At 36.4% G+C, this 144,179-nt stretch overlaps 1 protein-coding gene across 1 annotated transcript; it reads right to left on the bottom strand.

Moving 5' to 3' along the window:
* Positions 1-54,266: 54,266 nt before the first annotated feature.
* Positions 54,267-111,185, bottom strand: GPR139 (G protein-coupled receptor 139). Its single transcript, XM_052001620.1, has 2 exons — positions 111,001-111,185; positions 54,267-58,124 (listed from the first exon to the last, which is right to left on the bottom strand). Exons 1-2 carry the CDS (start codon positions 111,119-111,121, stop codon positions 57,190-57,192), a joined length of 1,056 nt encoding a protein of 351 aa, XP_051857580.1. The 5' UTR covers positions 111,122-111,185; the 3' UTR covers positions 54,267-57,189.
* Positions 111,186-144,179: the final 32,994 nt, after the last annotated feature.

The raw sequence follows: 144,179 nt of genomic DNA, 5'->3' as shown, positions 1-144,179 counted from the left end.
GAAAGAAATTGGTAAATTCTTTTAAAGGCTATTTTACCCTCTGGTTCTAGGATATTAGAGCAGTTTTCCTTAATTATTTCTTGAAAGATGTTGTCTAGGCTTTTTTTTTTAAATTATAGTTTTGACAGTTCAATAATTCTTAGATTGTCTCTCCTGGATCTTTTTTCCAGGTTAGTTGTTTTTCTGATGAGATATTTTACAATTTCTTCTATTTTTTTTCTTTTTGGTTTTCTTCTGTTGATTTTTGATGTCTCATTGAGTCATTTGCTTCCATTTGTTCATTTCTGATTTTTAGTGAATTATTTTCTTCAGCTATCTTTTTTTACCTCCTTTTGCATTTGGCCAATTTTTTTCCATTTCATCAATTCTGTTTTTTAGGGAGTTTTCCCTCTGTTTTCATCTCACCAATTCTGTTTTTCAAGGAGTTTTGTTTTTACATTTCACCAAATCTATTTTTAAGGAGTGATTTTCTTCAGACAATTTCTATGTTTCTTTTTCCAAAGCTCTCATTTCCTGTCCCCATTTTTCTGCCAAATCTCTTTTTAAGATCCTTTTGGAATTCTTCCAAGAGAGCCTTTGAGCAGTTCATATCACCATTTAAGGCTTTATCTGGAGATGTTTTGCCGTTAGTGTCCTCAGAATTTGGTGTCTGTTCTTTTCTGTCTTCAAAATAGCTATGATCAGAGCTCTTTTTGCTGTTTTATTCATTTTTTAAAGGATGAAGTCTGCTCTTAGGATAAAGGGGAATTTGTCTTAAGCTGCCTCTGCAGGCAACAGCCCTGGGGTCTGTACTGCCAGCTTCCTTCTTGTGTTGGGTGGGCATGGCCAAATCCCTCTTGTTATTTTGGGGTTCAGGGGTTCATTGTTTGACTTTTGTAGTTTTGTTGGTGATCTCTCAGCTAGTCTGCTGATTCACTGACTTCTAAACCAGAACAGAGCAGCCAACACTGTTTTACTTTTGCTAAGAGCCTCCTAGTAGATTCCCCCTGAATGTGGCGGCCTCTCTGTCCTGTGTATTCCTGTGCTACATCTGCTGGGCCACCTTCCCCCCACCTAATTGAGACAGACTTTTCCTGAAGTTCTTCAAAAATATTTTCTCCTGGAAAGTTGTTATACTTCAAACATTTTTTGGTTCTGTCACTCCAAAATCCTTTCATAGACTTGATCTGGTATTGATTCTGAGGGAAGCCAGAAAGAGCTCAGGCAAAGATCTGTCTACTCTCCACCATCTTGACACTGTGCTCCCATGTTTCATCTTTAGTACAGATAACTATTTAGTACAGGGAGAACAGTAATTTATACCTGGAACAAAAGTCTAAGGATAGTATAATCTAGAAGATTAGAATGTTGTACCTTACATTCACTTGAAAAAGGCCATTTAATCTTCTTGGCCTTCAACTTTTTGTCTATGAAAGGAAAGGATTGGATTCAAAGGCTTTTATGGTTCTTCTCAGCTGTTGATTTAAGGCTTTGTCATCCCCTGAAAACATAGACCCAAGGGAAGAGAACACAGCCAATACCCAGCCATTGCCTGTGCTGAAATAAATCAACAAGCCTTATTATTATACCAACTATGTATTGGGCATAGTATATACAAAGATAAACAAAAAGAAATAGCCTCTGTCCTCAAGGAGCTTGTGGGGGGGGAGGGAAAGGGATGTGGTGAGGAAGGATAAGTTGTTAAAAGAAGAAATTCCTCTATGTAAGCTAGAAGAAAGGATTTGGAAATCTTTGATCCAAGTTCCATAGACAAGACCTTAGAAGCTCTACAGACACTAATTTACTAAGGGAAATTTCCATGGAAATTAAATGACGCATATTTTTGTGGAAATTAAATTGCTCCACGGGGTCTTTGTAGAGCTGGCTCTCAATAAGTTGGAAGGAGAAAATTATTTATTTCTTCCAAAAAGCTTCCAGATAGATGGCTTCTGGGCCATTCATTTCCCAACTGCCCTCAGTGCCCCATGGAAGTCAGAGATAGTCGCATCTTTAAGATTTTGACTATTTTTTTTTTTTTATAATCTGCCTGCTCTGTCTAGTAGCTAGTATTGCTCCTTCCTTCCAAGTTTTTTGTGTCATGTCCCATTTCCTCAAGGTTCTGATCTCTACTAGGGAACAATCAAATTAAATTACTTTGATTAAATGAGTTCAAGTGGTTTTGTCAGTGGTTGATAGTAGCTGTAAAGTATACATTTGCTTTTTAACTGAAACAGTTTTTTAATCTCTGAACCTGAAGGAATGGATACTGGGTTTTTTGGTCATTGGTATTGGATTTTAAAAAAATGTGTATGCGTGCCACATGAACACAAGAATTCAAAATGTTTTAAGTGGGGCAGCCTTAATAAGTATTTATTAAATGTCTACGATGAGTCAGCATTGTGCTAAAGAACTAGGGTATAAAGGAAATAAAATTCTGTCTTTGTCTTCGAAGAGCTCATAGTTTAATGGGGGGGGATACAATATGCAAAAAACCCTTGGATATACAAGATATCTATCTGTTTATCTATCTACTTATATCTATTTAGGCTGTATTTATGTATTTATCTCTTTATCTACTTTTATGTATCTATCTGTCTGTCTAGCTATCTATCTATGTGGCAGGCACTTGAAATACAAAAGCAAAAATCAAATAGTCTCTGCTCTCAAGAAGCTTACAATCTATAATAGGAAATAATATGTGTGCATATAGCTACATGCAAAATAAATACAAGAGGATTATGATGTCCCTTAAACTGAACTATACAACTATAGATCTAGAAGTGAATTTAGAGATTGCCTAGTCCATATCTTTTCATTTTGAGATTATTGAGGGACACTTAGGTGAAATGATTGAAGTGCATATAAGGTGAAAAGATTGCTTAATGTCATAAAGGAAGCAAGGATTCAAATTCAGGTCCTTTGGATTAAAATCTATCATGTTGTCTTCCTAATAGGAAACTATCTTCTTAACTTGGAATAAAGCTAGTTCTGAGCCCCTTGATCTTCCAAAAAGCTTCCACAGTGATGAGAGTTATTCACTGAGGCTTGATCATCCATGAAACTCAAGCTCAGGTGACTTCACATATCAAATAGAATTTCTCTTTATTATCATTTTTTGGTATTTCTGCAAATTTCATTGGTGGTAAGGATGCTTTACTTACTGCCACATCCCTTTGAAATGTCACAAAAGAGTATCTGAGCAGAATAACTGAATTATAATGTGGTTCTGCTCCACTTGGAAAGGCTCAGAACCTTATTTCTTCTATGTGCTTCATTTAAGCTACTACTGCCATATTATTTTGTGAGAATTTCTTTAAAAAGAAAGCTACTTTCTTTTTATATCCTTTTAAAATTTTTTTTCTCAATGGTATTTTTTCCAAATACACCTTTCAATATTCATTTTTTTAAGATTTTGTGTTCCAAATTGTTTTCTCCTTATCTTCCTTTCCTCCCTCCCTCCCTGAGAGAATAAGCAATCTGATTTACGTTATATATGTACAATACTTTTAAACATATTTCCATATTTTTCATGTTGTGCAAGAAAAATCAGACCAAAAGGGGAAAAATCATGAGAAAGAAAAAGCAAATCAAGCAACAAACAAAAAGAAAAGGCAAAAATACTATATTTTGATTTTGATTACATGCACATGTAGTTTCTCTGGATGTGGATAGCATTTTCCATCTTAAGTCTATTGGAACTGGGTTGGATCACCACATTGCTGAGAAGAGCTAAGTCTATCATAGTTGATCATCACATAACCTTGCACAGTTAATTTTTCTATCCATCATAATCACATCCAGGAGTCAGTGAGCTGCCTTATAGATATGAATTGATCACTTTGGGAAGGACATTAATTCTCAGCAATTGCTTAGCTTTTAACTCCCAGCAATTACTTAGCTTTGTTGATTAGAACATGATGATAAAGAGATGACAGTTATGTGTGTGATCCCCATGTGGGCTTTACTCCAATTCATAGTCACAGATGGTACATATAATCCTGACCAGTCATCTTGACTACTGAAAGGACTAGCCAAAATGAGAGACTGGAAGGATAAATCTGTGGAAATTCGTTGATGGTGTTGCATAATAACTCCCAAACAACTTGCCAAGCTCAGGGCCGGGAATGCATTTACTGATCACATTTTCCTTCTAAAATCCCTGGTTTGCTTCAGAACTTGTGTCCCCTTATGAAGACTATTAGATTCTTCCTGCCCCCAGTTGATAGTACCCTTCCCCTGAAATGACTCTGTAATATTTTATGTTTATCTATGTATGTTATTCCTTCCACCCCTCTGGCTCCCTGAGGGCAAAGAAGCTTTTGTTTTTGTCTTTGTTTTTCCAGTGTCTAGCACAGTATCTGGCTCATTGTTGTTTAGTTAATTCAGTTGTGTTCAACTCTCTGTGATCACATTTTGAAGTTTTCCTGGTAAAAATTTTGGAATAATTTACCATTTTCTTCTCCAGTTTATTTCACAGATGAGGAAGTGAGACAAATAGGGTTAAGTGACTTGCCTAGGGTCATATAATTAATGAGTATCTGTGAATGGATTTGAACTCATGGAAATGACTGTTCCTGATTCCAAGCCCAATACTCTTTCCATTACACTATCTAGGAGTTATAGCAAGTACTTAATAAATGCTTGTTGACTAAATTGGAAGGCAGTACAATGCTTAAATGAATCTATAATTTCATTGTGGAGAGTTTCCCTTTAGGGACACAGACCATGACCTATTCATGTCTGTGTGATCTGTATGATCCATGTCTCCTTGAATATTAAACAGATATCATTAGAAGGGCTCTTTCTAATAAATATGGTATCAAAACCTAGACTTAGAAAGAAATTTAGAGGCCATCAAAATCAACATATTTACTTATGTTTACATATTAGAAAAATGAGGTTGAGAATTTAAGTGATTTGACCAAGGTCATACAGCAGGTAAATGTCCAACAAAGGATTTGAACTTGGGTCCTCCTGACTCTGAAAATTCAATTATTAAATGATTTCCAGAGGGGAAAAATGATTGAAGCCGAATCTTCCCTGAAGAAAGCCAATTATTAGGTATGAATAGAGTACATCTGGGAGATACACAAACTCTTAGCCCACCAGGATACCAGTTAATAAATGTACCAGTAATGTAATATAATTTTAAATAGTTCCTAACCCTAGTTATTTGAATTGAAGTTTAAAATTATCTAATAAAACAGTCAATTTTAAAGATAACCATACCAGTTAATGTACTATTTTTGTATAGTAAAACAACAAAATTTTTGTTAACTTGAACCCTGAATGGATAAAAGATTTTGTGCATCCTTCACTATAATGTCTTCTTGATGCTTAGATTACTCTGAGGGAAGATCTGGTCTCACTATAAGACAGCTTCTCCAGGGATCATTTTAGAATTGAACCGTTAGTTTCTATTATTCCAGCATACTTCTGAGAAGTTGGTAAGTATATATTTATTGGACGAGATCCTTCTGCTGATGTTGTCATGATTTAAAAGTCAGCTTTCATAAGAGAGAAATTTCTTTCTCTAGAGAAGCTCTGTTGATATATGGAGAGTTATAGGAATGGGAGGGATTAGTGGGGGATTGGGGTGAGAAGGATAGGTGTAAGTACGTAAAAACCATATTTTGTTTAAGTAATGGGAAGAGGGCGGTAGATTGGTATAGCCACTTCAAAAGCACAAGAAGTGAATCACATACAGCTGGGATGGCAAATTATTTGTTTGCAATATGTGCAATATCCCATGCTTTTGGAAGCCCATATTTATTGCTCCTATGAAACCCAATGGTTAATTGTTAATGATGAACAAGCCTCAGGCTCCTCACTCAGATACATCTTTTCTGATGGATATCCTATGTTTATTTTGCACATAGAGACCTACTTGATTAAGAATTTATGCAAAAAGCCATAATTCATGCAAATAAATGATGTTCCATTAGAAGTAATTATGACAGCCATGAAATTACTGAGAGTATTGATAAAAAGTTAATTATGCCTGAGTTATATAAGTCAATAGGACTCTATATCAAGTGAGACAGAGATGTATTGAAGTATTTACTAAGGAAGGAAAGACACCCATACTGCAAACACTCAGATTTACAAACTTGAGATCTATAAATACAAGCTTGTCTGCCTTTAGGACCCCCAAAAGAGAATTTTTCTTTTGAAAACTAGACTCCCTCCCATTCCTTTCACTGACCTTTTATTGTTGTTGCTGGTATCATTCCCATTTTGTAGTTAGTTAGCCAGTGAGCATTCATTAAGCGCCTATTATGTTCTAGTTCTTAAAAACTTTAGAATTGATTGTATGAAAAGGCACAAGACCACCCAGCATGCCCTCATCAGAGAAGATGCTGTGCTCTATGAACAAAGTAGAATTGAATTAGCTCAGAAGAAACATGTTAGAGTCCAATCCAAATGTTCATAGGAAATATTTGTGTCTGACCTGTGGCACTGTATTTTGAGCTTGTATTGGTCTGATCAGACATAGTCAGACATACTGTAAGTTGACTCTAACATAGTGATGTCATTTTGGTCCTCTTTGTGAACAATGGACAATGAGCAACCAACTATGTTCTAGACACTTGGTAAGCACTTTAAAAAATGTTATCCCATTTGATCCACACAACAATTCTGAGTAGTAAGTAGTATTATTGGACCCATTGTACAGTTGAGGAAATTGAGGTAAAGAGAGATTTAGTGACTTGCTCAGTATCACACAGCTAATAAAGAGCTGAAGTTGGAGCTGAATTCAAGTCTTATTGACTCCACTATTCCCCAGGCTACTCAGCTGCTGGGGGGAAGAACACTGGTCCCAGAGTCATCAAGAGACTCCAATTCAAGGCTTGTCCTTTAATCATGTGCCCTGGATTAGTCATTAACTACCTTGGGCTTCAGTTTTCTCATCTATAAAATTAAGGGGTTGGAGTAGATGATAGCTGAGGCCTTTTAGATCTAATAGATAGAATCCTGAGATGAGAAATTCTCAGACAATGACTACTAGACTGATGGAAGCCAAGTTTTTTGGCATTTGGCACTTGACTGCATAATTACAGTCCTCCCCAAACAAACAATCATGAACAAAGTTCAAAGGAAGGAAGGGGTACGTATACATACATACATATATGTGCATATATAGATGTGTTTGTGTTTGGGGAGGACTGTTCCCCACATATAGCATAGGAGTGTCATTGAAGGGAAGGCAGAATACACATCTTTAACCTTTTTCTCTACGCCTTCTCTAAGGGAGACATTAATTCCTGCTAGGAAGGGAGGCAGGAAGTTATTGCTGAGACTCCTCTGCTCTCCTCCTTCAGAGATAGAATTATATTCATCTGCTCCCTTAAATATTATTAGTCTAGCAAATGTGGTTTTCAGAATTAAGCTAAACTTTTGATTACTGTTCGTTATTTGCAGAAAGAACAGACAAGCTTTGTATGAAAGACTCCCCTTCCACCAAATACTAGTTCCATAAGGAACACATACAATGGGTAGCAAAGAAACCCAAGTTGATAGCAAAACAGAAATCTGAGAAAGTATTTACTAGAAAACAGACAATGAAAAAGCTCTATAGTTGGGAGCAAGTACTTTCAAGTCAAACAAGAAAGTCCTAGATCTTGTCCAAGGAGAAACTCCTAGAATTCTGTGGTGTAGCAAGCTAAGAATATGGGACATGATGAAGATGCTTGTTCCACTCCACTTCCCAGAGTCTTTTCTATTTGGCAACCTAAAGTGGGGTTAACATGGTCCATCCTCTCTCTAGCATTAGAAGTTGGAAGTGCCAATGAGGAAACCAAACTATCACTCTTTGCAGATGATATGATGGGATACCTAGAGAACCCCAGAGATTCTACTAAAAAGCTATTGGAAATAATTCTTAACTTTAGCAAAGTAGCAGGATACAAAATAAATCCCTGTAAATCCTCAGCATTTTTATATATCACCAACAAAATCCAACAGCAAGAGATACAAAGAGAAATTCCATTCAAAATAATTGTCGATAGCATAAAATATTTGGGAATTTATCTACCAAAGGAAAGTCAGGAATTATACGAGCAAAATTACAAAAAAACTTTCCACACAAATAAAGCCAGACTTAAATATTAAAATTGGAAAAATATTAAGTGCTCTTGGATAGGCTGAGTGAATATAATAAAGATGACAATACTCTCTAAACTAACCTATTTAGTGCTATACCAATCAGACTTCCAAGAAAATATTTTAATGATCTAGAAAAAATAACAACAAAATTCATATGGAACAATAAAAGGTCGAGAATCTCAAGGGAATTAATAAAAAAAATCAAATGAAGGTGGCCTAGCTGTACCTGATCTAAAATTATATTATAAAGCAGCAGTCACCAAAACCATTTGGTATTGGCTAAGAAATAGATTAGTTGATCAGTGGAATAGGTTAGGTTCACAAGACAGAGTAGTCAACTATAGCAATCTAGTGTTTGACAAACCCAAAGATCCTAACTTTTGGGATAAGAATTCATTATTTGATAAAAACTGCTGGGATAACTAGAAATCAGTATGGCAGAAATTAGGCATGGACCCATACTTAACACCATATACCAAGATAAGATCAAAATGGGTCTAGGAATAAAGAACGAGATTATAAATAAATTAGAGGAACATAGAATAGTTTATCTCTCAGACTTGTGGAGTAGAAAGAAATTTGTGACCAAAGATGAACTAGAGACTATTACTTATCACAAAATAGAAAATTTTGATTATATCAAATTAAAAGGCCTTTGTACAAACAAAACTAATGCAAACAAGATTAGAAGGGAAGCAACAAACTGGGAAAACATCTTCACAGTTAAAGGTTCTGATAAAGGCCTCATTTCCAAAATATATAGAGAACTGACTCAAATTTATAAGAAATCAAACCATTCTCCAATTGATAAATGGTCAAAGGATATGAACAGACAATTTTCAGATGATGAAATTGAAACTATTACCACTCATATGAAAGCATGTTCCAAATCACTATTGATCAGAGAAATGTAAATTAAGACAACTCTGAGATACCACTACATACCTGTCAGATTGGCTAAGATGACAGGAAAAAATAATAATGAATGTTGGAGGGGATGCGGGAAAACGGGGACACTAATGCATTTTGGTGGAGTTGTGAACGAATTCAACCATTCTGGAGAGTAATCTGGAATTATGCCCAAAAAGTTATCAAACTGTGCATACCCCTTGATCCAGCAATGTTACTTCTCAGCTTATATCCCAAAGAAATATTAAAGAAGGGAAAGGGACCTGTATGTGCCAAAATGTTTGTGGCAGCCCTGTTTGTAGTGGCTAGAAACTGGAAATTGAATGGATGCCCATCAATTGGAGAATGGCTGGGTAAATTGTGGTATATGAATGTTATGGAATATTATTGTTCTGTAAGAAATGACCAGCAGGATGAATGCAGAGAGGCTTGGTGAGACTTACATGAACTGATGCTAAGTGAAATGAGCAGAACCAGGAGATCATTATATACTTCAACAATGATACTGTATGAAGATGTATTCTGATGGAAGCAGATTTCTTTGACAAAGAGACCTAACTCAGTTTCAATTGATCATTGATGGACAGAAGCAGCTACACCCAAAGAAAGAACACTGGTAAATGAATGTAAGCTATTTGCATTTTTGTTTTTCTTCCCGGGTTATTTTTACCTTCTGAATCCAATTTTCCCTGTGCAACAAGAGAACTATTTGGTTCTGCACACATATATTGTATCTAGGACATACTGAAACATATTTAACATATATAGGACTGCTTGCCATCTAGGGGAGGTGGGGTGGAGGGAGGGAAGGGAAAAATCAGAACAGAAATGAGTACAAGGGATAATATTGTAAAAAATTACCCTGGCATGGGTTCTGTCAATAAAAAGTTATTATAAAATTAAAAAAAAATTAAATTAAAAAAAACGTTGGAAGTGCCCAAAGTAGAAGAGGCTGAAGAACTTAGAGAAATTCTAAAGAGCCCATCACTCTCCTCTCTCTCATTTTTACCAACTCAATCTTTCCCCTCACCTAAGCATGGGGAATTGATCTTCACCAGTGAGGAGAGAGCTTTGGGATTTAGATTATATTCACATAGGTAGTATAATTAGGTGTATGTATCTGGACAATCAGTTTCATTGATCTGTATTTATTGTGAAGCACTTTAGGTCCTTTTTTTACTCATTTGAATTTCCTCTTTAGTGTGTGCTTTCCACAGGGCTCTTTGTCATATAGCTTGGTCTGAAATTAATTAATCTGTGTGTTGAGAGGGACTTTGTACTATTTAGAAGATTATAAATGGAACTTAATGGGACATATAAGGTCTCTTTTCACTGGCCAATTAATCAGTCAACCAACAAACATTTATCAAGTTCTTATTATGAGCAGGCTTCATGATACAAAGGCAAAAAATATGGTCCTGCTCTCAAGGATCTTACAATCTAATGGAGGAGGGATTATGCAAACATAAACACACAGAATCAAGAGATGGAATGTCATGTTTGAGGAGTAGCAAAGAAGGCTTATGTAGCCAGATCATAAAGTACAGAGAAAGCAATAAAGTGTAAGAAAAGTGAAAAAGTAGGAAGGACTGAGATGGTGAAGTATTTAAAAGCTTAAACACAGGATTTTCATGACACTTTTTATTCTGTTGTGATCTTATTTTGCCCAAGGTCATAGCTTTAGAGCTAAAAGGAAACAGAGACTATTTAGTCCAAATACATAATTTTATAGATGAAGTAACTGAGGGTTAGAAAAATTAAGTGATCTTGATATCATACAGGTGACAGAGGTGAAATTTGAAGTTAGGTCATCTTACTCCAAATTTAATGTTCTTTCCATTATACCATAATGTCTTTCTAAAATCTATGACTTTTTTTTGAATTTTTCTTTTATTTTTTATTTGTGGAATAAAGCAAGCATTCCCATAACATAATATATTAAAAATGATTGCACATAAAACTGCAAATATATTATGTACAACTTACTATTACTTTTAAATATATTATATAATATATATTTCTTTCTTTTTTCTTCCCTTCCCTCTCCCCTAGCCTTAGAGATAGCTCTCATTAGATACAAATATGTGTATACATATGTATTTCTTTTTTTACCCACAAATTGTTTACTTTTCCATAAGTCTGATAAGTAATATATTCCATGATCTTCAAATATTTTTGTAGTATCTCTCTTTATGTCTAGGTCATATGTCCCATTTTCTTTAACATTTCTTTTTAAAATTTTGATAATAGCTTCTTATTTTCAAAATACATGCAAAGACAGTCCTCAATATCCACCCCTACAAAACTCCACATTCCATATTTCAATGTAATTCCAAATGTAAATGTGTAAAATCATTGTGTACATCTATCAGTTCTTTCTCGGTATACAGAAAGCATCTTTATTCATATGTCCTTTATAGTTTACAATAGTCAAAATAATGTATTCACTCAAAGTTGTTTTTAAAACAGTATCGTTATTACTGTATACAATGTTCTCTTGCTTCTGTTTATATCACTCTTCATACTTCATCACTTCTTGCATGAAATATGTAAGACTATTCATGATTTTCTAAAATAATTGAGCTCATCATTTCTTGTAACATTCTATCCCTTCCCCAATTGATTGGAATTCCCACAATTTCCTATATTTTATTTTGCCACTACAAAGAGAACAACTATAATTACTTAAGAATATGCAGCATCTCTTCCTTTTCTCCTAATCCTCTTTAGAAACAGAATAGTGATAATGCTTTGTTAAAAGATATAGGCAATGGAATAACTCTTTGGACAAAGTTAAAGATAGTTCTCCAAAATAATTCGATCAGTTCACAATGCCACCAATAATGAATTAGCTTCCCAGTTTTTCCACTTTTATCGCCTTTCTCTTCCATCATTTTAGCCAATCTGATTGGTATAAAATTATTTCTGAAGGTTGTTTAAATGTGCATTTCTCTAATCAATAATGATTTATAGCATTTTTTGTATGACTATTAATTATTTAGATTTCTTTATTGGAAAGCACTATTCACATCTTTTGACCATTTATCAATTATGGAATAACTAGTGTTCTTATAGATTTGACAATTTTCTGTTTGAGATATAAAACCTATATTATATATAAAACCTCTATAACTTCCCTCCCATTTTCTGCTTTTCTTTATCTATTGACTACATTTATTTCATTTGCACAATAGCTTTTAAATTTAATGTAATTGAAAGTATTAATTTTTACACCTTACTCTGCCTTCTATCCCTTTTTTTTAACCCACAAATTGTTTACCCCTCCATAAGTCTACTAAGTAATATATTCCATGTTCTTCAAATTTTTTAATATCTAATCATGTGTCCATTTTCTTTTTCATTTCTTTTTTAAAATTTTGATGATAGCTTTTTATTTTTAAAATACATGCAAAGAGAATTCTCAATATTCATCTCTGCAAAACCCCACATTAAAAATTCCCCACCCCCTCCTCTAACCCCTTTCTCCTACACAGCGGGAGATCCAACATGGGTTAAACTTGTGTAATTCCTTCAAACATCCACACCTATCATGCTGCACAAGAAAAAGCAGACCAAAAAGAAAAAAAAGAGAGAAAGAAAAAAGGAAATGAACAATAATAAAAAGGTGAAAATACTATACTGTGATCCATGTTCAGTTCTTGAAGTCCTGTCTCTGGATGCAGATGACTCTCCATCACAAGACCACTGGAATTGTCCTGAATCACCCTATCGTTGAAAAAGAGTCAAGTCTATCATAACTATTCACCACATAATCCCATTGTTGCTGCATTCATGTGTCCATTTTGGCTTTATATTGTAAATGGGGTAAGATATTGGTCTATGTCCAGTTCCTGCCACACTGATTTCTAGTTTTCCAAGTAGTTTTTTTTTTTTTTTACCAAATGTATTTTTATCCTATAATCTTAAATTTTTTGCATTTTTCAAATACAAAATTACTATATTTATTTGCTGCTATAAAGTGTATATGTACTTTGTTCCATTGATCTGCCTTTCTATTTCTTAGCCAATACCAGCCAGTTTTAACAGTTATTACCTTGTAATCTAATTGAAGATTTGGTACTGTTAAACTTCCTTCCTTTGCATTTTTATTTCACTAGTTTCTTTGATATTCTTGACTTTTAAAAATGAATTGTTAATTATTTTTTTCTAATTAAGCAAAATAATTTTTGGTAACTTAATTGGGATGGCATTGAATACAGAAAGTGGTTTAGGTCAAATGTTATTTTTATTATATTGGTGCTACCTACCCATGAATAATTATTTTCATTTTCTGATCAACCCAGGATAATATCGATTGGTGATTCTCCTTATGGTGGAATATACAGTGATGGAGGAATCTGAGTGTCAAGATTTTAGAGCTCTATTTACACACATACATAAGTATCTAATATACTTTAACTAATAGGATATGACATACAATATAGCAGTACAACATAATATAATATATAGAAATATCATAATACACAATATCATATAGACAATAATATTGCCATAGTAATATAGTATATGTTAATTACATAACATATAATTATATGCTATATAATAATACACACGTATATATATATATATACATACATACACATATATCTACACACATTTTCTTTTGATGCAATAGATCTTTCTCAACAAAACTCCTAACTTTAGACAGTGAGTTCCTTGAGAACAGGGACTATTTTTATCTTCTTTTGTGTCTCCAGTGCCTAGTACACAGAAGGGGCCAAACAAAAGATTATTGACTACCCTAACAAATTTTTTACCTACAAACAATATTCCCTGAAAACAGTATATTGATTGTTAACAGATAGGACAAATGTATATCCTTTAATTTTCTTGAGATGGAAAATACTCATTATTATGTTTGACCAAAGTTTTGTTGTCTTTTACTTCTGTCTTTACATATTTGTAATCATTGTGTGTTACTTCAATTTGACTTTCTTTCTTTCTTTCTTTTTTTTTGCTGAGGCAATTGGGGTTAAGTGACTTGCCCAGGGTCACACAGCTAGGAAATGTTATGTGTCTGAGGCCAGATTTGAACTCAGGTCCTCCTGATTCCAGGGCTGATGCTCTATCCATTGCACCAACTAATTGCCCCTGACTTTCTTTATTCTTTATCATTTCATACAAATCTTGTCTCTTTCTCTTCCATATTCATTATTCTTCATGATGCAACAATTTTATGATTTAATCATATACCACAACTTCTTGAGTTATTTTCCAATAATTAGTCCCATTTATTTTCGTTCTAGTTTTCTCTTACATTATGTAGTGAGGAATTGGTTGAATTGGGGACTTGTAAAGCATATTGAATCTATACTCTTTGATTCCATGGAAAGAGACATTCTTTGGTGTAATGACTGCGTATTTAAAATCAGCCGGAGTCAGGAATTCAGGTTAAGGGAAAAATCTTCAATCTTTATTGAAGTGAAGAGGTGAAAAAGGATTGCGATAGCAATATGGGCAAGAAAGATTGCGATAGCAATATGGGCAGCTGCGACAGAAAGCCAGCTAACAGAGGGGGATCTGACCTGAAAAACAGTCGCAATCGCAATGCCAGAAGTCTCTCCTTCCCCTTCCTTTTCCACTCCCCTGCCTCCACCCACCAAAATCGTCATTTCCTATACAACACATCAGGACTTGCACAAAGTGTGGGTGGGGGCCATTCTTTCTCCAAGCTTATATATTAATAGAGTGTGGTCCAATTACTATTTAGCCTCATGTGCTTGGGACCTCAGTGCATCAACTCAAGCCTCAGCCCATTACACTTTGGCTTCATCAGAAGGACCCTGGAAAGAAGCCAAAGAATGTGTCTCTTCCCATGGAATCAAAAAGTATTGAGAGTTCCAAAATGGATTGACAACTGAGTTAGAAAGAGCTGGCCAACACAATTGGCTTCTCCTTAGTCACACAGGTAATAAACATTGGGACAGAATTTGAACCTGGGTCTTCTTGACTCCAGAACTAGTGGTCTTTCTAGTTCACAGTCCCCAGGAACAAAGGCACTGACAAATTGATTCATGTAAACTTATGAGAACCCAGATTCACCTTCAAAAAACTGAATCTTATGGAACTTAATAAAATTCAGTAAAGAGATACTTGCTTTTTGGGCCAGAGAAGAACAGAGAGATTGCTTTTTTTTTTTTTTTTTTTTTTTTTTGTGGTGGCCTTTTCATTGGGACATAACCAATGCTGACTCTTCATTAGACTTCTGGGGTTTATGGGAGAGGGGGAAGAGGAATTGTTCTTCCTTTTCCATTCCCAGCAATTTATAATGGTTACATGAAGATGGCTTATGCTTGCCCAGAAGAATCTGAGATGGGAATTTTAAGTCTCTTCCACTTCTGTTCTGTTTCTTTACATGAACGCAGGTCACAGAATATTGGTGCTGAAGATGAGATTTCCATCTTTTGTGACTTTTTTGTGAGCTTGAGAGATCTAAAGACATTGGCTTAGATAGTGGTTGCCCAGTAGTCCAATAGTCCTTACTATTACCCTTTTCTTAGAGGAGATGATGAATGCTCTCAAGAAAATGGCTGGCCAGAAGATAGGAACTTTGAATGTCTTACTCAGAGAATGTATAATTAAGGTGAAAGAAAAATCCTATTCAGGAGTCCCACAAAGTGTCTTTACTTCTTGCAGGGAGAATTATAGAAGTGATGGGTTAATATTTATATTTTAGTATGGTTAATATGCACTTATTTTGTGTTTTAAGTGTTTATTTGTTAGAGTAAATAAACTATCTTACAGAGTATAGATTCTGACACAATAAGAAATTAATATAGTATCTATTATTTTATATATTGAGTAGTTTTTCTGGAAGGGATCTTGTCAGTCCCATATGGGGAAATTTTAGATATGAGTCATGCTTAAGCTTTGTTTAGGTATTTCCCCTAGAGTTTTACTTTTAGTAAGGGCATAATGATGCAGAGAAAATGAAGGGGATTTGTCTTTTTTGAAGTCCAGATTTCTCAATGACTAAATTAGGAAATGGTTGAAACTTGAGTTAAGGTACCTTGTGGGAGTCAGAACTGTTACACTTAGGCCATGAGCAATGATTGTTGCTGTACCTTCCTCCAAAATGTTCACATTATTCCAGGTGAGACAAATTGATGGAATAGAAATTTTCTTTTAAATACTCTTCTAAACACTGACATAGTTGTGAGTGGATATCACCAGGCTTCATAAAATCTATTGTTCTTCCCTTTGTTTATGGAACCACAGGATTGCAGGATTTTAGGATTTAGAAGTGATGGAAACATTATAGAACATTTAGTCCAACACCTAAATCTTATAGATGAGGAAAGTGAGGATCATGGAAGGAAAGAAACTTGACCAAAATCACATGGATGATGGTAGAGCCAGTGGAGTTCTTGTTATAGGTATATGTATATAAGTAGTTTTAAGGAATATCTACACCAAAAAAAGTAATGAAAGAGGTCAGTGATAAACTGGGTGTTATGGATATATGTCTCCCTTTTAGTGTTTTCTTAATTGCACTGAATGCTTCAAAACTCAGAGTTATAATTATTTTTGACACGCAGTTTAACCAACAAAATGATTTTTGAATTTGGAATGTTTGATTTCTCAATGAAATGAGCTGTGAAGTGCTATTTTTTTTCACTTCAACAGGTCAATCCAACTTTATTTCGATTTTTATGAAATTTTGAAGATTATGTTATATGTTGGCTTTTGGCTGATCTCATTAAAACATGTTCAGAAACTGAGGGTAATTTTGGTGCCCTTCCCCCACAGTTTTCTTTCCTCTTTCCCCTCTCTTAATAATAATGATAGCTAAGACATGTAAATCCCTGAGGTCAGAAGTTCTGAAAGGCAGTGGAGTTAAAAGCTAATTAGCTGTCTGCACTAATTCCATCACAAATATGGTGATTAGAGCCGGGGTACAGGGTGCGAGAGAATCAGGTAGCCAGGTTACCTATAGAATGGTAAAAATGGACTAGGTCAAACAGAATAGGTCAATGCTTAAATGAGCAGTGGGATCAAGTCCATTAGTGGTTATTACATTTCTAACCCAAGTTAGAGAAACCCAGACTCAAAAAAAAAAAAAAATACAAACAACTCCCTTCCCCCAAACTGGCCTAATCAAGCCAAAATTCCTAAAGGACAGGGATTGTATCTCTTGTTTGTAATATCTCCAGTGCTTAGCACAATGCCTGGAATATAGTAAACATTGATTAAATCCTCTCACTTCCTCTCCTTTTCTCTCCTTTCTTTCTTCCTGTCTCTTTCTCTTCCTTCCTCCCTCCCTCTTCTCTCTTTGCTTGCCTATGGCCCTTTCCCCCTCATCTACCTAGCTGTCTATCTCTTTCCTTTTCCTTCCCTATTGATTTTTTTCTTATCCTTTCTTCTTGCTTCTTTTCCTTACCCTTATTCTTAGCTAACCATAGTAGGGAATTGAAGTATATTAAAAACATTTGTTTCATTTATTGAATAAAATTATATATTCTCTGATGTTAATTTGAAGCTCAGGTGAGTGTTCAAAACAAAGTAAATTAAGTTGTGAATAACCTAAGAGGTAGCATGTTGTCATGGAAATAACAGTGCTCTTGGACAGCAGGGCTTGAATTCTGGCTCTAATATTTAACTATATATATGACGCACTGGAGAAATTACTTAACCTCTCTGTTTCATTTTCTTGGATATAAAACACTTGTCTTTGCTCTGTTACTTATTGTGGAGTGATTTAAATTCTCTATAAATCTTTTTTTATAATAATTTTATTGGTAGTTTATGTTTATATCACTTACATTTTCTACTGCATTCCTTCCTGATCTCTTCCTGAATTCCCTCTAATAAAGTTTTTTTTTTTTAAAGAGAAAGGAAAAAAGAAGAAACAAAGTCCCTCAAAATTAACATATATTTTTAAAAGTCTGACATTATATATAGTGATCCACAACCATAGTTCACTGCTTCTGCAAAGAAGTTGAGAACATGTCTTCTCATATCTTTTCTTTGAGGCCAAGCTTGATCATTATAATTTCACAGCGCTGAGTTTCAATTACTTTTTGTTGCTGTTATTTCTATTTCATTGTGGCAGTCATTGTGTATATTGCCTATATATATCTTAACTGTCACTATGGAATTAGTTTCTACTTCTCAGTAACCCTTAATTTTTTTCTCCTGTGCATCTGAAAAGAGAGGTTCTACATTCTTTCTTCAGACATCTTTCTGGTTTGGCATTTACTAACATATTTTAAAACTTTTCTAGCTAAAAAAGAAATTTCTGACATGAATGTTTTAATTCTTCTAGGAGCATTTTCCTTGAAAATAGTAGCTGCTGCAAGTCTTGTTTGGAAGTCCTATGTAAAATTCCCAGGTTTTTTGTTTGTTTGTTGTTTTTGGTGTTGATCCAGGAGACATTTTACTCTTGTGTTTGAATGAATCCCATTTTTATGACTGTTGTTCAAACCCATATCTTTCTGGGGAGGAGAGTGGAAAGGAAATTTGAAATAAAAATTTAGGTAACAATTAATTTAATAATATTTAGATAATAAAAATTTAAGTGCCAATTGAAATAACAATTTAGAAATTGTTAAAAAAAAAGGAATTGGTAACTTTGCACAGAACTGAAGACATGGACAGAAACTCTTAAATTTATGAGTAATATGTATTTTACAGAGATACCTTACCTTTACTTGGCTCTGGTCACCACTATCTGCAGGGATAGCTCTTGCAGTCAAGAAATCAGTTTCTTCTTTTAAAAGAGATAATTCAGCAAAATGTACCAAGGACTAAAAATGTTTTAAAATTGCATTCACATCTGCACACATATATTGTATTTAGGATATACTGCAACCCATTCAACATGTAAAGGACTGCTTGCCATCTGGGGGAAGGGGTGGAGGGAGGGAGGGGAAAAATCGGAACAGAAGTGAATGCAAGGGATAATGCTGTAAAAAATTACCCTGGCATGCGTTCTATCAATAAAAAGTTATTTAAAAAATAAAATATATTATTGTTAAAAATTGCATTCACAACATATTATTTGAGTATTAATCATGTCACTTAGTAAAGTTTTGCCTCTGTTTTTTTTTTTTGTCCCAATTACTTACTTTACATTTCAAATTTTCTAAGAAATTATATTATATTTGTCTGGAGGTGAAATTATGGAACCAATAATTGTGAAACTAAAACAGACATGGAATCCTTAGTTAAGGCTGTCAGGGCTATCTCCTTGGTTCTGATTTGTTCAGTATTTTTAATCTATTTGGGTGGGATAAAGACATAGGATGGCATGATGCAGATATACAACTGGGAAGGATTGCTAATAGGGATTGCTAATAGACTGGTTGAATAGTAGAATCCAAGTGGATGTAGTTGGGCTAAAATAATGAATGTCTCCCACTTTTTTTGGTCTCAATCTATGTTTTCATTAGTGTAGGGAATTGCTTTTGATGAAATTCCTATCAATGCAGACCATCAACTATTCTACAACTAAGAGTCTGAAACAATTACTTGGGAACACTTGAAAGGTTAAGTAACTTTCACGGAACCACATAGCCAGTGAACTTCAGAGGTGAGACTTGAACTCAGATTCCAATTCTCAGGTCACTCAATTATGCTGCATCTCTAGGCCAAATGTAATAAGATAAAATTTAATAGGAGAGGGGAAATAAAAGGGAAAATGGCACTGGATTTGGACTCAGATATCTTGGGTTCAAATTCTGTTTCTGTTACTAGCTATGAAGCATGAAATCATTTTCATTTGTCTAGACCTCAGTTTCCTGAAAAAATGAGGCAGTTGGACTAAATGAATAATGATAATAAAATAAGCATTTATGTAGCATCTATGTAGCCAGATACTTCATAAATTTTGTTTCAAATACTTCACAAATATTGTCTCATTTGATCCTTACAATAACCTTGGGAAATAGATGCTATTATTATCCTCATTTTACAATTGTGGAAACTGAAGCCATCAGAGATTAAATGACTTCCTCAGGGTCACACAGTTTGTAAATTTAGTCAATAGTTTTAGTAGCCTGAAGTCACGTTTGAATTCAGTGTTCTTAATCTGAAATTAGCTTTATCCATTGCAACTCCTTGCTTCCTAAGATTTTTCTGTTTCTAGATATATTTGTTCCTATATTTGGATTCAATATGGCAATTATGGAAATACAGGTTAGAGGAAATGTAGTTAGGCAATTCAAGAAGAAATAATCTGGGGATTTTGATGGCTCACAAGGTCAATATGAATGAGTATACAATGGTAACCAGAACTAAATAGTTTAACTAATTTGCTCTTTTTTTTCTTTTGCTCTGGACCTTTAAGTTTATCAGTGTGGTGAACTCCTAGTGCAGCAATTCCCTTCCATCAGTAAAGATCTGCAACTTATTTTAAAAATTGCTTGAAGTATTGAAAGAACTGAAACATGAAAGGGTTTTACCTTTGTCCACATGGCCAATATGTGTCAGAGGCAAGACTTGAATGGATCTTCCTGACCCCAAGGCCAGCCTACCTCTCAATATACAATAGTTAATAAGCTGAAACAAGTTTATCAAGAGAATAACTAGGATGGTAAAAGGAGTGGAGATTATGCCAGAGGAACATCAGTTAATTTGGAAGATGAAGAAAACATCTGTAGACACAACATCAGTGGTGATGGAGGTGGCAGTGGGAGTGAAATCACTGTAATCAAGTATATTAAAGACATTTATAAGTTAGAGAGGTTCTATAAACTTTTGTGCTTGACCTTATGGGAAAAATGGGGAATATAGAATAGGAGATGAAAAGAGGCAGATTCAGGCCTGATATAAGGAAAACAATTTGAGCTATCTAAAAAAATGGGATAGGCTACATCATTATATAAACTTCTTCCTTCTTCCCAGAAAGGTTTTAAGAAGAGGCTGGGTGACAACTTGTCAGGGAGTTTCATTTTTATAAACACACAAAGACACACAGGCATGTGAGAGAGAGAAAGAGAGAGAGAGAGAGAGAGAGAGAGAGAGAGAGAGAGAGAGAGAGAGAGAGAGAGAGAGAGAGAGAGAGAGAGAGAGAGAGAGAGAGACGAGAGAGAGAGAGAGAGAGAGAGAGAGAAGAGAGAAGAGAGAGGAGAAGAAAGAGGAAGAAGAGGAAGAAAAGAAGGAGAAGGAGAAGAAGGAGAAGACAGAAAAGAATGACTTTTGAGTTCCCTTTCAATTCTGTGTTTGTTCTTTTGGATAATTCTTATTTGAAAGGATTATAGATTCAGAACTGGAAGAGACCTCAAAAGATATTTAATGCAATTGCTATATTTTATAAGTAAGAAAGGCAAGACTAATGAGATTACATGACTTCCTTTAGATTACTCAGGCAATATGTCACAGGTAGGATTCAAATCCTGGACTGATCCCATCTTTACCATGTTGCTTTTTGAGTGTTCTTTCTCCCCTTAATTCTGTTCTCTTCTTGCTGCCTATTAGTGTTAACAATCACTGACAATGGGAATTTTATGTGGACCAAGAGAGACAGATGACCTTTTTGTCATAACTGGACACTTTGGTTTGAGTTCTAGGAAACACAGCAGCTTTCTTGCCTCACAGCAGTGAGAGGTCCCTGTACTTTTGGATGATCTGACAGCCTCTCTTTCACACTAATTTCCTTCCTATTTCCTCTTTACAAGGTCAGAGAAGTGAATACAAACGTCCATCCTCTCCTTCTGACACGGTTGGCTTGCCCCTGGCACTTGGTCATATTATTGGCTCCAGGCTATGCTTCTGGTTAGGCATCCGGCTGTTCCTTTTGTTCAGAGGAAAAATGGCAATACCCAGGATGACTCACCCTCCAGCCCTAGCTTGCCACAGGCTTCTTCCTCATGCCAGCTGGGCTGGAAATGGGGATATAGGATAAGAGATGTTTTCACAATCATGTCCCATTCACCAGGAGAGTCATCCAAGCATTGCCTCTGTGTCAGTTTACAACATGGGACAGAGACTAAAATGATCTACTGATAATCTAAATTGTACTACAGAGCCAATCAATCGCTATACTTCAGGATGGGGGATAGGGTTTGCACATTTTGTGTGAGGGATTCAGTCTGAATACTGTCTTCTTTTCTTTACCCTCCATCTTTTCACACCTTTGTCTCAGCCTTATGGTGTCAAAGACATCACAGAAATTCTGACTACTTGTTAGTATTCCCCAGTAATGATAGTTTAAGCTTGGTCATAGGGAATGAGCTCTCAGGCCAAATTTGGAAGACCCAACATTACCATTTAGATCCTTTCTTGGGTATTGTCCTGTTTCTTGCCTATAGAGCAGCACAGTTATAGAAGGAATGTAAACATGTCACATGAGCATCAAACAACCTTTCCCAGATGTGAAACCAATAGGGGTGCACATAATGCAATAGAAAACTAGAATACCACCTTTGATATCATAGGCTCATTTATGGTGCATTGAGAGGCAGGTTGACTTTGAGGTCAGGAAGATTTCTGGTCAAGTGCTGTCTCTGACACACACTGGCCGTATGACCGAAGATGAGTAATTGAAGTTTCTTGAATCTTCCTTTCTCATTCTTACACATTGTAATATGAACCTCTCCAAATATAAGCTGGTTTAGTAAGGATGCTGGAGATTATACAAATCTTTGTTCTCTTTGCCAACACAGGTCATTTTTTCCAGCTCGTTCCTGGATCTGATGCTCTGATTAGTGCTCTCTTTTGACATATCAGCATCTTATCTCAAGGATTTAAAAACACATCAGTAATGCCATTCAAGTCTCAAGCAGACTAATTGATATAGCTTGTATTGAGGAATCACTGGGATTTCTTCTGAGGTCTCCAAGGTATGGACAGAGTCTGATTTATAATACTAATCCTGCCTAATCTTCAGCATGAAGTTGTTTGATGAGATGATCTATATGGAATTTTCACAGCTATTAATATATAATCCTGTTAGGAGAGGCAGGGTGATGTATTGGTCTCAGAGCTGGTATCTGAGCCAGCAAAATCTGGGTTCAAGTCTTATATCTTATATATACTAAATAGGTGATTCTGGGAAAATATTTTCTAGACAGCCTTCTAAGACAGAGTGTTGGACAGAGAAGGCAGAGAAGAAGCAGAGAAGCATGGTGACCCACACTGGTAAAGTGATTTTCTTCAGCTGAGCACTCTTTTTACCAGTGGAAGCATAGGTCCAATATCTATCTCTGTGATCGTCCAATCAAATTCCTAGGACATAGTATTCATGATCATATGTCCTGAATTGTTTCCTTCTCATTGAATGATTCTTAGCACACTTACAGAGACAGCTATTTACGTGACAGTGCTGACTCTGTTTATTTAGGTAAAACTTGATTGGGGCGGGCTGAAATTTATTAATACTATGCTCATCTTCTTGAGTTGCATAGATTTCCTTGGAATCAGTGCATGTTTAGGGCTGTGGAACTTGGCAACCCCTGCACATATTGGTGAAGACTGCATGCTCATGTGCACCAACCCTGTACGTGTGTGGACTTAACAATGATGCTCTAACTCTTGGTGCATGACTGGGACCCATAATTAGATGAAATGTGTCTGTACCCTTAGGAAAACACCATATGCTTATCTGGCATCCCTGTAAATCACAGAAAGAGTGGAAATAGATTGGAGGTGGAAAGGAAATGCGCGGTCACTTAAAATGACTTTGAGAATCATCATTTTGGTTCGACTAGCTGGTGTGTGATTAGAACAATGGAATATGAACAATGAACAGGAAGAACAGTATTCAAAGCCTTTGGTCAAGTCTTACCAAGTGTGTGACTCTATAAGTCACTTAATCTGCCCCAGTGTCCTCTTTTGTAAAATGGGGATATTAATGGCACCTACTTCATGGTGTTGTTGTTAGAATCAAATGAGATATTACACAGAAAGAACTTTCCTTTTGATAGGGATTCTTTTCTTTCTACTCTTAGGGTCCATAGTCAGTCTTGGACAATTTCAGTCAATTATCTGTTCCAAAAGTTCTGCCCATCACCGTTTGGAATGAGAAGGTGGTTCTTTGGACCAAAATGCAGGAGTCAGTCTATGTTCTCTTTGGGAGGGGATGGGATTTCAGGGTTCCATTGGGAAGGAAAAAGAGGGTAGGCCATTGGCTGTAAGGTTGGGGGAAAATTAGGTCATGGTAGACACTAATTCTCACTAGGTTCTTCAGACAGCATCTAGGCCTGATGGCCAGTAAATGGAAGAAGAGTCAGAGATAATACAAAGAAATGTATGAGTTTTCTCTGTGTGTCTCTCATGCATAATCAGAAGATTTATAATAGAGAGAAAAACCATCACCTTTATCTTGGTCAAGCTATATTTATTTACATTAAACATTTTTTCCTTGTAAGCAGCATAATGATTTTATTTCTGTTCTATTCAAATATTCACATTTATTGATATAATTAATATATTCAATTAACCTTCTCACAAAATATTAGGGGTCTTTTTTAGCTGCCTTCCATGTCCAATTACAGTTTTAGGTTGAAATCAATTTTTTCACATCATCAGGCACTCTGATCTGGTTGATTCTTGAAATTCTAAGCTCTGTGACCAGCCAGTTCTTTTCCTAATGAAGATAATTTCTGCAAAAAAAAGGTCCATGTTTTTAGCTTACTAAAGCAGCTAAGTGGTTTGGTGGATTGCTCTCTGGATCTCAAGTCAGGGAGATGAGTTTGAATCCTGCCTCACATATTTACTGGCAGGCAATCCTGTTAATCTCTCTTAGTCTCAATATCCTCATCAATAAAGTATGAGGATCAATTGAGATAATGGATGTAAAGCACTTTGAAATTCCTAAAAATGATACAAATGGTAATTATGTGTTTTGATTTTCATATTTATATATGTATTTTTTAGTTTTGGCTTTAATTCTACAGGCAGCTGCACTTTCAGCCTCTTTTGTACTTACTTCAGTTTTCAATAACTTCCTTAAATTTCCTTTTCATTGAGTGGATCTGTTCTCTTTGCTTGCTATGACAAATTATGGTTTTTGAATCACATTTCCTCCCTTGGACCTTAATTCTCTGACTCGTAGAAACCTGTCATCATAATTTTGTTTTTCTTACTTAATTCTGACTCATGAAATTAGCATCCTCTATATCCCCAAGTAATAAGATTAAAAACAGTCTAGATCAAAGTGTCACAATTCCCAAGTGTGGGCCTGAGCCAGAGTAAAAGGTAATTAAGAAATATTTAACAAAATGAATAAAAATACACTAGAACATAGATAATGGTAACATGTGGTTTTCTATTTAAGTGTGGGAATCCTTGTGTTTTTATTAGTTTGACACAACTAGTTTAGATGACCTGAAGGAGAAATAGCTAGGAACTAGCAAAGCCAGACTGTGATAGACTGAACTCTGTGACAAAGCTGAGGACTTATTATTCTGTTGTCCTTCCTATCCATGGCTGACCCTTTATGATCCCCTTTAGATTTTATTGTCAAAAACACTGAGGTGGTTTGCCATTTTCTTCTGAGCTCATTTTACAGATATAGAAACTGAAGCAAACTGAAGCATTAAGTGACTTGTCCAGAGTCACACAGCTAGAAAGTGTTTGAGGTTGAATTTGAATTAAAGTTTTCATGACTCCAGGTTTTGTGCTATATCTCCTGTGCCACCTAGCTGCACTGACCTGGAGAAACAAGCTCTATTCAATTGACTTGTTATCTATCCAGCTAAAGATAGCCTTGTACCCCCAAATTCTTCAAACTTCAGTCAAGTAGGTATTGTTTTCCAGAATAATGTGATTTATTTTGTTAGAAGGTAAATTAAATTGATTATGATGATGATGGGAGATGGTAGCACAGTGCATGGGACCTAGAGTTAAGAAGATCTGAGTCCAAATTCAGCCTCAGACACTTACTAGCTGTGTTGACCCTGGACAAGTAATTTAATTTCTGCTTCCCCCATTATCTTATTCTGTAAAATGAGTTCCTCGAATGGTTGTTTTGAGCATCAAATGAAATAATATTTGTAAAAGTGCTTATCAGAAAGCCTATACATAATATGGGTTGTATACTTATATGGACTATCTACTTATTCTTTTCCCCATCCTTTCCTTTCCCCCCTCCCATCTATCCCTTAACAATACACATTGTCACATTTGTGATACACACATATGTTTCTGAAATATCTTACATATGTCATCTCATTTGATCCTCACAATAACCCTGTGAAGTAGTTATCATTATCCTCTTACAAAATGGGAAACTGAGGCTTAGAGAAGTTATTAAAGGACTTTACTAGGGTTGTACAGCTAGTAAGCTTCTGGATCAAGATTCATACTCAAGACTTTATGACTCAAATCTAGCACTCTAACTGTTGGAATATACAGGAGAGCTGTTGGAATACATGGGAGCCACCTAACAGTGGCTGCTGGAGATCCAACCCAGAATGGATCACCTCTTGTTAGAGGATGATACAAGGAGACTGAGAGGCAGTTGCTGTTCTCTGACCTCTCTGACTGAGAGGCTGTTGCATTGTCTGACTTCTCTCCTCTTCCCTCTGCCTCCAATTTATCTCATTCCCAGACCGCAACACCTGTGTCAGCAAAGGATGCCCTGCAACTCCTTCAGATGATATGATTGACAGCTCTGAAGGCTCTTGGAGAATTGACCTGTCCCTTAACATATAAGTACTGGAATTTTTGGATATTGATATGTAAATCTATAAATGAATTTGTTTTTCAGTCAATGCAAAGTACTTTAAAATTTGCATCTGAGAAGATATGGATAATCTTAGAAAAACATGGAAAGACTTGCAAAAGATAATAGAGTGAAATGGGCAGAACCAAGAGGATATTTTATAGTAACAGTAATATTGTTTTAAGAACTATTTTGCCCCCTTGAGAAGGCAAGCAGTTTTATATAGATAACGTGTGTGTGTGTGTGTGTGTGTGTGTATGTGTGTGTAAAATCCTCATTTTTCTTTTATTGATCCTGCCTACCCATAATTAATGGGTAATTGGATAATATTTGTATAAAAAACTCTTTAAAATTTTGTTTATATGGCTCCTGAGGTTGTTTTAGTTTGTTTTTCATCTTTTAAAGATTATATTAAGTTATTAAAATACATGTTTTATTCCATAAATTAAAAATAAGTGAATTATTTTTAAAAAGATTATACATGGGGAAGGTATATAAAACACATTTGGATTTTGGCTATGTTAAAAGAAATTTCTGATTTAAAAAAAAGACATAAGAAAAATAAAGAAAAGTAAAAAACAAAACAAAACAAAAAAAAAGAACTATTTTGAGTGAATAAATCATTTTGACTATTATTACTATCCAAAAGATACTATCTATATCCAGAGAAAGAAATCATAAATAGAAGTATACACAGAATAATTTTACACACACACACACTCCTATTTGTATCAAACGATAGCCATCTCTGGCTGATGGTGATTGGGGTGTAATTCAGTTGGATAAGGCTACAACTATTCAGCATCATCTTTTTTTAGTACACTGTTATGAAATTATTTAATTTATTCCATAAATTAAAAATTAAATATATTAAAAATTTTATATGTACATATATACACACATCTAATAGAGAAGATATGGAGAACTATTTATTATACATCTTAAAAATAGTTTGATGTTGGCTCAGCAACTGCTTCGTTCCATCCTAAGTAAGAGATTCCTATCACATGCTATTGTCTCAATTAGGTTTTTCCTCTGGATTCAATAGTAAGATGTGAATGAATATCCCTGGAGTGAAAGGAGAAGGGAGAACAGATCTTATATTCGGCTGTAAGAAAGGACCATTTGAAAACTCTGAAGCTCTATACAAAGTTTCAGCTTTAAACCATTCAAAGCAAAGCTTAAAAGTTCCAATGGTCTTATCCCAGGGCATTGCTGCAAATTACTGGCTTTATTCTGAGATGCTGAATAGATGTAGCCTGATCCAATTGAATTACACTCCAATCACCATCAGCCAGAAGAGGTTAGAGACTATGGCCTGCGTATACACTTCCAACTGCTGGGCAGAAAGGGAAGATCAAAGTCCCAGGAAATTATTTGATCTCTCATCAGCAAATAGGGGCCACAGGAGGACAGAACACTAATTAATTACCACTGAATGGAAAGCTTTCCAATTGAAACAGCTGGGAACAAGGTGCTTTTGACTAATAGCTCTGCCCTTCTGATGGGAAGATGATGCTACTGAGCCAGATTTGCTTGACATGTAGGTGAACTTAATGATCACAGATGTGGGGTGATTTTAGGAATTCTGGGAAGATCCTGGTCTCCTTTTCCTCTCCCTTTTACTTCCCCTCTCTCCACCCTGCCTCCCATTACTTAGCTGGTGTCTGAAATTTTATCATCAGGGCTTCATACTTTAAGTCTTTTAGCAATTAACAATCAATCAATAGCATTTTTTAAGCCTGTTATGTGCCAGCCTTTGTTCTAGTGCTGATGATACAAAGACAAACATGAAACCTACCCTGCTGTCAAGGACCTTACATTTTTTTGTGGGGGAAGGGTTAGGGAAATGTTCAAATTATTTAAGAACAAGATACATAAAAAGTAACTGCAAAGTAATTGGAGGAGGAAGCTACAAATCTTTAAGGAGAATAAGAAAAACCTCACTTAGAAAATGGCACTTGAGTTGGATATTGGAGGGAGTTAGGAATTATAAGAGGCAGAGATTAGGTGGGAGAACATTCTAGGTACTTACCCTGGCTATAGGAATAGACGATTCTCCTTCTTACTTTCATCATAAGAGCTAGCATTTATATAATACTTATTTAATTTTGTTCTCCTAACAACCCTGGGAAGTTGATGCCATTATCATCCTGTTTTTACAGATGTAGAAATCAGGTGACTAGCCCAGAGTCACACAACTAGTAAGTAAGTGAGGTCAAATTTGAATATGAGTCTTTTTCATTCCAGGTTCAGGACTCTAGTTGTCTGTATGAGGAGCAGCTGGAACAGGAATCTATAAAGAAAAGCACTGTGTAATAATCCAGGAAATATAAATTGGAACTAGCTTTTGGAAGGCTCTAAATGCTTTCAATACTAGAGTCGAAGACTTTTCTTCCTTTCCTTTTCCTTCTCTTCTCTTCCTCCTTTTCCTTTCCTTTCTCTCCCTTCTTCCCTTCCCTTCCCTTCCCCCTTCCCTTCCCCCTTCCCCCTTCCCCCTTCCCTTCCCTCTTCCCCCTTCTCTTCCCTCTTCCCTTCCTTCCCCCTTCCCCCTTCCCTTCCCTTCCCCCTTCCCTTCCCTTCCTTCTCTCTTCCCCCTTCCCTTCCCCCTTCCCTTCCCTCTTCCCCCTTCTCTTCCCTCTTCCCTTCCTTCCCCCTTCCCCCTTCCCTTCCCTTCCCCTTTCCTTCCCCCTTCCCCCTTCCCTTCCCTTCCCCCTTCCCTTCCCCTTCCCTCTTCCCTTCCTCTTCCCTTCCCTTTCCCCCTTCCCTTCCCCCTTCCCTTCTCTTCCCTTCCTTTCCTTTTCCTTCCCTTCCTTTCCTTTTCCTTTTCCTTCCTTCCTTTCCTTTTCCTTTCCTTCCTTTCCTTTTCCTTTTCCTTCCTTTCTCTTTTCCCTTCCTCTCCTCTCCTCTCCTCTCCTCTCCTCTCCTCTCCTCTCCTCTCCTCTCCTCTCCTCTCCTCTCCTCTCCTCTCCTCTCCTCTCCTCTCCTCTCCTCTCCTCCTTTGCTCCCTCCTACCCTTCCTTTTTTCCTTCCTTTGTTCCTTAGAAGCATAGGTGCCAAAAACCAACTCAATTCATGAGATCATTTTTCTAGTTCTGTATTTTAAAATGATTATATGGGCACTGGTCTGATTCAAGTGTTAAAATGCTGTCAAATTTTATAGTTTCATTTGACACTACTTGCATTAATGTGAGATAGTAATTGTATTTCTCCAATTACTCCTAATGGTTAGGGAGGGTGTTAGCAACATGTTCCCTGAGGGAGAAGAGGCACTCTCCTTCTACAATCTCTCCTTCATCCCCCGGGAATTGCCAACTTGTTCTTTGCTATGTTTCCTATTGCTAGGAATTCAGAAAGAGGGGCCCTGATGTCATACCCAATATCAATATACTTGTAATATTGAAGGGAGTGAAAAAAAAGATTATTCTTTCCATTTTATTGATGAATCCTAGAGAGATAAAAGGGACTTAATTATTATAGTTTTACATAAAGCATAGATGGTGGAATAGACTTCAGAAATCATATATTTCAATCCTGTCATTTTACAGTCAAGGAAACTGGGGCACAGAATGGTGAAGTGATTTGACCAAAGTCACACAGCTAGTTAGTAAAAGAGCCAAGTTCTCCAGATTCCTCTCCCAGAAATCCTTTTAATAGAAGATGACCTAGTTTTTTAGAGACCACCCATAGGGATTGAAAGCAAACTTTTTTCCATTAGTTTATCCAGTTATGGAACATGTCTAATAATAATCATGCTGCCTTATATATTGTTTCCCAAATGGATTGTAAGCTCACTGAAGGCAGGGGCTGTTTCATTTTTGATTTTGCAATCTTATTACCTAGGACAGAGCCTGGCATTTGTTATTCAGTTGGGTTCAACTCTCGATGTCCCCATGACCCCCACTGTCCAGGGGGTTTTCTTGGTAAAGATAATGGAGTGGTTTGCCATTTTCTTCTGCAGTGAATCAAGAGAACAGAAATTAAATGACTTGTCCGGAGTCTCATTGCCAATATGTGTCTATGGCTGGATTTGAACTCAGGTTTTCCTGACTCTAGTTTCTGCACTTTATCTACTGAATCACCTGCTTTAGCCTGACATGTAGTAAATATTTAACATTTCTTAGTTAATTGATTGATAATCTCAAATAGTTTTCATAAGTATTCTCTTGATACTTATCACTACCTATGAAGTAATGTAGTGAAGGCAATATTATCCTGTTTTAAAGAAGAGAAAATTAAATTTGTGACTTTTAAAATGTTTGTTGTCTGCTTCCTTTTCTGATTCCTATTCTGGGACTCCCTCCTCTTGGTTAATCAGCCAATCAACAAGTATTTATTGAAAGTTCATGCTTACTGTGTAAGGTGATCTACTTGAGGATCCCTTTTGTGCTTAACTATCCCTTAAAGCTATTATATATATATATATTCCATATTTTAATATGGATATATTCCTTCCCAAAGTATTGTTCTTTTGTTGGAGATGACAAGAGGTTATATAAATTAATCTGACTTGAATTGTGGAGTTCTGTTTATGGGAGATCCTTCTCTTCCTGTTTCCCTTTTCCCAGTATTACTAGTTCTGGAAAAAAAAAAAAAACTGGATGTCTAGTTGTGTGCTGGTAAACTGGACTCATTTCTTCTACTCCAGGGCCTCTTTTCCAAGTTCCTTTTCACCCTATGAGGCTCTTGAAAAGTGATTTGATTTGATAGCAACACATTAGCCACAACACATTCCCCCTTTATTACCATGGAGCAGAAGTCCATAAATTTCTGTATGGTCTGGTTGTTTCCCAGCTAATCCGTGATGGGGGCGGGGGCGTGTGAAGGTGGGATAGCAGAGTTGAGAATGTGGTCTCAGTCACCAGGATCCATATGCTGAGTCTGAATGACAGGCTCTTAGTCACGTACTGCTTGGACCACAGACCCTCTGTCTTAAGAAAATGTAATTATGACTACATATACTACAGACCTGATTACCATTCTCCAATGTTTGGAAAAGGACCAAAAGAGAACTTAATTATTCTTGGTGGTGGGGTATAATGATTCTTTTCAAATCTGCAAACAGTTTTCATTTAGGCTTCATGGAGAACAATTAGGAGAGGTCAGGGTGTAATGACTTGGTCCAAAGGAAATTGTTTTTGCTCTCATTTTGACTACCTCTCCTTTTCCAGACTGGAGGTAGCATGGTACCCCTGAAAGAATGCTTGATTTGGGATCTGAGAACCTGACTTTAGATGCCAGTTTTGCCACTTACTTCTGGTGCATGTAATCATACATCAGAGCTCACAATATCTTCTAGATCTTAGTTCACTTACCTGAAAAATGAGAATTCTAGACTAGATTACCTCTACCTTCTTTCCTAGCTTTAAATCTCTGATCTTATCAGAGATTGGTTGTGTTTTTGGTTGTTATTTTGAAATTATATATATTTTTAATTAACAAAAATTGTTTTCCCCCTTTCTGATTCTACCCTTCCAACTGGGAAAAAAAGAACTTATACCAAATGTGAATAGTCAAGGAAAACAAATTCCTAAATGTCTCTAGAGACTGATTTTCTGTTAAGTCTGGACATATTATTCTGAATCTTCCAGTTCAGTATGGATCACCAGAAACCAGGTTCTATAATTTCCTTTACTTCCTCATAGAATCATTGGATATTAGGCTTTATCAAGTTTATCAAGGTAAATTCCCTTCTCTCCCTTGTCATATAATTTCACCATTGTCATCATTTTCTCCTTTATTACCATCTAATTCCTTTCTTTGAATCTTTTCTCAGATCAGACCATCAACAACTGACTGATTATCTTCTGGATCTTATGTTGATAAGAGCATTGCTTATAATTCCCAGGCATCTGAACCCAAACGGGAATGTTTTATGTGAATGTAATAACAAAAAAATTCTCTAATGTAATAACAAAATATTGAGTCCAAACACCTTAATATTCCTTAATAACTTGTAGATCTATCATTCACTAAATTATTTAAACCTGCTTTGAATTTGTTTTCCGCATGGGCAATTTCTAAATTTTCAAAGGGCAAGGATCTTGCTGGGAACATGCTTACTTTGCATAGTACCTAACTTGATGCTTTAGGCAGATAGATACAATACCAACCATATTATGAAATAGGAAGGTTTTGTCTTCAATGTCTACACTATCCTTTTTCTGGTGCCCTTTAACCCACTCTCAATATTCCTACTCAGGCTGGGAAGCCAGAAGAAATCTGGCTTCCATTCTCATTCTCCAAGTAATTTCTTTATTGTGGAATGTCATGGTCTTTTCTCAGTGTTGACAAAGTAGAAAATCGTCTAAGTCCCCACTGGTGTGCTTTTATTTTAGTAATCAGATTGCTGACTTCATTAACTTTTAATTGAGACATTTACTAAAAGAAGATAAAGCAAGAGTAATTATGATATAACATTGTACTCATAAAGTTGGAGCACATATCATCACTATCATAAAAACCATCTGTCAGGAAAAGGAGTGAAGCGTATATGTAGGGAATCCATGTGTTATTTGGTTTCCTTAGGTAAAAGAGATTGAAGGGGCTTGCCATCAGTGTTACAAGGTTGGCTCTTTGTTGGAACTTGCTGCTCTAGTCTTCTGCTAAGGTGAAGTTCACTTATCCTTTATGCTAATACATTGCGTGGGTTTTGTTTGTTTGATATTAGAAAGATCAAAGACCTTTAGCCATGGATTTAGCTAGTCACTGAAGGTTTTCTACCTCCCAAGAAATCAGTGTCAGCCAGAAAGAGAAAGTTTCTCTATTTCCACTCAACTCTTCCAGAGCTTCAGAGAAGGGTTATAAAATTTGTCATGAGTCAGTCAGCTCTCCTAATTTTCTAGTGTCAATACAGAGAAAATCAGTTCTAAAATCTTTCTTTAAATTTATTTGTGCTCTAAAACTGAATTGTTTCAGTGAGAAATCTCATTTCTAGCCCATGGTGATTAAAACAATCTTCATTTCTGTTGACAAAACCCAAATCAGGAAATGTACATTTATGTAATAAGACAATTTTGATGTCTAGGTTTTCCCAACCATCAAGTATTACTGTCAATCATATTGAAATTAAATGGTAATAAACAAGATATTGTACTTGTTTTCTTAGAATATTTCAGATATTCAAGTCTTAGGTTTGCTTTTGTTTTAAAATCTTTAAATTTTCAAAATGGTCTGAAAGGGACATTCTAAAAAGGACATTTCCTTTCACTAAAACATAAATTTATTCCAAGGTGGTATTAATAACTCTTCTAGAGTTGTTTGCATTTTTCACATAACTGAAAACCTAAAAGTAAATTGGAATTTAAAAAATTTTTTCTGGACCTTGCTGTACAAAAGATCATGGACTTCATCATTTTTTTGTGAGATGATATAGAACCAGTTTTTCCCATACTTATGCACAGAGCTTATTTATTTTAATTTTATAGCCAATTCGTGCTTGCTTTATTACCCATGACAATCTTTAGTTTTGTCCATGTATCATGTTTCCCTTAAACTATGGAATGTGAGGGAAGGCCTGCTATCATACCAAAAGATAGTGAAATATAATAAAGGCTCCTGTTGGACCTGGAGCCAGGAGTCCTGGGTTTGAGTCTTGCAGCTGTCTTGAGATCATGGTCTGGTCATTTACTTTCAGAGCTTTAGGCTTCATTGACATTTGGGCAATAGGCACAGAGCCAGATCTGTATTTAGATTTTCCGGCTATCAACTGTGAAATGCTTCTGTCAGTCTGATGCAAATTAGATGCTGGGAAATAGGACACTACTATGGCCATCTTTACCCTGATAGCATATAATACAAAATGGAGTTAACAGTGCTTGTACGACCTACCTCATAATCACTGTGAAGAAAGTGCTTCCCAAGCCTAGAGTGTTACTAAGTTAATTATTATTATTACTATTATTTTGTTCAGTAGTTTTCAGTTGTATCCGACTCTTTGTGACCCTATTTGGAGTTTCCTTGGTAGAAATACTGGAGTGATTTGCATTTCCTTCTTCAACTCATTTTAGAGAAGAAAAAAATGAGGTAAACAGCTTAAGTGACTTGCCCAGGGTTGCACAGCTAATAAATGTCTGAGGCCAGATTTGAACTCATGAAGATGAGTCTTCCTGACTTCAGGGCTGGAACCCTGTCCACCATGGCACCATCTACCTGTTCATAAGTAAATTATTATCAACAGAAAATAAAGCAGACAGAATATTGTTACAACATCAGGAATTACACAAAACAAGTGAATTGGAATAATGAATTGCTTTTTGCCTATCTTATGTAATGGGGTTCTGATTGATGAGGGCCCAGTTCTTGGAGCATGCATAAGGGAAGCTGAATGATTGGTAAGACTACTTCTGGAAGTGTTTAATGATGTGAAATGGAGGGTCTTTGCTCTCTACTTTAGAGCACTCGTAGGTATACTGTGGCTGGTTCTGTCTGTCTGCTTACTGAGTGAGGAAGAAAAGCATTTTGATTGGCTGCTGAATTGGAAATGAGTGTTTATTTGAAAGCACTGAGGCAAATAAATCTCTCTCTTCTCTGGTGACTAACAATAATTATAGACACTAATAGTTAGCTGTCATTTATATAGAGTTTTAAAGTTTACAAAGTACTTTACAAATATTATGTCATTTTATCTTTAAAACAGGTTTGAGAAAGAAATGCTACAGATGAGAGAATTAAAGCAAACCAGAGATTAAATTAGTTTCCCTGAGTCATAGAATTCTTACTCTGTGTCTGAAGCAGGATTTGAACTGATTTCAGATTTGTTGTTCTGTCTGCTGTGTCACTTAGCTGCTTCAGTTGGTAAAGGAGAGGAACTGCACTGGTAGGAAGGAAGCAACACTAGAGTCGCTTGTTTGTGGGCAACAAATTGCCTCAGAATGGGCCATTGACCTTATTTTTATGTCTTTACATCAAGGCTTGCCTATTTCCTATCAAATTTTGTGAATGGTAAAGAATATTTTTGTTTAAAAATGTTTCCAGTGTTTCCAATATTAAGCTTCAGTTTTCTGGAAAAGCCATGTATTTGGAAGACTTCATTTATTAGAAAAATTACTTGATGGAACTTCCAGTTAAGATGATTCTAGAGGAACTGATCAAACACCCCAACAAAAATATGAAATAATGACAAAGAAGACCAAAGAAAAATAATAGAGTCTATGACAATGTGCATATCACAAGAATCAAAGGAAGAATGCACCACGGATGGTGGAAAATCAGAGCCAATGTGTAAGCCTGTACTTTTGGAGCAATAATAGGAAAAAGAACCACTCCTTATAAGTCTCCACAAAGGGAGACAAGCTCTAAATACCGTGAAGATCAACTATAGATTGAGAAACCCAAGAGATAAATATAGAAGAAGAGAGTAACTCAACAATTAATATACATAGAACTTTGAAAAAAATGAGTTGGCCACAAGAACTTGAAAAACATTTAGAAGAAATGAAGAAAGAGATAAAAAATGAAATTAGAAATGAAATTCTAAGAGCTCTTCAGGAAAGTAAATAAATAGCTTAGAACAGAAAGAAACCTTACCCAATTGGACTCTCTAGAAAACAAAACTCAATGATTCCATGAGATAGTAAGAGATAATAGAATAGAGTCAGACTGAAAAAATTAGAACTTGCAAGATATCTACTATCCAAAATAGCAATAACATTAACAACTAGTATTTATATAGTATTTTTAAGTTTGTAAAGTGCCTTACATATGTTATCCCATTTGATTCTCACAATAATTCTGAGGTAGGTGATATTATTTTTCTCATTTTTCAGACTTGGAAATAGACTGAGAAAGATGAAAAGACTTGCTTAGTCATACAAATAGTCAGGGTCTGATGCAGGATTTGAATTTAGGTCTTCCTGATTCCAGCCTTCTGTCCATTGTGCCACCTAGCTGCCTTTAAATTGGAATTCAATTAAAATTCTGCAGTGACAACATTGCATTATACATATATAATGATCTCCTATATTTACTAGCTGTGTGACTCTGGCAAGTCACTTAAATTCTGTCTGTCTCAGTTTCCTTATTGTAAAATAAGGTTAATAATAGTATCTACCACCTAAGGTTGTTATGAAGATCCAGAGGAGATAATATTTGTGCCAGATACAGAGTAGATACTTAATAAATGTTTGTTTCCCTCTTACCTAGTGAACCTCACATGTGACATACTACATGTGGTAATAAATGCCTATGTGATATATTTGACGAAAAGATGCTACTAAAAGCCTGCTTAGAGGATACTATTATTGATAATAAAGGCCTGATCTCATCTGGGACTTCCCTTCTTTTTTCTTGATGGAAACCACTTAATGTTACTTCATTTCAATTGGATCTTGCAGCAAGGCAAACTTTCTAAATATCCCTAATTGATTCTCTATCCCACTCTGTATGATGATTATTCCAAGTCTTTCTTTTTCTCCTCAAACTTCCAATGGCACTCTGACCTGGACCCTTTCTGGAATCAAAATGCCCTCATTTTATGTTTTACTGGAAAAAACACAAAACTATCTGCTGAGAACTTTTTCTTCTATCCTCTTCTTTACCTAATACGTTATCACCTCATAATCATTGACATGATTTCCTACATTTCCATCTTTTTTTCTGTTTTCTGAGAAAGAGGTGTCCTTTCTTCTCACTAAGATGAACTTTTGTACATGGCAACTTGATTTCATACCTTCCTATCTGCCTAGCAGATTGTCCCTTACCATTCCCATTCTTTGCCTAATCTTCAATGTTTTTCAATTTTTTTTGCTTCTCCCTATTGCCCACAAACACAGCCAAGTCTCCTTTATCCTCAATAAAAATCTCCCTATATCTACCATCTATGTTAACTATCATCCTCTTTCTTTCTTCTTCTTTTCAAACTACTTGGGAAAATCATAGATACTTGATGTCTCCACTTCCTCTTCTCTCTTTCTGAAGCTTTACAATGTCTTCAGACCTTACCAATCAAAATGAATGGCTCTCTGAAAAGTTAGCAATAATCTCGTAATCATCATATCTAATATTATCTTCAAAAATTTTCATTTTTCTTGATATCTGCTATATTTGACATAATTGATCATCATGGTGCCTTTTTTTCCTCTGGGTTTCCAGAACCACTGCTCATTTCTGGTTCCATTCCTAACCATTCAGTCATTCCTTGGTGTTCTTTACTAGTTCATCATCCATATAACAACATTCAGGAACTGAATTACCCACCCTAGGGTCTGACTTGGCCCCTCTTTTCTAAGTTATATCTTTTTGTGAGCTTTTTAATTATGAGTTGGGTTTAATTATTTTTTCAGAGTTGGAAGGTACTTTGTTTTTTCTTTTAAAAATTCAATTCAATTTTATTTTCAACTCCAAATTCTTTCCCCTTCACCTTTCCTCTTTCATTCCCTGAGAAAGCTAGAAGGACAAAACAATGGATTAAATTTCTATCTTTATGAAGATGAATCCTAGATCTATCCATCCATCTATCTATTCATCTATCTATCTATCTATCTATCTATATCTAATACCTCTTCTAAGTTGCTGTCCCATATTGTCATTTCCCTACTCAATAATTTGAACTTGATGTCCAATATATCTATTACCAACTCATCATGGTCAAAACAGGGAGAATCCCTTTTTCTCTATTTCTCCATTCCTATTAAGGGTACCACTATCCTTTCAGTAACCTAAGTTAAAAATATGGGTATCATAATCAACTCCCTATTCTCACTCACCCCACATACCCAACACTTGCCAAATCTCATAATTTCTATCTCCATAACATCTCTTGAATATAGCCCTCCTTTCCACTCACACAAAATCACCACTGCAGTTCAGGTCCTTATTACCTCTCCTCTATATTATAATCAGTCTTTCTACCTTGAACTTCTCATACTGGTCTTTTTTTCTGCATAGCCTCTACAGGGATTTTCCTAAAGTATATGTCACCCTCATCCCACACTCAACAAGCCCCAGTGATTCCCTATTGCCTCAAATACCAAATATAAACTCCTCTAACTTTTAAAGATCTTTACAACCTGTCTTATTCCAACCTTTACACTATTTTTCCATTTAACTCCCTATCTTGTACTCTGTGATCGGGGTATACTAGCTTATCCTTTCTTCCACAAATGACACTCAATCTCCCCATCTTGAAGGTGGAGATTGTCTTTTTTTCCCCTTGTATTTGTATTCTTTGTGCTTGGCATGATGTCTGGCATAATAAGTGTTTGCTGACTTGACTCCCATCTCTGTGCCTTTGCAGTAGCAATCTCTTATGCCCTAATGACATTTCCTCCTCAACTTCTCTTCTTAGAATCTCTGGTTTTATTCAGGACTCAACTCAACTGGCACCTTCTATGTGAAATCTTTCCAGTTTTTCCAATTGCTAGATCCAAACTACCATGTATTTATTTTGTATATGTTCTGCATATACTTGTATGTGTGGATGTCCTCTTCCCAACAGATTATAGACTCCTGGAAGGTAGGGACTGTTTCATTTTTAACTTTGTATCCCTAGTACTAACTCAGTGTTGAGCACATAGTCAATACTGAACAAATGTCTTATGACTAAAGACAAGATGCTCAACCTTTATTTCTTCCACTTTTCCTTCAGGGAATTTGGACTGTCATGGATTAGAGTGAGTTACAATCGATTTCAACTTGGGTTCCATATTTCTGTTTACTATATGGCAGAAATTAAAGCACTGGAGTATGAATTTTGTCCTAGATTTGCCACTTCATGGTTGTGTTACCTTGGGAAAGCCATAAAACTTCATGGAACCCCAACCATACTGAAATAAGTCCCCTTAATATCTTCCTCAATATGTGGCTATTCAGTCTTTGCTTGAAGATTCTAAACAGCACCTATTTATTCCTGAAACATCCCATGTCAATCTGAGTATTTTGCAATTTATAAGTTGGTTTGCAAACTTACGGGTTTCAAGTACATAGACCTAGGCTTAAATCTCAAAAGTGAGATGATCTGGATAACTTTAACCAAACTACTACATATCACTGAGACTCAGTTTCTTCTTCTGTAAATGGGGATATCAACTTGTACTATATACTCAAAGTAGGGCTTGTGGAGAAATTATTTTTGACTTAAAACAATTTTTGTCTCCCTCAGTCCTTAATATAGTATGCTGAGCAGACAACTTTTTGATCAATATTAGCCTTAAAGGTTAGCTCTGGAAAATTTCTGAAGCTTCTGTTTTATTTTGAACAGCTTTCTGTAATAAATCTAGAATCTCAGTAGGCCAATTCAGCCTTCTATCTATTTCTCTTAATATTTTCCAGGTTCTACTTGGAAGAGCTTATCAATTTTCCATTTCCAAAGCTGAATATCCCAAGCCCTAGATTTTTTAGTTTAGAATTCTAGCATTAGAATATAGACCAATTGTGCTTATTCTATTGCCCATGTTATTTTTCCTTCATTCCAATCCTAGCCTTCCCCTCCAATTCTAATTAGTGCCAGCATATGCCAGATTTACCTGATTATTTAAAAGGTATTCACTGCACTGAAGTACAGCATATGGTACCACAATCTCTTTACTCTCAGAGCAGGCAGCTTTGCTTGTGAGGCACTTAAGGGCCCTGCTCTACTTTCCTATCCTGGAAGAAAGAGCTAGTGGAGTTTGTTTCTAGGTCACACTGACTGATCATATTGTGAACATGAGCTCCATTATGGAAGGATGTCCCTTGGCAAAGGAAACCTATGCCATTAATTAAGATTAAGCTCTGACCTGGTAACCTGTAGTTACTTCTGTGCTTCAAGTGCAGGCTTGCCTCTCTGTCTTCTGGAAGAGAAGGTGAAGGGACTTAAAAAGTGTTTCTCCTCTCCAGGTTGTTAGGGATAATGAAATGTTCCTAAAAGACATGGAAATAAGGCTTTAGCAGGAAATAAAAGGGATTTTGAGAAAGGGAGATAGCTCTTGTCAAGAAATGGGAGAGTGGAAGAGTGTCACACAGAGGAGAAAAGGAGAATAAAGGACAATTACAGATTTGGAGCTAAAAAAGCAAACAATTTAGTTGAATTTTTTTTTAAGCCAAGGGAACTAGAGGCTCTGAATAAAAAGAAGCTACTCATTCTCCAAAGAATGACATAATAGAACTTCAAAAGCTATCAGATGAGAAGCATTAAAGTAAAATGAAGAATCCAAGAAAAGTTATGGTTGATTAATTCCTGTTTGGGATACTGAGATAACAATTTGCACCTTGATAACAATAGGAAAAAATAGTCTTTCTTTGACATCATAGTTTTTTCAGAGCTTTTCAAAATAGCTGACTTCTCCCAGTTCTAATGATTACTATCCAGTTCTGGTGGGCACACATGATGCTGCCAGAAGGAACCAAAGAATATTTTTTTAAAATTGATGAAATATTGAGCAATAAACTGAAGAGATGATCATAGGAGCCCACATATTAATGGCTAGGGATGCAGAAAAGACAAGTTGCTTGGGAAAATGGATATCTAGTAAAAAAAAGTGGTGTCTGAGAAAATTATTTGAATTTCTGGATTATGTGTTTTATAACAATTTTTATTTTTCAAAATAAATGCAAAGATAGTTTTCAGCATTCACCCTAGCAAAACCTTGTGTTTCAGATTTTTCTTCCTCCTTCTCCCCTCCCCTACACAGTAAGTAATCCAATATAGGTTAAACATGTGCAATTCTTCTAAATATATTCTGAATTATGTTTTAAAACATGGGGAAATTAGACTCTGGGCATGTGTTGGAGTATTAAAAAGGATGGTCTGACATTTTGAAAATCTAATTAAAAGAATTTTTCACTAAATAGAATGGTAGAGAAAGAAAACTGCTTATCTACATTCAGCAAGATAGATACAATAAAGTATATCTATAGTGAATGAAGAATTGCATACAGGAGCTAACAGAAGGCAAAATTCAAGAAAGAATTTTGTAGCAGAGTCTGATAGTCTATGCCCAAAGTTTAGAAAATACCTAAGAGGAACCAGAGATCTAAATAGGCAATTTTGACCTCATAGGTATCACTGAAACTGGATAGGATGAATCCTATGACTGGAATGTGGATTTTGATAAGTATGTTTTATTCAAAAGAAACAGAATAAATAAAAGGGGGGGATGGTGTAGAATGTATTAAGAAGGCATATTCATAAGGAAATTAAGGAACCAGTGTTGGAATATATTGTAAAGAATCCAGAGCTCAATGAGGGAGAAACACAAATGAGTTTGTCAAGAGACAAAATTGCCTTGTGATTTGGGAAAGTATAGACCACCTGGGAAGAAAAAAGGAGGAAGTAAATGAGTTCAGGAAACAGAACACAAATCTGCCACAGAGGCATGACATGGTAGTAAAGGGAGGCTAGTTATCTAGACATCTGCTGCAGCTCTTTCTCTGTCAAAATCAGAGGAGCTTATCACTTCTTGATTTTTTGAATGCCAATTTTATCTATTAAAATGTGGGGGAACCAAAAAAGGGAAATTCTATATTGGATTTGATTCTGATTAATAGGGAAGAGTTGGTTGCTGCAGTGGGAATATTAGAAACCTGAGATAGGTGTGTTGGGAAGGGATCAGCTAGAGAGCCAAGCACAGTCTAGTAGATTTCAAAGGGTTCCAAGTAAGGATAATTAATTTCCTTCAGATTTAATTTCTACTGAAGAAATTAACTTAGGAGCATGTTTAACTTGCAAAAATGAAATTTTGAAGACAGAAAAGAAAACAATTTCAATGAGGAGGAAAAATGTGAGTTGTCTGGAGACACCTATGTTACTACATAGGGGACTTGGCAATCAACTTAGATTTTAAAAATTAATAAAGAAGACAGGGGTAGGTTGCAGAGGATGAATATAAGAGTATGTCACCGATTGTAAAAATAGTGTAAGGAGTACTAAAAGTAAGAATCAGTTGAGATCATTTAAAGAGGCTTAGAATAGAAAAAAGAATTTTTCGATTTGTACTGAGAAAATAACTTGCTCAAAAAAAGAAAAAGAATGGTACGTGGAGTGGATGGGACAATGATAAATAGATAATAGAGAGGTAGAAGAATTGCTCAATTTTTACTTTGCTTCTGTTTTCTCTACCTAGGAGAATGGCATTTGTGGTGTTTGCACTATAAATGGCAGAACAAAAATAGCTAATGGAGAGTCAATACTTAAGATAAGCGAGGAGATAGTGTATGGGGAACACAAAGATGTGACCTCAGTACTATCCACATCTGAGTATCGTGGTTACATAACCACCTATGTGATCATGGGTCATTCTTTGGCACCAAGCCTCCTTTGTTCTCTTCCTATATAAAATTCGAGTAGGGCTGACTGCAGCACACAGATCTATCCCTGTCCTGCTGCCTCCCAGGACTGGTCTTATATGTAAGTCTCTTTAAATAAACCCAATTTGCTACCATGCTGGTATAATTCATTTCTTTGTTCTTTCAATATCCTCTTGGATACAGTGGGACCCTCCCTCTGGACAGTCTGCTCCACGATAATGGGTGAAATTGGCAGGATACCAAAGAAATCTCTGGGAGAGAGGCTTTTGGGGAAGAAATCCTGGGTTGGACATTTACATCTCTGTGGGAAGGGGTGGCCTGTATGCTAAATGCTTGCAGCATTTAGTGGTATACATAACATATGGGTTTGTGCCTTTTCATTATAGTGGAACCATTCTGCTCTTTGACAAATAGTAAGAAAAATCCCAGTTTGTCTTGAGGAATTTATGTCAGTTGGTCTAAATGACCTTCACCATTTGGTCCTGAAAGGATTGCTAGATGTAGTTGGCAAGCCACTGATAATTGTAAGACCACATAACATACCACAGAATTGGAGAAGGGCAAATGTTAACTTGATTTTTCATAAAAAAGTAAAAGGATGGACTGTGAAACTTATTGACCCATGAGCTTTACTAGGATTCCTAGAAAATTTTTTAGAACAGATTATTAAATTGGTCAATGAAAATCTAAAAAAAAAAAGGAAGTAGGGATTAATCAAGAATAGGTTATGACAGACCATCTCAGTTTTCTTTTTGAAAGGAATAGATCAAGGGAATGGACTAGATGTATTCTATACAAATTTTAGCAAAATATTTAAGATAGAGAGATAGGGATAGTTGGCAATACAATTTAATAGATTCAGGACTACTTGAAGGCCAGACTCAAAGAGAAGTCATTAATGGTTTGGTGTTAGCTTGGAATGGGGTTCCAGAGTACCTCATACATACATGCTTGAACTCATGTTGCTAAATATTGTTTTGACAATGGCTTAGGTAAAGACAGATATCTTATGTTTATAAGAACTTCAGATTACTTCAAGTTTAAAAGTAGAGCTAACACAATGGATGAATCCAGAACTAAAAAGATATTGATGCATTAGTTCCTTGAATCTATTAAAAATAAAATTCTCTAGGGATAAATGAGCAATGTTACATAATTCAAAAAATCAATTTTACAAGGTCAAGAGAGAGGAAACATGTTTAGATAGTAGTTTGGATGAAAAAGGCCTGGAAGTTTTAATGTGTTATAAACTCAATAAGACCCTAGAGCATGATATGGCAGACCAAAAAAGACCATATGATCTTGGGATATTTGAAGAGAGGTTATTTGAAGAACTTTCAGGAATAAGGATGTGATTTTTCCACTTTATTTTGCTCTTGGAGCATCATAACTTAAGAAGGCTGGAGAATGGCTGAAGGAAGGCAACCAGGACACCATACTACTACTTTTTCCCCAGTAGTATTTTATTCTTACAAATACATATATAGATAGTTTTCAACATTCATTTTTGTAAAAATTTTCCAAAATTTTCTCCCTCCTTTCTTTACCTCTCCCTCCCCAAGACAGTAACTAATCTTAAATATGTGCAATTCTTTTAAACATATTTCTATATTTGTCATGTTGGGCAAGAAAAATAAGATCAAAAGGGGAAAAAAATCACAAGAAAGAAAAAAATACAAGCAAACAATAACAATAAAAGGTGAAAATACTATGCTTCAATCCACATTCAGTCTCTACAATTCTTTCTATGGATGTGATTGGCATTTTCCATCATAAGTCTATTAGAATTGCATTGAATCACCTCATTGCTGAAAAGAGCCAAGCTCATTGCAATTGATCATCACATAATCTTGCTGTTACTCTGTACAATGTTGTCTTGGTTCTACTCACTTCACTTTCACATCAGTTCATGTAAGTTATTCCAGGCTTTTCTGAAATCAGCCTCCTCATCATTTCTTATATAGTGTTCAAGTATTGAACTACCTTGTTACCTTCCTTCCTTCCTTCCTTCCTTTCTTTAGAAGTTCAGGGAGTATGATATAATGGATAGAAAGATAGCCTTCAAGTCACTTAAATCTGGGTTCAAATTCAGCCCCAGGCACATAGGGGTGGTGGAATCATTAGCAAGTCATTTAACCTCCAAGTGCCCTAGGCAGCTTTCTGAGATTTTACATCTGAGACAAGGCACTGCATTGGTAGAAAGACCTTTATTTTGGAATTTCCTATGTCAAAGAAATCTCAATCTTAGTCTCTATTCTGATATAAATATCGACACATTGTTCTTTGGAGGGGTAAAATTCTCTACTAATTGAACATTTCCCTAAAAAGCCATGTCTTTTTGTGTGTGTGAAGTAATTAAGATTAAATGATTTGACCAGGGTCACTCAGGAAATATTAGGTGTCTGAGATCACATTTGAATTCAGATTTTCCTGACTTCAAGGCCAGTGCTCTATCCACTTATACATCTAACTGCCACAAGCCATGTCTTCTTAAATATGTAGTGTTTAAGAAATAAAAGACAAAATTCATTCAGTGATATAAAGCAGGATATAAAACCTTATGATTTTTGATTTACCAAACAGAATTACAAAAATGGTAATGTTGGAGGTAAATGCCTAGAGATCATCTATCTTCCTAGAAATCTAAGGGATCTTCAGGTTAAACAAAAGATCATCTTCCTCAAATGTGGCTTCCCTTTCCAGCTTTGCATGTATTGTCTTCCAAAGGAAAGGGGAAAAAATGATGCCTGCATGAGTGAACCTCAACAGGTATCATTTTTTACCCTGTGTTCTGTATTCCTACTGTGCCAGATCAAGTTTACTAGAGGTATCTTCCTGGCGATAGATCTATAGATCTCTCTTTTTCTGTACAGTTAATACAACAAATTAATAAACTCACATCTAGTAAACATATGGCTCTGAAACTCTAGACAGTTTGTAAATGTCAAAATCCAAATCGTGTTTACAAACATGTAATACTTTATATTTCCCCCCTTTTGGATTTTCTACCCCTGCTTTCCAATCTCCATATGTGAATTCAGGAAAATAGAACTAGCTACTACAGTTGATGGAGTGCTGGGCCTGAAGTCAGGAAGACTTATGTTCCTGAATCAGTTTTGGCCTTAAACATGCATTAACTGTGAGATTCTTTGCAAGTCACTTAGTCTGTTTGCCTCAATTTTCTCATCTGTAAAATGAGCTGGACAAGGGAATGGCAAACCACTCTAATATTTTTGCCAAGAAAACCCCAAATAGGGTCACAAAGAGTTGGACATGACTGAAACAATTGAACATCAACAAAGCTTTGATAGCTATATGTTTTTAATGTTTCAAATATATAAGAAATCCAAAAAGCTACATCAAAAGAAACCATTTAAAAAATATTAGCCACTTTGTCTAGATCTGAAGGGAATGAGAAAACTAGTGACTTTTACCTTTTTTTGCCTAATTGTTTGGATGAATAAAAGCAGAAAGCAGATAATGGCAGAGAAGTATGGAGAGGTTCTTCACTCCTAGGAGAGCACCAGGAATAATCCAAGCTGGTTTCACCAAAAAATACTTGCTACTTTAAGTATTCTAGGAGGTAGCAGTCTTTGGACCATCCCTTTTCTGGAATAGCAGTATCCCCTGTGTTAAGAATGTCTATTGTCCTGATTAGAATAGTGGTGGTCTCTGAGCTCTGGGCTCTACCCAGGCTGGAAGAGAGCAACATAAAAACCTTGAACAGGTTACTGCTCTGGTCTAGCATCACTTTCACTGTCTTTATTTTTTCCCCTGGAAACTTCTCCAAACCAATGAGAACTAGGGCGTTTTCTTTTCAGGCCTCTGATTTTCACTGAGCTCAGTGAAAGTGTGAAAATCTGTTCTTTATTTATTATTATATTTATTATAGCCTTATGAAACTAATTTCCCTTGGAATTTGTCCAAAGATATTGGATTGTTCCCTATAATGGTACTAAATCTATTAAAACTGGTGGCTTTTTTCTTAATTTTTTTGAAAGGCAATTTAGAGTTAAGTGACTTGCCCAAGAACACACAGTCAATGAGTGCTAAGTGTCTGAGGTCAAATTTGAATTCAGGTCCTCCTGACTCGAGGGCTGGTACTCTATCCACTGCACTATCTTCTCTTAACTTGGGTCAGATTTTTTTTATCTTCTTGCATTCATAATAAACTTATGAATTAAGACAAGTTTGTAGAATTAATTGTTAACTCATGATACATTGATCACTTAGAAGAAAGAAACAGAATCATGTTAGGGGGATAGAGAAGCAAAGAAAGGAGCTAAGATTCTTTGGAATCTGCAAAGATGTCATAGACTCCTAATAACCTCTTCTGAAGTGAAAATGAACTTAACTTAAATGTCTGCCAAGGGATTTTAAGGCCAGAGAACTTATTTATTTTTTTAAATATATCTCCATACTCCAGGAAGAAAAAAATACATCTTTGGGATCCAATAATGCTGCACAGGGGAAAGGTCTTATTATCACAAGGTCTCACTCTGACCCTTTGAGTGAGTTTTCTTTACACCTCAAATCAACAGGCAAAAGTCAATGACAGTAGGCATTTAGTTCATTGAGCAGTCCTCTTTTGAATAAGCTGAAGGCTGATGAAAGTGAAGGAATAATGACAGCATTGGCTTAAGTTAAGCAATTTGGTCTCTGTTACCACAGACATTGCTTCACTGAAGTTCTCACGTGATTTCTCAATTTCAACTTGAATCATCATCAGTTCAGTCATAGGTAAGTGTCAGTCCCTAAGCCTCTTTGAGTACTTAATCCTTCCTCCTCTCTCCACTGCCTGGAAATTTTTATAGGATCATACATCAGGAGACTTCCAAGGGCAATCAAGTCTTCCTTTTTGCCTCTGAGCATAACTAAACAATCTCAGGTCAAGATAGTTAGCTATTATTGATTCTATTGCCAAAGGTCTCTATGTTGTTTATTAAATATTTTTTCCCAAGATCCAATGATGTTCATTGACAAGTTGTTCCTATGAATGCCTCATTTGTAGAATTTAGAGCTACAATGGACTTTTGTTCAACAGTCTCCTTTTTACATCAGCAAATGGGGGTCAGAAAGATTTAATGCCTCATGAAGTAGTAGGAAAAAATGGGCTTCAAACCCTGGTCTCCTGATCTCTTCACTCCAGATCTAGTGTTCTTTTTATCCCATTCTTCTTTCCCATACATTACACTTGATCATCTCACAGGCTCTGATTTTACAACTCTTTTCCTTTTATTTTCTTTGCCAGATTAAATAGGAAAATTGCAAGCCACTCGTAATAGGATAATTCATGGCTCCATATTCTATTTTCCCACTAGTGCCAATCCCTAACATAAAAATCCAAGGTTCTAACTCTGTGTGCCCTATTTCCTACTTCTCAAGATTCTGATAATGACAATAATATTTCTGATAAATAACAATTCTGATAAATGACTTTGAAATAGAGAATGTTAACTAGGGGCTTTTTAACTCAAAGGAAAGAATAAAAACAAATAGGACTGTATTTTGTGCAGGGAATTTTAGATTAGATATAAGAAAGAATTTCCTGAGAGTGAAGAAGGTTAGACAGCTGATTGTGGAATCATCTTTTCTAAAGATCTTTAAAAATAAGAGAAAGAATGGACTGTTGGGATTAGATTACATGTTGTGTTGCTGAAGTATAAAAAGGTGAATGAGTTGAGTTTTCTTTGGATATTGGAAGCAGCATCCTGCACATTGGGTCATTGAGAAAAGTAAGACATGGTTCCAGAACCATCATTTCAAATTTGATTTAGTCAGGAAGGTGGCAGAAAGGGAATTTTACTTTATGGGCAATGTAAACTAGGACCAGAGATAATGTGACTTTGGAAGAAACTGGGTATATAGATGGACAACCATAAGATCTCATATCTAAGAGAAATGAATTGACTTGTCAGTGTTGACTCATTTGTGTTGATTTTAATCTTTGTCTCTTAGAAGCCAGATATTTCAACAGGTTTTTTTATGAGATCAATTCATAGTAATAAACCCTTCTTTCTTACCAAGGAACATATTTCTCTGTTTTTTTCTAAAAATCCTGGAGTCACACTTGATATGATGAGGGCTAGTCTTCTCACACACTACTAAAATTGATTCCATTTTCTCATCACCACTTAAATAAGTAATCACTGTCCTAATGGGATTAGTAATTGATTTGATATAGCTTCCTATCTCTACACACTGACTGTTGAAGTGGTTTTCAGTGTTAAGGTATTAGAGGAAAACTATTTGGTAGAAAAGAATAATATAATATGGCATGACATATCTCATGATATTAGATATAGAGAATGGACAGCAGGAAGATTTATAGTTTTTCTCCTTTACTCTCAATCCTTAATGTTTGGCTGCACTCCAGTGAGGCTGCTAGGTACAGGGAATAAATGACATATAATGCTCTCTTCTCTCTTGCCTATTTCAGTATTTATGCTGTCTAGGAGGTGGAAACAGCTGAAACATTTCATGGCCAAGTCATTTCCTTCCAACAGTGACTTTCATATCCTTGGAAGCGGTTTCAGCTTTTCAAGACTTATATCAACACCTTCTGCTTTGTCAGTAGAATTTCCCAGTCCCTTGAGCTGTTAGAGCCTTCCCCTTTAAGGTTACTTTCTATTTATTCTGGAAGAATTTTGCATATACTTATTTATGTATATATAGGATCTTTCCTAGCTAATTAGAATGCGAATTCCTATGGGACAGAAACTGGTTTTGCCTTTATTTTTATTCCCAATATTTAGCACAGTGCCTGGAACACAGTAGGCACTTCTAGACCCTATTCCAAGACACTGCACAAAATGGTTTTGTATTCACAAAATGGTTTTGGATTCTGTATTTGTCATGCTTTAGATAAAACCTAATTGTATATATGACATATGATTTCTTTGGAGAGCTTTTGTTAATAATTGGATTGAATGTTCTCAGAATAGTGGTTTCCATCCAACTTTTTGGGACCTGTGCCACTTTAAAATTATTTTATTTTTAATATAATAAGTGTTATATGGCACACATATATATTTAATTAAAGTCAATTAAAATGGTTTTAGAATTTTTGAGAGTTGTATGACACTCCTTAAAATAATCAAAAACAGCCTGAGTTTATTACCAAGCCAGACTTGGGAATCATTGTTCCAAAAAGTAGCTATGTCCTTATTAATAATAGTCTGGGAAATACTCACTAGAACTCTATGTGACTGAGGGATTTCAAATAGACTTTGCTTGAAGACAATCTCAATGATACATCTAGAAAGGACCTTTCATTGCTGTAGCTATGGTAACAATACATTCCATCTAACTGTCTTTTGGTGGTTTGTGAGATTCAATAACTATATTTGTAGAATTACTAATTATTGAAAAGATAGGAGTGAGATAGAGAGAATCAGAAATATACAATAGAATGTCACAAATTTGGATTCATTGTGGGAAGGCCATCCTGAATTAGTAAAACATCTAAATTACAAAATACTTGAAAAATAAATTTAGTGTATTTTAAGAAGTCCAAAAAAATATCACTACAAAAGGGCTCTACAAATCCCTGATCTAAAAAATAGACCAAAATATTCATTGTATTTAGATTAATCCTTCAAAAATAATTAAGAAGTTTATTCACATATAATTAATTCTTTCTGCATTATTAGTTGTAACTTCCTTAGCAAGTTCTCTTTTCAAAAATAAGTTTGAGCTCAGCTTTGAAGTGCTACATTCCAAATTGAATATTTTGTATGAATTTTGTTAACTTAGAAAAGTAAATATTGCTAAAGGTGCTCAAATTATTGATAACCACTGTCCCAGGAACTAGAAAAATCTAAGTTAAAATCAAGCTATTTTAATGGTGTAGACATTTTCCACAACAAATAAGTTGTATTTAGATTGATAGAATTTTAGAGTTGGAAGGTATGTAAAAAATCATTTAGTCCAAACTTCTCACCTTGCAGATGAAGAAATAGAACCAGAGAAGTTTTAGAGCTAACAAGGACTTTAGAGTCCATTTTGTCCAATAGCTTCATTGTGCACATGATGAGACTGAGATTTAGAGACTAAATATTCAAGGTTCACAGAGCTAGGATTTAAATGCAGGTCCTCTACTCAAGTTCCAGAACTTTTACCACTATACCATCAATTTCCATGTATACTGTATTGCTTTTTGTAAATGATCTTAATAGAAACTTTTATATGATTCTCCAGATTGTAAAAACAAAATCCCAACAAAAACAGTTTTCACCTCCTTCTCTTTATACTAAACTTTATTGATCCAAGTTTTTTTTCTTCCCAATTTATAGCTATATATATATATATATATATATATATATACACACACACATATAGATAGATAGATAGATAGATATAGATATAAAGACTCTCACTGCTTAATAGCAATTGAAGATGGCTAACATCCTACATCATGTCATATAACCATGAATGCTATAGTTCAGATAGCATTTCCCAGCTGTAATGCTAGGACTTTTTAGTGTATTTTGAAGCTTTTAATGGAATTTGAAGGCAAACCAGGCTTTCTATATACTCTGACTCCAAATCCCCCATTGCTTGGATGTATTGTGATATCCTGAAGGCTGTACAACTATTTAATAGTAAAGCTAGGACAGAAGACAATATCTCCTGACTCTTAATCCAATCCTCTTTTTACAAAACAAAATTTTAATAAATTAAATCAATATTCTATAAATTCAATTCAATAAAGGTTGCTTAAATTTGCTGGATATTTTAAGTACATTGGCAGTGCTTACTTTTTAAAAATGAATCTCACTATAAAAAGATATTATAAAATCAGTAATAATTTTGTAAAAACAAATAATGCTCCCTATTTCATTTATGTGTACATGTATTTTCAAATATCAGATTTTACCTGAAACGCGTCACAATTATGAAAGCAATGAAACTAAAACATTTAAAATGATTTCAGGACCATGGACAGAAGTCTGTTCACTGGAGAACTGAAGCAAAAGTGGATTAAATCAAACCTATTTTAAGGTTTTAGTTGTACAACAGCTAGAAAGCAATAGTACTGAAAGGCAGAGGGGGAATACTGTAAGGACTCTTTAGGTATCAATGCCCTGAAAGTTAGATTTGTATCATTTTAGCTACAATCACTTAAACTTCTGTCTGCTCTTGTTGATTTATAGCTGATATGTTAAGTCGTTTGATAATATAGGATCATGGCATATGAAAATAAAACCTATGGTCTATCAGTTAGAAGATTTTGTTATTCTAAATATCAAACATTATTGATACATCCTAGATACTGATTTGATGATCAAAAGTACCCACCATGGATCTTTAATTGTCTCACTTATGGGATATATTGTGATCTCAAACTCCAACATGTTCAAGGTGTCTTTTCTCCTTCAAATTTTGACTTAAAGCATTCACAGAATAATGCCATTTATCTTGCTCATGCCAGGTACTTCTTATAGGGCTTGTCATAGGTACCAGAATTGCCAGTTCTGGCTCTGCTGATAAAAGAGTTGTCTATCTTCCAAAATAGGATCTTTGCAAATGAAGAGAATATCTATACTTCTGAAATCATGACTCTTTCAAAGTATAAAATACATATAACTTTGATACCTAGATGTTATAATTTAAGCCTATTTTCTCATGTTTTATTTTCAGTGGTAATAGAGAATATTCAATGACCACTTAGTAGATAACAATATTCTAGTGACATGGTGACTTTAATTGTAGAATGTTGATGATGAGTTTGTTTCTCCTATAGCTTTATTCTCCTCCTTTTAATCATAGAATTTCTTTCATCTCTCTTTCCTGGCAAGACAATGACACATTCTCCCAATAAACCCAGGAAAGTCACAATGTCTATTTATCCCAGTAGACACAAGCCTCTTAACCACCTTGTTGTGTCTGGCAAATACAAGGGATTAATTGCATATTGCCATAATGGCTGAACCATCACATTTAGCTGAATGCACTAATAAAAGGATTATTATTTAACAGTTTGGCTTCCATAAACTGCTTTTTATTCTGCCTCCCTGCATTGGTAGGAAAATTAGAAGGCTAAATCCAAACCCATAAGCATTACTTTGAAGCTATAATATAGCCTTTCAGTAATTTTCTTCAACATATATGCCTTGTAATTTTTATTTCTCAAGAATTGATATAGAAATAGATTGAGACTAGGTGTATAATTGTCAGTATGAGTGGCCATTTGAGTGAAGTAACATGGAGTCTGGAGGATAAGCAGCCAGAATTTCTGAAAATAATCAATGTTCTGTTCTTTAGCAAGTTAGGTAATGGGGTCTCCTAGTTCATTCAGTATTGTGTTAATAGAAAGTGATCTTATGCATCATATATGTATCAACTATAATTGAAGGATTTAAAGTTCACAAAATACATTAAACACTAAGACTATTATTATAATGAACATTATTTTATCTTTTTTGATACAGATTTTTGCAAAGCTTCAGGATTATTATGTGACTTAAAACTATAAGGATAAGACCACCTAATGCAAACTCTGTTATTTTATAAACAAAAAATCAAGGCCAAAGAGAAGGGAAGATTGCCCAAAGTCACACAGGAAGTAAGTAGCAGGATGAGGATTTGAAGTGCAAAGCTACTTCCACTATATCATTCTGTCTTTCATCATTCTGATTATTATGTATTGTTGTATCATAATGGTTATATTAATGTATGACTTTACACATATAAGAAAGATTGTTGATAAATAATGGACTTTTCAGTAATAGAGTTGCCTGGTTTTATTTTCTATATATTTTATTTTTTATGCTTAAAGGTAGATTGGTACCCTTTCCTTCAAATCTATCTGAAGGGGAAATATCTATATCTATAGCTATATCTTTTGGTCACAGAATAGATGAAACTCATGCTTCCTTCCTATAATTAGTGAAATGTATAAAATAAGACAGGGTTGTCTTCTTCTTTTAATTTCTTTTTATTTGCTGAAATATGCATATTTTGCATCCCGCTAGTAGAAGGCAGGAAATTATCACAGATCAGAGACCTGGAGGTGGGATTATGGAAGTCCATAATCAAACTCCTTCTTTCATAGAAAGGAAAACTGAAGCTAAAATACTTTTCCAATGTCAAACACATAACAAATGGTAGACTTGGGATTTGACCCTACATCCTCCAAATTTGAATTCAGTTCTCTTATCACTATATAAGACCTTCTCCATGATTTCTCAGTTTTGTTTTTGTATTCCCAGTCAGTTGGTAAGTATTTATTAAGCACTATTATTTGTCAGGCATTGTGCTAAGTGCACCTTGTATAGTACCTTGGATGTAGTAAATTAATAATGGATGTCTGTTGCCTTGAACAGGCAAAATGTACAACTCAGGTTTATCATTTTAGTTTTTCATTGGCTTACATAAATACCCTCAATAGCCACAAACATGAAAACAAAGTTTGCACCAGATCCGAATTTATTATTCATACAAACAAGTTTGCCAAACACAATATAGTATCTACTTAAGAAAATATGAACATTTACAATTTAAATAAACTTCTCATTCTTAGGCTTGTAATACGCAAAATTCAATTTAATTTACTTAATCACTTCAGACATTCCCAACTGTCCCCTCAAACTAAGTATATAGTCACTTTTTTCCAAACACATTTTATTGACAAAAACATTCAGTCCTCCTGTAAATTGATTTTTCTTTATTATCTTCTCTTTCCTCCTTGCTTTTCCATTCCTTGCCCCCTTCCAAGACATTCTGGTTCTCAAGTGGTTCAGTGAAAATACAGTATGTGCTCACTTAACTTCATTGTATTCCCAACAGGAAGTCCAAATCATATAGCAAGAGTTTGGCTCATTAGCAGTCTTTCCAAGGAGCCTCACAGATTAAAAGTTAGACCACAGCTTTAATACCATGGACAGAGGCTCCTACATGGCAGATTTCTTGAATCAAGTCTTTGTTCCCAAACTGGCCTGAAATAAAAGTCTTCAAAGTGTTTATTATCCTTATTTGTTTGTTTTTATCATTATTAATAATAAGTTAAAGCCCTCAATTTCTCTGAAGCAAAATTGTTCAAGAGATACACATAAGAGACACAGAACAAAATTGTTCAAGAGACACATAAGGACATTCATGTGAATTCTAATCAGAAGAATAAGAACTCAATGGAATGATTTCAAAAAATCATATCTCTTTTAAATATTATTTATAGAAATATAAAACCTAATCCAAAGGAAAATCAATGACACTACTAGTCAGTAGAATCTCTATTAAAATATAATAAATTGGGAGCACATGGATAACATTCTTTATGCTCAGTCTTTAAAAAGAACCCAAACCTAACATTCAAGTTTATATGTGATTAATATAGAACAATGAGATTCATATAAATATTATCTTCCATGAGAAATACATTCACAAAAATGAATCACTTAATCTTTATAGATATTGCACTTGAACTCATTCACATAAAACTAGCATTCCTTGTCACTAAACATTTAAAAAATAAATAGACTTATTATGTGTTGATACACTTTGGTAAATATAATCCACAAGAAAGCACTCATTTAAGGGGTTACTAGGGAACAGGTAGGATCACAAAGACTGAAACAGTAAAATAAAGCCACTCCCTGGAATTTGGGCAGCATAGGGGAGTTGTGACTAACTGCAATGGAGTGATGGTTTCCCATTCATTTATTGCAAATCCTGTTCAAATGAATACACAATATGCTCTACTTTGGGATCTAAATTGAATTAAAACAGATCATTAAGATAATTTGTTCTAATGAGAGTCTTACTAGATTCTCAAGGAAACAAGAGTTATCATAAAAGCATCCCATTTTGAATTTTCAGAGTCATTTTGGAAGTATCCACTTGAAGTCCTCCTAAAACAAGATGATTTTCAGTCCTATAACTTTAGTTAGAGGGTGGTGAGCTATTGAAAAAGAGATTTCTTGAATGGATTTCCTTCCTTGAAATGGACAAACTCAAATCAACTATATATATATGTTTATGAATGTGTATATGTATGTTTATAGGATATCACATGAAAAACTTGATTCATGGGCACACAAGTATTTGTGCTTATTGGGAATATGGAAGGAAATAGATTATCATCATTTTAATGGTTCAGCATTAAACCAGAACTAAGCCTACTAGACAATGGGAGTCCAATATAGTAATGCAGGTGTGCTTCCCTGTTATGTTCACTTCTGTTTACTATTTAGGAAAACTGATTGTACATATGAATTGTCAGGGAGGATTGATTTTGTCCTTGTCTAAAACTTGGAGGACTCTCACAATTGAACCAAAAATGTTTGGCCCATTTTTAAAATTTTGCCTCAAAAACAAAAACAAAAACAAATCAGAGAATATCTGTACAAGAAGAACTATGGACCTCATTTTCATTGCTACATGGCTTCCATAAAGATCAAGCTTGGAATTCTACACTTAAAAGGTTTATTTAGGATTTTTGAAGATAAAAAAAACCGTGACAAGTCTTTTAGATGAAAAAACCCATTAGAGTAATATGTCTATATATAATTCCCCAAACTCATGGGCCTCTGGAAAATCTAGTGAAAACCAATTGCAATGCTGCTGCTGCTTTTGTTATTTTAGGCTCAAAAAATCTTCCTTTTTCTTTTACTTTCTAGAAGATCCTTTGTCTTGGATAATATTTTAAAAAAACCTATACATAAAATTAGTTTGTAGGATGCTTCTTGGTTGCCCAGGATATATAAACAGAAAGTATTTCAGTCCAGAGCGTTTTCCAACAGAGCCTATCAGGAGTGGGAAGAACAGGTAAAGATGCTTCTGTTTCCCAAAGTGTCATCTTTAGCACCAGCGACTGATGAGTGGGGATATGTTAAGTCAAAAAACCTCTTTTTAGTAAGTGCGCAAAATGCAAACAACATCTTACAAAATGCAGAAACATTCAATCTTAGGAGCTAGGAATAGCATGATGAAGAGATTACCTAAGCTCTTTGAATAAAGAATGTAGTATCAATTAAGCACTACTGGGTCTTGGGTGTGTTAAAAAATGAATTATTCCCAGTGACCACACAGAGTGCTGAGACATGACCATGTACAATTTTATTATGCCATTGGTCCATACCAACCCAAGAGCAGAGTACTCCTGCCCTCCCTAGAGGTATCAAATTGGCAGGGACTTTTGCTCTTAACATGACTTGCCAAAAATAATCATGCTTCTCTTCCTTTTCTACCAGCCTAATATGCATTCATTCTAACAATTTGATAGTCTTTCAGGCTATGGAGACATGGAATCTGATTGCTACACTTGAGAAGAGAAATTTCAGCAAGTATAATGTGAAGATCTTAGAGCCCCACTAAATGGAGCAGAAGTGGAAATAGCTCTCTGATCATGGGGATACTTTTATAGGCTTCCCATTTTTATCATATTGATAAACCAGCATTTTGATACAGTGGGAATTAGCTGGTGAAATCCAGGGACTACTGGTTATTGAGAAGTTATGATTGGTATAGAATTGGACAGGCTGCTTTTGACACTTAAAGAAAGCTTTGAGTGTTCCAGCTGCCATGGTACGGAATCGCTTGCTGATAAAACAATAGAGGAAGAAGTTGATTGCAGTGTTCAACAGGGCCAGCATGTTGGCAATGTCTGATATAATATGGACCAACCAGCTATTGTGGATAGGTGACACATAAAGGTGATATAGGATCATTATGATTCTGGGAGCCCAAAGTGTGGCAAAAATGGAGGTGATGGTGAACAGGATAGCTGTGGTTTTTCCTGTGGAGTAGCCACGGAGTCTGAAATTACTTTTTCGCCTAAGTTTGTATACAATGATAGAATTCAAGATGAAAAAAATGGAGCAGGGCACCAGGTACACGGTGAAGCAGTGAACCCAGATGAGGACATGGTGCATAGAAGTGCTGATATAGTCTTCAATCCATATATTGGGCCACCAGTAATACGGGATGCTCGTCAGAAAGCAGGTAATGTAAACACTTACAATGACTTTTCGAGTGCGAGCTGGATAGGAGACAGTGTGGTATTTGAGTGGATGGCAGACTGCAATATACCTGTCAATAGTTAATGGGACAGTAATCCAAATGGAAGTGTGGATGGAAGAAAATTCCAGAACTTCTATGATTTTGTCTGGGACATGAGGAATCTGCTTGTTTAAGATAAAATCTTCCAGCAAAAAATCTACAAACACAATGAAGAAGAGGACCATGATGTCAGCAGCAGCAAGGGCTAAGAGATAGTTATAGGATGACTTCTGTCTCCGTGCCACTAGCTGGGACAGGATAATCACAGTTAGGATGTTGGCTGCAGAGAAAAGAGAAATTAATTTTGTTAAAAAGCACATATGACTTTTTGGTTAACATCAATCCCCAAACCCACATCTCATGGGTTTATGCAATGGCAACCACAACAAAGTGGAGACAAAGGCTCAAATTCTTTTTAAACGGTAGTATACATTTTACTACTTTATAGACAACAATAATTTAAATTGGTCCTGTTAGGTGACATGGAGATTGAAGGAACTCTTGAGATTTCCTTCCCCCATTAGACTATAAGCTTCTTGAGGACAGGGAAAATCTTTTGCCTCTTTTTATATTCCTATCACTTGGAAGAATATACGATACACAGGAGGTGCTTAATAAATGTTTATTGATTTTTTGATTGATTCTTAATTGGAGATTCTAGAATTAGGATTCTAAGAAACATGATTTTCAGGTTTGTTTTCAAATTCTACTTCATCCTTTTGTATCTGTTTCTTTAGTCAATAGCTCTCTGAATAAGTGTGGGTAAATTTATTTTTCTCCTCTCTGAAAAGAGAAAATTGGATAAGTGATATCTTCTTTTGGAGATTTTTATTGATCTACTTTATTTTTATACCTCCTACATTTGCCAACATATTTCATCTTTCTCTCCCCCTTTCAGGAAACTACTTTTTATAATAAAGAAAAAAAAAGAGTAGGGAACTAATAGTTCTGCAAAATTAACCAAGGTACCAAACAATTTTGATTTTATATATAGTGTCTATCACTCATAATCTCTTTTTTCTTTATCCCTTACCTTATCACCAATAAAAAAGAGAAATACTTTTTCATATTTTTTCTGGTACCAAGCTTGGTAATTATAATTAAGTTTTTATTTTTATTTTTTTAGAATTTGGAACATGCACACCAAAAAAAGTACACTTCCACATATCTAGCATAATACCAAGGATTGCATATTAAAGCATGCATCTCCATTTTGTCTGGCTATCTTAAAAAACTACAATAATTTCATTTTATTTTCAATTTTTTTCTGTTTGTCATATTTCCTTCTTCCTGTATATTCAAAAGTGCTTCAGTGGCCCACTTTTTGGGCATTACCATTGCCACACATCCTCCTTTCCTTTAAGGATGTAAAAACAATAAATCTTTGGAATGACTAAGTCTAGTTAAACAAAAGGGAATACACATGGTGGCCATATCCAAAAATGTATGTTCCTTTTTGAATCTTAAACTCATCATCAATTCTCTCTGCAGATGGATAACATGTTTCATTGTAGTTCTTCTAGAGACATGGTTGGTTATTACATTGAAGGAAGTTCTAATATCTTTCAAAGTTATTTATTTTTATAATGTTATTGTCCGTGTTTAAATTGTTCTGGTTTTGCTCACTTCTCCCTGCATCAGGTCATACCACATAAAATGTTTTACAACTGTCATTATTGCCATTTCTTATGGTTCAGTATTATCTAATTGTATTCATATATCAAAATTTGTCCAACCAATCTATATATAAAGAGCAATTCCTTAGATTTTTGAGAAATGCTAAAAAGTTGGGTTTCCACAGAGTATTGCAAGCTTTTAGGTAGTGTGGGATAGCAGGTACTACTGACCAAGAGATTTTCAGAATGTGAGAAATTAAGAAAAGTTAAGATCTCAGAACAATTAAGTCATTAATAGAAGCCTTGTGCAAAGAATTAGGGAGCTAGGAAGGCACAGGTGAACTCAGCCAATCAGAAAATCCTGTGGTTTTGAGAAAACCATAAACTTAAGATAATAGTTGATCCAGCCCAAAGTAGTTGGGGTCAATGACCTGACTTGACCAAATCACTATTGCACCTGCTTAATAGGCTAATTGAATATTAAACAAAACACCCCATAGCAAGGGTTTTTCACTATTTTTGAACAAGGAATGAATGATGAAGGAAGAGGGACATGTTTATACATATTTTAAAAAAACATAATAATGGACTATATCAGAAAGATTGTAACCTGAAAAGGAATAGACCAATCCATTCTCTGAAGACAGGGACTGAGCCAAACTAACAAGTATAAAGCTTCTCCCACTTCTGTGCTCAGCATTCCCTCTTACTGAAGAGAAGTGGGATTAGAAAGGTTAAGATGATTCCCTAAGATTCTTCTTTAATAAATTTTCCTCAATATCTGATTTTCAGTGTCAACAGTATATTTCTAACAGATTCTAGTCCTTCATGCTTTTTTTAAAATTTCAAATCCCTTTCAGTATCTTGGAGTTTATTTTGTTTGTTGATTATTTTCTCCCCAGTATTATCCTTCCTTTTAGCCTGTCTTCCATTTTGATATGTTTCTTTATTGAATATGATGTATTTTTACACTAATCTTTTTTTGTTCAACTTTCCTTTGTCTTTTTCCAATAAGAGTGATATTCATTTTCCCTTACTCCTTTCTCAATGTTTGTATTTTTTTCAGTGACAAGAAATATCAAATTCTATTCTTTTTTTTCTTCTTGCTATATTGGTGTGTTCCTTTTATTCTCCTTTCTCAAGTGCTATAAAATGGTTACCTATCATTACTACTACTACTAGTCAGCATTTATATGGGCTTTAAGGTTGGTAAAGCATTTTACAAATATTTTCTCCTTTTATCTTTCCAAGACCTCTATTTTACAGAGGAGGAAAATGAGTCTGGTAGAGGTTCTGTCACTGTAATCCAGGGTCATACAACTAAGTGTCTGAGGCCACATTTGGATTCTGGTCTTCCTGCTACAGATTTCATACTTATAATATGACCTTCCCACAAGTTAGCCAACAGGCAAGACTTGTAAGTTGTACAGTTGTGACCTGGGGCTCATGTTACAACTCCAAAAAGATGAAGTGGATGGGTGCAAAGAACTAGTAACCCAGGGCAAAATGATAAATACATTTAGATTACTTACATTAAAAATAAGTATAGAGGTTGTATAAACAACCCCAAGCTTTGGATTCCTGTAACAGCATTGATTTTCTGTGGCTAAAAAGTTCCCTTGGTTTCCTTATCTGTAAAATGTGTTTTTTTAGATCAAAAGGAGAAAATATTGTAAAGTGTTTTGCAAACCTTAAAGCTTTGGATATGTAAGAGAAGCTCTTTTGATTTCGGTAAGGATAAATTTGCCTTTTGAAGACCCAGAGGCCCACTTAGTGAAATCTCCATATAGAACAGTCTTCTTAGCACAAAGTGAGAAGATATTTAGCCAGTGTGTCTCCACAATGTAACCGCACTAGTTCTGGCTCATGCTAAAGGGCTGTTTCACAATTGGTTTTGAGAGGTTTATTCTTTCTCTTCTTCCCTATCTCAAAATGGTATGGAAAATTGTTTTGAAGTGGTGGAGAGTTAAGTGCCCAAATCACATTACAGGTTGACTGGCTCTGGGCTCTTACTTCGGTCAGTCCCTCTCTGATTCGCCTTGATCATTACACTAAAAGCTTTGTATACTACTTGCATGCAGAATAGGACGGCAATCAAATTACCAGCAGCTTTCATCAGAGATGATAGAAGTTTACCCACATGATTAGGGATAATTCAGGGGTTTGAATTCACAGTGTGCGTGGGAACAGTGCTGCTGCAAAAAAACTTGCTGTCTTCAAGACCATGACAATAAGTTGAGTAAAATTAATGCTAATCTGGCATTTGTCCAGCATTTAAATAAAAACATCATTCCTTCATTAGACTGATAAATCTTTTGGGGTTTGAGATTTGAGGTTACTTTAAATCAGTTGAAATCCTAAAGTTTGAGTGGGGGCACATCTACCTCTTGAGCCAAATCTTCCCCAATGCTTGCAGCTGGTTGGTAGAGCATTCAGAGAACTAAGCCTGGAGACAGGAAGACATGAATTTAAATCTAGTTTTGTACGCTTAATAACTGTGTGAGCATGGGCAAATCATTTAACCTCTTTTTCCTCATCTGTGAAACAGGGATAATAATTGCACTTACCTTGTAGGATTGTTGTAAGGATCAAATCAAATGAAGTGCTTAGTACAATAACTGGTACATAGTAGGTCCTATATAAATGTTGACTATTATTACTATTATATTTGTAAAGCACTTTACAAACTTTAATAGTTATTATTACTATTGGATAGCTTGCCACCACAATAGGGATGTTCAAGGACTATCTTTTAATTCTAAAGGCCTTATACTTTACACAATAGAGACTATCTCTAAAAATATATGTAAATTGATTTTGGGGGAATTAAAGAAAATCGTGTTTTAGGCAAACATTTTATAATGAGAAACAATAAGGGGCTAGTACTTAGAAAGCTGATCTCTTAAGTGAAAAAAGACTTAGGTTCAAGTTCTACTTCTCTACATGCTAGTTGTGTAACCTAGGGAAATTTCATTTAATCTCTCAATGCTCTGGCATTTCCCTAAGACTTTTAAGTTGCATCAAAGATGCCAATCTATATTGGTTAGATGGGGTTTTCTCACCTGGAAGTTACCTATAGCAATGTAATCTCTGTTTCTTATCTTATTATACAACAGTTGACCGATTATTTATTGTAAAGACTGATTTTGCATATAAAATAACAATACCTTTTTACTTGCTCTTTTCTCAAGTTTGACTTTTCCTAAACTGAAATATACTTAAAGTAAGGTATATCTACACTGAGTTGTACTGGCTAAAACTACAGAAGGATTAAAAGGATTAAAAAACACTATATTTTCCATATGCATGTATGTTTGGTTTTATAGGAAAGTTGGAATTTCATTCTGTGAGCCAGATTGTATAGGATGTTTAACTTGGAGTCAGAAAGGCTGATATTTAAGTCCCCCTTTCTTAACTGTGTAATTCTGGACAAATTATTCAATGTATTTAGGCTTTAGTTTCCTCATTTGTTGAAGGAAAGTGTTGGACTTGCTCACTTCCCATTCTGGTTCTCAATCTATAATCTTAGGAGCAAAGACATTGCTTTTAAGCTTTTAAAATAGACACAGCCAACCAGCAATTTCCAATTTAGGGGGAGTGACAAGATATGTATAAAGATGAAGAACATGGGAGGTAGGCAACAATGCAAAGATGACTAAGTGATAGATTAAAAAAATCTGACTGATAGACTAAAGAAATATCATGAGTATACATGTGCATATGTCTCTAAGGTCACAACATCAATTGATAGTCGTGAATTATCTCCCAAATGATAAAAGGGCAGGTGCTCATCAATAGAACTCATGTATCAGGAAACCAGGTCCTTTTGATTGGAGAATCACTCATGGAATGAGGGGTTTGAGCTGAGGTTGGAGAGTTGGCACAAGGTTTGCTTCACTGGGTAGATGATGAGAAAAGGAGTACCAAACTAAATATATGAAAGAATATTAATTGTGTGTGAATGGGGGTACATATGATGGTGGATTCTAGAGCAATGTAAGTGGGTGGTTTAGGAATGTAGATTCTTTGATTTAGAGGTGGGAGGGATGGATCTGAGAGGTCAATTCCCTCTTTTTTTTTTTTTTTTTAGCAGAGGAAACTGCATCATAGAGAAGTTAAACATCATACCCAGGATTAAAGTGACAAAGTTGGAACTTGATCTTGTTTTCTGATGCCAAATAATAAATATATCTCACTTGCCAAAAACATTTATTAAATAACAACTGCACTCTCTGTACTGGCCATTGTAAATGGGAGATTTGGGGACTGGAGTGGTAAAGATTCAAAAAGAAATAAAATACATGGTCTGTGCATTGAAGGAGCTTACTTCTAGTTAATGGATAGTTTCAGATGTCTTAAAAAATCAGTGATTACAAGAGGATCTATTTCAACAAGATAACTTCCCTTGTCCTGGCTCTCCTTCATGTCTAGAATGATCCATTCCCTCATTTCCAAGGTTTGACTTTTCTGGCTTCCTTCAAGATCCAATTCAAGTCTTACTTCTTCCAGGTGGCTTTTTCCATTCCCCCTTCTCTTCTGGAAGCTAATGTCTTCCTTTGTGATATTGTCTTTCATCTACTCTGAACATACCTTGTATGTACTTAGTAAGCTGCATGTTGTCTCCTCATTTAGAATGTCATTTTCTTACAATGACCATTTTGCTTTTACCTGTATCTCAAGTGCTTAGTACTTGAGGTACAATTCCTGGCTCAGAGGAAGTACTTAATAAATGCTTATTAACTGATGTTGACTTTCTTAGCAGTTGACCCTCAGTGCAATTCATTATTATGCAGAGTTCAGTCCCCAGGGAGTATCTGAGGAATCTCTTTTCTCTGCCAAGTTGATCTAGCACCCAGGATCCATATTTTGCATTTGGCAAGGACTAAGAACAGCAACATTTTCACACAACAGATGTTCTCAGTCTCTTCTCCAACTATGAAAAAATATTGTGTCATAACTAGAAGAAACAAAACCTTTTTTCCTTTCTCTTGGAGTTGCCCCATGAAACTATTTCCCTCCTGCCCCTTCCATTACTCTTCCATCCATCTTCCCCAAAGTTTCCTTGGTTCTAGACTTCTTAGTATGATAAAAATACTGGAGACAAGTCATGCTGACTCAGCTTTTGGAAAAAAGATAGCGCAATAGTGTGACATAGTGAAGAGGGCTTGCTATACGATTTTTGGGCCTTGAATAAATTTTGCCTTTGGAGTTATGTTTAGATTTGGTGATGTATGATCTTGGACAAGTTATATTCATGTTATCAAGTCATTTTATATCTCTGAACTTTTTTTCTTTACCTACAAATTTAATTCAATTAAAATATTTGTTATATATCTACTCGATTTCTGGCATTAGATTCTGGGCATATAGTAGTGATTAACAACAACAAAACATCTACACTTAACACAGGTCCTAGAATATAGTAGGCACTTAAATATTGACTGATTGAGGAACTTATATACTATTTGTAGTTGGACCAGATCATGGATTTTTAAATTTTATTTTTATTTTTATTAAAGCCTTTTCTTTACAAAACCTATGCATGAATAATTTTTCAACATTGATCCTTGCAAAGCCTTCTGTTCCAAATTATCCCCCTCTTTCTTCCCACCCCGTCCCCTAGATGTCAGGTAATTAAATACATGTTAAATATGTTAAAATATATGTTAAATCCAATATATGTATACATATTTATAAAGTTATCTTGCTGCACAGGAAAAATTGGATCAAGAAGGAAGAAAAAGAAAAACTGAGAAAGAAAACAAAATACAAGCAAATAACAACAGAGAGAGTGAGAATGCTATGTTGTATTCCACACTCTGTTCTCATGGTTCTCTCTCTGGGTGTAGATGGCTCTCTTCATCATTGCACAAGTGGAACTGGTTCAAATCATTTCAATGTTGAAGAGAGCCACATCCATCAGAATTGATCGTCATATAGTCTTCTTGTTGCCGTGTATAATGATCTCCTGGTTCTGCTCATTTCACTTAGCATTAGTTCATGTAAGCCTTTCCAGGTCTCTCTGAAATCATCCTGTTTGTCATTTCTTACAGAACAATAATATTCCATAACGTTCATATACCATAATTCATTCACCCATTCCCCAACTGATGAACATCCACTCAGTTTCCAGTTTCTAGCCACTACAAAAAAGGCTGCCACAAACATTTTTGTACATGTGGGTCCCTTTCACTTCTTTAAGATTTTTTTGGGAGATCCCAAAGAGATATAAGTCCAGTAGAAACACTGCTGGATCAAAGGGTATGCACAGTTTGATAGCTTTGTGAGAATAGTTCTAAATTGCTCTCCAGAATGGCTGGATCCCTTCACAGTTCCACCAACAATATATCAGTGTCCCAGTTTTCTCACATCCCCTCTAATATCCATCATTATCTTTTCCTGTCATTTTAGCCAATCTGAGAGGTGTGTGTCTCAGAGTTGTCTTAATTTGCTTTTCTCTGATCAATAGTGATTTGGAGCACCTTTTCATGTGGCTACAAATAGTTTCAATTTCTTCATCTGAAAATTGTCTGTTTATATCCTTTGAGCATTTATCAATTGGAGAATGGCTTGAATTCTTATAAATTTGAGTCAATTCTCTATAGAAGTGAGGCCTTTAGATCATGGATTCTTAAACTTTTTTATATCATAAACCCCATGGGCAGTCAGCTATAATCTGCTCAGAAGAATGTTTTTCAATATATAAAATATATGAGTACAAAGATAACCAATTATTCTGAAATATAATTATCAAAATATTTTTAAAAACAAGTTCATGAATTTCAGCTAAAGAACTTTTGGAAATGATTTGCAAGAGTCTTTTCCTCTCTGAAAGTTATAAATCAAAATTCTTGAATTTTTGAAGTTCAAGGAAACTATCCTTCCTTGTTGACTCAAAAATAGGAAGTGATGCTATTTGGCATTTAGAGTAGTCTTGCTCCTTTTTGTATCATGCAGTGACCTCTAATACTCAATCTATTTTCTTTCCTTTTCTATCCTCTCTCTTTTGCTGTTAAATGGAATAATAGAAAGGACTAGCCACAAATGCTGTGACAAAATCATCATCATAATAGTAGTGACAAGGAATGGAGAAGACCAAACTCAAGTTTGAAGGCTCAAGCGTTCAAAAATAGCTGCAAAGGACTAGAGACAATACAGAACCAGGCATTCTGAGGTCAATGTGATCAAAATACTAACGGAAATCCAAATAGACTATTGTGGAGTTAAGACTAGTGTTGATTGATTTATTGCTGCCACAAATCTCTCAGACTTCTTGCAACCTTTTAATGAGCAAGCAAATGGTGTAGTAGAAAGAAAACTATAGATTAGAGAACTGATTCAGGTCTTGGTCTGCTACTTGCTATCTGTTGTTTAATATTTATGGCTTCAGTTATTTCATTGGTTAGTCGAGGGTGTTGAGTTGATGATGTCAAAGGTCCCTTTCCTCTTCCAGTTCTAAATTTACCATTCCATGATCCTTAGTGAGTTAGCATCATTTATTAAGCACTTTCTATGTGCCAGGAATTATGCTATATTCTGAGGATATAAAGAAAAATAAAAAAGATTCCTTGTAGTCTTTGATTGATACCTATCCTTAGAACAGCATTCTTTGGGCTAAAGGGATCATCTTGAAGTGGGGAGATCATTTATATTAGTCAACAAGCTTTTTTAATAAAGTATTTTGTAACCTTAAAACATAATATAAATGTTATCTACTGTTATGTACTATATAAATGCTGCTATTATTAATTATTAATAGAAACAAATATTAATTATTAATATTGATAGATATTAATGATTAATAAAAGCAGCGTTTATATAGTACATAATAGAAGCCAGAATTTATGTAGCACTTTAAGGTTTACAAAGTACATTTAAATCTTTGTCTACATAGCATTTATACGCTATGAATATGCTGGCTATAATAACAATAACTAATAATAGCCAGTCTTCATACAGGTTTTAAGTTTTGCAAAGTATATATATATATATATATGTTCACATATTTGATTCCCACAACAATTCTGTAAGGTAGAATTATCTCCATTTCACAGATAAGGAAATTGAGTCTGAAATAAGTTAAATTACTTTGCACAGATTCACACATCTAGTGTCTGAGGCAGAATTCAAACTCACATCTTCTTGATTCCAAGTACAACATTCTAACTATCTACTGCATCACTTAACAGCTTCAAAATGAGGATAAAATACCTTCTCATTGAGGAATAACCCTAGTTTCCTGTGTGACAGGCCAGGACACCCCTCTACTATATCAAAGAGGTGAGAGACCTGGATCCTAACAACCCTCAGTTACACCCTTATCATTGAGGAGGTTTTAGTGTATTGGTTTGGCCAATCCTATCTGAGTTATCCTATATTATAAATTTAAATTTGCAAGAAATTTCCCCAAACCCCATAAAATGGGGTAAAGCATATTGCTCTAAATCAGGAGTCTTTAACCTTTTGTGGGTTTGGGGACCTTTTTAGTAGCCTGATAAAATCTATTCCTCTCAGATGACAGCTTTTAAAAAATTCATAATTGAAGAAAATGTTAAATTTCACTTCCAAATGAATGGAAACAAGTACTTTTTCTCCATACAAGTTCACAGGCTCCTTGAAATGTATCCATGGATCCCTTTGTAAGTCTGTGATCTCTATGTTAGAACCCCTGCTCTAAATCATTAACAAACATGTTAGAAAACAGTTCATTTGTATCCTTGAAGCTGAAAAGTGCTATTTTGGAAGGACGCTAACTAGATAAATGCCCAAGATCCATATGCAGACCTGTGATGGAGGCAGCATGGTGCCTGTGGAAAGAGTAGAGAGACTGGAGTTACAAGACCTGAGGATACCATCTTTGTGGAAGCTTTGTAGAAGATAAACTTTATATAAACTGTAATACCTCACATCCTGAATTGAAAGAAGAATTTATTAAATTATCTACACAATGGAGAGATTATACTAGATAACCTATTCATTCCTGGCCACACTGGGTCTTTGATCCTATAATCTTAATTCTATACTTTCCATGAGGATAAGCTTCCCTTCTTCTGTCTGTGTCTGAGTTCTAGGGACTGGACAGCATAAGGAATCTCTCAGAATTGTTCATGAGCTATCCTTTATTATTTATACTTCAAAGATGCTAATTTTATTGGGGTTAATGCTCCCTCCACCGGCACAGATTGCAACTCTTCCACGACTAAATAGATGGTTTCTAAGAGTTGCTCAACCTGAAAATTTTCATTACCCAGTGGCCAACCTGGTAATGAGGTTTATTATTTATATTCAAGATTAATCGTGTTTCTCCTTCAGAGCTCCAGGCTTTGTACTGAAGACTGAACAATTCGACACTAATGGCAGAGATAAGAAATAGTATAAGGGAGGAACTAAGGAAAATGGGGTGGGGGGAGAGGAGGCAGATGCAGAACACCGAGCAGTGATTTAGTTAGGATTGTGCAGGTATGTGCAGGTGTGTGACTACCTACAGGCACACATGTGTGCTCAAAAGAAAGGAAGACAGAGAATTACAAGGGCTTTCCCTTGTCTTCCCAAATCACCAGAGATCTTTAATTAAAGAGTGAGATTGGCTTTGGGAAATGAGACACACTGTATGCCTCAAAAGGTGACCTCCACCAGCAACCATGCTTCTTTATAAGCCTGAAAGTGATGATATCATTCACATGGGCTATTGGTTTGAGATGAAGGTCCTGCAGTTATGCATCATTGGGCATCATATTTAGCAAAGCCATAAGGGGTATCTGAAAAAGGGCTGACTGGTCCAGAATCTGACTACTTAGCTTCTTGGAACCAGAGTTTCAGGATGTCCTGGCATGAGCAGACAGTATGTATCTTGTTAGGAGTTATGTTGTTTCAACATTAGCAACATACTGTGAGTTGTACATGTTGCTTTGATAGCTGCCTAGGGATGTGAGATCTAGCCTCCATCTGAGCAGATGAAGGAATCCATTGGGTTAGCCAATTAGTGCCCACAATAACTTAGCCTTTTATTACATAGGTTGGTTATACTACCATTCAAATTATAATGTTGAAATATAATTTCCCATTCAGTCTATAACATGGATGTTAGTCACTTAATCCTAAAATTTGAGTCAGAAGGGAATTCATATATGAAAGGAAACTGGATGAGAGCTTCTGCTTGAAGACTCTAAAGAGGGAGAAACTACTACCTCTGTAGGTAGACCATTCTACTTCTGGATAACTCTAATTAATAGGAAAGATTCGCTTGACATGAGCCAAAATTTACTTCTTTTCAACTTCCATCTATTGTTTCAGATTCTGCCCTCTATGAACAAATGGAATACCTAGTTCCTTCTCCCCATTATAGACTTTAAATACTGGAAGATAGCTAATACTCCCCGCCAAGTCTTCTTGACTTTAGGTTAAACATTCCCAATTTCTTTAACCAGTCTTCATATGGCATAGACCTTTCATCATTTTGATTGCTCTCTCTTGGGCACTCTCTACTTTATCAATGACTTTCTTAAACTATGGTTCCTAGAATTGAATGTAATATTCTAAGTGGGTCAGATAAATATTACATACCTAGGAACTGTTCCCTTCCCAATAGTAGGATTGGAATGCCTTGTCAATTAAATTAAGTTTGATATTCCTGCTCCCTTCCACCATCATTTATTTTTTTCATTGAAAAAATGTTTATTAATAGGTTTTATTATTACATGATATCATATTATGATCAGAGAAATATGATGAGAAATAGTTATACTTCATAAATCTTAAAGTGCTATATAAATGCCAGTTTTGTTATTACTATTATTATTATATTTTAAGATATTCCCTTCCCTCCCTACCTCACCCCACACACATACCCAATGGCCCTCTACTTTGGGACAAAACAAAAACAGTTAAACAATAACTGATAGTGAGTACATCTGAGAATATGCATATATGACATTGCATACCCAGAGTCCCTCACCTTTCAAAAAAAGGAAGGAGGTCTCACTTTCATTTGCTACTGCCAAGCATAGTTTTTATCCATAGCATATTACATTCTATATTTTAGATAGCTTATATAAAGTTTATGTCATAGGATGAAATGCAACCATTAAATGAAAAACGAACTGGCTAGAAGGCCTAATTCCCCAAACTGCCCTTAACTTCCTTTGATAACTTGGATGGTTGCTTTAGTTTCTTGAATTTTCTTAATTGCAGAGGTGAGGAGGGAGAATATTTCAAATATAATATACCCCTTGTACAAAGGCAAAGGGCTGAGAGATGTAGTGACATATAGGAAAAATCTAATGGGCCACTTTTATTAGAATGGAGATTGCAACAATAGCAGCATTTATATGACATAGAAATATCATCCTTTAAGATTTACTGTTGTTGTTGAGTCGTCTTAGTCATGTCTGACCTTTATGACCCATTTGTTTTTTTTTTTTTTTTTTTTTTTTTTGGCACAGACACTGGTTTCCAGCTCATGTTATAGATGAAGAAACTGAGGCAAAAAATGTTAAGTGACTTGCTTAGGATCACACAGCTAGTGTCTGTGCTCACATTTGAACTCAAGTCTTCATGGTACTGCACCACCTAGCTGCCATTTTAAGGTTTTCAAAGCATCCTAAGGACATTCATAAATTGTTAACCAAATTCTGTCTTTTCCACCTCCCTCTGTGGAAGGTACCAAAGATGAATAAGAAAATATGAATGAAATCTCATAGGTTCCTCAAAGCAAAGTAAATTAAAGGGAGTACATTTTTTGCTACCACTCCCAGTTTCTATTGAACCACAGCTAGACTTGGTTTGGTGTGTTGAGCTGAAATTTCTATATATCAAAACCTTTTAAAAAATATTCCAACCCATTTTAATTAATTGCTCTAGCAATGCACCCCCATTCTACTGACAAACTAAATTGCTAGGTATTTATATTTGACATTTCCCTAAGTTTGTAATAATTGCCTCTCTTGTGAAGTGAACTCTTTAAATATTGAACATTTCATTTCCTTTGTACAGATGTTTTCCCTTTCTCATCACCTCCTTGCCCTAAAGCAAATAAAGAACAGTTAGAAAATGCCTAGGGATTGTATGAAGAGAAAATCTGAAGGAGATAGAAATAATGTGTGTGCATGAGCCTTTTGAAAAAAAGAGTGGAGTCATATTTTCCATGACATTTGTTAAAACTTTAAACTTCCAAAATGCCATGTCAGCTTCGTTTTCCACACTAATATTTTTTTCCTTTGGAAGGAAAAGGCTGTAGATATTGGTTATAAATGTATTTGTGTTTGTGTCTGTGTATTCACATAATGAGTAGGTAGGTTGAATTGTTCAAGCAATCAAATAAGATTATAATAATACTTTCTTCTTGTTCCTCAGTTGTTTTCAGTCTGACTCTTTGTGATCCCATTTGGGGTTTGTTTTTTTTTTTTGAAAAGATATTGTTTTTTGTTTTTTTTTTTGGTAAAGGTACTGTGGTGATTTACCATTTTTTTCTTTTCTAGAATGAAATTCAGGCAAATAGGGTTAAATGACTACCGCAAAGCCACATAGCTAGTGTCTGTAGCCACATTTGAACTCCAGATATTTCATTTTATTTACTGTGCCACCTAGGTTTCCTAATTATAATACTAGCTAACATTAATCTAGATTTATATACTTACAAGCTGATTAATCTAGACTTATATACTTAAAAGCTGTGGCAAGTCACTTAATCACTGTTTGCCTCAGCTTCCTAAACTATAAAATAGGGATAATAGTAGCATCTATCTCAAAGGGTTATTGTGAGGATCAAATGAAGTATTTGTAAAAAGTACTTGGGGGTAGCTAGGTGGCACAGTGGATAGAGCACCAGCCCTGAAGTCAGGAGGACCTGAGTTCAAATGTGACCTAAGACAATTAATACTTCCTGGCTGTGTGATGCTGGGCAAGTCACTTAACCCCAATTGCCTCAGGGAAAAAAATACTTGGCAACAATGGTTGGCACATATTAGGAGCTTGTTCCCTTTTTCTTCTGTAGTGCTTTGCACAATACCTGGCAGAAGAACAGTTGGTGGCTCAGTGAATAGTTAGGAAGACCTGAATTCAAATCAAGCCTCAGATACTTCCTAGATATGCGATCCTGGGCATGTCACTTAACCTTTGATCTGACAAAATTAATTTGCTGGAAAAGAAACAGCAAACCATTCCAGTATCTTTGCCAAGAATATCCCAAATGGGGTCACTAAGGGGCAGATACAACTGAACAACAATAAGGGAGGAAATGGGCTAAATTATGATTAGAAACATTTAGATTGCAAATAGAAACATACTTTCTGATAATCACAGTGGGTGTTGGAAGAAAACAAATGAAAGGAAACAGAAAACTATTATATTCCAAGCCCTGGAGGTTTCTTAAGTACAATAAAAATCAACCATATGAGTCCTGTCTTAGAGATCAGGTGCTCAATTACATAGCCTTCAAAAATCCATTCTATATCACTTCAAACTAAGAAATAAGAACTATGAAGAATTCAGAGAATCATACTAAGATATTCCACTGATATAGGGTGAAGTACAAGGAAAACTATATATATTTTGATTACAATGATGTCAGTGAAAAGAACAACAAAATCAAATAGAATGTTGTATAATTTTAATGATCAAATTTAGCTAAAATACTTGAGAATTACACTCCTCTTCTCTTTGCAGAGGTGGGGGGTGGGGTGGGGGGTGGGAAGGCAAGGATGTGGATTATTGAATATACTGCCAGACTTTGTCACCATCAGTTGATTTTGCAGAACTACTTTTTTCTTTCTCATTCTTCTTCTTTTTTTGTTGTTATTGCAAGAGCTGGCTTGACGATTAAAAGAATTGGGATTAATATATTTGAGAAAGAAGATGGTGTAAAGCAGTGAAAATAATTTAAAATAAGATTTAAAAAAGAAGCTGACCATTTTTGTTTTAGGATTCAAATATTCTCTGGCTAGAAAGAGAATTTTTTTTTTGGAAATCACACTTCTTCATTTCCATTACCTCCTTCTCCATCCCACCTTAGCCAGTCAACAATTTAAATCTGTTTCATCTTCAAATCTCAGACTCTCAGTATCCAATAAAGTGCTAAACTATTGGTTCTTAATCCTGTTCCCCTCTCTCAATCCATCAGCCTTATTCTGTCTGGCTTTGCTTCTTACCATTTCTTGACTTTTCAAGTCATTTCAATAGTAAACTTCTAATCTATCCTCAAATTCCATGTTTTTTTCCCCTCATTCTTAGTTTGGGTTACAACTACTATTTATCTTCCCTTTTTCTAGCCCTAAGTGAGAGTTTGCTAGAGGGATGCATTAAAATTAAATAAAACTTCCACTAAAAACTCATACTAGCTGATTTTGACTAAGCCCTCACCACTGCATGGCAATCATTTTATTCCTTCTTATAGACTTCCTTTCATATTCTCTATAGTAACTGTCAATCTTTTCCACCTTTCTTAAGCTTCTAATTAATTTCTTTCAGCCAATGACTACTGTACTGAGATTCAGGGCTTATTTTATCCCTTTCCACGCTTCAAAAGCCTTCAGTGACAGGAGTTCTTAATCTAGGGTTTATGAACTTTTAAAAAAATTTCAATACCTCTATTTCAATATCCTTGATTTCTTTTGTATTCATTAAAATGGACCTAGAAATAGGTCCTTAGGTTTCATCAGATTGCAAAAGGGATCCATGACACAAAAAACAGTTAAGAATCCTTATTCTATGTCCTCATCTACTTTTACTTCCTTCCCATTAGTTTCTAAAGATGAGGTCATCCTCCTCCATGCCCTTCCCTAATGCCTTTGACTCCACTCTCTTCTATTTTTTCTGAGACATTTTTCTGTCTATTATTTTCTCTAGTCTTTAACCCTTTCCTATATATTGGACTTTCTTTCCCTCTTACTAAAATCATATTCAAGTCTCCCTTTTACTAAAAACCATTTCCTCAATTCTACCCTTTCAAGCTATCACCACCCTTTATTTCTCCATACCTTCATTGCTGACTTCCTAGAAAGAGAAATCAGTATTAATTATTCCCACTCTTTAGTGATCTGGACTAGAAGACCAGCTCTCAACTTTGTCATGGGCAGTGTTAGATTTCATCACACAAGCCCTGCATCTTACAGGGATTTGCTCCTAGTTAGAGTGATGCCATAATTCTTGCCAGAGAGCTGCATAGAAAGTGACATCTTTTTATAATTTATAGCTGGTCTCACTGAGTATTTCACAATGTGTTCTCCTGAATCCACATCTTTGGGGCAGTATTTATATAATCATAGAAATGGAGCAAAGGGTTGAAAGAGCCAGCATGCTATTATAGTGGATATAAGGAATAGCATGCTGGCCAGGAGTTTGGAAGACCTGGATTAAAATACTGCCTTAAACACTTTTTAGCAGAATGATTCAGTTAATTAAAAAATTTGGGCTACAAAATAGGAATAATCATGCTTAACATTTATAAAGCTCTGACTATTATAAAGATGAAATGAGATTATTTATAAAAAGATAAGTACAAACTTTAAATCTTTAAACTAAAAAACCTTTACATATCATGTGTGATGACTAACAGTTTTCTTTCACTGTGTACTTCCCAAGTCCATCTGCTGCATTGGAAATGGGGAGGAAAAAAGTAAGGGCTGATGAGCTCTGGAATAAGAGAGATCACTTTGTGCCCCTTATCTGGATCAGGGATAGAAACCTGAAGCCTTTTATTGAGGATCTCTGGTAGAGCACTCTACCTGTGCTATAGGAAGTAGCACTCACCATACAGGTTGTGAGAAAAAAAGATGAGAGGTGTTCATTCACCAAATGCAGCTATCTGACCACCTGCTTTCAATATCAGCTGCTGCCATATGGTTGTGTGCTTCCCAGTGTCCTGCATCTCCAAGTCCCAGGACAGGGGCTTTTGAATTTTGTAGCTTCTTTTAAGCTTCCTCATTTTTTTAGGATTATTTAGGGTACATGCTCCCAAAGGACTCCATAGAGAATTAAGGGCAGGGACTGGAATCCTGGAATACAGCCACCCAATACATATATGATCCTGAAACTACAAGAGAGTAGGTGAAATGGCCTACTGTGTGCCAGATACTGTGCTAAGTACTTCACAATTTTCTCATCTGATCCTCACAACAACCCTAGGTGGTAGGTACTATTATGTGTATCATTTTACATTTGGGGAAACAGTGGCAAACAGATTAATTGACTGCCCATGATCACACAGATAGTAAATGTCTGAGACTGAATTTGAATTCAGGTCTTCCAAATTCCAGGATCAGGACTCTAGCTGTGTGGGTTGTGAAAAAGAACTAAGGACAATTCCATCCTTTTTTGTATTTTTCCTAGCACCTAGCAGAATCACAAAATGTTAGAACTGGAAGGGACTTTGGGAATAATTTCTTGCAAATTAGATGAGGAAACTAAGTCTTGGAGAGGCAAAGAATGGATTTGTCCAAGGTGACACTGTAAGAAGCCTAACTGGGACTTGAAGGCAGATAAATCCTGGGGTTGTAGGATTTAGAGCTAGAAGAATTGTGTTCAAATCCTGATTAATACTTACTGTTTATGTGGCTGTGGTCAAGTTGAGCAAATTCAATGCAGTCCTTTTGACTTCAAGTTCAATACTTACTCCAATCAATAATACTTTCCCCCACAATGAGTATAATAAATATATGATGAATTATTTTGAATTTAGTCCATCCTTGGCCTCTGGGCTTAACCAGGTGGATGAGCACCTCTAAGAAGGAAGATGACCCAACTCTCTGCTACCTCCTACTCAGGTGCCAATCATGCATCATTGCCAGCGAGCTCTTCCTTACAGTGAAAACTAAATCCCTCCGGCTGGAGCTTAATACTTTTCTATTGTTCTTTGTGTAATGGAGATAAGGCTGTTGTGGTGTACTATATAAGTCTTGAAGGACATTTTTAAAAATCACTCTTTGGAGCATAGGATAAGGCCATAGATTTAGAGGTGGAAATGATCCTGAGAGTTCTTAACCTGAAGTTTCTTTAAAAAATGTTTTGAAAGCTTTAATATTTTATTAAAGTTTTCCACTCCTGACTTTTTTTTGTCATCCCCCAGCATTCTTTTCCTCCTCAAAGTTCCTTCTACTCCTGACACTTCTCACACAGGAAATACACTCCACCTTTGTGATTGGTTGGTTCCAGGCTTAGCACTTAATAAGCATTTAATAAATGTTAACTTATTGACTAACTGTATTTCAGCATAATGGGCTTCCATTGTAATCCTATGTATTTTATTTTATACATATTACCTTGAGAAGGGATCCCTAGTTTTACCCAGACTACCAAGGGGGTCCATGACACAATGAAGGTTAAAAATCCCTTACCAAGATTAACCTCTTGTTTTAAAGAAGAAACAGCTAAGTCTCAGGGATTAGCTGCCCTAAGTCAGGAAGCAAATATCAGAGTTGGAATTCAAACCCAGCAGTCCTTCCACTGTATTCCTTATTGTTTCATGAATCTAAATCCATTATTATTTACACTCATAGCAATCATGGCTCCTGCAGTTGACCCTTCCTTTAGTTTTCCTTACTTTTCTTTTATTCCTATGCCCTTAGATGAATGCAGCTCCCTAGCATCTTATAGATAGTGAGCACTGCCTATGTCTTTCTCTTCTTTATTTATATTCTGTAGGGTTCCACATTGATTCTATTTGATTCATGACTAGTTCATTTTTAGTCCTTTCCTCCATTTCTCCCTAGAGCTGAACATGACTGACAACTGGGCCTGGCTGGCACTTACTGAGACCCCAAAAACCTGCCCCTTGCCAAAGAGTTGTAACCAAAGTGGCCAACAGCCAGTGGAAGTCTGACTCAGTGTTTCAAGAAAAGTCAGTCCCCACTAGCCCTTCAGTGTTAGAGCCAGCCAAGCCAATCAATTGACTTCTCTATAGAGAATCAGATCTGCTGGCTGCCAACTGGCAGCTTCCTTGGTGGCTCAGGCCTTTCAGTAACCACAGCAACTGCTAGGTTCAGGCAATGAAAGTACTAATAGGACTGATCAGAGGACCCATGTCGTCATCATCGTCATCATCATCATCATCATCATCATCATCATCAAGAATTAATTGCTCTGAGCTTCTACAAAATGATCAAGAAAAATGTGCTCTTCAAGCCACTTTCTCTGGAGTTTATATTATAAATCAAGCAATATAATTTTAAAAGCACAAGAAACTTACATATTATAGGGATAAGGACCAGATCTGAGATTTAATTGGTATAGGGAACTTAGATGAGGAAATTCTGTCTTTGGATTGGCACTTTATCTACAACTTATAACTTTTAAAACTTGCCTGGAGCATTAAAGAGGCTTATTATTTAACGGAGGGGGTCACATCACCAGTAAGTGGTAGAAGTAGAACTTGAACCCAGTCCTCCTGCCTTTGAGGATATGACAGGAAGGAGTCATACTTGTTGGTTATCTAGAACTCTTGTGGCTAAGGGTCAAAGAATATGGACTTTAGAAGAAGCTGAACATTGGTGAACAACCACAAACTCATAAATACAAGCTTTAATCTTTGCTTCTTTGAGGTTAGATGTTTACTTCATCTCTTCATCTTTCCTTCCCTCCCTCCCTGCTTTTTCTTCTGTCCTTTCCTCTCTTCCTTCCTCCCTCCTTTCCTTCTCCCTCCTTTCTTCCCTGTTTCCCTCCCTTCCTTGCTTTCCTCCCTTACTCTTTCCTTCCCTCCCTGCCTCTCTCTCTCCTTCTCTCCCTGCCTCCCTATCTCTTTCCCTCCATCCCCTCTTCATTCTTCTTTTCTTTCCTTCCTTCCTTCCTCCTTCCTTCCTTCCTTCTTTTTTTCCTCTCCCCTTTCTTTTTTTCTTCCTTCCCTCCTTCCTTCCCTCCTTCTCTCCCTCCTTCTTTCTCTTCCTTCCTCCCTCCCTCCTTCTCTCCCTTCCTTCCTCCCTCTCTTCCTTCCTCCCGCCCTCCTTCTCTCCCTTCCTTCCTTCCCTCCTTCCTTCCTTCCTTCCTTCCTTCCTTCCTTCCTTCCTTCCTTCCTTCCTTCCTTCCTTCCTTCCTTCCTTCCTTCCTTCCTTCCTTCCTTCCTTCCTTCCTTCCCTTCTTTTCCTATCTCACCTAGGCTGGAAGAACAGTAACCACTCATGGTACAATCTGGCCCAAATTCACCTTCACTTAAGCAGCCCAATTGGCTCAGAATTTCTGAAATCAAATGATTCTCAGATTCCTCAGAAGCAAGGGCAAGAGGAATATAGCATTACAATAAGCTAGATATTTATGTCAAAAGGTGATTTTAAAAATAAAGTTAATTTAAAATAATACGAATTCTTTTCCTTCATTTAAGGAACATATATTTTCTCTCATAGTTTCATGGAGTTAGACTTGATATTCTGAGGTCAAGATTATCTGTACTACTTTTGAAATTATTTCCTCACTTAGGACAACAGAATTCTCAAATTTATATACTGTTATATACTATTAAAATTTCTATGTAAGAGGATGATTTTTCTTTACTTAGGTCTTCTTTCTTAATTATGATCCTTAGTAAATAAGAATGTACTTGGATATCACAAATTTGTTAGAATTTCACACATGGGAACCTTTCACATTTTAATAGCTTTGAGCGCAAGGCAGGAGTCCTTGCTCAAATAATTAGCCTTGGGAATAGTAGTATAAATAAAAACAAATGCTTATTGCTCTTCCCTCTATGTGAACATTAACTAAAGGTCATTTGGACAGATAAAAAAAATAGGTAAGTGAACAAAAAAGGGAAGGTCAGGATGACCTTCATTAGAATCTCACAAAAGTGTCACAAAATCTCACCAGAAAATTGGAAAGGATTTCAGAGACCATTTTGTTCTATCTATCCCTAAGCAGGAATCTTTTCCGCAATATCCCTAACAAATGGTCATCCAGACTTTTCTTGAGGACCTCCAGTACTAGAGATATCATACCACTGAGAGAGAGAGCCATTTGTGCTTAGTTCTCATTGCAAAGAAGTTTTTCTTGATATTAAGCCTGAATATCTCTCTGTAACTTGTACTTATTGCATTTAGTTTTGTCCTCAGAGGCCAAGCAGAAAAAGATTACACCTTCTGTCATGACTGCATTAAAAACTTGAATGAAGACAATTCTCTTTTTTTCCTTGGCAAAGCATCCCTACTTTTTTCAATTGTTCCTTTTATGGTTTGTTCTCTGTAGGCTTCTCAGCATCCTTGTAATGGACACAATCCAGCTTATTGCTGTCTAAAAAGTGGCTTTCAGATATTTTGAACTATGGTCTGACAAGACAGAGTAGAATGGTCACTTCCCTTGTTCTAACTACTATGTCTTTTGATTCAGGTTAGGATAGTCAACAGTTTTTGAGAATAATAATAATAATTGACTAACATAATAATAATAACAATAACAACAATAATAATAGTTAACATGTATGCAGTGACTTATGTGCCAAGCATTGTACTAGATAATCACTTTACAAATATTATCTTGTTTAATTTTCACAATAACCATGGAAGGTAGATATAATTATTATTCCCATTTTGCAGTTGAGGAAACTGAGGCAAACAAAGATTAACTGACCATATTAAAATAATATTTTATCTCAACCCCTAGATCTTGTGTAGAGAAAGGTATTGTCTTAACTATTCTTCCTCCTGCCACTTCATCCTATAACTTTTATGCTGCTTTTTAGAATTCATGGGTAAGTCTTTATTTTTTCCTTTCATATTTTTATTTGTTGGATTTGCTTCATAATTTTCATCTGTTGAAACCTTATTTGATCTTTATTGTTTTTTCACTGTGTTAACTTCTTCCCAGCTTCATGCCTTTTGTAAATTTATCATCTATACCTTCTATGGTTGAAATAATTTATGAAATTGTTGAACAGCATAAGGCTCAAGACCTTTTTCCATGTTAACAACAAACCATTAATGACTACTTTTTGACTCCATTAATTCAGACAGTTTTTGCTTCTATCCAGCTGTGTACTAGAATCAAGCCCATATCTCTCCATCTTGTCCATAGGCTATATCATCTGAATCTTTCCCACCAATAAAATAAACAACAAAATAAGAAAAGAGGAGAAAAAAACCAACTCCTTCTTGGGAATTCACTTTTCAATCCCAGGAAATAAATTGAGGTCTCCTTTTACTACTAGTTCCAATGTCTAGTTGCCATCACTATTGAAGACTTCTTCTTACATGTAACTTTAATTCAAAGCACTTCTGTTTCTTTCTTTCCATATGCAAACGCTTTGCTAATTCTACTTATTATCAAACACACCATCTGGCAACTGCCTTGGGGGAGAAGAGGTTCATTTGTTCTTCGGTTTTTCTTGGACCCTAGGTGGTGGTGACTGGGTAGTTGGTGACCAATAGAAAGCCAAAAGCATCAGATGCTCTTCATCTGGAGTTCAGGGTAGATGTCAGAGGCTAATTGCAGCTTCTATCTGGTATTAGCTAGTTGATTAAATATCTTCCACTAAGTACTCTTCCATCTGTCTATTTAACAGTGGGTGCCAAAGGCAGGTATTTTTAGCTGCAGGGCAAATAGTTTAACAGTTTTGCATATAAAATATATCCAACACAACACTGAATTTCAATCATGTCTTTCTTCCTCAAGAACAAATGGGGTTTCAGTTTTGTGATTGTTTTAAGAGTGACACCAAGTGACCCTCTAATATTGAAGTTATTTCCTTCATAGAGACTACCTTCAAGGAACATTTTTGTTTTCCTTTAGGTAGAATCTGCTTAGGAGGGATTTGGAGCTCAAGAACAAGCTACTGATTTTTATATCAAACTTTCTCCCAGTTGTGTTTCCCTTGGGCATCCTCTTCGATCCATCCAACTTAAAAGCAACTAAAAGGCAAACCAAATTAAATCAGTATAAGGGACTGCCATATTTCTTGGGAGGTACATCATTTCCCGCAAATGTATGTGAAGAGCAGCAAGTGATGATGTTACCCCAGCACAAAACCAAGCTGGATTGGAATATTTGAAGTGAGAGACTAGACTTTGTCTCACAAGAGAAAAGAAGTGGGAAGATTCAGAAGAGAGGGGAAAAATAGATGAAACAGCAAATAATTGGTCTAGACCATGTCCTATTCTTTGCTATTCACAGGGTCACCTATTTCCTATTCAGGGCCAATGTTAGATTCAAATGTGCTTGATTTTCAAACTTCTAGATCTTTTTTTTTGTGCCAATTTAGATGTTTGGATCATGATGCTTTTTTTTTTACTTTGGAGGGCTCCTCCCTCAAATCCCCCAGTTTATATGCAGGATCCTGGAACCTCTCTGTCTAGTGATATGAGAAAATGGATTCCTAGGCATTAAGACTTTAGCATTCATTCAATGGACAAATCATTGCATTTTTTAATGGCCCCCTTACTTGAAAAGCTCAATCAAGAAATGGCTCAGGGAAGAGTGATCATGTGGATTTACACAGTTACAGTACCACCCCCTCTCTAGGAAACATGGTGTGGAGAGATTGTACTTGGGGAGCTGAGTGGTGAGAAATATATGCCTCTATTGTATTCCATGTTACTTATCTCATATTATATGTTAAGTAAATTGTCTTTTTCACTAATATAATTTGAGATCATACAACTAATTTCTGGTTGTCTGGGAGTATTCAGAGAGAGGAAAATGGAAACACAGAGCTATGAATGTAAATTGATGATGAACCAAATAGTTTGTAATAACTTGAATGTAACATTCATGGTGTTAGTAAATTCTCTAATTCTCTAGCATAGCTGGAAAATGAGATGATTTATTTATATTTTAGAGATTGAAGGGAAGAAATAGTTCAGTTCTCAATGTAGGAATTAATTCAATTCACATTCTTAAGTGTCTATTCAGTTCAACAATTTGTTACTAAAAGTTTGCAAAGCACTATGCTAGGTACTGGTCCAGGAATAAGATTCCACCTTTGTGGACTTTACGGTAAGAAAGAAACAAAAAATATCACATATAAAATGATAGCAGATGGAATGTGATCAACGCATTAGAGAAACGCAAACAAAAACATTTTTGATTGAAGACTTAAAAGAAGACTTCACAAATGAGTGACACTTGAACTGAGTCTTAAAAGAAAGATTTTCAACTAGCTGAGATAGTAGAGGAGAAGATATTCCAGGTATTCAATACACCTGATGGATATTCAGCTTGATCTGATATTAACAATTTTAAAATGGTCAGTGGTGTAGTGGAGCCAGTTCAAGCCAGATGGTAGAGCTGATTGTTAAATTTTCAGTATGAGCATTTATACCTTGGAAATTGGCAAACTACATACCTGAACTTGGTTTATTTATTTCTTGATTGTCTGGGACTTTAAAAAATGTTAATAGTGCAGATTAAACTTAAAAAATGTTTCTAGTATACTTTTTATTTCATGAAGAAATGGTTATTAATATTTATCACCAAATATTTACTAGCAAATAGTTATGGTAAATGTATTACATAATAAGGTGCCATTTTCATTTTTAAACAGCTAGAAAAGCCTTTCTTATATTGAACCAATATTATTTTCTCCATAAGTTGCACCCACTGGTCTTAGTTTTGTACTCTGGAACAATATATTTAAATTGTATTTCTCTTCTCCATGAAATTGTTAAAATAGATGAAGATAATATCATGTCCTTCCTATGTCTTCTAAGGCTTCTCTTTTCTAGGTTATATTTAGAATCAGGTAGGAGTGGCTAGAATCAGTTTCATGCCTCATGATCAATCACTATTTGCTACATGCCCCAATATTTTTAATTCAAGTATATTTCAATTTTTGTATTTTTTCCTCAGATATAAGAAACTATTTGGGAAAAAATGGAGACTATGACATATGATTGGACAGGTAGCCCATTGAATTTGTCTATGAATGTATGTATGTGTGTGTGTGTATATACATATTAAAGTTGAAAAGAATGAGTAGAACTAAGAAAATAATTTAGGCAATAATTATAATATAGAAAAATTTAAAAACTTTAAAATGTTTTAATAAAATATTTTAAAACTTTGATCAACTTAAAGATTAATCAAGAAATGAACATGAAACATACCTCTTATCTCCTGGACATAGTCCCTATTTGGGAGTTTATTTTATTTGACTATGCATATTTTTAACAAGGGTTTTCTTTTTCTCTTAAATAAGGGAAAGAAAATAGATTTTTGTTGATTGAAATAAATATTTAAATGAATTTTTTGAAGCGAGTCAATCTTTTTATTCTTTCTTGAGACTCTCACTTTTTAGAAAAGCTATTCCAGACATTCTTTTCTTAACTCAAATCTTCTATACTTTCTTCTCTCTAAACTCCCTCAAGTAAGGACTTCACCTCTTAACTTTACTATAAAGATTAAGGCCATTTGCCTTGAGCTCCTTCTTCTCTTAACCTCTAAGCATGCTTAACCCATGCTCTTGTCTTTCCTTCAGTTCACTATAATTAAGTGGCCCTTCTTGTCAAAGCTAATCCCTCTATATGTACACTTGATCCCATCTCTCTCTTCTCAAGCATATTGAGCCCTCAATCTTCCCCTTCTAATCTTTAATTTTTATGTAGTGGCTTCTTGCATTATGTCACATTTCTCCCATGTGCCTTCTCTCCATTTATATAACCACCATCCTAATTTAGGCACATATTGCCTTTTTCTTAAATTATTTACAATGACCTCCTAATTAATCTCCATGTTTTAAGTCTATGCCATTACAATCCATTCCCAGTACAACTCCCAAAATTATCTTCTTGAAATGCAAATGTGACCACATCATTCTTTTACTCAATAACATTCAATAACTCAATAACACTCTTACTCCAGTGGTTCCTTATGGCCTCTAATATAAACTCTTCTGCTTGGCTTTTAAAGCCCTCTATAATTTAAACTGAAACTATTTCTGGAGTTTTACTATATTTTATTTTTCTTCTTGGATGTTTTGATTCAGCTAAAGTGACCTTTCATTTTTTCAATTAAAGCTTTTTATGTACAAAAATATGTGTGGGCAATTTTTTAAATATTGACCCTTGCAAAACCTTCTGTGCCAATTTTTCCCTTCCTTCCCCTCACTCCCTCCCCAGATGGCAGATAGTCCAATAAAATGTATGTTAAATTCAATATATGTATACATATTTATACAGTTATTTTGCTGTATAAGAAAAATCAGATCAAGAAGGAAAAAAAAACTTGGAAAGAAAACAAAATGAACAACAGAAAGAGTGAGAATGCTATGTTATGATTCACACTCAGTAGCCACAGTCCTCTCTCTGGGTGTAGATGACTCTCTTCATCACTGAACAATGGGGACTACTTTGAATCATCTCATTGTAGAAGAGAGCCACGAGTGATCTTTTGTTTCTTACACACAGCATTGGATCTCCATGTTTTTGCACTGGCCACCCCCAAAGCTTGGGAATGCATGGCCTCCAAGCTTCATTACACAAAACATCTTACTTTTTTTTGAGTCACTGCTAAAGCATTACCTTCTATATGAAATCTTTCCTCATCATCCAGTTGTTAGTACTCTCTCTCCCTAACAATATTCAGTTTACCTTATCTTGATTTTTCACATATTTATATACCTACATGTTATCTTTTCTGATAGAATTTAAGCTCCCTATAAGGAGGTATTTTTGTATATTTTTTTATCCATATCCCTGGTAACTGATAATTAATTACCCGTCAGGAAGATGAATCTGGTCTACAAAGGCTTACTAGCTATGTGACCCTGGGTAAGTCACAGTCTCTATCTTCCTCAGTTTCCTCAACTATAAGATGAGTGTTACACTAATCTCACAATAATCTTACCTACCTCTTAACATACTTATGAGAATCAAATGAGATAATATTTCTAAAATGTTTAGCACAGTATTTGGGATACACCAGGAATTTAATAAATGTTTCTTTCCTTCAAGCACACAGCATAATGTGGACACATGATAGGTGCTTTCTAAATGCTTATTTGATTTACTGACCAATGTGGATACTACATTAGTAACCCTGAATAATTAAGAGATCCAGAAGAAGGTTTCTAACATGTTGGGTAGGTTTTTATGGTGGTTATAGGGAAAGACACTGACAAAATTAGCAAAGGATGAAGAATCAAGAGGTGGGGTTTATATAGAAGGAGCAAAACCCCTCTGTCAGAGAAAGAGAGAGAGAGAGAGAGAGAGAGAGAGAGAGAGAGAGAGAGAGAGAGAGAGAGAACAGAGGAGAGAGACAGAGAGAGACAAAAACAGAGAGATGGAGAGAGACAAAAACAGAGACAGAAAGACACACGCACAGAGACAGAGACAGAGAGATAGACAGAGAAAGAGATAGAGGTAGAGAGAGACAGAGAAAGAGACACACAGAGAAGGAAAGAGATAGAGAGACAGAGACACAGAGAGACAGAGAAAGATATAGAGACAGAGAAAGAGACAGAGAAAGAGAGACAGAGACAGAGAGACAGACAGAGAGAGATCACAAAATGTAAAATGAAGGGATTGGGCTAATATACCTTCTAGATTTAAATCTGTGATTCTATGATTTCATGTATTTGTAGTCTCTGTTTGTTTTGTGGGCCTTGGAGAGATTACATGATTAAGGTCAAAAAGCCACAAGTAGCAAAGCTAGGATTTGAAGCCAGATCTTATCATTGTAAATCTCTCAAAATATCAAAGTAAGAAATGAAGATAAAGTAGATACCAAAGGCATCTTTGAACAGGAAAAGAAGTGATAAAAGTAAAATGCAGCTTTGTTGCAGGAAATATTCCAGAAGGAAAGAACAGCTCCACCTACTTTGCTTTGATGATGATTCTTGGCATGTTTGTGTATTTGTGTGGCGATGTTACAGGTTGGTAGTATATCAAATTCAATAAGACATGTTGATAATTGAATGTTCTGGATTATGGAAGAAACATTGAAGAAATCAGATGATTTAGATTTGAATACTGGCAGGGCCATTTAGTATTTGTGATCTTGGACAAATCACTCATTCTTTATGGGTCTAACTTCTCCTCTAAAAGAGTAGTTTGGGATCCATCCAACTCCAAGATATTTGGGTGATCAATTAAAAAAATTGTGTAAGGATAAATGAATGTTCTTAGCAATGAACCAGTCAACAAGCACAATTAAGCACCTACTCTGTGCCAAGCACTGTGATACCTGCCAGAGAGACTAAGACAAAAAGGAAAGATTTTCTGCCAACAATACACTTGGGAATGCAACATGGTGTAGTGGAAAGAACAGCATCTATAAAGATAGATTCAAATTTTGCCCCTGATACTTACTATCTGTGGGATCTTAGGCAAATTCTTTAGCTTCTCTTGGTTTTAGTTTCCCCATCTGGATAATGAAGAACTTGGACTAGATGGCCTCTGAGCTCCTTTTAGGAGTAGATCATAGGTCTTATGACATTCTATGGGGAGAACAATATGTTTAAATATAAGTAAATGCAAAATTAATTTAAGGAGGCACTAGTAGTTAGGGTAGGATAAGAAAAAAGCCTTTTATTGGAGGAGACTGTTGTTTCAATTTTAAGGAAGAGAGTCATAGATGTTAAGAGAATGCATTCCATTTAATTGGGTATAGCCAAGGCATAAAAACAGGGCTAAGGAAGACCAAGAAGACCAGTTTGGCTAAACCATTAAGGGGAGTGATATGTAATAAGCCTTAAAGGTTCCCAGATTGAAACATACCTGGAGGGTCTTAAGAAGGGAAGTTAACCCTGGTTAGAACTATGCTTTAGGAAAAAATCACTTTGGCACTGGAGTAATGACTAGCAATTATATAACATTTTAAGGTTTGCAAAGCACTTTAGTGGTGTTTTCTCATTTGGTCTTCACAAGAGTCCTATAAAGTAGATGTTATTATTTACATCATTTCAAAGATGAGAGAGATTATATCCAGACTACTTGCCCAGAATTACAAAGGTAGTGTCTGAGATAGGTTTTGAATTCAAGTCTTCCTGATTCCAACTCTAACACAGTCTGTACTATATCCCCTAGATGTCTGATATGAGGCTGGGACATAATGGGGAGAGAAGAGACCAATTAGGAGGCTATTGCAAAGCATAAATGAAATGTGTAATAAAGATAGGGTTGATAAAAAGTGGTAAACTTGTGGACCATGGTAGGAAGGGGCCAGAATAAGAAGTAAAAATGATTCAGAGGCTATGAATCTGGGTGATGATAGAATGATGGTACAGGGATATAGTGCCTTTAACAGAAACAAGAAAACTGGAAATAAAAATAGGCTTTTTGGTAAAGATGATATGTTTTTGAATATGATGAATTTGAGATACCCATGGGACATCCAGTGGGAAACATCTAATAGAGCGCTACTGATGTGGACATAAAATTCAGCTATGTAGATATGAAAATTGTATAGAGATAATAATTGAACCCATGGGAACTAATAACATTGAAAGAGAATGAGGAATGAGAAACAGGGCCAGAACAAAGCTCTGGGGGATACCCATATTTTGGGGGAGGACATGGATGAAGATCCAGCAAAGAAGACTAAAGAGAGATTGGAAAAATAGGAAGAAAACCAAGAGTGAGGATTGTAAGGTTAGGAAAAGATTGTTATCTACTTCCCTGCCTGCAGGTAAGACTGGTCTAAATGATAAGAAAAAAAAACTTCATATTCATTCATCTATCTTTCTATCTACCTATTGATCTATTAATTTCTACATGGATTTATCTGTTTAGCCATTCATTCATCTATTTGTTTATTCACTCATCTATCCATTTGTTCACCTACCCATTTATTCACTTATTTATTTATCAAGTTATCTATTCATCTAACCATTTCTCAATATATTCATTCATCTCATTTATTTATCCATTCATTTATTGTTCTATTATCCACCCATGCATTCATCTATCCGCTTTGTTTCTTTTTATTTTCATTTCAAAATTCTCTTCCTTCCTTTCCTTCTTCCCCACTGTAAGGAATGCTGACAGGTTTCCACAAACATTGCAAAACTAGATGTGGGGGGGAGGATGAAGTATATTGTTAAGATATCTCCAATCAATCACCATATAAGCCAAGAAACTGGCTAAATCTCAAGATTTCTGATAAAGGGGACCCAGGCCTAAACCAGCTCAAACTGACTAGCATCAATGTCAGGACACAAGCTTTATGCAAGCATGCATGCTTAATGAACCCCATATATATTAATTGATACATCCCTGGGAAGGAGGCAACTGCCATTTTCTGACATATGGAATGGACAGATAAGGAAGATTATAAATCCAACCAATCATAAATCGGATTGTAAATCTGACCAATTAATAATTTATATTATAATTTAAACCAATCCAAATCTTGAAGGGAAGGATAAAAAACTGAACTAACAATATAAAGCTTGCTCTAATTTCTGTATTCATTGTGCCCCATTGGAAGCACACCCACTTCTCAGAAGAATTACTGAATAAAGGATTCTTCTCTCTAAAAAGGTGTTGGTTGTACTCTATTCCTGGACTGACTTGCAACTGATGGAAGCAGTGGGCAGTGGTAGCTCATTCTGATTTAATCCCCAACTCTGTTGGGTTCCATGGGGTTTTTGAGAACACCCACTAATTGACAGGGCAGGAAACATGGATATCCAATTTTTTTTCAAATAATAAATTGTAAAGAAAAGTACTTTGAAAAATCTGAGCTATCTGACCGACTATGCTTCCAGAGGAGTGATGATGAAGCAAGATCTTCTCTTCTTGGCAAAGATGATGGATTTAGAGTGCAGAATGAGACAAATACTCTTGGATGTGGTCAATGAGAGAATTTATTTTTCTGGATTATGTATATTTGTCACAACAGTTTTGCTTTTCTTCTTTTTTCAATGGAGGGAGAGGTGGTAGGAGGGAGATGAAATAAATGCTGTTTAATTGGAAGGAAAAAAAGTTTTAAAAATCTCCAGAGAAACATTCTCTCCACTATCCCTGGGAAATATTCTGGTGTTTCTCACTGCATAGAATTGGGAAACTCTTCCTTATGTCAAACTTAAATCTCTCCTGCTGTGGTTTAAACCTATTTCCTGCTGTGCTCTCAATGAAAATAGAAAACCTGCTGGTGGTAATTTACTCAATACTAACTCAGGTTTCCATAATACCTTCCAGTTTATAAAATGCTTTTCTCACAATTATCCTGAGTCAGGTGGTACAAGCAAGCACTTATGTATTTCACAGGTAAGATAAGATTTGGAGAGATGAAATCACATGCTCCAAATCACACATTAAGTGGCTAAGTCAAAATTTGATTTATGATCTTCTAACTCCAAGTCTACGTCACTTTTCACTATACTAAACAAACTAATATTTATTAATAATACTATTATTCTGATAGTTATGCCTTCAAAAATTGGACCTCAGAGACCATCTTGTTTAATTTTCCCTTCCCCTTTATTTTCCTGAGAAGGAAATTGAGGCCAGTATGTCTTGCTAAGAACATACAGTTAGTAAGTGTCAGAGGGAGGATTTGAATCCTGAGTTCTTCTGATAATGGTCAGTGAAGTGCAATGATCTTCATTTTGTTTAACCTTCCCTTCTCTTGTGTCCTTTCTGCTGGACAGCAAGGAGTCAGGAAAATGTGAGTTCAAATCTAGTCTTAAGTCATTTTCTAGCTATGTGAAGCTGGGCAATTCTGTCCTCAAGTATAAAATAATAGTATCTATGTTCTAGGGTTTTTTTGAAGATCAAGTGAGAAAGTATTTGTAAAGTGCTTTATATAGCACCTGGAACATAGTAAATGTTTCAAAAATGTTTGTTTCCTTCCTTCCTCCTTCCTTTGTGGTATATATCTAACTGCCATGACAAAATGCCTTCTCTCCATCCTACTCTCAGAACACAGAGGCTATAGTTATAAGGAGAATTAGTGAGAGCCATCTTTCACACTGTACCTTATCATTCTCCTTTTATTGATGAGGAAAGAATCCCCAAGAAGCTGTTAAATGTTGTCAGAAAATTTCTTATCACATAAACACCCAAACTCTCCAAAGGTGAGTGCCAAGGGATCTTTTATTTCTCTCAAACAGTATAACTTGAGTTCTCGTAGAATATACAGAACTGAAAAGCCACTTGGGTCAAGTGACTGCAACATCAGTGGTCAGACAATGTCACTTCCACACAACTTGCATACCAAGAAGGAGAGTAGTCAAGCCCTGTTATTCAGAGGCAGTAATGTGGCAATTTTCTTCAGTAGGAGAAATTGTTTTTGTTCATACAGTGAATGCAGACAACAGAATGACATTCAGGTCAAGGAGGCATAATTATTATGGAAATGGTTTATTAGCATTAAAAAAAAAGCAATAACAACCTTAATCTCTGCAAGCATCATGAAGAAGGGGAGGAGCAGAGCAGCTTCTAACAACATTAGCTCTAAATTTTGAGTTGTGTTCATTTTTTAGAGCTGTTAGAGAATACATTTTCCCTGTAACTTCATGTATCACTGTCATTGGGAAGCAGATCCTACCCATGAGGCTTATAGTGTTCAAAGAAGACACATAAATCAAAGTTGCAAGTCTGGGAGCAGAACCTTTGCCTGTTGAAGGTGTGTCCATGACCATTGACTTTTACTGTGATTTTAAAGATGCTCTGTTTTCATTTGGGAACATATCTTTTATGCCTTTCTAACATTTTAACCATCTCTAACCTTTACCACCCAGCATGGCATGCCCTCATCAGAAAGATGCCATGAGCGAAGCAGAATTGAATTAGTTCAGAACAAACTCAAGATGAGCAAAGTTAGAGAGTCCACGCCAATTGTTCATAGGGACTATTGGTATCAGACCTGTAGCAGAGCAGTCTGAGCTCGTATTAGTCTGATCAGCCACAGTGGGACACACATTGTAACTTGATTCTAACACAGTGATGTCATTTTGGTCCTCTTCAAGTAGGAAGGATGATAATCAACCAACATTTTATCCATCTCTAACCCTTAGCTTCACAATCAAGTAATAATAGGAAACATTTACATAGCACTTTAAAATTTGCAAAGGATTTTACATTGATTATCTCATGTGAGACTTACAAAAGCCTTGAGAGGTAGGTCTTATTATTTCCCCTTTTTTAATAAATGGAGAAACTGAGGCTGAGATGTGGCTTGCCTAAGGTTAAAATAAATAGTTAATGAACTATTAAGATTTCAATAAATTTGGGGAACTTGTTATATGGAGAAACTCTGATGTAAATTCTTATATTAGTTCTTCTCTCCCTGATCTTCCCACCCTCTCAGATCTGCTTTGTAGTTTTGAATGAAAGGGGGAAAGACAAAACTTTGATTTTCTGAGTTTCCCTCTACTAATATAGATTGACATGCATGCAGCAATTTATGTTGTTTGTTCTTCATTGTCAAAGAGAACCATGACATCAGGGAGGGTCCAGTGGCCAGACATAGACCAAGAGATGAGCCTGGATGCAATGGAAGATCTTGGCCTTTCTAAGCTAAGGTCTTCAACAAGAGTCAGCTTGACTGAGGCTTCACTCATTCAATTATTAATGCTAGGTAGCAATTCAAGCAAAGAATCTCATTTTTTCACCTAGTAAAAAAAATCAAAATAAGTCTGGGAGGAAGAGACCCTTGGGGTTTCTGGCCAGAGAAGGAATGATTGCTATTTACATTCAAACTGAGTCCACCAAGACCCAAAACATGACCAAATGGGTCTTGGCCTGGGATCTATTGGTGGACAATCGATGAGAACCAGAGTGGTTTTGATTTATGGCATGGTCCTTAAGAAAGACATTTAGTCAGTAAATTCCAAAACATCTTGGGAGGGTTAAGAGATCCAAAAGAAAAAAGAAAGCTTTTAAGAGCATTTGGAGGTAAGGATATGATGTCCTATGTGGACAGAGGGAGGGGAGGCAGAGAAGGGTACAGAGAAAGGAAGGGAAAAAGGGGGAATGAGAAAGGGAGGAAGGAGAGAGAGAGAGAGGAATGGAAGGAGGAAAGGAAAGGAAGGAAGGAAGGAAGGAAGGAGGGAGGGAGGGAGGGAAGAAGAGTAAAAGAGAAGGAGGAAGGAAAAAAAGAAGGAAGGAAGGAAAGAAAGAAGGGAGGGAGGAAGGAGAAAGGAAGGAAAAAAGAAAGGAAGAAAGGAATGAAGGAGGAAGGAAGGAAGGAAGGAGCAGAAATTTAGAAAGTATTGCTAAATGTATTTTAAAAAGTTAAATGACTAGTTATTTAATACTCTGTTATTAATAGTCACAAGAAGGACTTGAACCAGAATTGTCCTGATTTTGAACCAGGCAAGCTTTTTAGAAAGCTACTGTGCACAGTGAAACTCTTTGACCATTTGACTTCAGGTAGGTCACCTATGAATGCGAATAGGTATTTTAGGCTTGCTTTAGGAAGACTTCCTCCTCCCCTTCAACCCCCATTAGAAATGCTAGGTTGCTACAGGCCTAGAACTTTAAAAATAAGTGAACTCAATTTCACTTTCTCTTCTATAGGTTAAGGAGGAAGAGAAGAGGAAATTTGTTTACCTGGTCTTACTTAAAAATAATTTTAAATAACCAAATAATGTACTTCAAGAGAGGGAAATGGGAACAACAAGAGAGCCATCAATCAAAGGAGACAAGATAGCCAATAAAGGCAGAGATTGTTGAGACTAAAGGAAAACAAAATTTACAAGGACAGAGAGAGTGTTCTGAGTCTGTACGTGCACAGAAGGAATGACGTGCATTTAGCACTGACTTCTGCAGGATTGTGAGACACAAACACAGACATCCACAAAAATAAACAAACTGGCTTGATTCAGAGGTGGCACTGAGCTTTCCCTTTATTTAACCTTAATATTTGGCATAGAAATTTCAGTCACCCAGATCAAGAACCTGAGCATGGGACAAGATTTCTTGCTATGGCAACTCTCTCTCTCCAGCAGCAAACTTAAGCCTTGTTGCAAATGGAAACAACAACAAGAAAAGTCCTCAGTGATTGCTGGTCAGTGATTTCTGATTATGACCCTAATTTGGTTAGTTTGCCCTATTGCTGCCACAGAAACCAACTTGGGCTCCCTGCATTCATGGGAGGAAAATGTTATTTATCTGCATTCATAAGACACCTGGCTGAAGGAATAAATTTAATTGACTAAACATTCAGAAGAGGCAGCATGAAGTTTTAGAAAAAGAGACAGCCTCATTTGGCAAGTAAAGAATAAGGGACTTGTTCAGGGTCACACAACTAGAATATTTCTGAGTTGAGATTGGAACTTTAGACTACAAATACAGGGACCTATCTAGTAAGACATGCTTGGGACTTTATTATTCTCCTCTTACGCATCTCTATAACAGAAAGGGCAAATAATTAACCCTACTTTTTCTTCAGAGGAAAACAATTTTTTTAGTAAGCACAGTGCAACCCATGTGTGAATTGAAACACAACCCCCTGACACCAGGGGTCTTTCATAAAATCTGTTTAGCTTCTGTGCCACTCAGGGTTTCTTTTGGGACCAATAGAATGTAGTTATTTCTCTGGAAATAAATCCTCAGTTTCCTGCAACAACTCAGGCTAACAGGGTATTAAGTATGGGAGAGGTTTTATTTACTCTAAGAAAAAGCACAAAAGGATTTATGCATAAAACCCTCAATAATCAAGACAACTCTCTCTTCTTGAGGATATAAAATGACCCTCTATCTGGTGAGTACCATGGGTGCTCAGTACTTTTACCAATCACACGACATATTACCTGTAAAAGGCATGCGTTGCTTTTCAATGCATGTGACTCCCTGCTATGCTGATTCTTCTTTCCTTTTGGCACCATAAAAATTGTATATGTATGTGTGTGTGTGTGTGTGTGTGTGTAGTGTGCATGTATATACATATATACACACACATATGTGTGTGTGTGTATAATTACATATATTATGTATATATAGCCCATGGGCTCCCTCTTTAGGTCTAGATGAGTCAGTCGGAGGTTCCTTGCCTCCTTTTTCATCTTTTCCCTCCAATCAGAGAATGGAGAGTTACTCTTTGAATTTCTATTTAAGCAGGATATCCAAGTCAGACCTTTTATTTTCTCTCCAGTTTCACACTTAAGGTCATCATCATCATTCCTCCATGGGTCTTCTTCTTCTCCTTCCCATTTTCCAGCTTCCTTTTGTATTTCTTTAGATTGTAAGCTCCTTGAGGACAGGGACTTTATTTGACTTTTCTTTGTATCTCCAGCTCTTAACACTTTGTCTAATACTTAATAAATACTTAATAAACGTTTGTTTACTGACTGATTCCCATATATTCTTCAAAAACCTTTTCTCTCACTCAGGTCCCACTCTCTTCCCATATTGGCCCTTATGTCCCTGGCATTTCCTGGCAAGGCTCTATAGATTTACTCAAGCATCTTTTTAAGGTAATAGGCAGGTGTCTTTGAGTCTCTATATTTGATCCTCTGAGTTTTGTATATTTGTCTTTGAATCTACATTTCACTGTCTACTTCTCTCCATTTCCTTTAGAGGGCAAAGCCAAAGGTCCAGATGAGATATGGGAGATCTACAATTCCAGTTGCATCCCTTTAGGGTCCCCGATTGCTGCTGTTATTTTGAAACTATTAGTTTCAGTCATTGCTGGCAAAGCAATGGGGACCCAAGACAAGAAGAAGTCTTGTCTTTCTAGGAAATTTATTTTATTCAGGAGGACAGATGTGGGGAAGGATCACATTTTAGGCACTTAGCAAGACATGTCTGCTTTGTCAGCCCTGGCAGAAAAAGAGATGGCTTACAATCCATAACTTGTGATAGTGATAAAGGATTGAAAATAGTGTTTGTCTTTGTCTCCATCTACAATCACAGACCGGTCCTGAGAGTGTTCACTTAAATACTTTATAGCTCTCTGGAGTTGTTTAGCTCAGTGCCTTGAATACAGAGTAGTTGTTTAATAAGTGTTGATTGATTGGATCAACCTGGAAAACTTGATTGTTGATGGAGACTGTTTGTCACCTGTTTTGAAGAGGTGTAATGAAATTTAAGTCTTCCCTTCTCAGAATAGCTCTGGTCCTTCACCTCACTCTACTCTCCAGCTTCTTAAAATGTGGGTTGTTGCTCTTGATGGAATCTTGTAACTGAATCTCAAATTAAGATTTATGATCAGTAAATACTTGATGTGTATACCTATTTTATATACCTATATATCTAGGGTCATGTAATAATTTTTCAGGCAAAAAGTTATGAGTGGAAAAAATTTAAAAAGCTTTGCTGCGATTATCCCATCTTAAATTCTAGTACTATTATTGGATTGCTTAAGACCAATATAGTTCTTTGGAGATAAACTCTGACTATCTAACAACGTATGGAGAATGGTTTCTTATAAAAGAATTTACTATGATACAAATGTATCTTCCAATAATACAAAATACAATGTACTCCCGCATCTTTGTAGTGATCAGACTTTCCAAAGCTTCTATTTCATTAATGAGCCACTTAGAATCTGAATATCTCCTATCCCCTTACAGAATATTAATCTGAAACTCTAACTCATAGAGCAGGAAACCTGATATAGGATTACTTCATCTAGAGAGATTTAAGGCTGTGGGATGAAGGCTTATTCTGAAACTGTGAAGTAAACAGAGCCAAGAAAATCATATACACAATGACTACGGCAATGTAAACAAAAATAATAACCACCCAAACAAAATCAAAAGTGAATGTTGCAAAATTATAATGAACAAACATAGCTTGAAAGAATAAATATGAGAAAGAACTCCCACCTCATCCCTTTGCAGACATGGTCCACAATTGTTGGACATCGCACCTATTTTCAGACTTCTTTAATTATGCTTAACTCTTCTTCATCTTTTTTTTTTTTTTTGCTTTAAAATATTTTTTGTTGTTGTATGAGATGGCTCTCTGGGAAGGGGAAGGAGAAAAATCTTGAAAACTATGGTGATATAAAAATACATTAATATAGACATTTTACAATTCTGAAATTCAATATATTCATATTGACCTTCATGACAAGGCAAATAGACTTTTTTTAAGAACAGTATTATTTTCATTCCTCCCTGTCTATCTTTCTTTCCATAATCTATGTGTTTTAACTTCTACTGTATTTAATAATGGCCTAGGTGTTAATCATTCAATCATAGATTGTTGGTGCTAGAAGAAAATTTAGATATTTTTGAATCTAACCTTTTATTTTATTTTATAGATAAGAAAACTGAAGATTAGAGAAAAGTGACTTTCTAATTAGTGGCACAGTTAGGAAAAACCCAAAGCTTCTGAAATAGAGAACTCTTTCTGTCATTTATTTTAAACGTATTTTCCAATGTATTTTAGGGTCCAATGTAGCCCAATAAGGTCTAATCATAAAATATTGGAAGTTGGAAAGGGCTCCAGAGGTCATCTGAATCAATCCATATTTGAAGTGGGAATCTGCCTTGAAACTTTTTTGAGAAGTAGTTGGCTTTCCTTCCTCTGCTTAATGAACTACACAGAAGTGAAGGAAATTGTCTTATTGAATGGCCAGGCCATCAAAACTTAAATGACTATGGTGCAGGAGCATCCTGACTGGGTTTCTGATTTTGTGAATATTAATAACATGACTCAGCTGCCTTCTCCTTCTGGAACTTCATCCTTTGAAGTCTTACTTGGAAAGTCTCTCCACTATGCTGCTCCCCCTTCTCTTATTGGTGACTTTCTTTCAGCTCTTCATTTGAGGGATCACTAGCAGTGTTTCATCACCTCAGCTTTGTTTTAATTCTATAAATTTCAACACCATTCCCTCTCATGGGTGTATTTTCTCTATCTCTCTTTTCTCCTTTTAGTTCCCTTTTATGTGTGCCATTTTATCCTTGAGGGCAGGAACTGTCAGTCTTTTTGTTTGTATTTATATTCCCACGGTTTAGCATAGTTCCTGGCATATAGTAATTGCTAATAAATGCTTGTTGCTTGACTGCCTGTATCAGTAGAGACATTAGCAAAGAAATGGGGCAGGCCTCCAGGAACAAGACACAGATTTTTAATGACAATATCTATATGTCCTCTTGGAAATTGAAAAAATCAGGTGCTATTCAAGAACATGGCCTTTCAGGCCTCATTTCCAAAATATATAGAGAACTGACTCAAATTTATAAAAAATCAAGCCATTCTCCAATTGATAAATGGTCAAAGGATATGAACAGACAATTTTCAGATGATGAAATTGAAACTATTACCACTCACATGAAAGAGTGTTCCAAATCACTATTGATCAGAGAAATGCAAATTAAGACAACTCTGAGATACCACTACACACCTGTCAGATTGGCTAAGATGACAGGAAAAAATAATGATGAGTGTTGGAGGGGATGCGGGAAAACAGGGACACTGATGCATTGTTGGTGGAGTTGTGAACGAATCCAACCATTCTGGAGAGCAATCTGGAATTATGCCCAAAAAGTTATTAAAATGTGCATACCCTTTGATCTGGCAGTGTTTCTATTGGGCTTATACCCCAAAGAGATACTAAAAAAAGAAAAGGGACCTGTATGTGCCAAAATGCTTGTAGCAGCCCTGTTTGTAGTGTCTAGAAACTGGAAAATGAATGGATGCCCATCAATTGGAGAATGGCTGGGTAAATTGTGGTATATGAATGTTATGGAATATTATTGTTCTGTAAGAAATGACCAACAGGATGAATACAGAGAGGCTTGGAGAGACCTACATGGACTGATGCTAAGTGAGATGAGCAGAACCAGGAGATCATTATACACTTCGACAACGATATTGTATGAGGATGTATTCTGATGGAAGTGGATTTCTATGACAAAGAGACCTAACTAAGTTTCAATGGATAAATGATGGACAGAAACAGCTACACCCAAAGAAGGAACACTGGGACACGAATGTGAACTATTTGCATTTTTGATTTTCTTCCCGAGTTATTTTTACCTTCTGAATCCAATTCTCCCTGTGCAACAGGAGAACTGTTTGGTTCTGCAAATATGTATTATATCTAGGATATACTGCAACATATTTAACATATATAGGACTGCTTGCCATCTTGGGGGGGGTGGAGGGAGGGAGGGGAAAAAAACGAAACATAAGCGAGTGCAAGGGATAATGTTGTAAAAAATTACCCTGGCATGGATTCTGTCAATACAAAGTTATTATTAAATAAAATAAAATTAAAAAAAAAAAAAGAACATGGCCTTTCAGACCTCCAAATCTTCTCTATAACCTCCATTTTTTTCTCCTCTCTGTGGCCTGTTACAGAATAAAAGGATTAGTTGTGAAGCATACTACTTACTCCCTCACAGAGAAATGATGGACTCAGGGTGCAGAATAAGACACCCATTTGGGGAATATGGCCAATGCAAGAATTTGTTTTGTTTGGATATTCATATTTGATATAAAGATTTTTCTTCAATCCCACCCCCCAACCTCCCCAATACTATTCTGACAAGGTAGTCGAGGAAGGAAAATAATTTGTTAATTGGAAAAGAAATGAGGCAAAACAGCCATCAGAAAATGTTCTTCCTTTCTTGTATCATTTCTGTGGTCAGAAAAAAAAGTCTTCAGCACCTGGATAGAGGATGTTGGAGAAAATACATGCTTAAAGAAACACTGTTGTTTTGTCCTTGAGCAGAAGAAGAAATTTTAGGAGAAACTGGATGAAGAATGGGATACAGGGATAATTGAGGGAGTTCAGGTCGATTTGAGGAATTTAAATGGAAAATCTGATTTAAGTGAACAAAGTGTGAGAAGAATGGGAGGTGATCAGTACACCAGATGACTTCTTCAGCTGAGATTGCAATAGTCTTGACTTCAAAGTGGGAAGTATCTGAGACTTTCCTCTGCAAAGAATGGTAACAGCAAAGTTTTTGTGTCTCCTCTATATCCTCCATCCCACATGTCTGACAAGGCAGATGTTAAATCCAAAGTTTTCCTAGCCTTTAAAATTTATTTACAAATTTATTTAATTAGTTCTGATGCTTGTTTGGATAAAGTGATTGATCATAACTCCTAGTTTGCATGCTTCATAATTTGTGAGTAGGAAGTAGTCAAGTAGATGTGTTCAAGGCAAGGTATTTGGTGAGAGAGAAAAGGACAAAAAGCATGATTCCTTTCTGTTGTAATTCTGAGTGAGGGACCTGGAGATCATGAGAGAAACTCTGATTTCATATTTTATAATTTTCCAAGCAGAGCAAGCAGGAATCTAATCTTTTTTTTTCCTTTCAAGCCAAAATGAAAATTGAAAATAGTAAAATTATCTCTGATGGGAGAGGGCAGAATGGGTGTTGTGGTCATGTACACTTTTCCCCTTTGTTTCCTCTTGCTAAGCTCTGACTTGCCCCTCCCCAATCTTGTCCACCACTGGCAGGGTGAGAGTAATTAGGGAGTAGAACACATCCAATGAAAGGAAAAGGGGAACGCCTAAAGATGATCAAAAACACTTATTGATGGGAGCCAAAAGAGAGGGAGTAAGAATCCTACTTTTCCCTTCCTACAATAATAGAGCAGGTAATTTTTTTGCTTTATGCAACAAACCCTTAAAATCACACTATTATAACTGAAAAAAAGATACTGGCCAGATGGAAGGAAATTGGTGGGACAAAAATTAAACAGTGCAAATAATAATAACTGATATATATTGATTCAAGTTTTACAAAACTCTTTATATACATTTCCCCCTGTTTTCATGACAATCCTGCTACTGATAACTATGGGGTTTTAAGGTTCATTTTAAACTGGATCTTATATATTATTGATATATTATAGAAAATTCTTATTGAAGAATTTCCTCTAGCAACTATTAACTGTTTAAATTAAAAAGTTGCCTGGGTCACTGAGAAGTTAAACGACTTACGCAGTCACACAGTCAGTTTGTATTAAGGACAGGATTTAAATCCACATTTTACTGATCCTGAGGTCAATACTCTCTCTGTCCACTACATTATTGAAGGTCAAATGTAGAGAAAAAGTTAGATGGTTAAGTCAAATCTTGTCTGTTTTGTGTTTTTTTTTAATGTTTGACCAAAGTAATTAAACTTTATTACAAACAGACTTATTTACTTTTGTGGCTGGTTTATTAGTTCTGAAGATTTAAGTTCATTTTTTAGGACAGGAGTGAAGAATGGTACTTCTTTGAAAAATGCTGATCAATACTTTTTATATATTATTGCATTTGATTGTATATCTTATCTAATTGTGAATGCCCTTGATCATGACAAAAGTTCCTCATTATTTGTTGGTGGCTTTGGGAAACAATTGAAATTTATTGAGGGTCAAATGTAATGAATAAGTTAAATGGTTAAGCCAGATCTGGTCTATTTTTTTTTAATAACAAGTTTGACCAAAGTAATTAGACCTAATTACAAATAGATGCCTTTATTTTTATAACTGGTTGATTTGTTCAGTATGGAAGTGAAGAATGATACTGTCTTTGAAAAATTCTGATCAAATTTGTTTGGGGAAATGTGAAAATGTTTCCCCTATATTTTGAAGGAGATTTTCATCCAATTTTTACTAAGCAAAGACTTCAGACAGAAGGAACCTAATCTAGCTTCCTGCCTTCAGGCAGTAACAAGCTAAGTATATTGTAGACAATCACAACTATGTATTTAGAACTTGGCATCTATTGAATTATGAGAGAATCAAGCTTTCAGAGCATAAATGATGCCCTTGTGATAAAAACTTTACTCATACTTCTCTTCTTTAGCCCTCTGCTGGCAACCTCCTCACTTGGCCAACAGTTACGCAGGATCTTGGACTCTGTTCTGAATAGATCTATAAAATATTAGAGTTGGAAGGAAATTCTGATGAAAGAATATAGCACCCTTGACTTCCTTGATATGATAGTAAGTTTCTCCTCCAGGTCTCTTTCCTAATTATATTCCTCTGTTCTGTAGCCATGAGGATATAACTTTCTATCTCCCTTATAGACAGCCAAGGGTCACTAGTATTGCAGTGTTGCTGTGGTCCATTTTCTCACTCAAGCTGACCAGACTAAATGCCTTTCATTTATCAAATAATGGCCATGAAGGTGACATTTCTCATCTTCCTTCACTGTGCAGTGATATTGCAGGGAGGCTCAGCCCTCTTTCAGTTGCCTAGACTGAAAAAAATGACAGCTCGGTCATCAGCGGGAGCTATCCACTGATAGTACCAGGATGAGAATTTTCTTGTGCCCCAGGCTTTCTCCTAATGTCCCCTAAAATATTGCCTCCTAACTTCCCCGTCAAAAAGGTGTCCTTGGTAGGAGGACATCCTGGATTCTCTCATTTCCTTTTGCCAACCTTTTGCCTGGAGGGCAAAGATGGGAGGGAGAAAGAGGAGGGGGTGAAATGCTGTGGAAAGAAGGGGATGTGATGGGAATGCTTCTGTGCATAATATATGAGGTTTGGTGATATAGTAATGTTACTGTTTTTTTCTAAAATGGGACTATTTCTAAAATGGGAATTGTTACTAGTTTTTAAAATAAACACAGAGTTCTTAATTGTTAGAGCTAAAGGAGACATCTAAGTACCTTGTAGAGTACATCTAAGAAACCTTGTTGTTATACAAATAAAGAAACTGAGACTTTTGCCATTTAAATTACTTACCCAAGGTCATGTAGTCAGTTATACCAGAGTTTTGGAAAGCAGGTCTCCTGTGCTTTACATTACACCCAAAACATTCTGAGTTTCTCATTGGAAATTTCCTCCAGACTCTGTGGCATATTATATTTTTAAACTTATTGTCATCATTACTAATAGCAATAATATTTTGCATATGCTGAAAATACTTTTTATACATTATTGTGTTTGATTGTATATGTTATCTAATTGTAAATGTCCTTGATATGACAAGTTCTTCATCTTCTGTTGGTGACTTTGGGAAACAATCTCAATTTATTGAGGGCCAAACGTAATGAATATTTTAAATGGTTAAGCCAGATCCGGTCGGTCTCTCTCTCTCTCTCTCTCTCTCTCTCTCTCTCTCTCTCTCTCTCTCTCTCTCTGTCTCTCTCTTTCTCTCTGTCTCTCTCTTTCTCTCTAACAAGTTTGACCAAAGTAATTAGACTTTATTACAAATAGACTCATTTACTTTTGTAACTGGTTGATTTGTTCTGAAGGTAATTCCCAGAGAGGGATTTAAAACAATGGTGTCATTGTTGGAAAAGGTCCATTCTCTTTCCAAGGGGACCACTTAGAAACAGTCAACACTCAGCTATGGACATATGCACTTAGATATGTTTATCAGATTAATCTCATTGCTTGACAAATATGTTTAAAGAAGTGAAGACCAGAGTGATGGAGGGGAGCATCCTTCCCCTCCCTCCAGATGTGTCTTGCCAAGTACACAGGTATAATAAAGGTCAACTAAGTTAATAAGCAATACCTTTTTATAATAAGCAAATCAGGGAGTGAATTCTTCCTTATTTATGTGCCAGAGTCTATTCCCTGCATCACACAATACCTTTTATTTGTTTTTTTTCCCAACTACTGCCCTATTTTAACACCTTCGAGGGATGCTATTCATCTTTTTTATTAGGGCAGGTGATATTTCTTGAATTTCTTTCCATAGAGTTGTGCTGATCAGGCAAAGGAGTGCATGGTAACAACTGGAATCTAGCCATTAGCCATCTCTAGCCTGTGCTGTGATGTGATGTGATGTATGTGTGTTATTCTCTCTGTTCAAAACAATTTAACTGATAACTTGCCTTTCACATTAGATTAGAATGAAAAGAATGGATTTAGCAATAAGTTATTCCCCTGACCCTGCCAATAAACAACACTTTGGCAAACCAGAAGAAAAGTTAACCCCTGATATTTAGGTCTTCTTGCTTCAGAGCTTCAGTCTGTCTCCTCCCTCCAAACTAGGGATTAATTTGGTTTATGTCCAAAAAGGTCAGAGCCAGATGTTTCTCCCATTCTACTGGCCTATAATATATCAAGCAAATTGGGACTCCAATGGGTAAGAGCAAGTAAATTAAAAAAAACTTAAAATTAAAATGTATTGCAGTTGAGAAAGCACTGGACTGGGAGTCAGAGATCTCATGTCTAGTCCTAACTCTGCCATTATCATCTGCAAAATGAGGTGGAGATAACACTAAGATCCTCTTCAGCTCAATTACTATGGCAAATATGGCATTTGGTTGATACAAAAGTTAAAGTGCTGGATTTGGGGTTAGAGAAGAATTGGAAGATCCTGCCTAAGACACTAGTTGTTTGACCCTGGGAAAATCACTTAAATCTGCATCTGCCTCAGTTTCCTCATGTAAAATGGGGATAATAATAGTATCTACTACTTAACTCTATTGTGGATCAGATTCTATATCTCTCTATCATCTATAGATATGTAAATACATAGTATATATTATATATATACAAAGATATACATACATCTCCTTGTAAACATTAAAGTACTATATAAATATTAACTATATTATTAATAACTCATTCTTTCTTCCACCTTTTAAAAATTTTAGAGTCAGGATATCTGGCTTTGATGGATGATTTTAGGCAAGTTACTTTATGTTTTTGAAGTTCTTAGTTTGAAACATGTAAATGGAGAGTTCCAGTTGTAAAATTCAATGCCTTTGTGATTTTAAAAGCACCAAGTTCATAATGGATCCTGCTCTTGATAGAAAAAAAACTATGACTTACTTTCTAGAAAAGTGAAATTCTAGGGAATTCTAAATACACCATTATTTTCTCTTTAAAAACTTAGTACATTCTACCAAGTACCTCCAACCCCCATTCTACCTCTACCTTGGTATGGTTCCTAGCTCTTCCTACATTTCTTTGTATTGACACAAAAAAGTATCCTTGCTAAAATATAGAATAAGTTTTTTAGCCTGAGATCTAATGAACCCCAATAAATCTATGGATATTTTTCAGGGGGCCCAAGAATTTGGATGAGGAAAAGATTGTTCTCAGTAGCTTCTAATTGAAATTTAGCATTTCTATGAATTATTTAGGCAACAATATCTCTGAGAAGGGGGTGTATAGGTTTTACAGACTGCCAAAGGGTCCATGAGACTCTCTAATGTAGAACAAGCCTTCTGGAGGAACAAGATGGTGGTAGTGATGAGAAAAAGAAGAAACATTATAGGCGTATGTTGGGATCCTAGATATAAATCTTAGCTGTAAAATTAGGAATGGGAATTGGGTTTTAGTCATGGTTTTGCTGTTAATATGTCTATGATTGGGGGAAAATCACTTCCCCTCAGTTTTATTCTATGGAAAATGAAAGCACTGAAATAGATGACCTAAAATATTCATCACAGTTCTATTATTTCACGATCTCACTGAGAAGCAAAATGACTTCTCCCTGCCTCCCTCCCCCCGCCCCCTGTATTGTGCCCCAATCTAAACAATTTGCAAACTCATATTTGAGACATAGTCCAATCAAAGCTTACCCTAAGATATTTCATGGTATTCAAGATTTCCTGGATATTCCAGGTCATTGAATCAGAACTATAATATATATTTCTTTCTTAGACATATATTTTAGGTTTTTTTTCATTTTCCCACCCCTATCCTCATGAACTTGACTCACTCTAATTCTTCATTTGGACATACCATCCATTTTTAACCTATTGGTATTTTGGGATATTCTCTGTAGTGTCTTCTGTATCAATATCATCTATATTTTAGGATATAGGACAATTGGCAATGCTAATGTTAAACTCCCTGCTCCCCTATTTCCAAGGCAATATGGGAAGAAATATGCTAAAAATGAAAGAATTTCTTCTTTCTTTGCTAATGGCCTCAATCAGTTTAAAGATCAGATTTGCCAGTTTTAATCTCTAGATACATTTTGTAACTTTATCTGAGGTTAAACAACATTTGAGTATTCCCAAAGGTTTTGCTGAACCAGATACAACTATCTGAGGTTGGGGAACAGTAAGCTCATGGGCCATTTCCCTAATATTTGGAATCTTGCTAGAACAGGCTTTGCAACAGCTTGATATATAAGGCAATCTAAACAAAGCATAGCATTATTAGATATCAATGCTGAAAACAATCCAAACATCATCATAGGATAACAGTTATGGAGACAGAAAGAAACTTCGGAAGCTGTCTAGTCCAACCTCATCTTCAAAATGAGGAAATGGAGGCTGAGCAAAGGGAAGTGATTTGCTCAAATTTACAAAAGTACTAAGTGTCACAGATGGGATTTGGACCCAAGGCCAAATTCTTTGACTCCAGAGCCTTTTTCTACTTTGCTATGCTGACTCCATAATCTGATTTTCTCATTTTACACTTCCGTGCTCAGGGAGGTAAAGTAATTTAGCCAAGTTCACTCACATAATAGGCAGCAGGGCTATGACTAGCACCAGGTGCCCAGTGTTCTGTCTCCTACACAACTCACCTGTAAGACAGCTTTATAAGGAGGTATGTTGTAAACCCTGTTGGAGGGAGGTTCTGTATTAGCAGAATCTATTCGTGATATGAGACCAAAAACAGCTTTACAAGTTGAAGCAGCAAACAGTGGATATAGGGTTTTGGTATATGATGTTGCATGCAGTTCAATGAAGTGTCCAAATAAACAAGACAAGGATCTGGTTTTAGTGAAGAATGTCAGAGGATAAAATAGTTATTTTTTGTAAATGCTTTAGCTGTTTATGGTTCTGTGATATCATAGTTCCTCAGCCACTGTGTAAATGGAAGGGCTTCAAATGCTAATTTGACCCAAAGAATCTTATGTTGAGTCTCTTTGAATGTAACTAGACTAGACTTTGGATGACATCTATATTGTGTTTGGTTTTCTGTATTTGAAATTGGAAAGACTTGAGATCAAGTATAATCTCTGATATTTATAAGCTTTGTGGTCATGGGACAGCTAGTGGTTTAGTGGATAGCATCCTGGGCCTTAAGACAGAAAAAGCTGAGTTCAGATCTGGCTGCAAACTCTCTTATTAATGATATTGAGTATAGGCAAATCATTTAACCTCTTTCTGACTCAAGTAAATTTGGATAATAATGACACCCACCTCCCATTTCTTTGCAAAAACCAAATGAGTTAATATTTGTAAACTGCTTAGCACAGTGCTTGGAACATAGTAGGCATTTAATAAATGTTTCCATCCTTCCATTCTTCTCCCCCCTCTTCCTTCCTTTCCTCCTTTCTTCCCTCCTCTCTCTTTTTCCTCCTTCCTTCCTTCCTTCCTTCTTCCTTCCTTCCTTCCTTCCTTCCTTCCTTCCTTCCTTCCTTCCTTCCTTCCTTCCTTCCTTCCTTCCTTCCTTCCTTCCTTCCTTCCTTCCTTCCTTCCCTCCTTCTTTATCTTAGTTGACTTACCTGTAAAATGGAGATACCTACCTCCCAGGATTGTTTTGAGGCTCAGGTGAACCAACATATATAAAATACTTTGCAAACTTCATAGTACAATGTAAAGAATGTTAGTTCTGATGTCAGAGGATTGGGTTCAAATCCAGGTTTGATGATTACTATCTTAGTGACCTTGGCACTAAGTCACAAATCAGGGCGGGGGGGGGGGGTCTTGGAGCTCTCAACCTTTGATCCTAAAAATATACCATTCCCAACTTAATACTTGAAAACCTTTTCAGTTGGTTTCTACTGGCCAGAACTTACATATGTCTTTAAGCATACAAGGTAATATCTTCTAATATCTCCTAACAACCCCTCCATTGCCCATGAATACTGATTGTGACCCCATTGTGAGTTTCACAATTACAATCTGTGTAAAAACAATTAATAAAACACAATAAATGGATGCTTCTATCTTGGTGGAGAGTTTAATTTATTTAAATTTTAAATTTTATTTTATTTAAATATAAATATTTAATTTAAAATAAAAAATTAATGTCAGCCTAATTTCTTGCTGTCCCTTCTTTATTAGGATTTTCTCTAATTTAATATACTTTTTTCACTTCCCTTCACCCATTTTTTTCCATTCTTTTTCAGGCCTCACCTACATAGTCAACTCATGATGACTTTCTCTCTATTTGGTATAGACTGACAACTTAAAATTATTTAATGAAGCTGGGAAGAGGAGAAGAAATAGATGTAGAACTCCAGTGTGGACCAGTTGGCAGAGTAGATAGATGTTCTCCCATGAAGTCAGTATAAAGGAGTTGCATTAGTTTGTAAGATTTCTTGTTAGCAAAGTGGTTATAGCATTGGAGGCAACTTGTCATTGTTGAAAAGGTTCACATCCTGATTGCTATCTGCTATTTGTATGAATTTGGATAAGTCACTTTGAGCCTCAGTTGCTTTATGTGTAAAGTATGGGAGCTAGACTAGATGATTTCTAAGGTTTCTTCCAACTCTAAATCTTATGACCATATAGCTAGTATCATAGAGTCTAGGGAATCTTTGTTGTTGTTGCTGAGTCATTCAGTTGAATCCCATTGTTAATGACTCTATGGACAACAGCATGACAGTATTGTCCATGGAGTTTTCTAGACAAAGGAAATTTTAAAGGCCATTAAGTCCAACCTCTTCATTTTACAGATGTATAAACTGAGGCACAGTGAAGATGTCACACAGGGTTGCTCAGGGTCACACAACTAGTCTTCCTGACTCCAAGCCCAGTATTCCATGTATTATATCAAGATATTTTTCAACTATATGGCCTTTCATAGTCCCTTCCTGCCTTGTTTTAGGATGTTGGACAGTTTGAGGATAGGACTGCCCTCTCTTTCCAGTTACCATCCTGCTTACCCTCCTCTGTGGCATAGCTTATGCTCACTCCACATTCAACTCCAAATTCCCATAAACATTTCCTACCCACCGTGCTGTGCTAATTTGGAACACTTTGGGTGAGCCCACTGCTGGGAACAGTAATTCAATTAAAATCTCAGTTTTCAACAATATCATCAAACCCTGTGGTCTGTTACTTCACACCCAGCTTAACTGTGTGTTCCTGTCAGCTACAGAATAATGAGAGTTCTCTAATTGGGGGGAGGGAGGATATTACGGTGAAACTCTCAGTAATATGAGTAATATGCTGAGCTAAGTACTTTTTCTCTGTCTCTGCCTCTAGAAGCGCTTCCCTGGCTGATGGGTGGAGCTGGATCCCTCACTTGCTTCTAATAACCACCTGCCTTTTCTGTTAACTCCAGTGCCCATGTATATTGCTTGTGTATCCATTGTGAGCTTAAAAATTGTAGCCAGTGCAAAAAAAAACCAAAACAAAACTAAAAACAACTACTTTCTCACTCAGATGGAGACATGATCCTTGAACCAGCCTTGCAAGCAATTTTCAAAAATCATTGGACCATGAGATTTGCACATACTGTGTCCCCATCCCCATTTCCCATTCCCTTTGCCCACCCCCTTTTCCATCTGGTTATATCTACTTTCCTCCACTTTGCTTTATATAGCCAGACTGAAGTAGACACTTTCAGAGTTCCCCTCCCCACATATCAATGACTCCCTACAAAATAAGATGTAAAAGAGAAGGGGAAGATATCCAATTTTTCTATTCTTCCAAATGCCTCATTTTTACTCATTCTTTTATCTAGTTTCTTTCAGATTCTGCACTAGTCTGTTCCTGTTTGGAGGGGGAGCAATGCTTTCACTTCATGGTCCCCTTACCTCCTATTTCTGTCTGAGCAAGTCTTTGCTTTTGAAGCTTCATTAATTGACAATAGATTCAGACTCTGAAGGTCTGAGCTGTCCAGCATTCTTTCACCTAGTCCCCAATTTTGGCGCCATCACCTTGGGATGACATTCTGCCCCTTTAGTCTCTAGAGATAATGTAGCTAGAGGAGAAAAGTGGGGGGAAAGGTGAGTGAGGCTAGCCTGCCATCCTGAGGGAGAAAGTCTTGAGGTTAGTAGACTATTACTCTGTCATGACAATGTATACTTTGTGAAGAAACAGGAGATTTTCTGTTTTCCCTCTGGCATCTATTACCGCTGGAGAACTCAGTTATCAAAGGATGCACCAGGAAGGAACAAGGGAAGCCCAGGAGAAAAATATCTGTCTGCTGAACAAGTGTGATAATTTCAATATATGTTCTTATGTGTCCGGTCAGACAATAATTTGCCTTTTTTTTTCTTCTAAGGCAGGAGGAGAGATTATTTCTTAATAATCATGTTGTGGGGTTTCATTTAGCTTCAAGAAAATGAAGAACTTTGGAAATGAGTATTTTTTTAAATGGCTACCCATTTTAGTGGAACAAAAGGAAACTAGACAAAAACAAACAAATAACAGTGATGACTGATGGAGACTCCGAGTGCTGTTTAAATGGAGAGTAATCTCAAGAATCAATCAATTAACAATCAATAAACATTTATTAAGTATCTGCTTTGTGCCAGATATTATGTTAGGAGTTGGGGATACAAAGTCCGAACTAGAATTGTTCCTATCCTCAAAGAGTTTACATTTTATCCAAGGTAGCTGGGTTTTATAGCTTTACATACTCTCCATTCAGGCTCTCTCTCTCTCTCTCTCTCTCTCTCTCTCTCTCTCTCTCTCTCTCTCTCTCTCTCTCTCTCTTCTCTCTCTCTCTCTCTTCCTCCTTCCAAGTACGGTTGTAAAGGATTGATCTGTGGCTAAAGTGTGTATGTGTATGTGAAGAAGAGGGTAATAGGGGGAGATTCTGAAATCCCTGATTCCTGCTAAGGTTCGTGAGAGGAATCTCTCAAAGGAGGTATCCAAAGTGCAGTGGATTCTCACATAACGGATCCAAACACAAGAAAGAAACCTCATACTCTTCTCATCCCTTCAGGTATTCCGTACGAATCTTAGCTATACTTTAGAAGATGGAAAGGTTTGGGGAAAAGGATTATCTGTGCAGCATTGCCTCCTAGAACAGGAGATTAGAAAGAAAAGCGAAGCTAAGGGGCAAGGACGGTGCTCAAGGAGACTGTCATCCGGGAGGCTGTTGTGGTGTGTGTGTGTGTGTGCGCGCGCGCGCGTCCTCATCACTATTTCTAAGGCACAGATCCCAGGGATCCATCCCCTCCCCCCCCGCTCCCAGCCCCCTCCTCATCTATTCTTTAGACCCCCCACTCCCCGGGGGACAGTGGTTTTGGATTACAAAGGGACGGATAGAGAGAAAGCGCGCTTCTCCATCCTAGCTCTCTCTCTCTCTCTCTCTCTCTCTCTCTCTCTCTCTCTCTCTCTCTCTCTCTCTCTCTCTCTCTCTTTCTCTCCTCAGAGCGCAAAATCAGTAGTGCCTCCTTCTTGATCTCGGACTTGATCTTGGGGTCAAGTCAGGACAGCCTCTCGGGAGGTTGAGGGGGGCAACCAGGGGGCGCAGAAAACTGACTATCCCAACCTAGACTGGAAGGAGGCAGAGGACAGGAGGGTCGGACACCTTTGCATCCCTCCCTTGCCCTTTGCCAAAGCAGCTGTCTACTATGCGCCGAGAGCAGAGCTCCAGCTGCAGGCACATCCCAGGTGCTTAGAGGTTATCAACTTTCTTTCCCAACGGAAGTCCCTTCGTTGCCCTTTGGGCATAAACTTTTCTGGTAGGGTCAGCGGAGCTGCATGGGAAGCGGCCGGGGGGGGGGGGGGTTGGTGGTGAGAGTTCAGGATGGCGGGGAGGGGGTGGGGACTTCGATTATCCCCTCACCCGCCTCCTTGACTCGCAGTTACTTGCCCCGCAGCCCTCTCCCATCTTCCTTGACAGTCCCCTCCGGGAGCCAAACATAGGCACGCAAACACCCTGATAGACGGATATATAGACTTACACCTCATCTCCTCTCATCTTCTATCTTACACACATACACACAAGCACACGCCCCTTACCTGGCAAGCCAAGGCAGAGCAGCAGGCTATAGTAGACAACCGGCACGAAACCCAAGCCGCAGGCATAGCGGTGGTGTGAGAGGAGCGAGCTGTTGGCGAGATGGAAGTGTGTGTGCTCCATGAGATCTGGGGAGGGCTCCCGGACGCCGGGGAGCGCGTCTTAGCCGCCTCCCAGCCGGGCTCCAGCTTCCAGCCTCCAACCAGCCTGAGCAGCGGTGGCGGCGGCAGCTGCTGTGGCTCTTCAGCGCCTCCTTCCCCGCAGGACCTCCTTCTACCCCCTACCCCCGCCCCTCTCCAGCAACTACTCGCTCCTTCCCAACCCCTCCTTCCCTCCCTCTCTGTCTCCCTCACTCGCCCGCCAGCACCTGCTGCGCTCTGGAGTCCCCACTCTATCCTGCTGCTCCTATCCTAACCCCCCCCCCAAGTAATCCCCAGGGGCATTGAATCGCTGCGGGGGTCTTGGGGGGACACAGTAAAGGAGAAGGTTGAGTATTCCCTCTCTTCTCCAAACCCGTGATTATTTCCTGCTTTGGGAGCTGGTAGTGGTGGTGGTGGAGGCACTTGATCTCTTGTCCCTAAAACCCAGGGAGAGATTCCGAATTGTGTCTTCCTAGCCCCTTCCCGTCCTGAGAAGAATGGGGGAGCAATTTCACTCAAAGAGCAAGCCGGCTGGAGTTGACAAGGAGAAGGGGGCTGGGCCACGATGGAGAAAAAGGGCTGAGTGTAAGGACAAGGTGCTCCCTCTCCCCCCCACCCCCACCCCAGGAGGGGCTTGATGTGGATATGACCTGTAATTTCCAGCATAGGCTCAGGTGGCAGTGTGAGCTGTACACCTCGTGTCCTCAATTTGCCTTCCTATTCCCCCTTCTTTCCTCAATCCATTGTGCATCCAGACTGGCTAATCTCCTCCCCACTTCATTCTTTCCCCTCTTCCCCATCCAAACTAGGCCTAAATCTATTCAGGAGATGCTGTCACTTCCTCGGGCTTTGATCCACACTTCACAAGGACAGAACCATATCAGAGGCGGGCCTTCGGGTAGGGGAGCAGGAAGGGGCCAAAAGGTTAATAGGAAACCCTCTAGGAGACTTGGGAGATAATGAATGCCAAATTATTGGTTATTCCCCTCTATATATCCACCTTCGGGAACCTTCCCCATAGGACTGGACCAGAGACTCTGAGTCTGCCTGCCTTGGGAAAGGAACATAAGCTTTTGGAGCATTAAACTGGGATAGGGAGAAGGGAGGGGGAAAGAGAGACAGAGAAAGACAGAGACAAAGATAGAGACAAAGAGAGACATTGGGAGAGAAAATAAGAATATCTTCTTGGAACTGCTTCTGTTACTGTACATCAGAAAGTACAGGTAAGAACCCTATCTCTGAGCTCTAGAGCACAAGAGGAGAAAGCTTAAAGAGGCTTGGGCAATAGTTCAATGTCGGCTCTACTTTTAAGTGGAGCAGGTGGCCATCTACAGGGTTAAACCCCACAGACTTCCCTCTCCCTGTTCCTCCTGGCTTGTTTCATTGCCTAAAGTCTTACAATTTGAGCCATTATTTTAGGAAATACACTGATTTTCTCAAAGTCTCTTTTGGAAAAGTAACATATGAACTGAAGGGCTGGTCCTGAAAATATTCTAAATTTATCAGATTAGCACCAGAGTAAGCTCCCCTTTTCAACACTTTTCCCAGTGGAATATGAGACAGTCCAGGATGGAGGGTACTCTTGGGGAGGACTGTCCTTGATGAGGTACTACCCACTGTAGTGGGAGACTCAGGAAGGCGTAATGAAATTAATCAATTAATAGATGAATAGATACCAAGATGAAAGTGACATATCTTAGAGTTATATAGACAGAGTATTAGATTTAGAAACAGAAGAGCTGGATTTGAGTCCCATCTCCAATTTTTGCTATCTATATGTCAGACACTGGGGAGTTTCTGAGCATCAGTTTGCTCATCTGCAAACTGATTATTATCCAAAATGTGGGTAATAATGCTATTTCACAGGATTCTAGTGAAAATTGAGTGAGATCATGTAAGTTTCTTTTAAATTATAAATTACCAGTTAAATGTGAGTTATAGATTCAGTGAAATTGTATAATTCCTCCAGGAAAAGGAGGCAATCTAGTTTAGTAGAAAAAGAACTGTACCAGGAACCTGGAAAACCCCAGTGTAAGTCCTACTTCTGCAAGTGAGACTTGAATGAATGATTTTGGGTAAATCGTTTCCCTTTGTCAGATCTTGGTTTTTTCATCCTTAACATTGATTTAATTTCTATTTGGCTCATGGTGATTGCTTCAAGCAATCTGCAAAACTTTTACTATTAAATATCTTTTCTTCTTAAACTTTATAATAAAAAAAATCTTATTATTTTCCAATTGCTCCCATCCCTTTTCTGTGTCTTAGTCTTCTTTGGATTTGATCCTCTTTTGGATCGAATCTTTCTATTCAGGCTCACGGTTCCTGCTGAGATTGCTGCTGCACCAAAACTGTAGTGGATACAGAATCTGTGGCAAAGAATTCACATAGTTTATTGGTCTGCAGTAAGATTTAGATGGGGGGGGGAATACTCGTTTAATGAAATAAAGTACATCATTGGTACCCATTCAGCCCTCCCTCTTTCAGGTATCACACAATCCCATCATATTAGATAATAGGAAAGACAAAAAAACCCATCTAGTCTAGTGTATTTCAACATCAATCTTTTATTTCTGGCTTTCCTGCCCTGTCTATACCTAGTGGTATGGTGAATGGTTCGCTGAATGGGAATAAAGACCTCCAGGAAGTATAGATTTTATCTCATTAAGCAAATTTTTCAAAGAATGACTCTTCTGTCTTTACTGTACACAGTGATAAATTGAGTCCAAGGAGCATGGTTAGCTTAATGGGAGGAAAAACTTCCAGGAAGTATCTGGGATATGATCATCTTAGTTTTTCATATTACTTCACAACCATTGTCATATCCCTTTGGAGCTGGATCTCAGTCCAAAGCAAAGAGTATCTGGTCCTTAAGATCTCAGGATCATAGGTTTATAATTGTAGAGCTGAAAGCGTAAGCCTGAGGAAACTGAGGTCCCAGGAGGTAAAAATAAACTCACAGTCACACTGGAAATTAGTGGATTCTGAACTTGCATTCTCTGTTTCCAGAGTCATTGGCTATGATTGTAGAGTCATGAACAAATTTGCATGTCACATCTTAAAAAGAAGGCTATCAGAAGTTATTTTTTATTTGTAAGGGCATAACAACAACAGCAACGACGACTCATTTCTATAACTGTGGTTACCTAAACAACTTTTATAGTTAAAGCTTATTATATAGTTAAAATCTTTATTTTCCACATTAGCTTTTAACTGACACTGCAATTACAATTTTTTTTATCCTGCATAAGCTTCTGTTTGGTTTTGATTAAGTAGGAAAAGTATAGGACAAAGGGCCATGGCTTTATCAGTATCCTCAAACAACAGCATATCTGGTTTGTTGGTTACATTTATTGGCCTATTTTTATAGCTCTAACCCAGAGTAGCTTATAATAACTATTTTCTAAAAGATTCTTAGGTATATTCATAGAATACTGGATTAATATATTGTGCCCAGAATTGGGCAGCTAGGTGACATAGTGGTTAGATTGCCCATCCTGAAGTCAAGAAGACTTATCCTGATTTTTAAAGCTGGCCTCAAGAACTTATCAGCTGTGTGATCCTGGGCAAGTCACTTAACCCTGTTTACCTCAGTTTCCTCATCTGTAAAATGAATTGGAAAAGAAAATGATAAACCACTTTGATATATTTTCCAAGAAAATCTCAAATAGGAGTCATAAGTGAAGAACATAGTTGAAATGATGGAACAACAATATTCAGGGATATCCAAAGCTTCAGGGAAAAATCTATCTCAGAAAATTGTTTTCTCCCCATTATCATTCTGCCAGGTGAGGAGGGTACACTCATCAAACAGAAAATCAGGTTATGTTTCCATGATACCAGGCTATTAGACAAAGTTTTCTGGAGTTGTACTTTCACTCTGTGTTTTCCCATTCCTTATAATAATGATAATAGCTAGTATTTATTTACTGCTTTAAGGTTTACAAATTTATAAATATTATCCCATTTTAAAAGAATTGAATTTTAAATGAGAAATGTTCTTCTGGAGATCAATAACTTGCCTTCCTTTTATCCTCACAACAATCCTGGGAGGTAAGTGCTATTACTATATATATTTTACAGAAGAGGAAACTGAGGCAGACAGAAGTAAAGTGACTTGGTAAGAATCACATAGTTAGCAAGAGTCTGAGATGTATTTGAACCTAGTCCTCTATCCACCATGCCACCTAGCTGTTTCTTTTAGTGAAAAAGTAGAAAAGATTAAAATTTACTATAGAGCTCATTGGGTAAAAGCTAGATTGTTCCAAGGGAACAGAGGAGAATGTGTGCTTCCTCCTAAGGAAATTGAATGAGTGTGTGTATGAGTATGTGCTAGTGTGTGTGTGTGTGTGTGTGTGTGTGTGTGTGTGTGTGTGTGTAAATCAAAATGTTTAAGTATGGGTGAAATAGAATTTGTTTAGTTCTATGGAGAACTTGCACAAAACACCAAAACTTTCTTATTGGAAATTGAATTTATAGTAGAGCAGCCCATCTACAACCCTTATGCCTACTGGGTCTTGGACCCTGTAATAATAGATTGGGGTCACATCTGCAGTTTTGCCCACCCACAGAATTATTCTTGGAAATGTTAGAATCTGACTTATCTCTCCCAGCAAAGATCTTATATAAGCACTCAAGCTAATAATGACATTAGGTATAGGATAGACTTTATTCAATTCAAGAAAAAAAAAAATGAACAGGCTTGAGCTCTTTGTCAGTAAAAAACTCTCCCTGCCCTCTTTCTATAGATCAATAACCTATCTTCAGCTCGGATAATCCCATTTCCCTCTGGACTTTCACAATGCACATGACTCACATGACAAAGGAAGACCCGGGAGCAGATTGCTCTTGGAGGTACAGGATTCCCTGTGATGATCTTTTTTTTTTTAAACCTTTGGAGCTGCCCAAGGGATATGAGCTGTAGACCTCTGTTCAGGTCTGAATGAAACTGAGTATCATTTCCTCTTAACTTCTCAAGTCTGGGAATCTTTTCCTTTTCTCTCTTGTTCTTGTTTTACCTCTCTCATTCTATTCATCTCCTTCAGATGCATCTTTCCCTGTAGGGGTCACATGGATATTCAGACCTATTCCGAGGACCAGGATAGTCTGGCATCTCTCTGTGGCTACCTTTTATAGCATACCAGTGGGTTCCTGAAAAGGGAGGGAAAATCTCAACTGAAGGCTGGTCATTAGTGGATTGTCCTACCTCTTGTTAGCCTGGTTAATGTGGAGCTGACACACTCAAACACAACATACTCACACTAAATTCACTAAATATTTTTCATTCACTAACTGAATTCACTAAATTAATTTACTAAATTCACTAAATTTAGTGAATTCATTTACTAAAATAATTTAACTTTGGGCATAGGTCCTTTTCTAGCATTAAATAAGAGATTTGAATTTAGGAATATGAGTCTTCCTGACTCCAAGTCCTGTGCTCTATTTGCTTCCATCCTAATGCTTGGTATCTCTTGTCAATTTTGCTTGCAATCTAAGTACCTGGGGGGAAGGACCCATTTCTCTCACATGTTCCGTACAATTCTGAATGTATTGCATCTGAGCAATGAACAATATAGTGACACAACAGAATTTGAGATGGTGGTTTAAGATACTGTTCACAGCCAGCCACCCATGAGAACATTCTGCCTGTCTTTTGGGTTTTCTTATATTTTTAACTTTTGTGCTCAACTGACAAAAAAGTTCAATTTTTTTTTTTTTAAAGTTACTGAAATGTGGCCAAAAGGGAAAAATGTAGTACTAAGGACTGTAAAAGGAAAGGTACTTACTGGAATCCTCTCTGCAGGGATAAAACATAGAAACACACAGAAAAACATGACTCATCAATGCATAGATAAGGCAAATTTAGCAGGGAAGCACAATGTGTACCAAAGGGAGAAGAGGTGTAAACAAGAGCAATCTCCTAGTCTGTGCTTGGCCTAAGGGTAGAGATGATCTGGCTTGGTTGTCCAAGTCTTATAATATTCTGAGCGTCTGGGCTTGAAGGTTACCTTCCTGGGGATGGCACTGAAGTACTGGGATAGAATTATTCCACTCAGATGAACAAGGGGTTTCCATCTCAAAGCTCAATTTCCAAAAGTTACTAGGAGGGGGGTAAAGGAGAAATAAGCATCCATATATATATAGAAATACACACACACACATATAATATATACACATGCAGACATAAACACACACATATATAGTATAAGGATATACTATAAGTAAAGTATTCTTTGTGGAAAGATAAAGACAACCTGGAATGCAGTAGTGGGTAGAATGATTTTGGGGGAAAAATCCACAAAAACCAACATATTAAATCCTTATTCTGTGCTAGGAATAATAAGTGTTGTGGACACAAATCCTAACGGGTATAGTCTCTGATCTCAAAGAACTTACATTCTAATGGGGTAATGAAGGACAGGGAAGGGTAAAATTTGTTAGAATATTGAATTCAGCAATACGGTATTTAATGAAGCAATTTGAAAGACTGATTTGATTTCTGTTCTCAGTCCAAGAGGTAGAAAGGCTTTATGAGTATAGAAGGAGGGTAGGAGCAGAAGAGAATTACTGCAATAGGACTAGAAGATGGTCTGGTTGGGAATCTGGGGTCATTGAGATGTAGTGAGTTCTATCAATCACCAGAGCCTCAGGGCATGAGTTAGAGAATCAGCAATAGTGTTATAGCAAATTATACATGTACATATAAACATGTGTGTATATGTTCACACATGCATATATATGTATACAGAGAGAAAAATCTATATTATAATGTATTTATATACAGCACACACATATAAACACACACACACACACACACACACACATATAGATACACATTTTTTTGTTGTTGTTCATTTCACTTATCCCTGACTCTTTATGACCCTATTTGGGGTTTTCTTGGCAAAGATCTTGGAATGGTGTGGTCATTTCCTTCTCCAGTTCATTTCACAGATGAGAAAACTGAGGCAAATAGGGTTGTGACTTGCCCAAGGTCCCACAGCTAGTAACTGTCTGAGGCTGGATTTGAAATAATGAACACAGGTGCACTATCTGGTTTCCCTTGTAGGCATGTTAAAATACAAAAAGATTACATAGGCACACAATGCACACGTGTGTATATATGCACACAAATATGCACATATGTATGCATACATGTATACTCTATGTGTGTGTATGTGTATACAGGATTGTTCCTTTCAGACACTGGCAAGAAACAGAAATAATGATATGCAAAGATCAAAGATGCATCCCATTTAAACCTCATTTGCAAGGTGAGCCCCCTTTCAAATTTGTATCATTTTGTTGTAAATGATATAAAATTTTAAGGAGGCTTTTTTGTTCACTGCAAAGGATATGAGGTGTTGATTGGATTGTTTCTATCTAAAAAGGCTAGTAAAATAGTGGAATAACCTGAAGAAAATGAACTTGTCCCCCAGGGCATGCATTGATTCTTTTCCATTTCCCCCAACTAACTTATTTGCATGGACCATCAGGTGAAATTTAGAATAAAAAGAAAGATAAAATAAAACTAGGAACATAAAACCCCAGAGCTGTTTGGTGATTATTGGGTGATTATTGACTAGCTATGGACTACCTAGCAGAGAGGAGTATTAGGGAAGTGTACTTTCTCCCTAAACCTTTCTCTCTTTCCCCCACTGTTCTCATTGCTGTAGAAGACATTACCATTTCCCAGTCCTTCTAGCTTGTAATCTAGAAATCATTCTGTATTCCTCATTATCTCTCATTTCTTCCTTTCCTACCTCCCCATCTAAGTTATTGCTGAGACCTGTGGATTTCCCCTTTATAACATTCCTGGAATATTCCTCCTTCTTTCTCTGACACTGGTGCAACCCTCATCATCTCATGTCTTAATCACTGCAATAATCTGCTGTTGGGTCTGTCTGCCTCAAGTCTCTCTCCCTGTGCAATCCATCTTCCAGAAAAAGAACTAGTGGAGTCTGGGGATTTTCCTAAAGTATGGTTATCTCAAACCTTATGCAATAAATATCAGTGACTCCCTACTGTCTCCAGGATCAAATACCAAGTAATATATTTGGCATTCAAAGCCCTTTCTAACCTAACCTGCTCCTACCTTTCCAGGTTTCTCTTCAATATGTGATCTTTGGTCCAGTGACACTGGACACTTTCACTGACTGTCTCCCATGCTTGGAATATTCCCCCCCCCCCATCTCTGCCCATTTCCTTCTCTGACTTCTTTCAAGTCTCAACAAAAATCCCATCTTTTATAGAATGCCTTCTCAATTCTTCTTAATTCTAATGCCTTTCCTCTTTTAATTATTTTTTATTTATTCTGTATATAGATTATTGGTACATATTTGTTTGCTTTTTATCTTCTCCTTTAGATTATGTGTGCCTTTTTCTTTTGCTTGTTTTTGCTTAGAATAATGCCTTTCATACAATAGTACTTAATAAATGATTACTGACTGACCAGATAGTCACCAAGTTAGGGTGAGAGGTCTTTTGGTAGAAGAATCCTATCCTGTACCATGGAGAGTTGTAGAAAGGAAAGAATGACTGCTCCCTCCTCTCCTGCTTAGGAGATGATAGGCTTTAGAACTTAAGTTGTAAGGGAACAGAATTAGAGAGATTCCTACTACTTTGAAGATAGGAGCCCTTGTGCTTTCTCAAAGAACATAGTATTGTAGCTGACTTGATATTGCAGGTGATGGAGCCTCCAGAGGCTCAGTGCCATCAAATCAGGGAGCAATAGGCAGAAGTCGGACAAGAGGGGGAACTTCGAACAAGACACATAGAAGATACATAGAATTTTAGAAGGGGAGACTCTTAGAAATCCCATGCAACTAAAAAAGATCGCAGGCAGAGGCAGCCATCATTGGAACAAAGGCAGAAGTAGTTGCCATGTGGAGCATGCACCAGGACTCTAGGATTGAGGTTATGTAGTCTGATTGAACACAAAGAGCATCGGGATGGATGTCATGCTGTTACACTTCCTTCCTCCAGACTAACATTTATTGAGATATTTCTGCATTTCTTTTCACCCCTTGGGGTCCTCTTAGAAGTCTGAAACCTTTTCTTCCAGACATGGGGCTTTTGTTTACTTTTCTTCCTGTTTTAAAGGTTTATCATCTTTATAAAAAAGTAAACATATTCTCTGATTCTTTCATAATCCTCCCTTCCCCTGGGTTATTAATGTCTCTTTCCCTGAAGTTACTTTGTCCTTTCCTTTGTCCTTACTCACACTGTGAAAGAAGAAATAGTTTACAAAACAATTACAGTTTGCAGAAGGGAAAACATACATATACAACATAAAGAAAGTGAAAAAAGTATGTTTTAATCTGCATTCAAACTTCATCAGTTCTTTTTCTGGATGTAGATAGCATTTTCCAAAACAAGTCTTTTGGAATTGTTTTGGATCATTGTATTTCTGAAAAGAGCTAAAGCAGTCATAGTTGTTCATCACACAGTGTTGCTGTTACTGTGTACAACGTCTTGGTTCTGCTCATTTCACTCCATATCACTTCATGTAAGTCTTTTCAAGTTTTTCTGAAATTTATTTCTTATAACACAATATTATGCCATTTAATTCATAATTACAACTTGCTCAGCCATTCCTAGATTGATATGCATTCCCTCAATTTCCAATTCTTTGCCACCACAAAAAAAGCTACTATAAATATTTTTGTACATATAACTCCTTCCCCTTTTTTATGGTCTCCTTGGGATAGAGACCTAGTAGTGTTATTGCTGGATCAAAGGTTATATTCAATTTTGATTACCTTTCGGGCATAGTCCTGAAATTATTTTGTACTTATTTTGGGAATTACAAAAAATTACTTAGCTATTTCATATTATTCTTCTCCAATATAAGCTCTTTGAGGGTAGCCTGATCTATTGTTGTCTCTATATTCCCCAATATTATTATAATATTATAATAATATAATATAATATCTATATTATCCTCCCCGGCAGGTACTTTGCATTTAATAGGTACTTTATAAATGTATGTTTTACTGTATGCTTATTCAATTAACATAATGAGCTAATTCATGTTTTTCAAACATAGAACATGTCTGTACACAAAAAATTTTATTCAGATAGATCTTAATTGTGGAAAGTTTCCTTTCTCAAATTTACTATTTTGAGTCTTTGAAAACATTTTTGGGGATGTAGACTGATTTAATTATTGTAGAGAATTCCCAGCGAGGGAATTACTTCCACCAAAGTTCATCAGCAACTCTTGTGAAATTTAGATTTTTAGTTTGCCTACAGGTACTGAGAGTTTAAATGAGGAATTCACAATCAGTATGTGTTTTCCTAAAACTGATGGTCAACCTAAACCTGATGCTCACTCATATTCTGTAAAAATTAGGTGGTTCTTTACTTGTTGAGACTGGAATAACTTTTTAAAGAACTATAATGGTCGAAACTGTTGTCAAATGTCTCCACAGGATCACTTGTAGGGGGGACAATTCCATGGAGCTTGTGTGGGGATTGATGATCTATCTTACTCCTTTCTAAAAGGAAGTCACATGTGGCCCCCACAGATTCTGAACCCTTTGCCAAAAAAGGTACATTACCAGTAGTTCCTCATTCCTTTTATATTATAGCCCTGTATCTGGAATTGAAGCTGATTGGGGAATGAATGAATCAGGAAGAGCTGCTAACGCAGTGGGCTTTCAGAGGAAAGACCAAAGTCTCTACTTTTCTCTTTTGAGAGTATTTCTGGGAGGTTCTGCCAATTGCCCTTAGATTTCCTGAAAGGAAGGAAAGCAGAATTTTCCCCTTCTCTGTCTTCAGAACTAGTAAAGATTGGCTATGAAGGAGAGCAAGAACTTGCTTAAATGAGCCTGAGAGTAATTCTCAAATCCATGGTTGTTTCCTTGGTTTTGTGTATATTTATCTGAGTCCAAGTTAGCAGATTGCTGCTCTGAGAAACACATTTCTAGATCTGGTAATAACCTTACAAATACAAGCATTTTTAAGAGGAGATGGTCATTAATAGGATCCTTCTGCAGCTGAAAGAATTAAGAAAACCTAAGCCTTTACTAGTTAGAAGAGCAAGATCTGGATTTGTTGGTCGGACAGAAAAAAGTAGCAAGAAAATGAAATTTGTTTAGCAATTTCATAGTCCCCTGGGAAATTTTCCTTTCTTCCCAGGAGAATATAGAGGCTTGATGTTTCACAAACTAAGTATTTGTCAATGTACACTTTTGTATTTTAAGTCTTTTGTGTTATAAGCATTTCTTTTGTGGCAGAGGAAATAATTCTCCTCTATCTGATATTTACTATTTTATACATTGGATTACTTTTTTTTAGAAAGAATGCTGCTGATTCCTTTTGCAGAGATTTTAGACATGACCCAACCTAAGGGCACTTAGGCGGTCAGTGTATAGAGTGTCTAGACCTAGAGTCAAGAAAACTCACTTTTCTGAGTTCAAATTTGGTCTCACACATTTACTAGATGTGTGACCCTTAGCAACTCACTTACTTTAGTTTCAGTTTCCTCATTTGTAAAATGAGCTGGAGAAGGAAATGGGACATCACTCCAGTATCTTTGCCAAGGAAACTCCATTGGACATATGAAAACAACTGAACAAATCTAAATTCTATACAAGAAAATTTTCTCTGGAATTTAGGATGGGACTACAATGAGTTAGAGAATGTAAAACAACAACGACTTGATTATCTCTTTGGCATCTGGATCTCCCCAAGAATGAACTTACTCTTCTTGAGCCTTTGTCTGAACCATTATGAGAACAGTATCCTTCTTAGGCCATGGATTACACAGAAAATCTCAGAATTAGTGGATACCTCAGAAGTTACCCTGAAATTAAACAGGGATCCTCTTTAAAGAAAATTTCATCCAGCTTCTACCTCAATATGTCTAGTGTTATGGAACTTATTATCTGAAAGCCACCCAGTCCATTTGGAACATTCTAAATGTTAGAAAGTTTTTCCTTATATAAAAATAAAATATTTACTTTTTACAACTGTTTAATCCTAGTTCTTTCCTCTAGGACTAGGAAAAACAAGTGGAATCTTTCTTTCAGGTCACAGTCCTTTAATTCTTGAATACTATTATAATTTCCCCCCTAAATATTTTTCTCCCCTTATGTCAATATTATTAAAGTTCTGACCACACCATTCTATCTCCCTCAAGAAGCTTTAGTGACTTTCTATTGTCACCAGGATAAAATACAAATTACTTTGTTATATATAAGTATAGGGCAAACCTGAGGCAAGCCTATCAATCTTTCAAGTATTTATTGATAGCATTGGACCCTGTGGCATGGCAGGCCATCCTCAAGAGTACTACTCAGAACCATTGTCCAAATTTATCAAGGATCAGAGCCTGCTTTTATTTCTGCTTATGACAAAATCATTCCTTTGATCACCTCTCTGTATGACTTCCTTTCCCAAAGTAGCCTACAATTTCATTTTTCAGAGGGCTACCCAAAGTCTTTTTTGGGGGTAGGGAGGTGATAAAGAGATAGCATGGTGTAATCAAATTTAAAAATTGGAGCACAAAAGACTTAGATTCAAATCCTACCTCACTCACTAGTTACATGATTTTAGGTAATAAATGATCTTTAATTCTTCATTTCCTCATCTGTAAAGGGACAGATTTGACCTAGATGGCTCTTCTATCTCCAAGTTTATTACCCTATGATTTTTGGTTATAAGGATAGTAGCACAGATGGTGGAAAGCTGGGTCACTGTCACTGATAATTATTCTTTATCATGTCCAACTCCAAACAGGCCCATCCTCCCTCTGAGTCTTTCCTCCTATAGCATCTTTCTTCTCAGAAAGTCCGAGAAGATCCTTTGAGAGACTCTCTTTGAGCAGAGGGAGCACAACTAACTCAGAAGGACAGAATATTATATAGGTCCTGACACCTGCAATCATCATGGGGATAACCTTCACAGGGTAAATTATGATGGATATCTTGCTGCCAATTGGTGATTTGCCAGTTGAAGCATCTCAGTCTCTCCACTGTACTGTATGAATCAAATCAACCCAATCTCTGATTTTTCAATGTATCCCTTTGAGAAGTGGATGTTTTCTGGCAGGTGCCTGTAGCCAGTCTAAGTTTTTAGGAATGTCAGCACAGGAAGGAAATGAGAAATAGACTCTAAAATGGAAATGTAGGTCCCTATACCTGATATATACTAAGAACTGCCCATCTAGGCTGACTCTACATATATGTTGTTGCTCATGATCAATTTTGAAGAGGATCAATGATATCATGGGCTGATGTTTTATGGACTTGAATTAGATTTAAATGATGCAGAATTGCACAAAGTCATCAGCCTTAATCTTTCTTCTTGAGTCATTCAAGAATGATAAGGCAAAAGGCAAGATGACTGGCGATGGCCTGGGATGCAATGGATGACCTTGGTCTCTGATGTTTGACCAAGTTCTAAGCTCTTTATGGAAATTGGAACAAATTGTTATCATCCTCCCATTCCAGTGGGGGATATATTTAGTACATATCTCCTTACCTCACCTATGGGTTTGAGGCTGTTTGGTTACCTTCAACATGGTTTAGCCCATCTACCCAGGTGATTTTTACCAGAAGTGGCTACAGCTTCTTGGAATCACAGGTGAGAGCTGGGTGGTAGATGAGCATCAAAAGTAGATGGGCAGCCCTACAAAGGGCTCAGTAAGCCCTCACATAAAAGATGCTATACCTCCATAAGATATCTTCAAGGCCCTGAATATCTATAAAGATTTGCCCTGCTTTCCTGAAATCCCCAATTTTATGGTTCCCCCTAAATATAATATGATAATGAAGGGGGATGAGAAGAAGACCATTGTCTCTAGAAGGCCATTGTTAGAAAGTACCTATCAATTAAGGAGGCCATCTCCTTTATAAAACACATTAGCACAGATTTATTGATCTTATAAATGGGAAATCAGGGGCTAGGGTCCTGAGGGAAGAACCTAGAGTGAAGATGTATTAGTAAACTAGTAAAGACAAACTTGGTGTTTAAAGGGAATCCTAGGATCATAGATTTATAGCTGGAAGGGAATTCAGAAGCCAATGAGTCTAATACTCTTATTTTATAAATGAGAAAACTGAGGAACAATAGGTTAAGTGACTTGTTTCTGTTTCAAAATTGATAAGTTTTTGAGGGAAAATTTGAACCCAAGTGTATCTGATTCTTAGTCCACTGTCTCATCCATTATACCAAGCAATGTGGGTATATAGAATGAGAGAGGGTAGGTCTAGCATGATGGATTATTAGTGTCAGGAGCCTGGTTGGAGAAAGGGAGTTTGCATATCATATAATCTAACAGTGTTTTATTTTTCTTTTTTCCCACTGTCACTTTCTTGCAGGGAAACAATGTGTTACTTGGGTACAGGCCTTTGCATTCTTGCAAAAACTGAATATTGTTCTTATTAAATTATTATTTTCAACCCAACTAACACTTAATAAGCATCTATTATGTATAAGTTCAGACAGGTAGTATGCTATAGTAGATGTAGAGCCAGAATTGGAGTAAGGAAGACCTGGATTCGTGTCTTGCATCTGACCCATAAATTAGTTGTGTGAACAAGGGCAAGTATTTAATTTCACAGTGCCCTAAAGTAATGGGAATTATTGATTGATCAGCTGATTTGTTTTGGTGGAGGGAGTTTTCACATGAGAGTTCCCCAAACTAATGAAATCAGTTTTGGAATCACTGCCTCCACCCTGAATGTATAAAGACTATACATTTAATTTACAATGATAAAAGTAGATAAAAATCTTTGTCTTTATAGAATTTACTAGCTGAATAGTGGTAAGAAACAGGAGAATTTGTGAAACAGATAGATAAATACAAGATAATGACACACACACAGAGGGGGGATAAGGGAGGGAGAGAAGAAGAGAGAGAGAGAGGGAGGGAGGGAGGGAGGGAGAAAATTGATTTTGAGTAGGAGTTGGCTCCTCAACTAAATCTAAAAGCAAGCAAGGGATTCTCAGAGATGGGAATGAGGAAGAGGAGGGAGAGCGTTTTAAGCAAAGGGGACAACCTAGGCAAAGCCACAGAGCCAGGAAATGGCATTTGGATTTCCAAGAACAGTTAGGAGGCGAGTTTAAATCTTTTCTACTTCAACCCCAGCAGTTGTCTTCCTAGAACAGGCTGATTACTGCTGCGACATTTGCTGAGTGCATTTGAGATTCTAAGAGGGAAGCCCTTTGAAAATGGGCCTTCTAGTCATGTTGAGGCTCCAGTGAGCAAGCTGGCTCTCTCGCGTTGGCAAATGCTGCAGCTGCTGTCACAGCTGGACTTGCCTCTGCTCCCCTAGCCTGCAATTGGTCTTAGTTGTCTTTTGGTTTTCCTCAGGCCCTGGTGCTGACATCCTTCCTGCTTCCTCAATCTCTATAACCCCAGATTCTCAAGATGGGAGCAATTTTCTTGTTGTTTTTTCTGGGTGAGGAACTTATTATCTCTGGGCAGAGTGTGTGTGTAGGGGGCTGTTGTTATAATTATGTTCACACAATGTAACAGGTAGTGGAAAGGAAAATCTTTTTGGCTGATTTCATCATTGTCCTTTTCCTCCCTGCCATGACAGCCCTGTTTTTCATTTATAGGGAAATAACTTACCTATTATCTAAACTATGAGGTAGACGGCAACCCTGCTGATCTAGAAAGCCAGAATAACTGTGTAATGGCAGGGGGAATTGTTGAACAGGACATAAACAAAACTGACTTTTCTGCTTCTAGCTAACCACATGTGTATGGCTCTATGCTAAAATGGATTGGTGCTTGAAGATCATGAACTCTCAGTCTGCTGTTTGCTGGCCATGTGTGACTTAGAACTCTTATGCTTTTGAGATAATTAGGATGTCTCTTTTTTTGGGCAGCTAGTATTACATAAGGTGCTAAGCTCAGGACTAGAAAGAACTGAGTTTAAATTCTACTTCAAATAGTAGGTTTGTGATCTCAGACAATTTAGTCACTTAATGTATCTCAGTCTCACTTTTATTATCTGTAAAATGGGGATAATAATAACTATCATAAAGGGTTGTGAGAATCAAATGGGATGTTATCTGTAAAGTACTTTACAAATCTTAAAAGGCTAATATTTTAGCTATTATTGTTGTTATATTGTTTTTGTTGGTTACTGAATAGGAAGACTCAATGCCTTAGGGGAGTGAAAAGGTGAGTGACTATCCAACTATCTTGCTTCCTCTATCATGTTGCTAACTCTTTTTCAAATAGTAGTTCTTATTCCAGAAGCTGGAGTCTTTGAGTTTATCAAACACTAGATTACTGTAGTCATTGACTATTGTGTCTTGTGTATTTAACCTGTTCCACTGAGCTGCTCTATTGCTTAGGCAAAGACAGGTTTTGATGACCACAGCTTTATAATATAGTTTTAGGTCTGGTATGGCTACACCATCTTCCTTTGCATTTTTTTTTTTTCATTACTTTCCTTGATCTTTTGCTTGCTAGCTCTTTTTCACTATACTTCCTGTGAGGAGTACAGGAAAAGATAAAGTCCTACCTTGGTGAGCCTGATCTGGGCCTCTTTCCCCTTTTCCCCTCACTTTCTCTCTTGCTCTTGGGTGATTAAATGTTGTTACTGTGATAGATAGCTCCAGGTTTGGAGATTTTTGTGAGTATGAGAAGGATGGTGATGATAGAGCCTTTGCTTTGAGCCCCTGAAGCAATTGACCATCATCAGGAAGATTTTGTCTGTCTTGGCAGAAAACATGAATTAGGTTGAAATGAAATGTATTCTAATGAGCTTTAAGTATCAGCCTTCTGGGAAAATATAATAGTGATCATAAGTTAAATTAGTGATTCTTGGTTTTTAATCCTTCTGTCAATCTATGCTTTAAGTCTTTTGTATCTTCTGGCAGCTCTCTTATGAAAGAAATAAATGCAATCCTATACATTACTCATATTGTGTATTGAGTACCTTTATACTTGTTTCCTTTCCATTTTGGGGAAATCCTATACATGAGCCCAAACTTTAAGCTTTGCCCATTTCCTCCCAGGACATCACAGTGGGAAGACATAGTATGAAGTCGTATGAGAAATGAACTCTTCCACTTCTTTTATGTGATGATCCTGCCCAATCCTGAAGACAGTTTGGACAATATATGTGGGTCTCTAGTAGAGGAGGCTCCTTATTGGAGAAGGGAGAAATACCTCAGTCCCTTGGGTCTATCAGTGATTTTTATTGTTAAAATGGTCTTTAAAATAAAGTCTTTTTTGGGCTATGTACATGCCACTAGGCTCATAGAAAATAAACTTTGGAACTGGTTTCCCATAATAGACCTCTTGCCTTCAAAGGATATTTCATCAAAAATCCTGTATATGTGTGTGTTTTATACATGTGAACACACACATGTATATGAGGAATGAATGAGAAGACATTCCTTTCCTCCTCTTCTTCCTCAATCTAAAATCAAAAGTGAATATACATGGGACAAATAGGTTCCTTAGAAGTGGGATGAAAGGGGAGGCTATGCCAAGCCTTTTGGTGATGGAATTAATCAAGAATAGATATTGTCAATAACCAGAAACAAACCTGGTCCATGTTCATATATCAGAAAATTGATCAAGGACTCAATCCCTTGACATCAGATTTTTAAATAGCAAAGGACTTAAGAGGATCACCTAGCTGCAGAGTATATCAAGATATTTTAATCCCAAAAGGCTATAGTGAGACATTTATCATGACAACCTCTCACTTCAATCTGTAGAATGATGCCTTTGAAATTGTGCCACATTTCTTAGGTACAAAGTCAGACAGGTACCACCCCTACCATTTGCAAACTGGGACCAAGAACACTTTTTATTCATCTCCTTTGCAGAATGGTCAGTAGTGAGTTAATAATATGTCTTCTAGAGGTTATTTGTTGTAGAAATGAAATTTTCATCTCTGAATCTTCAACCCTCTATTCCTGTTGTCCTCTGAGATGTTTTTTTTTGGCTTGTTTAAGGATATTCTGGATATTGGGGGCGGAGAAAGCACCAAGTTTGGGAGGAGTAACTTCCTGTTCTTATTAAGACATCAGGTCAGAAGAAAGATTCTCCAGGTTGTTAAAAATAATCAGTGATGTCTATCCAGGTAGTAAGATGATGAAACAGTATGTTCATGAAATTGTTCTTTAACAACTGTGAGTAAATGCTATGATATGGAACAATGTAGTGGCTGGATAAATAACCTGAGGATAGTCACCAACTGTTCTGTGCCATAGAGGATGACTGCCATGGAGATGGCTTCAGGAAAGATGATAGGATGCATTTCCCTCTCTGTGACACCCAGTCCCCTCTGCTACTACCCTTTGATAACTCATAAGAGCAGAAGGTGTAATGGTAAGGAGTATTGGATTTGAGACTTAGTTCTATCACCAACCAGCTCTTGGACAACTTCCTTTCCTTCTTTGGGCCTTGTACCTTTTGGGCTTTTAAATTGAGACTTCCAGCTATAGATCTGTAATCCCATAGACATGGAAAAGGGACCCTCTTAAGGAGGTCTTTGTTCTTTTAAAATTTAGTTTAATTTAATTTTTGTTGTTTTATTTTTTTTAGTTATATTTATATATATATATTTAAATACCCATTTCTTTATGAACCATGTTAGGAAAGAAAAATCAGAACAAAAAGGAAAAACCACAAGCGAAAATAAAACAGAAGGAAAAAGGGAAAAAGGGAACATTACATGTATTGATTTACATTCAGTGACTTTAGTTCTCTCTCTGGCTGCAAATGGTGTTTTCTATCCAAAGTTTATTGATATTGACTTGGGAATCTGGACCACTGAGAAGAAACAAGTCTTTCATAGATAATCATTGCACAATCTTGCTGTTAGTGTACAATGTATTCCTGGTTCTGCTTGTTTTGCTCAGCATCAGTTTGTGTAAATTATTCCAGGCCTTTCTAAAATTGTCGTGTTCATTATCTTAATAAAACAATAGTATTCCATTACTTTCCCATACCATAACTTATTCAGCTGTTCTCCAATTGATGGGCATTGACTCATTTTCCCATTCTCTGTTATCACAAAAAGCTGATACAAACATTTTTGCACATGTGAGTCCTTTTTCCTCCTTTATGATTTCCTTGGGATACAGATGGAGGGTCTTTGTTCTTAAGGAACAAAGGAGAAATGAAGGATTTATAAGTTCCAGGGATACATACATACCTGCATATATGAATATATAGATAAATACCTATCTATATTTCATATATAGATCTACCATACATATCTATATAGACAATATATATGGAGGTCTCTCTCTCTCTTTCTCTCTCTCTTCTTCTTCTTCTTCTTCTTCTTCTTCTTCTTCTTCCTTCTTTTTCCCCTTTTCTTCCTCTCTTCTCTTTTTCTTCTCCCTTTTCTTTTATCACTCCTCCCTCTCCTCTTCTTCTTCCTTTCTCCTTTTTCTCCTCCTTTCCTCTTCCTCCTTCTTCTCCTCCTTTTCTTCTTCCTCCTCCTTTTTTTCTTGAAAAAAAGGAGAAATTTAAGGATGAAGAGTTCATTTTGAAGGACCAAAGAAGGTTCCTGAGGGGAATATGATATTAATTCTGACAAGGTCTTGTTACTGCCAAGTTGCATGGCAACATTGGCAAGCATGAGAAAAATGAAGTATATTTGATCTCACTGAAAGTTGTATGGTAGATATAGAGAAAAACAGAGGGCTAATTGATGAAGAAAAGTCTTTAGTAAGGTTTTTTTATGCAATTTGTGACTGGTAGGATCTTACCTCACTGGTAAGAGTGAGGGATGCCCTGAATGAAGCTGATTTCTAAACTATGATGGGTACCTTTCACACCTTCATTTTGAAGGCAATGAGATGTCATTGAATATAAAGTAAAGAGAGTTAACTCCAGGAAGGCTTCCCTTGAGAAAATTTGAGCATCAAAAATAGTAAGGTGAATATAAACTTGTTTGACTAGATTCTGGACAAATAATATCTAGTCTTATGCCATTTAGGAGATGAGCAAGCAAAGAGATCAGAATAAGACAACCTCTCTACTCATTTTTAAATTTAATTTTTAATTTATGAGATAAAACATTTTCATTAGGTAGTACAATAAAAATATGTTGCTTATGAAACTATAAATCTACTATGTATACCTTGCTATTCCCTTAAAATATGCAATGAATCTCTCACTCATAAAAAACCAAACAACATCAGAACTGACAGGTGGGTTCAGACTTGGGTACCTATCTAGCAGGATTCTGTCTAGGAGTATGGAACAGTGTCTGATGTTATCAGTTATCTGATTGCAAATCAATGTCAAAGGTTAGAGGAGTCCTCCAAATGCTCCTAGAAGGAGGCTTTCCTTATTGCTTCTTCATCCCACATCTATTGACTTCATTTGGACATTACAATTATACTGTATTTATTTTGTAGGTAAATAATTATTTGCATGTTCCCCTCATTAAAATATAAAGGCAAAAACTGTATCTTTCTTTGTATCTTTATCATAAACAGTGTATGATCCATAATAGATATGCGATAAATGCTTTGTTGTTTATTGATTGACTAGTTTTCTTTTAACACATTATGGATTGAATTTTTCTTTTCTTTTCTATATTTTAATACTATTTTATTTTTCCAAATACACACAAAGATAGTTTTCAACATTTCTTTCTGCCAAATCTTGTATTCCAATTTTTCTCCCTCTCTCCTCTTCTCACCCCTCCCCTAATCAGCAATTCTTCTAAACATATGTTCATATTCATCATAGTATGCAAGAAAAGTCAGATCAAAAGGTAAAATGAAGAAGAAAAAAACAACAAGCAAACAAACAACAACAACCAAAGGTGAAAATATTATGCTTTGATCCACATCAAGTCCCCATAGTCCTCTCTCTGGAAAGAAATGCATTTTCCTTTATAAGTATATTGGAATTGCCAACAAGCTGATCATTGAAAAGAACCAAGTCTATCACAGTTGATCATCACATAACTTTGGTATGGTTATATACAATATTCTCTTGGTTCTGCTTATTTCACTCAGTATCAGTTCATGTAAGTCTTTTCAGGCTTTTCAGAAAACAGCTTGCTCATCATTTTTTATAGAACAATATTCCATTACATTAATATGCCCTAACTTATTTAGCCATTCCCCAATTGATAGGCATTCACTTAATTTTTAATTCTTTGTCACTCTAAAAAACATTTCTACAGACATTTTTAGACACATGGGGCCTTTTCCTTCTTTTATGATCTCTTTGGAATACAGATCCAGTAGAGACCCTAGCAATCAAAAGGTATGCACACTTTCATAGCACTTTGGGCATAGTGTGGACTGAATTTTTCTAAACTTTTTTCAGATATTTATATTTTCAATCTGTGACCAGCTCCATTTTAGGGTGCTTGTTGTACTTGTTTGCTTATTCAAGGTTCCTTGATCTGCTCTCCGGTTATTACTTACCTCAGGGTCTAGGTTGATCAAAATTTTAGAAGAGGTAGAAGGTAGACCAGGACCAGTAATTTCCCTTTAGTTATCATTCATTTGTTTGCCAATTTCTTTCTCCAGCTCATTTTACAGATGAAAAAATTGAGGAAAATAAGGTAAAATGACTTGCCTGGAGTTATGCAGCTAGTGAGTATCTGAGGCTGGTTTTGAACTCATGAAAATGAACCTTCCTGATTCCAAGGACCAGTGCTCTATTCACTGTACCACCTACCACCTTCAAATCTAATTTTTTGGGTTGGCAGTAATTTTTTTTAAGGATGCTCACAGGATCTTGGATTTGGTGCTAGAAGGAACCTGAAAAACAATCTAATTCCAGTCCCTTTATCATCCTGTCAATGACACTGACAGAGAGGTTAAATGGTAGAGTAGTAGTGGTGATAAAATGGTAGAGGGATAGATTCTTTTTTTGCAAGGCAATTAGGATTAAATGATTTGCCCAGGATTACACAGCTAGGAAATGATAAGTATCTGTGGCTGAATTTGAACTCAGGTCCTCCTGACTCCAGTGCTCTATATACTGTGCCATCTAATTGCCCTTGAGGGTCAGATTTTAAAGAAAGGAAGCAAAAAAGAAAATGAGGATTTATTAATCACCTACCATGTACCAGGAACTTTATAGATATGATCTCCTTTGATCCTCAAAACAATCCTAGAAGGTGGGTATTGTTATGATACCCAATTTATAGTTGAGGAAATGGAGGCATTCAGGGATTAAATGACTTGTCCATGGTCACATAATCAGCAAATATCAATTTCTGGATTTGAACTCAAGACTTCTGGCTCAACACTCTATCTCCTGTACCATATAAATGCTTCTAGAGTATCACACACCCATTATTCTTTCCACTATTTCCTTATTGTATTTTTGGAGATGAAGCCTTTAAAGGAGTAGATCCACTTGCAGCCTAGTGTTTCTTAGCAGTCTTTTGTTTGTCTCCTTTTGCTTCAAAAACATTGTTATAATCTTATAGCTATAACTGCTGTGGTGTAGCAAGCAGAGATAAATACTTGATTTTTGCCACTTTACTATTGAACCAATAATTGAGACCATCACTTGCTGCTGCTTCTGCTTTAATTTTTATTGGGGGTTTAGGAAGAAGAAATGAGACAAAGCTGTGCTTTGTATATAGTGACCTTGTGGATGGACATAAAACAGGTGTTAAAGAAGTGAGGAAGAAGAGGAATTGGATTAATAGATGCCATGATTTCACTAGGCAATCAACAAAACAAATCAAGTCTTGGTTTTAAGCACTGCAAATTTTCATATGTAAATTTTCATACTGAAAATTTAACAACTGGCTCTAGAAAGCTGATTCAAGCCAACTCCAGCACACCATTGCTTGTGGGTGTGGGAAGATGGATTGGGAGATGATTGGGTAAAGTGCGCCATGAAAAGGTAGCACTTACCAATAGCTAGGTACCATATTGAGTAGAACACTGGACTTGGAGTCAGGAAAGCTGAGTTTGAATACTGCTTCAAATTCCTACTAATTGTGCAATCTTAGGCAAATCAGTTAATGTAATCTCAGTCATTTCATCCCTAAAATAAGGATAATAATACCATCTATTTCACAGAATTGTTGTGGGGGCTAAATTAGGTAATATATAAAAAGTGCTTTGTAAACATTGACATGCTACATAAATGTTGTATGTTATTTTTTTTTTTTTTTGCAATTTTCTCATGTTTAATAAACCATGTGGTTGTAGAAAGTTAATTGCCTGCATAATATATAGGGTTAGGCAATATGGGATTAAATTATATAATATAATAATAGGAATTAAAATTGAGCTAAGAAATTTTCCAAAGCTAGGGGGAAGGGCTTGATCCAGACAGTCTATATTCTCAATTTTCAAAGCAATATTTTATTTCTCATTCCATAGTAACTAGAAGCTTTCTAGTCAGTGAATGTTTATCTTTGTTTAGCATTTTGAAGAGGGCTGCTGAGGTTGGGGTAGGAAGGGGAGGCTGGTAGATAGAATGGGTCTGTCTATGTAGAGAAAATTCTTAATAATTGCTGGAATCCTTGATTGGAACCCTGGGCTGGAATAGAGTACCACTTGGTAGGAAAAATTATAATTCACTTATGATTAGTAGTTAATGATAAACTAACACCTTGCCTAGAATTATAGGCTTACAGAGGGCAAGACTTGAATTGGTATAAATTTCTATTTTGCTATTAATGTATCTTGTATTATTTGAGGTACCCATCAAGTGCATAGACAATTTGCCTTAGGGGCCCATATGTCCCTTTTAGGACAACAGAATATTGGACTAAGCATCTATCCAAGATCTACTACTAAGTATAATTGTGTGACTTGGCAAGTATTAATCTCTTTGGGTCTCAGTTTATTTATCTGTAGAATTAGAAAATGTCTAAGGCCCTGTCTATCTCTATCATCCTTTGGTTTTTAATTCCACCAGGGGATAAGTGCCTATCATATAAAGGAATGATGCTTGGCCCTTTTTCAGACTTGAAGGAGGGAGAGGTACCAGTTCCTATATTTGAATATTGAGTTCATATGATCCATATTATACATGATCTTCTCAAGATGACAATTAGGTTCAAGCTATGTCATGGAATAGCGAATATAGTATTAAATTGAGACCTGGACTTGAATCTCACCTTTAACATCAATTTACTATAATTAGGCAAGTTCCTTAGCCCTTAGCTTCTTAAATTGTGGTTCACAACTTCATGTGGGATCTCATAATTGAATGTTGAAATTATGTATTTATTATCAGTAAATGTTTGAATCTAATAACTGTTTTACATACCCACATAATGTAAAAATACTTTGGGTGAAAAAGGGTCAAAAGTGGGAAAAGTTTAAGAAGCCCTGCCTTAGCCTCTCTGTATTTCACTTGTCAAATGAGGGATATATATTAATGATAAGACCTCCCTTAAAGGTTGGATCAGATCAAAAAAGAATATGCACATAAAGCATCTTGCAAACTTTGTAGCAGTTTAGGTGTCCACTATTGTTATATCTTTCCTCATTCTTCAGTGTCCTCCAGCATCAGAGCTTGTTTCAAGTAACAAGATTTTGCAATTACTTTTCTAGTCTGAGCTGCCAGGGAGTGAATTAATGCTTGACAAGTTGTTTCCTTTCCTAATCTCTCCAAATTCCCTAAAGACAATGTTTTCAGGGATGGAGCAGGTCTGATGGAATAGATCCTGAAACACAGGTTACTAAGGGAGAATCCCAGTCTTTAGTATGATTCCCATACTGGTCACACTGTATTTCCATGAAGTCCAGTGGTGGTAAACCCAAGCAGCCAGTATCTTTTATTTAACAAGTCGGCCTTGAGTTTTGCAAAGATACATAGACAAATAGAAGGATCTGTACTTCTTTAGAAGCAAATCAAAAACCTATGCATTTGTCTTTAAGAGACAAAATTGTAGTCCTACCCTTTTCTTCTCTTTAAAACAAAGGGTCCCTAGGATTTCCCAGAAGATCACAGGAAGACATGGTAATGAGCTTGAAAGCCCATAAGTGGATAGAGCTATGTAAAATCTTGCCTGTTTTCTAGTTGTTTTCCAACTCACAGGTTTTCAAGAGCTCTCCTAGAGCTTCTCCCTTAAGGCTTTTCTCTTCTACTTCCATCACTTTATTCCTGCTCTCTGCCTACAAGTTCAAGAGAGTTGTATGCAGGCATATGTTGACAAATGTTTAACCACTGGTTGGGAGGGGATATACATATGATAGACTTTTAGGTTTAATTTGCATAATAAGCTTTTTCTTCTCATTTTCTTAAGTCTGGTAAGCAATTAACAAAACAATAACTCAACCTTGATCTGTGGTGTTTGCAGATTTCTGAGGTGTAAATGTGCTCACACTGAAAATTTAACAATCTCCTTTTGCAAGTCAGTTTTGAATCAGTTCTATCATCACCCACCCCCCAACTCCCTTGTATGCATGAGAAAGTGTAATGGGCTGAGGCTTGAGTTGATGCACTGAGCTCCCAAGCACGTGAGGCTAAATAGTGATTGGACCATACTCTATTAATATATATGCTTGGAGAAAGAATGGCCCCGACCCACTCTTTGTGTAAGTCCTGATGTGTTGTATAGGAAATGACCATTTTGGTGGGTGGAGGCAGGGGAGTGAAAAGGGAAGAGGAAAGAGAGACTGCTGGCTGGCTTCTTGACACAGCTGCTCGCATTGCTATCACCACCCCCCTTCACCTCCGATCCCCCTTTCACCTGCAATCCCCCTTTACCTCAAAAAGAATAAAGATTGAAGATTTTCCCCTTAACCTGAATTCCTGACTCCGGCTGATTTTAAATATGTGGTCATCACAAGAAAGGGAGAGGTAGATGTGGTTATTGAATTGACAGAGGTTCACTCATGATAAAGGTCTAGTAAAGCAGAATAGCATCACAAATTTTGAATTAAAAGTCTAATGCCCTCATTTTTTTCAGATGGGGAAACTGAGATTCAAAGAGATGAGGCATATTGATAGTAGGTAGCAGGACTGGGATTCTAATCTTGGTCTGACTCCAGTTCAAGCCTTTTGTCCCATTGCACCAGAGTACCCAATAAAGGGATGATAGACAATCATAGAATCTCAGAGTTGGAAGAGACCTTGTCTAGTCTAACTCAGAAGTAAAGAGAAAGCCTATCTACAATATGTCTGACAAGTGCTTATCCAGCCTTTGTATGAAGACCTCCAATCATAGGAAACTCACTACTTCCCCAGCAGTCCTATTGTTCTTTAGGATAGGTCTAATTAATAGGACATTTTCCCTTATAGCAAAGACTAAATCTGTTTCTCTGTCACTTCCAGCCATTTCTCCTCACTATACTCTTTATGATTTTTTTTAGTGATTCAATTAGAATTAAGTAACTTACTTAGAGTTACACAGTGTTAAGTGTCTGAGACCAAATTTGAACTCTAGTCCTCCTGACTCCAAATCTAGTGCTCTATCCACTGCACCATCTAGCTGCCCCCTCACTAGGGCCAAGCAAAATAAGTCTAATCTCTCTTCCAAGTGTTAGCTTTTTAAATATTTAGGGGAAATTATCAAATCTTTCTTGAATTTTCATTTTTATAGGCTAAAAACATCTAGCCCTTTCTAGACATACTCCATGTCATAACTCCAAGTCCCTTTATCCTCCTGTTTGCTCTTTGCTGGATATCCTTTAGTTTATCAGGATTCTTCTCAAATTCTGGTACCCAGTACCAAACACTATATTCCAGATGTAGTTTGACCTAGGGTAAATTAAAGTGGGATTGTGATCTTCTTAGTCCCATGGTATACATCTTTCTTAAAATAGCCTGAGACCATACAGTCAAGTTTTTGGAAGGATTGTATCCTAGGGCCCTAGCCATAGTGCTTTTGTCTTTAAGGATATACAGCCTCACAAGACTCTAATTAGATTCAGCTTAATTCTTTCTCTATCTATGGCTATGATCAATAAGGAGGAGAGAGAAATTGTTATGTCTCTTTGTAAAGCCTAAATATTTAAAATGAAGCAGTCAGTAGGGAGGGAGGGAAAAAGGAATTATTTTTTAAGAGATACAGATCTCATGAAACAACTTGTTGGTTGTAGGATTTTTTTTCTAATTGCCACAGAAGACTCCTTTTCAGTATTGAATCTTCTCTTGTTTTCCTGTTTGGAATTTATAATTTTGGAAATAGTCATTTGCATGGAGAGAAGAAGAGTTTGAGGAGAAACCCTTGGGCATAAAGTCAATTTTGCAAGGATTGTTGTCTAAACTATTGATTGTGACATTTATTAGTGTTTATATATACAAATTGCACTATACTACAATGTATCTGTTTACATTCAGTGATGGGAATTTAGACAGAGGGACAAGCTTATTTGTTTGGTTTTTTTTTAAATTTTATTTTATTTAATAATAACTTTGTATTGACAGAATCCATGCCAGGGTAATTTTTTACAACATTATCCCTTGCACTCGCTTATGTTTTGTTTTTTCCCCTCCCTCCCTCCACCCCCCCCTCAAGATGGCAAGCAGTCCTATATATGTTAAATATGTTGCAGTATATCCTAGATATAATACATATTTGCAGAACCAAACAGTTCTCCTGTTGCACAGGGAGAATTGGATTCAGAAGGTAAAAATAACTCGGGAAGAAAATCAAAAATGCAAATAGTTCACATTCGTTTCCCAGTGTTCCTTCTTTGGGTGTAGCTGTTTCTGTCCATCGTTTATCCATTGAAACTCAGTTAGGTCTCTTTGTCATAGAAATCCACTTCCATCAGAATACATCCTCACACAATATTGTTGTCGAAGTGTATAATGATCTCCTGGTTCTGCTCATCTCACTTAGCATCAGTCCATGTAGGTCTCTCCAAGCCTCTCTGTATTCATCCTGTTGGTCATTTCTTACAGAACAATAATATTCCATAACATTCATATACCACAATTTACCCAGCCATTCTCCAATTGATGGGCATCCATTCATTTTCCAGTTTCTAGACACTACAAACAGGGCTGCTACAAACATTTTGGCACATACAGGTCCCTTTCCTTTTTTTAGTATCTCTTTGGGGTATAAGCCCAATAGAAACACTGCTGGATCAAAGGGTATGCACAGTTTGATAACTTTTTGGGCATAATTCAGATTGCTCTCCAGAATGGTTGGATTCGTTCACAACTCCACCAACAATGCATCAGTGTCCCAGTTTTCCCGCATCCCCTCCAACATTCATCATTATTTTTTCCTGTCTTCTTAGCCAATCTGACAGGTGTGTAGTGATATCTCAGAGTTGTCTTAATTTGCATTTCTCTGATCAATAGTGATTTGGAACACTCTTTCATGTGAGTGGTAATAGTTTCAATTTCATCATCTGAAAATTGTCTGTTCATATCCTTTGACCATTTATCAATTGGAGAATGGCTGGGACAAGCTTATTTGTGACATGAAGCAGATCACTTTACCAGAGATTACCTTTCCTCATGAACTTTCTTCTCTCCTTCCCACTTCTTCTCTTCCTTTCCTTTCCTTTCCTTTCCTTTCCTTTCCTTTCCTTTCCTTTCCTTTCCTTTCCTTTCCTTTCCTTTCCTTTCCTTTCCTTTCCTTTCCTTTCCTTCCTTTTCCTTTCCTTTCCTTTCCTTTCCTTTCCTTTCCTTTCCTTTCTTTCCTTTCCTTTCCTTTCCTTTCCTTTCCTTTCCTTTTCCTTTCCTTCCTTTTCCTTTCCTTTCCTTTCCTTTCCTTTCCTTTCCTTTCCTTTCCTTTCCTTTCCTTTCCTTTCCTTTCCTTTCCTTTCCTTTCCTTTCCTTTCCTTCCTTTTCCTTTCCTTTCCTTTCCTTTCCTTTCCTTTCCTTTCCTTTCCTTTCCTTTCCTTTCCTTTCCTTTCCCTTCCCTTTCCCTTTCCCTTTCCCTTTCCCTTTCCTTTCCTTTTCCTTTCCCTTTCCCTTTCCTTTCCTTTCCCTTTCCTTTCCTTTTCCTTTCCCTTTCCCTTTCCCTTTCCTTTCCTTTCCTTTCCTTTCCCTTTCCTTTCCTTTCCTTTCCTTTCCTTTCCTTTCCTTTCCTTTCCCTTTCCCTTTCCCTTTCCCTTTCCCTTTGCCTTTGCCTTCCCTTTGCCTTTGCCTTTGCCTTCCCTTTCCCTTTGCCTTTCCCTTTCCCTTCCCTTTCTCTTTTCCTTTCCCTTTCCCTTTCCCTTTCCCTTTCCCTTTCCCTTTCCCTTTCCTACTTTTAAAGAGTTCTGTTAAAAGTATATAGAAATAAAGAGAAATATTTAAACATCAAAACTCAATAAGTATATATCTAACTCTACCTTCTCATTTGGCAGAGTAGGAAACTGAGGTCAGCGGGGAAAGCCAATTTCCCTGAGATCACACATCTATTCAGTGAATAGTTGGGAATACTGTAGATTGCAGGTCTTGTGATTCCAATCCATGTTCGTTCCACTATACCATCTCTTTCTATGTTGCCTGGTAATACTTGCACTATGTAGGTTACATTGAAAGTTTCAAAACCTGAAACAGCAGGAACCAGATTGTCTACTTCTGTATCCTTGATACTGAGTATGCACCAGGTATTTAATGAATACCTATAAAAGGAATCATTGAGTGAATAAATGACCTTCCTCATTTTACTAATTATCTGCATACTTGCTTCAAGGAAATAGAAAGCCATTCCTTTCTATCTCTAAATCAAAAATAAAAAGTAAACTCCTTGAAAAGAAACTTGAATTATCAATTGTAACAAATATTGATGAAAAGCTAACTATGTGCAAGGCAATGGGGATATGAAGACAAGAAATGAAAGTGTTCCTGTCTTCAAGGAATTTGCATTCTACAAGAGCAAAAATATATGCAGATAAGACAAAGAGAGAAAAGAATAATAAAAGGGTTTATCCATATTGGGTATAAAAGGAGGATTAAATGAGAGATAGGACTATGGCATGGGATGGATAGCATGATGATAATTGATAATGGAGAGAAGTCATGACTGTTTAATTCTTTATTTTGTGTTTGTGTTTTCTCCATGCCAACAAGATGCTTTGGACTGGAAAAGATGGGACAAAAATGTCTAATAGAGAGTTGTAAGATAAGAAAGAAAGTAGTTTATCAATGACTTGGACAAAAGAATATATGGCATACGTGCCAGGTTTCAGATGACACGAAGCTGGGAATAGCTAGTGCATTGGATGACAGTCATTATTCAAAAATAGCTTGACAGGTCAGAACATTGGGCTGAAACCAATAAGATAAATGTGAACAGGAATAAATGTGTAGTGCCTGGGGCCCACCCTCTCACATCTGGGGGCCCTGGAAATTTACCTAAAATTTGAGGTATCTGTGCATCTGTGTCCACTCACAAGTCATAGATCACAAGCTTCCATCAGGGTGTTTGATTTTATTTAGTCAGACAGAGGACTCAATAAAAGAGTAGAATAAGAGAAACAGCAAAAGAATATTTTCCCCAGGGGCAGGTAGGTGGCACAGTGGATAAAGCACCAGCCCTGAAGTCAGGAGGACCTGAGTTCAAATCTGACCTCAGACACTTAACACTTTCTAGCTGTGTGACCTTGGGCAAGTCACTTAACCTCAATTGCCTCAGGGGAAAAAAAAGAATATTTTCCCCCATAAATATGAGATTCACTTTGTAACAAATATATACCACTTTCAGTGAGAGGAAGCAGTCATATCTGGTTACATATACCATGTTATCATCATGTCATACACATGAGGAACGTGGGTGACCAAGGTACATGCACGGAAGGCAAGCACATGGGAAACTCTGCTGGTCTTGTGTGTTGTGTGGTATCTACTGGATCCATTTTTCTATTGCTTTTTCAGGCATGACTTTACCAGTCATGCAGTTGTGAATCTTCTCTGTTTGCTGGAATCAGCATCTTCCCCATCAGAAGAAGAATAGATTCAATCTTTTTCTCATTTAACTTAGCGTTCAGATGCTTAAGTTTTCATTTTTATAGCACCATCTCAAGGGCTGCTTTCCCAACTGCTACTTACCCTGGCACACTGGGACATTGGAGAATGACTGACTTTTCCTTCTTGGGGTTCTGGCATTAACTAGGTGGAGCTAGGTGTCTATTATTTTTTTACTACATTTTGCCTCCTCCACTGGTCTGCTTCATATGAACAACTAGCCAATAGTATCAGTGTTTAACAAATGTATTTATTAAGACAGCATCATGAATATAGTAAAAATACCCCACCCTCAACCAAAAGTCTAAGTTACACACAGGTTCCCATACAAGGTCCTTAGTAAGAATGATCTCAAACCTAGTCGTTTTTCTTTTCTGTCATATTAATCAATATGATAGTTGTGAGGTGGTACCTCTGAGTTGTTATGATTTGCATTTCTCTAATCAATAGTAATTTAGAGCATTTTTCCATATGACTCTAGACAGCTTGATTCCTTCTGAGAACTGTCTGTTCATATCCTTTGGCCATTTATCATTTGGGTATATTGTTAAAAATTTGACTCCATTTTTGATATTTTCGAGAAATGAGGCCTTTATCAGAGAAATTTTCTGTAAAATTTTTCCCCTCCCTTTCTGCTTTTTATCTAATCTTGGCTTTGTTTCTGCAAAACCTTTCAAATTTAATGTAATCAAATTATCTATTTTACAAATACTTTATCCTTTTTATGGTCACAGATTCTTTCCTTAAAGATAGGTAAACTCATTCGTTACCTAATTTGCTTATGGTATCTCTTTGTAGTTCTAAATGTGAGGTTAGTGACAGACTAGTTGCTTTTCTGGGCTAGTTCCTTGAAGGGTATGGTATCTCTGCTGGGTACAATGGTTTGCTGTTACTATAAAACTCTCTTTAGACTATATAGTGCTTTACAGGTTTGCTGACTGGACAAATTTATCTGAAAGATGCTGCTCATTTACCCCTCTACTCTATGGCTGATTTTAACCAGTTCCAGTGGACACTGATACTCACTGTAGTCTCCAGTAGGATCTCTGATGCTATCTCAACAGCTTCTAAATTGACATGATTGCCAGAGGCAGTGGAGGAATTGGGAGATGGAAGGGGGGCAGACACATACACACAGAGACAAAGAGATAAAGACAGAGACAGAGATAGAGACAGAGAGACAAAAGCAGAGAGACAGAGACACAGAGAGAGACAGAAATGGAGAGAGAAACAGAGAGATAGAGAGAAGAAGGAGGAGAAGAAGAAAGAGAAGGAGAAGGAGGAAGAAGAGGAGAAGGAGGAGAGTAAGAGGAGAGGGGGAGGAGGAAGAAGAGGAAGAGGAGGAGGAGGAGGAGAAGGAGAGGAAGAAGAGGAGGAAGAGGAAGAGGAGGAGGAGAAGAGGAGAGAAAGAGGAGAGACAGAAAAGACAGAGACAGAGACACACAAAAGCAAAGATAGAAAAGCAGAGATAAAAGACAAAGAGACAAAGACATATAACCACAGAAGGGCAGAAATATAATGGTAGACAAAAGAGACACAGAGACACTGAGAGACACAAAATACTGGAAAAAAAAAACAGAAACACAGAGAAAGATAAAGAGATAAAGGCAGAAAGACTGAGAGACAGAAATAGATGGGAGATAAGACAGATATGGAGACACTGTCAGACAACAGAGAAAGATAGAGACAGACAGAAAAATAGGGACAGGTATAGGATATGAGAGCAAAGAGAGACAGACACTGAGGGTCACAGATATTGAGAAGCAGAGAAGAAGAGACAGAGAGGAATATAAAGATAGAATTGGGGAATGATGGAGAAAGATATCTTTCTTCCTTTCTAATCCCCTCCCAAGAACTTGCCTCTACCCCAAACTGACTTACCACTGGACTACCTGGCTCTTAAGTGGTTGTTTTTTTTAAACACTATCCAAGGTGTGTTTAATTCTTTCAGCCAATCACAACATGCCCCCTGTATTTATTCTTATCCAACGATCAAAAGATTCATTGCACCAGGGATATGAACTCTCACTTCACTTTGGACAGGACAGTTAATCAACTGAGGAGAACATAATTCCCTTGTCTATTTCTATAATGGAATGTCCTTTTTGGTGAATTTGTTCATTTTTTTCTCCCTGTGGTTGACATTAACCAGGATTAGCCACTTACTCAACTCTGTTTTTTAACTAATATGTGATTTTTAGATGTTAAGTTTCTTGAAGGCAGAGGATTATCCATTTTTCACATTCTG

Source organism: Antechinus flavipes, chromosome 1, assembly GCF_016432865.1.
Source record: "Antechinus flavipes isolate AdamAnt ecotype Samford, QLD, Australia chromosome 1, AdamAnt_v2, whole genome shotgun sequence".
Classification (NCBI taxonomy): domain Eukaryota; kingdom Metazoa; phylum Chordata; class Mammalia; order Dasyuromorphia; family Dasyuridae; genus Antechinus; species Antechinus flavipes.
This window is presented reverse-complemented; position numbering and strand designations above follow the sequence as displayed.

What these genes read in the sequence shown, in the direction of transcription:
- GPR139 (XM_052001620.1), bottom strand. Translation starts at nt 111,121, where the DNA reads ATGGAGCACACACACTTCCATCTCGCCAACAGCTCGCTCCTCTCACAC. An exon ending in GCTCTGCCTTGGCTTGCCAG is followed by an intron (nt 58,125 to 111,000) that starts GTAAGGGGCGTG and finishes TTTTCTCTGCAG; the next exon opens with CCAACATCCTAACTGTGATT.